Below are 141831 nucleotides of genomic sequence, written 5' to 3'. Positions count from 1 at the left end.
CCTAACAGGGAAAGGCATCTCCCCATCACCAGCATCTGCTTCACCCTGCCAGAAACCCTGCAAAATCAGGGAAAAACAGACACATAGAAAACATTCCTCAGGTATGTGCAGAAGATGAAAGTGAAGAACTATTTTTCCAATGTTATTTCACTAAGAGCCATGTCCAGATTACCTAGAGGTCCAGTGACCTTCCATAATATTTTCATCCTTATCACTCAACACTCAGCATGGAAAGGGTTTATATCTACATACACTGCACTAATGGGATCAACTTAAACCTTTCACCCTCCTGAAGGCACAGCCAGGAGCAGGGAGAAAGCACAAACAGACATCCACATATTTAGAGAAAAAAATAAAAAAGATTTTTCTTCTGCTGTCAATAGAAACTCCAGAGTCTTGATACCGTTCTCCTCTCACTGCTTAAATTAATTTGAGGATAGCTGGGGAGGGAGGGAGGAAAGAATCAGAAGTAGATGCCCTGGACACAGAAATCACGTTGTCCAGTTGGTGATCACAGGTCACCAAAATCATCGATATTTTGAGAGAAATCTGGATCAGTTTAGGACCGTCTTGGGATGAGTGAGCCTGCTTGGGTATACGGCAGCCGGCACGTTCCCCGGGTAAGAAGCGCTGGCTGTCAGACCCGGGTTCTCCAGAGAGAACTTTCAGTCCTCATTGTAAACCTCCACCTCGAAGTCAATAAAAACAAACCAAAGCGAAACAAACCCCCTCTTGCGAGGCAACGCCGCTCACTTCACTGCGGCCACAAAACCACTCGAACAGGGCAGACTCCCTGAGTTTCCGTATGGTTTGCTGTGGGGTTGGTTTTTTTTCTGCTGAGAAATCAATATAAAATAATCCATTGGGCAAGTCACCAAAAAGTGACACTCCCTGTCGGGTAGCTTTTGGTGGTTCTCAGCAGCTGGAAGATGCTTTTGCTCCCAGCTGCAGCCTCTCCGTCGGCAGGCTGGCCCGTCACCAGAAGGACGAGAAATTCACTGACTCCAGGTCTCGAGTAGCTGTGTGCTGCTGGATGATGTTAACACTCTTACTGGGAGCTGTTCGGTTGTTTTACCAAATAGCAGGAAATTTACTTTAAATTGTTCTTTTCATGAGGTTGTCGGAGACTCAGGACAACTCCGCGGGTATTTCCTGCATTTCCAGGCATGGCACCCCTCAGGTCCAACACACCCCACGGCCGCATCCCTCCTGTCTGGGTTTTGTGTCGGGGCGGAGGCAGCGGAACAGCCAGAGCGACGCCCCGCGAGCCCCCGGCGCAGGCTGTTAAACGCTGCCGTCGGACGGCACGTCCCCGCCGCAGCAGCCAGGCCTGTGCTTATAAACCCCCGAACACCCAAAAACAACGTGTTGGTGCAAACCCAGACGCCTTGCATTTTATCCAGATCCCCAGAAGTTTAAATGGTATTGTGTGGAAATATTAATTAATTGAACTTCAAAGAAATTCAGCCCTTTTTTTGTTATTCCTTGTTACTGGGAACTAGGGATCTACTTTTGATCTTCAGCCCAGAGAGAAATCAGTTCAGCCTGAGAGAGAGGGGAGGGTAAAAACAATTTCAATTTCTTTTCCCTGGGCAAAAACATCAGTGGGAGGTAACAGAAGCGCTGAGGGGAGGCCGGCAGCCCTCCTCGTCACCGTGCTGCCTGCGACGCCGGAGGGGACCGGGTGGCCTGAGCCCCTCGGCCAGCAGAAGCCTCCGCCTCCCCAGCGCACCCCAGAGAAGCCCCACGGGCCCCCCCAAGCCCTGGCCCTGCAGAACGATGTCCCACTTCTCACCGCAGCTTTTCGCTCTCACAGTGTTTCACCAAAGGGCTGCAAAGCATCAGTCATCCCAAACGAACTTTAACATTGCTCCTCAGAGAATTCTGAAGCAAGCCTATTTTATGAGTGCTAGAAATAAAGAGAGATTTCATGGCTTTCCCAAGACCACTTCCAGTGCATGCGAGGACCCTGTGCAGAACCACCAGCCCGCATCAGCCACACTCACCACTTCCACAGTTAACCCACGTGTTTAAATCTTGGGTCACACTGGAAGGACACAACTTCTCTGAACTATAAAACAAGGTCTTGATTAATAAACCCAGTTGCAGAATATTTTTTAATATCAGTTCTCACCTCTGTCACAGCAGGATGGTTATGAGAGAGATGGAAAAAAGGAAAAAGGCAGAAAAATAGCATCCTCAGAACTGCACTCAGCAGACCAAGACTGCATCCCAGTTCTGACTTTGCAGCAGAGTATCTTCCCTGTCATATACCACACAACATTCATAAACTCAGGTCATTGATTTCTTAACAGAAAGCTCTTCTGGTTTTAAAAAAAAAAAAAGCAGCATCATGTGGACAACACACTTCAATCACAAATGGTGTGTAGAGCCAGCATGAGCAGGAATGAAAGCAGGGCTTTGGTTCGCAGCCAGCTGAGGGGTAGCTGGGTAGAGCAGACATAATAACAAAACATCTCATGTACAAGACGGAAACTGTACCTCTGAGTTTCAGAGAACACCAAGCAGGGGAGGGAGCATGTGTGACCACATAACCCGCTGCTGAAATTAGCCCCTTCTGTGGATGACTGATGGAGCCAACTGGAGCTGCTACTTCCAATTTTTTTTATTAAGAAAATGCTTGTTATCTTGGAAATCGTGCAAGGAAAGATGTTTTAGGCTGGAAAACCGATAAATAGTCCTGGTTTTGTGCAAGGCATCGACAGCCTCACTCGGGGTTTTTGTAAGTCGGCACGCATGGACGGACACCAGTGAATCAATGTGCCCACAGCACCCGGCGAGCAGCCACCTTGTGCTCCTCCAGCAGTCATCTGTGCAGCTGCAATACTCAAAAAATCTCCTTCCCGGGCCTGCTTACCATGAATGCCCTGGAGACGACTGAATTAGAGGAAATGCAGGCTGCTGTTGTCACAGCGTAAGTAGTTCAGGATGGAGTTGCCTGCCTGCATCTCCCCAGCGAGCTCTTTACAGCTCTCTGAGCTGATCGATTTTCAGTCACTTTTCTGTGGGATGAGCCCAGATTCCTCAGCCCCAGGTAAGCAGCAAGAGCATGTGAGTTAATTCACTAAACTGCACAGTGATCCTTCCAGTCTCTTCAGGAAATGCAATCTATGACAATGAAGACTAAATGGACCTTGTTCACTTACTAAAATTGTTTTTAAAGAGGTACCTTATCTACAAATTCGGATTGACGAGCGACGGCTGGGTGCCAAGCACAGCAGCTACCGTGAAACCAAGGAAGCTGGAAACAAAACAAAAGGAAATAAGGATGCAGATGGAGGACTGAGGCCTCTTGGGAGGAGAAGAAAGGAAGGAAGGAAGAAAAAAGATCAGTAGGAAGTAGACCAGAGTAACAATTTTAGAATTCTGTACCTAACTCTGCCCCAAGTTTTTTTAGAGTTATTTATCTAACTCTACCATCATGTTTTCCTCCAAGTCCATTCCCCCTAAAATCAACAGAAATAGCTACGTCCTTACAACTTTTCAGGGTTCCTTGCAGTTCTCTGAGTCACAGTCAAAATTCTTTTTGCAGCAGTTATTTTGGGTATAACTTTATTGCCACGGAATGACGGAATTAAAAAATAACTTCTTTTCTGGTCAGAGAGTTTACTGCTGTTTCTCTTATATTTAATTCTGAATTTCATGTTTTCAGAACATTCTTTTTCTGGAGTAATCATTTGCAGAGATGATGTAAGCCCAGTGCTTGGACAACAGCTTTCCAGTACAGAGACTTTATTTGGAAGGGTATAAAACCCTAAGAACTAACGAAATATTCTAGTCTCCCCAAGGCAAAGTATGTGCAAGATAAGAAGGGTCACCCCCTGAATGGATTATAAATACACACTGTGCATCAAGTTTCTCCAAATTCCCTTCCTCCACCCCACCCACTTTTTAACACAAAGTAAGATAAAATACAAAAATAGCTTTGAGCACATTTGAAAGCTTAATCTAGTAATGGAGGAGCTGAAGAGCGCTGCTCTCCTCTACCATTTAGCCAGCTGCAGTACGGACTGGAAAAGCCTCGCTCCCCCCTGGCTGGCCTCTGCTTCGCCGAGATGCCCCTTTCCCGGGGCGGGGGCGAAGCCAGGTTAGAGCAGAAGCTGTGAGGAGCAGCGGGAGACCTGAACGAGCCTTGTGGGACACAAAGCAGGACTGTAATAATAATATCACCAGAAAACAGATGCTGGAAATTCTAATGCCATTTCATCACAGCCACAACCAGCTCCCACTCCACATCAGCACGGGGAGGATGCGCGTTTGCACTGACGGGCAGGCATGAAAAAATACTGGAATTCATTGCACATATATACCCGCACAAACACTTCAATTTAATGTGCACAAGTAAAGCTTTCATTTCCATTAATTTGCACGATAAACATCATCACTAATTATACACTGTGCTTACACTAATCACCTGCCTGAAGCCATCAGATTTTATGTGGGGTTCCTGTCAGATCTCATAAACCAAACAGGGCTGGATCAGATGCCTGGATGAAAAGCCTCCTCACAATACACCCTGGTGCTAAAATAATGTAATTGGTTGCAATTCTTCCTTCTAAATGGGCAGAATAGCAGCTAATTCTCAGCTGAGTCTGCCTCTGATACTGCCCACTCGTCGTCTTCACAGATCCCACAATAAGGCTATTGGTTTTTCCTCATTTTTTTTCCCATTGGGATGCTTATTTTTGTTGTCTACCAAAATTCCAGTTCCCTGTTGGTTGCATCCTTCTTACCTACACTCCTGTCCCGAGATGCTTTCTCATTCAGAAATGGCCCCATTTCAGGAGTAGGTGCACTGTTCTGTGCTTTTCACATATGTTGGAGAGAGAATTGATACAAACCACCACGAGGTTCGCCGTGGCCAGCCCCTCCTTCAGACAGGCGCCGTGCCCCAGCCCTCCCGCAGCAGGTCACCCGGCAGCGAGAACGCGGCCAGGGATCCGGCCTGGCTATGAGCTTCTGTCTTGTTTGTAGACAGAAACCAAAAGAAGGAGAAAGAAGGCAGCGACCAAACTTGACAAAATGGATAGACTTTGTCCCACTCCTTTATCCTGAGACACTCTGAGACAACCTACAGTCCCTTGGCACTTCCCCACCGAGAGCCGCAGCGCGTCCCCGCCAGCACTCATGTGGGGAGCACTCGGTTTGCTCTCCAAATCCAAACACCTTCCTCCTACCATCTCTCCCCCAGCTTCCCCGAAGCAATCATTTATTTCAAGATGATTAACTTCTTGCCACGGTGGCAGCCCCATACAATTCTGAATGCTCAGCGCAAATGTTTCTTTATTAATGAAATTAAACATCAGAGACACATGCTGTCAGGATAAATTGACACAGTAAGCTGTTCTTTAGCCTGAGCCTGGTAAATCACGTGCACCACTTAGAACAAGAGTTGTAAGGGTTTATTAAAAAGCTTGGCTACTTTTCAATTCTCAGGCTCTGATCCAATGAGGTTGAAACTAGTATCCCATTAAAATTAACTGGAATTTCCTAATTCACTTCATACTTAAATATACATAAAAACAAACAGACTGGAATGACTTCTATCCATATGTATAAAAAAATAAATTAAAAATCAAAATTAGTCTGAAAACATAGGCAATAAAGTTATTTTTATCATTGACTATCACCTATAGTGACAGCTATAGCAACCTCACACACCTAAAAAATTAACATGAAATCGTTTTGAAAAGGATGCAGACAGCAGCACTTAAAGCTTTACTTCTCCTGGTCTGGAGGAGTTTGGGTTACTCTGTAATAGCCAGCCTTCTCTGTTCTTAAGAAGAGCACAAAAAATCTTTTATTTTTAAAATTTTAATTTTTATTTTCCTGATTAAAATAGCTTCTCAGCACCTTTTTTTTAGGGGGAGAATAACAATTTTTTTTTTTTTTATTTCTCATGAAAGTAAATCAAAGCAGAGAAACGTAACACATTTGTTCTAGAGTTTCTAAAATGGACTTTAACAAATGGACTGTGAAACTTTCACAGTATGCTGCAGAATCAGCATCTAGAGGTGGAATTTGGTTTTCCAGTGCTGACCACCTGTGAAGATTAGCTCAGCAGTGGCAGAAGCAGTTATCTTTGTTTCGGAGCAAGTCGTTTGTCACCAGACCACAGAAGAAGAGAAAAAAGCCACTGATAGCTAGGCAATAAATTCCCCTTTTTAGTTCATTACAAAGCTCCTTTGCCTGATCCAAAACATCCAGCTGAAGACCCATCTTACATAAACGCTTTGTTGCCTATCATTCATGTTCCCTCCTGGACTTGGGAGATTTCATGTATTTTAAATATTTTAGAAAGCAGCGTTACAAGCACCGTATAAACGTGGTGCTTACGCATGCAGTTCAACCACAGAGACAGCAACCAGTGCGAGCGCAGGGACTTCAGACATCTGCACTGGCATTTCCGATACAGAAAGAAAAATGAGCGCAGAGACTTTCAGCCCTTTGCTCAGACACTCTCCTCGAGGGCTCCCGCACGCACCCATTGGTGCGTTCAGGATCGCTCCCCTTTGCAAAGTGCTGCTTCATTAAGGGCACAATTCCCCAGAAACGCTCATGAGAGTGGAGAAGGTTCAGGGATGAAGATGTGGATATCACTGCCATTCCCTCGCAGGAGCTCCAACACGGCTCTGCATTCCTCGACAGCACCAGGAAGAGTTCAGGAACTGACCTCTGGGCACTGTCGCTGCTCCATTACAAAAAGGCTCAACCATTAACAAAACACAAAACCTGAGGCAGACTGGAGGGGAATACTGCCGAGAGGAGCAAGTCCTGGCGAGGGAGAGGAGGGCAGACACCCAGAGAGGCAGAGCACGTGTCTGGGGCACTATTAAACAAGTATAATGAAGTGGGGAAACGGGGCTTTTGCTGCTTCAAGGTTTGCCTGCAACGGGAAGGCTTCTGGGTTTGTCCGTGACGGCAAATTCCTTCCCCACATCCCATATGATGATCAAAAGCCTCCAAACCCCAAACCTCAGCTTGCAGGAGACAGCACACAGCCTCAGTCTAAACATGGTCCAAGGCATAAATGCGATTTGCCACCTCTTTGAGGCAGAGCTCCCTACAACAACCCATATTTCATCGCGACTTTCCTTCCCCCAGATCTCACCAGACAAGGCCAAAAGGGGTTCAGTGCCCCTTGTCCTTTTAAAGACTTTCCTAGAGGCTGAGCCACAGGACTGTAGCTGGCCAGGAGAGGCTGGGGCTGTGCCCGCGTGCCCCCTGCTGCGGACATGCTCTGGCAGCGGGTGCAAACCCCGCTGAGGTTCCACCTAAATCCGCTGAGGGAAGGCACCGACCAGTCTCCACCTTCCTCTGCCCCATCGGAGGCAACAAAACCTGCCAAAACAGCAACCCCGGCCGAGGTCAGGGTGCTCAGCACCCCCTCGCCTCTGCTCTCCCCCAGCCTGGAGCCCTCCCCTCACACAGGGCTGTTGTGCATCAGCAGCACCTGCACAGAATTTGACATCTGGAGCAGCTGCCTGCGCAGACCCCGCGCCTCTGTCAGCCCGTGTCACAGGCCTGCGCGTCGCTCGGAGGCTGGGCGCACCCCGGGAGATCGTCCCTGCCCCGGGTTTATTAGGGTTTCAGTCACGCTTCCAACACGCCTAACTTCATCATCTGTGAGTTCATTACAGTCTCCTTGGAAATTTATTTGCCTAATTTTCAGTGAAATCCATGAGAAGTTCTGCAAAGAATAATTTTTTTCCTCCTTTCAGCACACAAGCACAGCACACACACCCCCCCTGGGATGGATCTGTTCTGGATCCGGTCCAGACTAACAACCCGAGTTAACTGCAAGGCTGCACTTGACCCCAGCTCTCCTTCCCAACAGCTTCACAGGCACACTGCTACAGTCAGAAACCACTGTCACCCTGCGGCCACTGCCCAGGAGCTGAGGGCACTCGGGGGCCAAGAGACCCTTGGCCGCACAGGCCTCGGCACCTCAGATCCCCTCCCTCAGCAGAGGAGCTGTAAAGGCCTTCACCACAAAAGAGCTCGCCCCTCATCTCTGGAAGAAAAAAGTCACTGTCAAGCAGCTTGATTAACTACCACGGCGCTGAGGATACGCACGGCATGGCCAAGGGTAGAAGAGAGACTGCTAAAATTGTGACAAGAGAACTAGCAGTGACGGGTTTCAGCTGAAGGTCCATATCCATCCAGAGCAGATGGTACGGAGGTGTACGAACGAGACCACGCTATTCCCCGGGGACGGCTGTCGTCTAAAGCCTTTTGCTTACGCACACACAGAAAAGGAAACAAACAGCTCTGGAGAGGATGGGGCAGCCAGTGCCACCCCCAGAAGGCACCGTGTCTTCCTCCACCCCTCTCCAGCCGGCCGGAGAGTCCCAGCCCTGGCCCTTGAGGGGAAACTGCAGCAGGGTCAGAGCCCAGCAGTGGGGTGGGAAATGCCGTGGGACGGGAGCTGCTCCCCAGCCCGGCATGGGCATTGTCCCAGGTGGAAGAAGCTGGGCCCCAGCAGTTGTACGCTGCTGACACTTCCTATACCTGAACTCTTAAAGCACAGCCTGGAAAGAGAAAGGCACTGTTTAAAAATGATTTAACAGCTAGAGAATGGATTTGACAGGACAAAGGGCCTTAAAGTTACACAAATGCCATTTTCTCTAGTGTAAAATCCAACAGGAAAATTTCGTATCGTTATAAAACCTCCCAAGGAACAGAACATGATGCACCCCAGGTAGAACTGTGAAATTCACTTTCTTCCCCAGACGGCTGGCGGGTTTATACACAGAAGGTGACATTCACACTCTGCAAAGGACCAGCAAAATAGAGGGTAAGTCGCATGAAGCAACGTTAATGATTTCTGCAGACCCCCAATTTTCACCCAAACTAAAGAAACTGCAAGCAGAACACAGCCATAAGTTGGCACAACAGCTCCACACGGTTACCTGCTAACTGTGGCAACCGACAGTTACTCCTGCAGGGAGCAAACGCGTTCATGACACTGAAGTCTGGATATTGGCATGACATGATTCATTCTTCCTCCATGGCACCTGCAGTATTTGGACTTTTACCAAAAGCTGTGCTTTTGTAGGAGTTTGGAAGGGGGTTAATTTCACTTTTTCCCATTGAAAGTCATGTTCCCCTCCTCCTCTTCTCAAAAACAAAAGATTAATTAAAGCAGCATTGATTTTCTATTCCCTACATTAGCTCCTATTTGATCTGAGAGCTTAATAAACTATTTCTAACATACAATGAAATACTGTGAGTTAAATTCAGATGAGAGTTTGCAAGCAGCATCTTTAATTATAATCAAAATGCTTACATAGGAAAATACTACAGTCAGCGTGTAATTTCAGTATTAGTGAAGAGCCCGTGGAAATAAGATCCCAAGTTTGTCAACCCACTTGCCCATCAGTGTTTCTGCACTAGTGTGGAAATGCCACTGCACGGAGCCCGTAACAAAGGTGATGTTCTGCATTTAACCAGCTGCCTCTGAAGACGAGGCATCTCCTTTCATCTGAGATTCCTGCTTCTCACCTTGGGGGCCAACAGCAGCAGATCTGAGAGGACATCGCACGAAGTGCCATGCTCCCTCACTGCAGGCTCCTCCACTTCCTCCTCCCACTGGCCCTGTCACCACTGAAAGCCCTTACGGATAATCAGTGCAGTTAATCATTATGTATTTGTTCCAAAATAAAAAAGAATTCAACATTTATGCTTCATTATAATGTTCAGATTCCAGGCTGTTACCTGAAAGTGGCCAATACAGAAAGAAATCCCTACAAGGAAAGTTTCAGAAACACAAGACCTAACTAAATGTGTGCTGTAGCTAAAGAACCATTAAAAAATAGAAAATTGCAATTCAAAATATAATTCCATTTTCAGTGGGAAAAAATAATAATTCTTTAATCTATATTTAAGCCCTAGATGGTTTTTGAAAGTGAACACAGAAGAAGCAAGAATACAGTGAAGCTGAAGCTTGATGTTCAACCTGAAAGTACTTCAGGGAACAATTCTCCTGCTATCTACTGCAGCTTTGGTCGTGTTATTTTGTTATTAGTCCAGGAACAACTTTTTTCTTTTTTTTTATGCGTGTGGTTGTTCAGCAAATTACAGTATTTTAAGTTGTCATCCGAAGGTACCGGTATGCCGATTTCTGATATGCTGAATCTAAAATTCCTTTCATACACCACAGAGACCCGTTCTGGAGCTACTGTGCAACACAAGAGAAATGCTCTCAGCACACGGTACCGATTTAAACGACTTGCCGTTACGAGGCCCACAGAACCCCTATAAATAGAGGCCGTTCCTGCAGCAAGTCACGACCGGCAGCGCTGGGGCCTGCGTCCCGCTGGAGGCAGCGTCGGGAGCCAGGGCTCAGACCCGGCCAAGGTCCAGGCCTGCAGGTGAGGCAGCCCCATGGCTGGGGGGTTGTTCTCCTGCGCTGGGTTTGCACGTGACGATGCGTCTCCACGCGAGCAGTCCCACCTCCCTTTAGGAATGTCCTATTTCCCTTATTTATGACTCCCGTCACTTCTCCACATTAAAAACCGGCTCTCAAGCCTTTCTTGCTTGCCACGCTGCACTATCTTCTCATCGTCATGAAAGTTTTTGAAGCTTCGCAGAGGATATGTAAGATGAATATTATGATCTCACCTTTTCATACTTGCTGAATATTTAAAGGTTTTTAGCTCCCTTAAAATAAATCTTCTCCAATTGGAAGGACAGAGGGCTACTGTTTCCATAACAACCACTCCTCAGAAAATTTTCTTTTGGTAAATACAGCAGAATTAACTGCATAGTTTTAATGTTTAATCATATTCTCTTAGACACGTATGAAAAAAGGTAAACTGTAGTTCACCTTGCCTCTCTACCGTCTGTCTCATTGACCAAAATATCGCTCCTTTCAAACAACCCAAAGATAGTAAAAGAAAAACACCCGTGAACTCGTTCATTATGCTGTTAAGAAGCTGATAGGCACCACTGGAAAAGAAATAAGATTGAAAATTGCTGATGCATCTTCCATCACTGCAATTTCCACAAGGTTAGAAAAAGTCACATTAGATAAAATCTTGGGAGTGCTAAGGCAATGGTCTGGGTAATAAACACGAAAAGGCATTCTCCGTTTTCTATTAGGTGCAAAGAAACTCCAATTGAGTGCCCCTGGCAGAAAAACTGAACTCAAGGTATGATTCCCCCGATCCGGACACGAGAGGAGAGCAGGCAGTCCGAGGGGCCTTGCACCCTGCACAACCCGTCTAGCAAGCGTGAAACACACTCGTACCCTTGTCAGGACGGACAGACAGACTCGCTGGCTGGAAGAACGACTGAAGGGGTGAGGGCGTCTCACTGGCTGATCACAGGGACTGACCGGGACCCCGTGCAGTGCAGCAGACCCGTGGCGCTTGGAAAGACATCGCTGAACTTGAGAGCCGCCGCACAGAGCTGCTGCCCCGTATTTGATACGGCAGCAAAAAACCCTTTTGCTAATATTCTATTTAAATCAGTCCGGTTCATTTCTAGGATGTTCCTTTGTACATCCACTCCCATGCACGCTCCACTGAATGGCCCATTGCCAGAAATGCCCCCACCTGTAAGAAAATATCTGCCACAGATTACCCGACGGCCAAGGCCTGCCTGAGCGTTCAGAGGGGCTGGAACCCAGCGCACAGATCTCAGCCTCCCCATCCTGAAATGGAACAGCCCCTGGCCTGCGAATCACATCAAAACTGCTCAGATCACAAATTAAGTTCCCACGTACAAATCAACTATGAAATTGGAATTTGCAGGTTAAAAGTTTTCACAGAAAACTCAGTAAACAGTTTCCACCAACTACAGTTGAAAAAAAAAACCTTTAAATTGATCTTAAGCTGCTTTTTGCCATACTTTAAACTATCTAACATATTAAACCTTACAAATTTCTGCCCATTTTTAATAAAAGCAGTTCAGCAGAAACTAATACGTGAAGCAGGTAGAATATATTTACCACATGTAAATACTTTTGTATGGGCTTTTAATAAAATTCACTGCAATGCTATTCTGACTATTTTTCTACTGCTAAAAAGCCCTCGGCTTTAGCCTCAGAAAAGATAAAAAAGCATCTCTCTTCTTGCCAAGTAGAGAGATGACTTGAGAAGCATAATGACCTGAGAAGAAAGAATATTACAATTCATCTATTTTTTAACCTCTCAGAACAATAAATTTGAAGATCTGACTTGCAACCTCAACTAAAAAGCATCTTTGAAGCTCTTGATAAAGAAAACATTTCATAAAGGCCATTTCTTCCTCAAGATAGCTCAGTACCACTTACAGACCCCTAAGACAAAATTTAGGTTGTGCCAGAATGTCACTGAGCATTATCCTGGGCCACTCGAGTGGAGCCTGGGCATTTCAGTCTACGCACAGACACCCGTAGTGCTGCGTTATCGCATAGAAGAGGGAGCAGAGGAAAAAATCAAGAGGCAGGTACCCACTGAATGAAATGCAATAAAGCCATTAGGCTCTCTGAAGTTAAAAGCTATAGAAATATTGTTATGATGGCAAACACTGATAAACCATAAAACAAGATCAAAGGATGTGCCCATCATGTTGAGAGCAGCCAAAAGGAAGAAGAAAAACCGCTGTAAGAGCAGGTTAGAGCACATCACTGATGTCTCACCAACTTGTTCCAGGACCTGGCCTTACCCAGCCATTGCTTTATCAAACACACTTCACGGAGCCAAAGGCAGTTATTTTCCTCTAAGTTTTCACTGAGAGAAATCTTGCCAGAAGGTCCTTCCTTGATATCAACAGGTCCCTGTGCTGCTCAGAGGCAGCTCCGCCATGGGCAGGCACCGAAGTGCAGAGACAGGATTTCGGCAGCCAGGAAACGGGTCCTGAGAAGCAGCAGACCCTGGGCATCTTCCAGCTGTATCCCCTCGGAGGCACCTCAGCAGCTAATTAAGCTATCAACTTTTCAGCATTTGAATGAGCTCGTGCATCTCTGTACAGCATCACCATATGTTGTTTAGACACACCATTACTGTTACTTCATTTGGGGCCAAAAAGCTGAAATTAAAAGATACCCCTCTGGAAACACTTAAAGCCATTTGGTTCCCTTGAAAATGTGGACAGGTTGGCTTAAGGCCATCAAGCTTCAGAACCCTCCATTCCTCTGAAAAGCAACTCTCCTGTTGGCCCCCTCCTGCTGCCCAAGCGAGCTGCCCCGTGCAGCTCAGACCACTGCAGCGACATCGACCCCACTCCTGTGACAGCACCTGAACCTGCAGGACATCAGATGGCTCCCAGAATATCTGCTGACCGAGGTTTTCCTTCCTCCACCCTGGCTCCATCACAGATGCTCCCAAATCACTGTCCATCAAAGTCTTATTCCTGCCTTGACCCTTCCATAACATTGTGGAATCACCTCACTCCTGCATCCCAAACTGATGGATCCTTTATCCTCCACACACCTACATTTACTAAAGATCACTTCAAAGTCTTACTCATTTAGTTTAAACATGATGGGCCCTCATTGCCCTTTCCCAATTCAGACTACAAGAGCATTGCAGAACCTCCTAAACCCTCAAAGACTGTCCATGTTCAACTGATGTAAGAGAGCTACAATTTACCAAAAAACCCCCTTTCCCGTGATGCACGTTGACAGCGCAAACAACCACTGGTGGTGCAAAGAGGCAGAAAACACACCCGCTATCAGCTGCCTGAGGCTTCCCCACCGTGCTCCGGCTCACAGGAGGTGGAGAAAATCTAGTCTGGAATTAGGTGAGAACAAAACAGTTATTCCTTCCTCCCTCCCCAGCAGCACCTTTTTGCTTCGGCTTCTCCTTCCAAGCATTAAGTGCACTTTCCATATCAAAGGCAAGAGGCCGATCTGGCTGTATTTGACACACAAAGGGCTTTTTTCTTTTAACGGAGGGTTCAGAGGATGGTGTAATCAAGGAAATACCAACACAATAGGCTCCCTTGGTGAAAGCTGCCTGTGTGTAGCAATATCTCATGGTGTCTGCAAAGTAATAAGCAGTGGAAAGAGTTGTTCAAGCTAAGAGAAATGTAAATTGCTGAATTTGGACTTACTGTGCACTAAAGCAAACCTCAGCACAGCAGATGAGCAGGGAAGAAAGAGCCATATCAGAAGTTACAAGACATGCAAGAGTAAGCTGTGCTGTTTCATGCTCCTGAAGGCTGACGCATTTACCAGCCAGCAGTAGCTTTTTATTTTATGTTTAGATATCAGTGCGAGTAATGTTCTTCATAGAACCATATCACAGAATCACAGAAAGGGTTGGAAGAGACCTAGTTCTGATCCCCCAGCCCCAGGCAGGGACACCTTCCACTGGACCAGGTTGCTCAAAGCCCTGTCCAACCTGGCCTTGAACCCTTCTGTCACTTGAGCACCTTAAAACACCTCTCAGGAATTATAAGCAAGAAAAGCCTCATGCAAGGGAAGTCTCCCTCTTGAGTTCTAGAGGATTCCAGCACTCCCTCTGCACAAACACAGCCCAAGCAGCCATTCAAAGCCTCAGATGCCAGCACCAGGGTGAAAGAGAAACCTGCTCCAGTGACGGGACCAGCAGCTCTGTGCAGGCAGCAAACTCCTGCTGCAGCCTCGAACCTCTGCAGGCGCAGGAATCTAAGCACTGAGATGGTTCCTGTTCTCCTTCCCGCGCCCTGGCCACAAGCAGTCCCGCAGGGATACAACCCCCGGCACGACACGAGCCAGCGCCCGATGACCCGGGTTAAGAGAGGTGACAACGAGAGGGTGAAGGTGATGCAGGGTGAGAGCAGCAGGAGCGTCCCAAGAGCAGCTCCTTCTCCAGATTCATCTTGCCAAGATGCATTAGGCAAAACACATTAACACACATCAAAAAAAACAAGTAATTTCACAGGCAATCCTATTTACATGGCTCACTAACTGAAGAAAATGTGAATGAAGAGGGCTATGCAGAGGGCAGGGGAACGTGTCCTACCCTGGTGCCATGTCACTGCAGTACATTAAACTGTTCTTTCAAATGCCCTCTGCAAAAGAAAGAAATGTCTTCAGAAGGCCCTTTAAACAGGAACTTCCAAAAACCTGGGCTCCACAGCCACTCTCCCAAACAACTGCAGCGTGACACAAAAAACAGCTAAGATTTTATCTGTATGTGATGTTACAGACGAATTATGAGATTCGTGTCAGTTAGAAGTTGTTTGTTTTGGAAGCAAAAGGCTAGGGAAATAACAGCAGAAACAATCGAGGGGCTTCTAGTTACCCCAAAATGACCTGTATAATTCAGCCAATACCAAGTGTGCCACTAAAAAGGTTGGACAGGGGCACCGAGGTCAAAAGGAAAGGAAGTGGAGCCTGGTTTCTGGCTGGGAAGAAGAAAAACATTTAAGGAATAACTATCAGAACAACTAAGGAGTTACAAGAAAAAACATTTTTTAAATGCCTCAGTGTAGTAACTCCCTGGCACAACTCAAGTGGCACAGGGCTTCTCACAAGGCAACATTTGGGGAAAAAAAGGAAAGGGTTAGCGCGAAGGATGGGAGCCTGAATTCTGCAAAACAGACAGAACGATCTCTTGGGAAGTGCTGCCATCCCTTGAGGAACTGAATTCCTCCCACTTTTTGTAACACAAATGCAAATTAAAAACAACTAAATGCGTGTAAAGAGTCTGATTTATCAAGGGTCTAAGAAGCAGGGAATAGCAGTGAATCAGAGACGCTGTAAATCAGCTGTCACAAACTTGGCTCAAACCATCTATGAGAAATTCAATTCCAGTTTGCTAATGCCATTATTAAGTAGTTTGGCAACATGATGTTACAGGAATCGAAAACGCGTTGTGTAATTGATGATTTTACACCAACAATACATCAAAGCAGCAGGGACGGGGAATGTTTCGCAGCGGGGTTCGCCCCTCCACTTTGCAAAGGCGCGGGGATCCTCGCCAGCAACGGGCACGGTAAGGCACCTTCTTAAAACTGCCTGATCAGAAGGAAGCAGTACGACATTTATACAAACGCAGTCATAAGAAACCAACAGCACACCCACCAACCCAGTGGCTTCATTAAACTGAGAGGTCGCGTATCTGTCCCCTACTGATACAGCTCTGCGCAAGAAAGTCTTGAATTTTACTGGGGTTGCACACATCCCGTTACAGGCTGCACTTTGTGTCTACTGAATTACACACCTACCTAAAAGGAGAAGGCTTGGGATTTTCTAATTTATTTTGAGAGAGGATCCAGCTGTAATGCTCTGCATCTCCACTTTGTGCTTTCTGTCACACACACGAATTGTCTCCCAGGAATGGCACCACTTCCAGCAACATCCATGGGCAAAGTCACATCAAGATAACAAGCAAATGCCTTCCGAGTGCTCCAGTGACTGGGACGTGTTTTCTTTGAGCCACACAGGCTTCGTTATTCCAGTATAAGCAGCAGGGTGGATGAGATCAATTCGATATCAAACACTGTCAGCAAGGAAAGAAACATGGTTGGGTCTCCGTGAGAAACGCATCTCAACTCTGGCAATTAGTAAAAGCTATCCCATACCATGGGTGGGGACTAGGATGTTTTTCCTTCAAAATTTCTCCTGCTTGTGTAGCGTGATGAGGACAGAACACGTGTTCAGGATTTTTCACGCGTGGGCAGCGGGTCAGTTACCCAGAGGATGGACCCCTGACTTGGACACTTCTCAACCAGGGCCACCAAGCCAGGTACCAGCCCTGCCCGCAGCCAGCGATGAAGCAGAACTGGATTGCACTGCAACAAGGACAATTTTATCACTGATCAAGCACACTTTGAGCCGCTCATGCAGGACTTCCCCACGGCACACGTGGCCAGCCCCTGCCCTCGCGGTGGTGGCCCCGGGGGCTTTCTGCTCAGCCATGGGCCGATGGAATCTGTGCCCGGGAAAGGCCAGTTCCCTGGGAAGTGTCACAAGGGACCGACTTGAGCAGCTCTACTCGTCAGCTGGTGCCATTTACCCGCAACTTTCTGCCACAGTAAATTTCCAATTTTAAAGATTAAGAAGAATTGGGCTATGAGGAGATCTGCCTAAAGGGCTTTTTTCTGTGACTCACTCATTCCGTTTCCTGACATTATCACTGAAGGCTGGGAGATGTCAAATCTGAAGAATTCAAGACAATATTGAAAATGGCTCAAAACTGGCGATAGTGAAAATACAAGTATGGGCAGGAATTCTGCAATTTCAGCATGTTGGTATTTAACTAAAATTATTCACAGATAATTTTAGAAGTCAAAATGTTATCCTGGCACTGTGGTTCCACATTTTCATTCTCTCCCAAAGACACAGAGAGCAGAGAAAACACACATCATGGAGGAAGGTTTTGCAGCACAAGCCACCCACTGGTGCTTTAGCCACCCCGCTGAAGGCCAGCCTTGCCAAACGGTGTCAGCCGTTCATGCACAGTGTGAAATTCCACAGTCAGCTGTATGCTCCACACCCAAACTGCTGCCACACATAAGAGTTTGGGAATCTGATTAAATCTATGTCCATACATAGAAAATTAATAACATTGTTAATGTCACATTGTAAAGTTGCAATGTTTTTTGTTAAACAAGTATGTGCTTTCAAAAAATCCTTATTTGAACTGTTTTCAAGCCTCAGTACATACTAAGTTCAAGAAACTTCTGTCAAAATTCATTACAAATGATTTGACTTAATTTCTGTATGCTGCAGTCCTTAATAAAGATGCAACATCTTTGGTTTAGAAAATCTTAAATGTTATTGTGCATGATTACAGGCTAACAAACATGGTGACCAGTTGCCTGTCAGTAACTTCCAGTTATGTATAATGTAAACAGGAATATGCTTAAATTCAACTCATAATTATTACTACACCTTTATGGCATAGAAATAATGCAGATGCTATCATGCTGCACTGAGCAGTTAAGGTCATACTAATGGCAAGAGCTTCTTTCGCAGGAGTCCTGGAATGCTTGACACGAAAGAGAATGATCCAGGGAGAGGAGAAATTGTGCCTTATGGATGAGGGAACTGCATGCTCCATCTATTTTTTTTTCTTTATTTGTTCTCCTTTATGGAAGGATTTTGCAGACTACTGTTCGCTTGACTGACAAGCATATAGGCACAGTTAACCTTCTTATTAGTTAAACATCTCCTTGGGGAAGTCTCAAATCCTCCAATAATGACTGGTACGTATACTCTCTAATGCAGCTGATGGGTTTTGCCTTAAGAAAGGCTCAGGGCTAAAATGAGCTCAAGTAGTATATTACTTAGAAATCCTCCTTTGCTTTACAAGCACAGGCTTAAAAAAGGTTTTAGTGAGCTCAGACTTAACCCTCCCACTGCCAACAACAGGCACATTCACTGTGATGTCCTCAATAGCACACAGGTGCATACTGCACATGAAAAATACCAAGATAGAGTATTTACGTAGGTGTCTAAATTTGTAGTCTGAGCTAATTTGGCTTCCTAAGTCACAAATGTACCATTAAGTGAAAGCTGTTTGATAACATATGTTTCAAAAACATTCAGGATACAGTTTCCAGATCTCCTTTTTCAAAGAAATGAAGAAAACACACAAGGCAGTGAGGTTTGAAGACTTCACGCAGCTTGAACTGCACTGGGAAATAGGGCCACTCTGGGATCTGCAAGATGACTCTCATGAAAACTTCAAAATACAGTTTATTTAGAAAATAGCCTCTAGCATACATCTTTTGTATCTGGTTTTCATTGCTTTTCATTATAATTATTACTTTGACTAAAAACAGAGGACCAGACTTGAGCCTTGGGATTCAGCATCAAGAAACAGGTGTACTATGTATTATTTAACACATATTCAATTATCTGTGAGAAAGAAGGGAAGGCAAAATATGTTGACTAAAGACATAAAAAGTTGGTCATCGTTTAGATCTAAACGGAAGGTTGTTATGTGAGAGGTGAAGGCAGGTTTTCATTTTGTTTTCTGGGAAATCCATTCATACTATTTCAGACAAAAAAGGATGAAATTTTTATATGTAAAGAAGTGAGATTTCTCTAGTTAGTGGCTGTGGAAAGCGAAGTGATACCACCAGCAAAGGTACGGTTTCAGGTAAGGAACCAGCACAAGGTGAAGGTTTCAGAAAAAAAAAAAAAAAGTATCAGTGATTTATCAACTGTAGACAAGGTCAAGACTTTATAGCACCTGCCCTCAGTATAAACAGGGAGCTGTTTTCTCTGGTTGACACATGCAGTGATTCCCTCACTTGATCTTAAGCTGTACACTCAAATTTGAGTTCTCTTTAATCTAAGGTTTGTTTACCTGCATCCCATATGAAAGGAAAAAAGCTAGTTATATCTAGAAGGGAGCAGGAAGATGACAGACAAGTCAGGTGATTTCCAACTTTGCCATATAGCACTGGGAGCAGGAGCCAGGCTAATCAGTGACAGGTCTGTGTACCCTGGCAGCAAAGGGCTGCTCCTAGTCTGACTACCGAAGAAATGCTGGGGGTTGTGCATGTCACAGAATACACAACAGAGGGAGAAAAGTGAAGGTTATGCAATTAGGCTCAAGCATACAAGAAACTATTTTAACTTTGCTATTGCTTATGTAGCTCAGTTCAAGGTCCAAGATACAGCAAGACGAAACTACCAAATACAGTGCCTAATATAATCAAAAGAACCCCCTCCCCGTCCTTTTAAGAGGCTGTAAGAATTGGTTTTCTTCACAATTAATTGCACTGGGCTACGCTCGTATTTAAAACCCAGTTGGGAGGAAAAACATTGAGCAGAATTAAGGTGTCTTTGACCTTCACCTTCTCAGAAGGATGGAGATGGCGCAGCTGTCTATTCCCTGCTCCATCCTAATCTCCATGGCATTGCACTGCTCATTTGGGAAACATGAAAAATATGGTTGAGTCAATTCCTCTGAGTTATTCTGGAGGAGTCGGGCTCCTGGTAAGATGGAAGGTGATTGAAATTCTATGGCTCCACTTTTTAAGTTATTGAAAACAGAAAACTGTCAGCTGCATAGTACTGAAAACAGAACAGTATCTTGGCAGGATAGACTAGAGCCCATTATTTTGCTGCTGTTCTTTATCGTGCGTTTTTAACCCTTCATGTTCACGCAGGAGATGGTTCCACAGTCAGAGCACAGAGGAGTGCACAGGCACGAAGCCATCCCTGCAGAGCCATCCCACCCCTCCAACTGCACCGACCTCACCGCCTTCCACTTCAACTTGATGTTTTTCAAAATCAAAACTACAGAAGGGAAACTCTGAAAGTTTGGGGCATTCAGGCCCTACAGATGTTACATCATACTTGCCAAGCTGCCTGGGCCACCCCTCACAGAAACAGTCCGACATGATTTCAGATTATTTCACATCCTACACAGCTCCCGTCTAGGAGGAAAAGCCAGCAAGGGGAAGGGTTCAGTGCCCCATATTTGGAAAAAGGTTTCAAAACACATAAATCCTGGAGGGTAGCCACAAGACAGAGGTCCAGGCTGAGATGAGGACTGGGACAAGTCCACCATGTGGGTAGTCTCCAGGTGACATTATTACACCCGAACATGACCTCACCCAAGGACACAGGTCCCTGGTTTCACACTCCCACTCCAGCTTGCCACCACTGCACAGGACGATGCGTTTGGTCCCTTAGCTGTAGAGCTGTTCAAGCCTAACGTGGCAGGGACCAAATCTTCTGGGCACAGAACACGCCAGAGGACGCCTCTCCCAGCTCCAGCAGAGCCAAGCACAGACCCGCGTGTGCACGCACGTGTGTAACCAGCCCCAGGGGCGAGCACCAGCACCCAGGACCTTCCCTGCACTGACAGACTGAGCACCTGCCGCCTCCTCCGCGGTATTCCCTCCCTTTCGACAATCAAAGTAACTCCCTAATTCCTTCCAGAGCTCCGAGTCATCTGGGGTTAGCTCATTTGTTATACACAAGGGCTATAAAATCCTGAGGGTGTGGTCATCCATCTCCACTCACTGCTCCTCTGGCTGCCCTTCAAGCTCCATCCCTGCCCACTCCAAGCCGCACCCACCACTTTAAAACCAGTTAAAGGATTTTGTTTTCCTCTGAACCTTCCCTGTTCTTACAGGCAGGATTGCAAACCTCAGTATGTAGTTTTGCCTGTAGTTGAAAAATGCCCCATTGTTCATTAACTTGACTTTACTTTTGGGAAGACCCCACACAGCAGGCAGAAGGACAGGACCACTAAGTCAGGAATGAGAAATGTGGGGAGTGGTGTTAGAGCTCTGGTGTCCAAAGCCTTCAGTGCCACAACTCTCAAACACTGCAGGAATTAGCTGGAAAACAGGGACAGATTTGATCCATCCCAAAGTTCAGCAAAGTGTCAGGTAGAACTCCCAGAAGATGAATTGGTGCTGACAAATTCAGCACCACCCCAGTTTTACAATTAAATGTTGCCAAGGCAAACACTCCACAATGCAGGTTTCATTCACTTCCCTGTATGTAAAGGAAACCGATTGTCCTGCCCGTGACACCAGTGAGCAGGTAAAGCAATTAAAGATGCACTTACATGAGAAAGCACACTGACCACAAGAGGCAAACCAACGAATTACATCTTGGAATTAAGACAAGCTTTTTGATGTAGTTTTCATAAGCAAAAAACCCAGCTCTGAAGTAATCCTCCCAAAACACTCAAGGCAGACAGCTACTGCAACCCGTTTCAGCACCCAGGGTTTTGAGATACTCACGTTACATTGTGCACACATCCTGTCTCTAGCTCTCCTATTCCCCATGCAGGCACCTGCTGTTTGTTCAAGTAAAACCTGAATCTGACCTTGAAAACTGCAGGCAAGAGTGAAATGTTATGTAACTAGTGACAGCTAAAATTAAACAAATATTACAGAAGTAGAAGTAAGACATGCATCACAGAAGGAAAGGAAAGGTCTTCCACTAAACACAGATCTGAAGCGGCAGCGCTCCCCAGGTAAGGTCTGCTGTCGACTGTACATATTTGCAATTACAAATATCAATGACATTAGCAATAATGAAATTCAAGAAAACCCTATTTACTCAATTATTGGGCTACCCAAACCTCATTCAGACAAACACAAGTTAGTGTTAAAACACCAGGAACCAAACCTGGGCAGACAGGAGAATTAAAATTGCCAGATTGTACATTTGTTTGAATGTGATTCTGCAAGGGCCGAGCGACGCCATGATTTATCATCCATAACTGTACAAAGACAACAATGTGAAGATAAGGTATTAGCAGGGCTTTTTGGGGGAGGTGGAGGTGTTGCATTTTCTAAGTCAGCAGTTTTCCCAGAGCCTGTAAGATCCTGTTTACTACCACTCTGCTTCGGAGCACTCGCCTCGCTGCTCTGACTCATACATAATTATGAAGCCTTGGGAATACCAACTTTTGTTGCAGCCAGCTGGTTTTATTTATGAGCAATTCAGGCACCAGTAGCTGTGCGCACACTGAAACGAGCCTCTCACTAACGAGGAGGCACCGGGGTCCCTGGGAAGGAGAGGGGCAAGGCGCTACCCCACCGGGGCGCCTGGCGCGTATCCCGCCCTCACCACCAGAAACCAGGCGGCATTTTGCATCCCCGGGGCACTTCCCGACGACATCTTTTAGTGCTTCTGTTTGCACACACACACGCGCCCCGACGGGGCGGGGGAAGCTCTCTCCAGGGGAGGCAAACTGCACTGCTGGGCTGGCAAACAGCATCGCTCCCCTCATGTCCCATGTGGTGAATCACGGCGTGGATGAATAAGAGGGGGAGAGGAGGGGAAAGAGAAGGCGAAAAAGCAGCTACTGATGAGGAGCAGCAGCCCCTATTCAAAGCATTGTGCTGCTTTCTGACGATGCTTCATCTACTAACCTGTCTTATGGCAGAGTTTGTTAATAAATAAAATGCCTTTTTATCATTTGGAGACACTTGCGTGCAGTCTGGGTTTGGGTTTTGTTTGTGGGTTTTTCAGCACTTGAAGTTTCTGCTCTATGAGGACAAGCAGGCTGGGTTGCACGGCCTCACCCACTCATGTCCCAGCACCTTCAGATCCAGCTCACAATCCTGCACACACCGACACCAAGTCCTGGAAATGAAAACCCCGTGGGGGCTTGAGTGACCCACACATCATGCCTTGGGACTCTTCTCCTGAGAAGGGCCTTACAAGGTAGGACAAAAAGCCACCCAGAGTAACCAGCTCTGTTCCCAGGCATGGAGCAGTCCACGGGCTGAGATCTCGAGCCCATGACCTGGCGTGGTGGCATCCAAGAGGGAGCGGGGACCACGGGCCGGGCAGCTGGGGCACCCCTCAAACCAACACTGCTCCAGCATCGGTGCCACTGCTGCAGGCCGGGGCCTCACAGGAGCTCGGCGATGGAGAAATCCCTCCTGCTTCAGCTCATCTCACACTCAGCTATGATAGCAACCACCTGAAGAATTAGTTGTATGAATCAGAGATGCACACAATCTTTAATCAGTAATTTGTCTTTAAGCTTGTAACTCTCCTGAACTAACACCTGCAAACCAGCCTGTTCACCCAGAAGCGAAATGCACAGACACACACTTAAAAGTAAGGTGCCAAAAACTGAACATTACAGCCAAAGCCGCCTGCTTTTCTGTTACAAGGTCTCAAATTTGTCTGGGCTTTACTTTCCCTCTAATAACCAACGTTTGATATTCACAGAGCTTTTTGCTAGGTCTCCGACGTGTGATTATATATGACAAAGTGCACTGAGATTCTTGTTTAACTTGGTTAATTCACCATTTCAGACCTTACAGGGGAGGCTGCACGGAGACAGACAGCGAATCGCCAGCGATAAGGAACTAATTACAACAAAAAGAAAAACTGTACCCTAGGGAAGCTCTACCGACCATTAGGGAAACAGCCATGCAGCTGAACGGGCTTCCTCTTTTCTAAACCTGGCAGAGAGATGCATACATCACACTAATATGTTTTCCACCTTCGCGCGCCCGTCTCTGTTGAAATACGGATGGTCCCAAGGAAGGGCTTCCATTTTAATGGCTATATCAAGCTTTCCTTCTTTCAGAAGAGATCATCGTACACCAAAGCACAAAATGAAGAGCCTGCTGCTGCAACAGAAAGGCCAGACTCATCTGTTTGCTCCCCCACTGCCAGGCATGCAGAAGCGTGCAAGGGCACTGCAGTACTCTGCAAAGTCTTGGCAGCGCACAAAGTGCGTGAAGTTTTACAACTCTTTCCATTACTCAAATGGAAATACCCCCCAAGCAGCGCCAGTGCAGATATCTGGGGTTTTGTGGGGTTTTTTGACAAGATGATACCATCACCGCAGTCCCCGGGGGAGCACACCCCTGTCCGACACTACTGGCCGGTAAGGGTTGCTGGCTTCACATCAACGTCCTTCCTAGAATCCTTCAAAAAAATCAGGCTATAAGGAGCTGTGGGACCTCAGCACTGATCACCTTCACTTCCGAAGGGCTGGTCCAGGGTCTCTAGTACTGTTCATTAATGAATTTAGGAGCTTTCAGTCTTTTGAGCACACCATTTCATTCCCTTCAAAACCTTAAGTCTTCAGTGGCTTCCGGTTTACAAATCCATTAGTGTCCAAGGGAAGAAGCCTTCCAGCTTGTCCATACAGGCCTGGCAGTCCAGTTCCACCACGTGCTCAGCACTTTCAGTGCTGAACAGAGGGACCCGTCCACAGGGGCAGAGGATGCAGCCAAGGGCTGGGCCCTGCGGGGCTGTGCAGGGGCTGCACCACGAGCTGGGTCACCTGCGCTTCGCACACTTGTAGCTCACCTGTCCACATTGCCACCTACCCAGAAAATGAAAGCTGTAAGGAACTGCCTAAGAGGGAACAGCAGCCTTATCCCAGAGTCTGCAGACCCTGAGGTCCACACCGCAGGTTCTTCCTCCAGAAGTCACAACATTGCCCATCACTCCCCAGCACAACGTCCCGCCCCGGGGAAGTTACAATGTCCGCAGCGAAACCTGGCGCAATAACTGCGCAGGCAGACTGGCTCATCCTCAGCACGTGGTACCTCCCGAAGGCATGCGGTCCCTGTGACTTCCAGTTATTTGCACCCAGAAGAAGGGATATGAGGAACCCCCGACCTGTACCAGGTCTGAAGAGATGCAGAAGCGCACATCTAAAAGAGTAAATAACAAAAGGAACCAGGATTGGCTTCCAAAGAAGGGACGAGCCTGATTTCTACTGGGAAAACGTTAATGTGGAGGCTGCTTAATTGAAATGAAGACATGCCCTCCGGATTTTCTCCATCTAAACGACTGGCATTTTGCCTCCAAAGCACATATTCCACAAAGCTGATGCCGTATTCTTAGAGGCGTATCAATTTGTGCAGTGTGGATGGCATTCAGAGACGAGGCTTTGCCGTAAGCAACACGCCAAAGACACCGACAGAGCAAAACTCATGTGAAAACTCTTTGGAGAGCACAGCTTGCACCACGTGTTGCAAGGGGACCAACGATCCGCCGAGGGCTGTGGCAGTGGGGTACACCACACACACAAAGGCTGTGTTGTACAATGTATGGGAAGATGCAAGCTCTGGTTTCTTGATTTTAGTGAAAATCCACAGAGGTATGGCAGGTTTTCACATTATATTTCAACAGGTATTTTTTACTCCTCTACACCAGGTCCCGGCATTTGAGAAATGGGAGCAAGAATGAAGCAGAGCACAGGAAGGTGGGAGCAGAGCTGGTCCTGTGCACCAGTCCTATGCCCCAGAGGTTCTGCTGCCTCTCCTGCCTCTTCACCAGCACATCACTCGCTCACAAAGACCGAGCTAAACTAAACCCGCTATCGGGTGCTGTTGCTTTTGAAAGACACACACAAGCCTGGAAGTACGGTGGTGAGAGACCACGCTCCGGACTCTGAGACAGGATAAAAGTCTCACCCTGCAAAGAGTTTTGTTTCTACATTATAAGGAAGCTCCATCGAAAAAGTATCACAGAACACATGAGGACAAAAGCAGCATCTCGAGCACCTGCAGCTCTCCAGCGATTATGACAATCTGCAAAGAGAGATACCTCCTCTCACCATACGGGTCCCAGGCACAGCTCCTTCCCCCCGCGCTCCCCAGCCCCTGCCCCACACCTCGGCAGCAGACGCCATGCAGTTACAGGCGCACGCAGGCCACTGCGATTGCGTGCGCTGCCCAGCACCCTGCCCATCACGAACGCACAGGGGACTGGAGCTTCAGAAGCACTAACTGCTCACGGGGATGGAGTTTGCGTTAAGCTGGCCAACAAGAAAACATCCGGCTTGCTTGAGCAGTCTTCCCTCCCCGCTCAGAGTAACTACGGACCACAGCACACCCAGAGATTATGAACTCGGCTGAAACCTGTGTGTGCCCCAGTCTGTGCAAAAGAAAGTCAGAATCATGCCACTATCATCTGCATACTAGAGGATAAAACCACCAGCCTGTGCCCCACTCCTGAAGTGTCAGGCATGGACCAGAGGGGAAAATAAATAAACCACACCACGACCACCATGTTCCTGCATGTGTTCCTGTGTGAACACAAGTAGTTCAACAAAAAATCCCCATGAATTCATACTGTTAACAGTTGGGCTTGGTGCTTTAGGTTTTTTTGGCTGCTGTTTCTGAATAAAGTTCTAGGGGGATCTGAAGCGATGCAGACAGGGATGACAAGCACAAGCACAGCGGCAGCAGAGCTCCAGCAAGAGCTTAATGAAGCCCAGGATCCCCTGACTTACAGGGAACTGCAGAAGGACAGACACGATGCAGCTACATCAACTCACAAGTGTCAGAGGAAGCAAACAGGGAATTCATTGATTGCTGTTTCTCATAATACAGGAATAAGGAGGCATGAAATGAAGTGACAAGTAGGAAGTTAAACTAACAGATGGCGATCCTTTGAACACTGTGCATAGATAAACTGCACAGAAGTGATAAAATAAATTTATGGAAACAATGGCCATCAAAGGGTAACCAACATGACAACTCAGAAGTTCCAGCTCAGGAGCTCCCAAAACCACTGATTTCCCACAGCAGAAGGCGATACCAAAGCGTCCCACCACCCTCGCCTGGACCCGCCGTCCCCAAGACGTCCCCAACGCACGGCAGGACGGCGGCTCCAGCGCCATCGGCCAGCGGTGGGAGAACCACCAGCCTTCACAAAGAGCCTCCGCCACCGTGCAGAACCCCGCTCACGCCTCCTCTGCCCAGCCCTGGCCCACCCCCAGGCCAGGAGGGAGACTTCCCTCAGCACCAGGGCTCTTGTACGTGTGCCCCAACTACCGCAATCAGAGCGGAAAACCAAGATTTTAAAAATCGGTATTTGCTGCCCTGGTGGCAGGAGGTGTGGATGGAGGTTTATCCGTTTCTAGGAGGGCAGGAGACTGTCTGGAGACGGGAGCGAACCTGCCAAGGGACTCGAGAGCCCCTCGGACACAGCGATAGACCAGACTGCAGCAGCAGACAGCCAAAAAAGAAGGAAAACCTGATTTCATTCGTATAGCTATATTCTAACGAGTACTTTGTGTTCACTTAATGGGCATAAGAGAAGTCACCGACTGGTTTTGCTTCATCTCCATGGGAAACCACCATTCCCCCTTCACTCAGTGGGGGCCGATGCGGCCGGGGCTGCCGGGACCAAGAGCAGCCCCAGCCCCCCAGCACCTGCGCCCGGCTGAGGGGAGCAGCTACAGAGAGCTCACACCACGCCTGTCTTCCACTGGAAAAATGTGACTGTATTAGAACAGCTTTTAAACAACCAATTGACAATATTTCATTAAACACTGTCAAAAGTGTCAAAACAAGGCATTTCAGTATTAGTTTTCAATTTCCACATTTGTTGTTATTTTGAATACAACACAGATTCAGCACAGAAAAGATTTTGATTGATCTCAGATTCTTCAAAATTTCACTAAAATTCTGCATTTAAATTTAATGACAAAATACCAGGTTTCTGACCCTGTTTGAGACCCTTTTTGGAAGTGACACGAGTAGAGGTAACCAGAAATAGGACTTTTAATAACACCTTCCCCCTTCCCTGCTCAGTACCATCTGTCCTTGCCACGACCTGCCCCACACGGCAAATCCTTGCCTTGCGCAGAGCCCAGGCTGCCTTTAGACTGCCTATAGACCACTTCATAACCGCCAAGACCTGAAGGCAGGGATTATTCCCATTTTAAAAACAAACCTGGATCTGTAAGGTTAGGTTTTGAACAGCCATAAAACCAAGAACTAAAAAAAAAAAAAAAAAAATCCCAAACCTATACCGCCACCAGCTATGCCCATGCTGCTCCCTGAGCTATGCAGGTAAACTGCTTTGGTCACCGAGAGCACATGCAGATTTAAATCAGGCTTATTCTGTAATGAAGATTAATGGTTTCTTTAGTTATAGCTCAGCATTTAAAAAAAAAAAAAAAAAACCCAAAGTCTTACTTTGAGAATGTGACCTCAAGAATTGCACTCTTCCAGCCTGCCCTAAATTAAAGGGTCTTTTTCAAGAGACTGCTTGCACAAATTAAAAGATCATTTGAAATATAAACCTTTCTTCCACATCACAAAAGCAAGGCAAAAAGAAATCATATTCTGTTCTTTCCTGGTAATTGCACAAGGGCTCAGTATTAACCTGGTCAATGAAATTCAATCAGCTGATCATTGCAGGTAACACTGAGCAGACCAGGTCATTCTTTCCTGGGGACATTTTCCTGCAAGTGAAACAAAGGAGCATTTATCCCACGTACATTCCTCACTCACGCGCTTCGAGCTCTCTCTGAAATTGCATGCTTAATGGGATTCTGAACGATCACCCACTACTGCTGGAAATAACCCCCAGCTCACAGCCTTCCTTTTACAAAGCCTGTTCTTATAGGGTAGGCTGTGATCACTGGTCATTAACAAGGGATTTTATGGAAAGAAAATGGAAAACTGAAGATAGAAGAATTGCTATCTAATTCATCACCTTCTGGCCCCTCAGTTACAGTGATACTAAAAAGTGAAATAATCAATCACACAATCATAGAATCATTTAAGTTGGAAAAGACCCTTAAGCTTATCAAGTCCAACCATTAACGCAACACTGCCAAGGCCACCACTAACCCACATCCCTAAGCACCACACCCACACGGCTTTTGAATCCCCACAGGGATGGTGACTCCACCATGACCCTGGACAGCCTGTTCCAGGGCTTGACAACCCTTCCGGGGAAGAAACTTTTCCTAATATCCAACCTAAACCTCCCCTGGCACAACGTGAGGCTGTTTCCTCTTGTCATATCACTTGTTACTTGGGAGAAGAGACCAACCCCCCCCTCTCTGCACCCTCCTTCCAGGTAGCTATAGAGGGTGATGAGGTCTCCCCTCAGCCTCCTCTTCTCCAGACTAAACCCTCCCAGTTCCCTCAGCCGCTCCCCATCAGACCTGTGCTCCAGACCCTGCACCAGCTCCGTTGCCCTTCTCTGGACACACTCCAGCTCCTCAGTGTCTTTCCTGTGGTGAGGGGCCAAAGCTGAACCCAGTATTTGAGTGTGGCCTCACCAGTGCCAAGTACAGGGGGATGATCCCATCCCTGCTGGCCACACTACTCCTGACACAAGCCAGGATGCCGTTGGCCTTGGCCACCTGGGCACACTGCAGCTCACATCCAGCCGCTGTTGACCACCCCCCCAGGTCCTTTTCCTCCAGGCAGTTTTCCAGCCGCTCTGCCCAAGCCTGTGGCGCTGTGTGGGGTTGTTGTGACCCAAGAGCAGGACCCGGCACTGAGCCTTGTTGAACCTCATGTGATTGGCCTGGGCCTATCGACCCGGCCTGGCCAGACCCTCTGCAGAGCCTTCCTGCCCTCCAGCAGATCAACACTCCTGCTCAATCTTCCAATTAAAAAAAAAAAAGTAATAATTTGAAAGTGAAGGGAATTCTTCCTAAAAGAAGAAAACCAAGAGTTCATTATAATCTAAAGCAGCAACAAGCACAGAGGGATCATAAGATGAAATAGCAAAAAAAAGTCCTACTCAGAATGCCAGAATCTTCTCCTGCCTCTGGAGATAAAAGTTCATGAATTACAGTCTAATCCACCAGAAGACATCCCCGCTGTGTGGCACAGCATCCTCCCAGCAGAGCAGGCATCATCTGGAACTGGCTCCACTTGATAGGAGAGTGCGAACAGGAGTGACACCGCGGTGCAGAGGAGCTTCTCCAAGCGAGAGCGCAGGATGACTGCACGGGAGGAAATGCTCTAATTGTCGATCTGCCTTCAGCGTCTTATCCCGTTATCTCTCTGTTACCTCTGTTTGTCTCCTGTTAACTCTTACCCTGTATCTGTCCCTGCCTGTGTCCAGGAGAAAAGGGGAAGAGCCTGTTCTCAGTGACCGTGTCTCAGTGGAGGCACTGCCGCAGTGCCGGGCTGACAGGGACCAACAAAGCAGAGAATTCCCACAGCAGGCACCCAAAATAACTATTCCAATTATACAGCTGAGGAACCAAGCGCAAAGGAGCTGGTTTTCACTGGGGTCTCAATTTATCCTTCATTGTTCACATACACAAAGAGCAGAAAAGCTGCTCTGGTCTGCAAATCCTGCACCCTGGCACGATGACATGGTCGGCTGCTCTACACAAAGCTGGAGGCCAGAGGATGGAGGGGATTGGAGGAAGAACCCAAAAAAAGACATCCAACACGAAGCTCATTGACCCAGGCCATACAGCAATAGGATCAGAAGTGAAAAGGTGATTCAGAAGCTACCAATTATTCCTATTACAGTAAACAAGAAGGAAAACCAACAGAGGTGCTTTGCACTAGCCCTGGTTCGCGGGGTATTACGATTACGTGAGACTCACAGGCTCTGGGTTTCTTCCTCTCACAGAATAAGGCCTGAAAACACGTGCCAGACACAACCTTAGGCTCAGCCCATTCAGAGGCTCCCACAGTATTGATACCCACACACAAAACAGAGTTTAAGGAGGCAAGATGCACAGCTTCTGAGCACACACCGTTAGCGGAGCACCTCCTCCGAGGCAGGTGTCCCCCCACGAGGAGCAGGCTGCCCGGGGGGAGCACGGCAGCGTCACCTCGGCGCCAGAACACAGACCAAGCTGGCCCTCACCACCCGGCACGGAGGCACAGCCCGCGCCTTCCTGGGCACGGGTTTGAACTTTAGTCTGATCAGAAAACAGAGCAGCTAATAGCTTAGCAAGAAATTTGCCTTTTTTTTTTTTTTTTTTTTTAACCGAAGGAAGGAATCCACTTGCTAAGGAAAGAGCTGCATTTTCCTTCTTCTCACTAGCGGTACAAAACACCAACAATTTATAATACGTTTATGTGAGCGCCATACAAAAAATGAATTAATTTACTCCCACTGCAGGAGAGGTTTGTTGCTGTTTTCAGGTTAGGGGGGGGAGAGGTAAGAATAAGCTATTTTGTCCTGGCTTGCTGTTAAGGTGCAATTCACCACCACCAGCTTAGAGACTTGCTCTCAGAAAGATAATTGTGGCTGTAGGTTTCGTATTTTCCGGTTTGCCCCAGCTGCGTGTTAGATACCACGCTGGGAGGCCGCAAAGGGTAAAGCCGGGTTTGGCCTTTTTCAAATCCTTCCTTTGTTCACCTTTGGTTTATCTACAGATCCAGCAAAACTGAAATCCCAATCAACACAGCAAAAGTGTTTTGGTGACACCTGAAAAAGGCATTTCAAGTCATCCCGCAAATCCTGCAGCCTTCTGCAGCTAACAAAGATGAAAGCCCCCACCCAGCTGGGGAGCCGCCATCAGTAACAGAGACCTGTGCTGCTCATGCTCCTGATTTCTTGAGTGAAAAAAAAAATCATGCACAAGTGCTCTCCACGGCCATCGAATCAAGACTTAGCCTTATCTCTGAGCAACTAATGTCACTGGCGTTTGGCCTCGTTTCATTAAGCGAGAAGTGCTCCTTCTTCCTATCGATGTGATCGGAAGAGGAAGTTCTCGAACCTCATTTGTCTGAAAAAAAAAAAAAAAAAAAAAAAAAATCACTAAACAGCAACTGCTGCATTCAAAGCACTGTCACGATGTTACCTAATTACTTCTCACAACAAGCTGAGAAGAGGGTAAATAATTATCTATTGTACAACTGGAAGAAACCCAGACACTGATGCTCAGGGACTCACCTGGCACCAAACCGCAGAGCAGCTGGTACCACCAACCCCACCACAGCCTCACGTTTACTCACAACCCCCATTTCTGCTCGGGTTTGCAGCCTACACCCCCCGCTGCCGAGTCCTCAGCCCGGGACGGCTATCCCGCTTCCCGAGCTCCACCCAGCACTTGCCCATCCTTGCTCAGGAAGAAAGTGTGGCTTTAAACAACCATTTTTTTCTCCTCCTTTTCTTTTCCTGACATCTCCTGGAAGTTCCACTGCTCCTGCGCTGGGTCAGACGGATCCCCCACCTCAGCACCCAACAACGGAGACAGCCCTGGCCACCGGCGCCGAGCAGCTGGCAGACACAAATGTTTGCTCTACCAAGAGATCGGGTCTTCACCCATTAAAAACCACCAACAGAACTCCCACGTCTCAGCGTCAGCAGTATCAGACTACTCTGAGATTTAATTTAAAGCTCTTCATCGCTCGCCATCGCACACAGCTTTTCTGTGAAGTCATTTCTGACCCAGAAGGCGCTGCCTCATTTTTAACAGCTTAAAGGGTACGACCCGCAGAGCCCTGCAAGAACCTGCTCTGACGGAGGGTGTCAGCACCATGGGGATCAGCTGTGAGCCACCTGCCCAATTAGTGACAGTTCCCTCTGCCTTAAATTTCACAAAACAAATGTGGGTCACCATCCTATTGATATTTATGTATTAAAGATATCAACTGCACAACTCTATATCCCTACCTGTATCTGTCCATACAGAACTCCAGGCTAGCATCCTGCTGCATTACTCCCACGTTGCGGATTTACACCCTCCCTGTCCGACACACCCTTCCAGTCTGAACTGGGCACTGCTCTCCTCCACGTGCTGAGGTCTTGCCCTGCTTTCTGCAGCTGGACAGCTACCGCTCCCTGGCAGATGGAGGGATCCTGCTGCTTCGACCATCACTGTAAACGAAGCAGAAATTCATTACCAGGCAACTACATTCTGTTTGTGGTGTTTTAAACTCCAAGAGGAGAATCTCGCTGCAGTAATACCATAAAAATGATAAACCCTCTTTTGAACTTTCAGGACTTCAGAATATCACTCCTTCACTGACACCAGCACAAGCTGTACAATCATGCCTTTCTCCAGGGCCAGAAAAGACACCCAAGACACATGAAATACCACTGCTTCAATTAACATGATATTTTGTTTATGCTTTTCAAATTAGGAAGTTAATGAACCTTGGATTATGAATGAAACACTGATGAGAAACTGGAGATGCAAGTCTTGAGTTACAGTAGAGTAGCTGCCCAGCAGTGCCTTTCTCTGACCCCTGCCTTCCCCACCAGTACGTCACACAGACCAGGGAGCTCAGCACTTTGCTTCCTCCTCCCTGCAGCCCAAGCTCAGACGGGGACGCAGCCCCAGATCTCACAGGATTTTCCAAAATGCCAACTGGGAAGGTGCAGCTGCAGCTTCAGCCCAGCGCAGGAGCGGCACCACGCCAGCTCTGCACCCCGAGAGCGCCCAGCAGCTCTGGGGGTGCCAGCGCCCCGTGGAGCCGCGGCTGCGAGCAGGAGCTGAACGGATGGGGGCTGTTCCAGCTCAGCGGTGACACGTGCCTGCAGCTTTATTGCTGCATGAATCGGGTACAACCATCAGCGTGCTCGCTACGGCAAAGAAACGTCAGCACGTTGACAAAACCTGAAGTAAAACACCAAATCCTTTTCCTTCGACCACTCAGACTTGGAAGGTTTCAGATGAAGCTTGCAGGGGTGGGGCCATATGTACCATCTTGTGACTGCAGGGAAACAGCAGGAAGCCATCAACACCCGCACTCTCTCCGCAGGGGATGGCTCTAGGTCTGGCTCAAACTCCAGATTTAACGCTGGAACAGAAAGGCGGGGAGCAGCCGCTGCGCTCGCACGAAGCGTTTCTCCCACAGGTGTGGGAGTACGAGAGATCTCAGGTCAGCCCCAGCCCCAGGTCCTCACTTCACTGATCAGAACTGCCCTCCCTGCCCAGAACTGCCCGCGAGCACAAAGCGTCTGAGCAAAGCCGCTGCAGGAGCGCCCGTCCCTCGCCCCCTCCCCACCGAGGGCACCGCCCGCTCCCCGCACGCCCGTCCCGGAGCAGGATCGCAGCTCCTGCGCCGCTGGATCCGCAAGCGGGAAACGGCAAAGCCGCAGAAGCTGCACCCACTGATGCTATCGAGGTGGGCAGAGCTACTGAACCTCATGCAAATATGTTATTGATTTTTTTTCTTCCTCCAGATGGTGCAATTCAGAAAAATTGTTTTTAAATTATGCCTTGCAGAAACACTGAGAAGTGCAGCTAATAACGGGCATATTTCAGGTGAAGGCTGACCTCCTTTTCTTCCCCATCAAGCTAAAGCATCCAAAGCACTGCAAGCACTTTGTATAAATTACCTGCAGCCTATGAACTTGAACAGAAGGCACTCTAATTGGAACTACAGCACTGCAACCTCTTACCTACCGCTCATTTATGTTTCCAGCAGGATTCAAAGATGGCTACAGAAAACAACTCAGATTAATTGCGATGTTCAGTGCAATTCTTTTCCTTCCTTCTAAAGCCAAATAACGAAGCGCACCTAGGAAAAATTAATTTGACTGATGAGCCCAACTTGTTTCTACTTTAAAATGGTCAGAGAGACTTCAGCAAACAGTGGGGGAAGGCAGCCAGGAGCCAGCAGCTAGTTCCCGAGGGCGGCCGCGAGGCTCTGCCGCAGCATCCGCCGCACCCGGAGGGTCCCTGGCACCTCGGTGCCAAACCGCCATTTTAATGAGCCATTAGTTAAAGCTTCTGACTTTTGTTATCAGAAGTTGGTTTAAAAACAATGGGTAGAAAACCTGATAAGGCTCTGAGGAGCCGAGGCTGCTGTGCTCTGGGGGGGTGCAGGGGATGGATGGCCTCCACCAGAATTGGGAATTGAAAAAAAAAAAAAAAAAATAGTAATTGTGTCAGCATTTCCATGTTGTGAAACGCTGAAGCATCTCTTTTGGCCCTTCCCACCAAGAGTGATGGAAAGCTCCCAACTCCTCCAGCAGAAGCTGGAACATGGTTTTCCAGCAAAACAAAGGCGACAGTGAAAACGCAAAACTTCTTCCCCCAGCCATCTGTTGCCCACTTGTGAATTACTGTCAGCGCAGCCAGTGGAGCCCGTGTTGCTGCTCTGCTACTAAAAGCCACTTGCAGGACACTTGACTCCCTGAGGATACTGAAGTAGATTGTAACAGATTTTGTGCTCAGTTTGCTTCTGATGTTTTTATGTACCAGGAAGAAATCTTCATTTTTTGGGTAACTGAAATCTTTCCAAAGTGCATCACTGCTATCAAAAATCTTGACATTCAGCCAGAAAACAGGGACTCAAGCTCTCTTTTTTTTATCTTTGTAACTGAAATTTCCCAGAAAACAAGTGCCACCAGTGATATGGCAAACCTCAGCATTCCAGTGAGTCTGAGAGGGTTACAAGCACACAGTGACAGCTGAGCACAGAGAGGGGAGAAAAGAAATACATTTCTTATATGTATATGAAGGACACCTCATCTTCGTTAAAGTGGTTTCTGCATTTCAAGAGTCACCATCTGAGATCAGAGAAGCCCGTCTCCGTTCAGGCTCACACTCTCATGACCACCATAATTGAGACCCTTGCAGATAAAACAGATTTGAGCTTTTCCCAGAAAGGTTTTGCTTGGGAGAGGCCAGGGGTACCTGCACTGCCTTCTCCTCAAAGCTCTCTGCCAGAACTATTTGTAATACAGCAACCGACTGCAGCCACAAGGACCGTCCCCTGTGCGGATGCACGCACAGAGCTGAGCTTACGGAGGAAAACGAGCAGATTTCCTGTTCCCTCCTGGATATTTTTTAGCCAATTTCAAACCCAGGATTCTTTATATAAAAGCGTGTCCCTGTAAATCCACCTCCTCTCAGAAAAACTGACCAAATATTCTCATCTCCAGGCTGGACCAGTTCAGGAAGGAGGGACAAATTTCAGAATTGCAGCTCCTTAACCAAAACATCCTCCCCAAGCACCGCGGCAGCACCACGCTGTGATCAGCCAGCACAGACCTGAACCCCCCCCAGGGAAGCAAAGCTTCGGCTGCAAACTCACCACCCGCTTCTGTTCTTGTAAAGACAGACAGAAATTAATGGGCCAGCCTCAGAAAAATTAAGACTTAACTGTCTGGCAGTTTTCCTAGTACTTTAAAAAAAATGCTGTAAAGTAGGTCGCTGTACAATATGGAATTTCCCAGATATTTGCACCTTTTAGTAGAAAGCTGAACATTGCAGGGGATGAATTTACACTTCGGGTGAAAAATGGGCTCAGGCTTATCTTAAGACATGAAATCCGGCTTCTGACTGCTCGAGGAGCCCTGCCTGGAGCATCCCCCCACACGCCCTCGGACGCTGCGTGGGGCTCAGCCCCCCGGGACGCCCCTAGACACAATCGGCCCTTCCCACCCAACAAGAGATCTGCCAGCCAGGCCAGGGCCGCCGGCTGGCGCTGCCCACAGCACCAAAAGCCTTTAAAACCCCCTCCAGACAGCTTGAGGCCAACCCTCCACCCCAGAGCAGGGCGAGAGGGGCGAGGCGGTGCCTGGCAAGGCGCTGAGGCCTTGGCAGCTCTGTCCCCGTTGTCAGGGCACAACGGTGGTCGCTGCCCTAACCAGTCCCCCCCCAAACACCCCCACAGCTCTGCTCACAGAGCTCTTAAGGCCTGTATTTATGAGCCTGCTTCTTCTGTTTTGTAAAATAAGAGAAACTGCTGGCAGGGATTTTTTTGTAACATAAGTAAGACAAAAATACCACACTAGGACCAAGAATAAAGAAAAATTTAAATAAAATCCACAAATTTTTTTTAAATAGCAATTGTTAGTGATTTGCTGCTGTGCTTTTGAATACAATCACAGTACTCTCTCCCATGATTCAAACCCAGTTGATGTAGTAGGAAGAACTTACCTGTATTTGAACACACTTTGCTGCCTGGCAGAAGAGTTTTGGTCATGCTGGGTTATTATTAATTACTACCCTGGTTCCTCTACATTCCCTCACAGTGAAGGGCAACTTGTGGGGCTCTGCATTGCCTGCAGAGAACAGCAGCTGCAGCCTCACTCTCGACAGGTAGAGGGGAATTTATGAGGTTTTCAGATTAAAATATGTTATGTTTACTTGTTAACAAGATTTATTGTTTTATTTACAGTTCACTGACTCAGAGCCTTGACAGCATTTACACAACAGTTTTTATCTGACCAGTTTTAAATATTTAAAAATTATTTTTGAAAGTTTTAAGGTGGCAAAAACTAAATAGGGGGAAGGAAAGCAAAGTTTACTTATAAACCTCATACAGTAAGTTGGTTTAATTCAACTTTATTTTAAATAGGAATTAGGCTATTCAGGTTTTCTCTCCTCTCCAGAGTAACACTTCCCTTTATAGTATGTATTAGGGAGTACATGCTGAGGGCATACATCTATTTTTTGCTAAAATCAGTCATGACACGATGTGTAACAGCCAGAAATTGTGCCCCTAAATAAAGGGCTCTAAAAGCTTGAGCCCAACTACCTCCCCGTGCAGAGGGCTGGCAGCTGCCCTCGCAGGTTGGCAGGAAATCTCTTCCCTCAGGATTATAACAACCTACTTCTACCCGGGCCAGACCCATAACACCACTTGTTCCATCCATCCCTTTCCCCTACCCCAGGTAGGGGGGTACAGCCCTTCCACCCCTCGCAGGACATAACCTCCATTTCCACGATCCCCCCAGGGCCTGGCCATCCCCTCCAACAGAAAAGCCAAAAAGTGGAGACTCCTACCTGAGACAGCGACAGGAGCCCCCGGTGATGCTGGGTGATCAGAGCCCCACCAACAGCACCCTCCTGCCAGGATCAGGATCGGGCCCCAGAGGGACACCTGCTCCCCATTAGCCAGCAGCAGCCTATGGGTCAATTTACAGAGGATTAAATAAAACCAGTGGGTGGGCACAGGGTGATACTCCCAGGTGTGGTGTGTTTGTGTTGTAGCCATCAGCACCAGCCTGAGCCCCCACACACACCCCCAGCACTTCCCAGGAGCCCTGGGGCTGTGAACCCCAGGGGGGATACAGAATTCTCCCCCCTTGCCTTTGGCCAGGTACGTCGGTGGGTGACCCCTAAACCAACTCTGCCTGTGGTAAACAGCTGCCCCTGCTTGAACCAGCTGCAGGAGCTACAACCACGCAAACACATATAATTCTATTGTAAATGAGATTCATTACCATTTGATCGATTTTTCTGGGCATCCATATTTGCAGAAGCTCTTTATCTTCTTTCTCAGAGCTGCATCTTCCTCCCCAAATGCTCAGCCAGCCCGCTTTTTTCATAGTAACCATGAAGAAAGTGCTGTAGGCTTAAAAAAATAAATAAAAAAAAAAAGTGTAACGAGGTGAGAAGTGTTATTAGCACAGCACAGGCACCTGGCAGTGCCTCAATACGGGCACCCTGTGCTCTGCCAGGCTGGGAAGGAAAGGTTTTGCATGAGACATCATGTCACAGCTCCATCTGCCCAGAGAAATTAACAGTTGGGTCATCAAACTGCTCGTTTGTCTCAGGGCTGGGGCTCACAGCAAACGTAAGACTTCAAAGCTGCGACACGCAGGCACGCTGCTGGGAGTTACGCCGGGAATCGGATTTCTGGAAGGGTGACGCCGTGAGGGCAAAACCTGAGGGACGCGCGGACTTCCCCCGCCAGCCTGTCTGATCTCAGCTCGCCCAAGGGCGAAGCGGAGCCGTTACCCGCCCGGGTGCGTTCCAGGCGTTCGGGGTGCCTGAGGCTGGAGCAGGGCTGCACGCCCAGCCCCTGCTGCCTGTCCCCGACCTCAAACCACTTTTCTGATGGCAAACAGCGAGAAAAGAAGAGTTTGTACCTGGTCAGATGATTGAAATTGGCTTTTTGCCCCTATGACGTCCAAGGGTAGCAGGGAGTTGACTGCCTGGTGTAGAGCAATACAAGGACAACGTTACTTTTAACCACCTGCCGTGTATCCACAAGGGATTTTTAACCTTCGTGCTGTGTATCGGCAAGGGACGCTCCTGGTGACAGTCACTACAGCCCCGGGGAGGGACCCCGCCTGCACTGCCCAGGACCCGTGCCCCCGCACACCGGCCCACAGGCGTCCTGCCCATCACAACCATTACAGAGAGCCTGAGGAACCCAAATATATAAAAAAAAAAAAAAAAAAAGTGTTACATAAAGACACAAACCAGGAAGAGTGTTTGTTCAGCTTTTAGAAAGAAGTAACAACACGAAAAAAAACCCTTTTCTATAAAAGACTGTTTTGTTCAATGTCCTGTTTTTGTAAGGCTATGCCACAATAGCACTGAGTCACCTCATGGCATTATACCATCATTTGATCTAATTTTCCTAGTATTTCCCCCAACCTGCTCCATCCCTGCAGGACAAATTCCCACCCTGAGAGTGAAGGACAGAAAGAAATGCAATAGGTACAGATTATTGCAATTTAAACTTAAAGTTCATCTCATTTAAATGCAGCGACAGGACGAGATACCCAGGAAAAGGAGGCAGTGGCCCGATGGCTGAGCTCCAGGGGGTCAGCAGCGGCTCTGGGGAGCCCCTGGGGCAGTCCCAGGTGGGACAGGGGACACCCAGGGACCCTGGCCACCCCTGTGTGGGGTCCTGCCCTGGGACCCGGCTCTGCCGCAGCCACTCCAGTTTGGTCCCATCCCGGGGCAAAAGCAGGCAGCAGGACTGCTCCAGGGACAGGGTCCCTGCAGTGCCGCTGCGTTGCTGGGTGTTGACTCGCTGGGTCAGTGCTGTGGGGAGACACGAGCTGGGTGGCTGCAGCCCCCGCAGGGACACGTCCCCAGGCCAGCTGGTGTCAGCACATCGGGGAGGGCTCAGACCAGGGATGGGATAGCAGGGCTTGGGAAAAGATAGAAAAGACTGCCTCTACTCAAGGCCATCGATCTGTTTAGCTACCACAACAGGCTAAAAAAATGCCTCTACCATGACCCATAAGTACCGACAGAGCGAATCGGCGACGCTGAGCTCCAGGCCGGGTACAACAGTCTGACAGGAGCAGCGATGATCGGAAAGGGAAGGCAAAGGGCTTACAGCAGCGAGGGGACTCGGTGAGGGAGCAGCAGGGCGAGCGGGGTGCTGTCCCCATCTCCAGACGCTGTAAATCACACGTTTTATCTAAAATGGATTCTCCAGCCCAGCCTGGCCCTGCAGCAGGAACTCGCCCAGGAGGGTGCTGAGCCCACGGCACCAAGAAGGTCCAACCCGCTGCCCCCACAGTGTGGCTGCAGCCATGGCCACTGCAAAGCCCCAAGCTGGGGACAAGCGAAATGCATTCTTCAGGACTTGGAAAATGAGATCTCCAGCTTTTTTTTGTTTTTTTTTTTTAATACGGATGTCACGGGCCTGGCAATCGTGACTTCTTTGCCCTCGCACTGCTCTGGCCACTTGAAGCGATGTTCAAACACACCGCTTTGGTTTTCCTCCTGCCAACGCTCCCTGCAGCCCCAAGTCCCTCCTCAGCCCCTGCCGCGGGTAACGCCGCAGGCGCAATGAGCTGCCGAGACGGACGGACAGACAGCGCCACGCTGCGCTGGGGGTACCGGCCCAGGCCCATCCACTTGGCTCGCGCCTGCAGCGGTACTTCCTGCTGTGCCCCCGAGAATCCTTCTAGTTTTTGTCTTGTCATGGAGCACAGGCAGCATCATCCTGGCCCGGGCTCCCTGGCAACCCGTCGGTGAAGCCAGGACACACAGGTGAAGTGTCCCTGCCCCCAAAGCAGGGGAATAGACTTGTCCTTTCTGTTCTCTTTAATTTTTGACGCTAACAATTTATCCCTGCTGCCATGCCAGTCACCTTGGGCTGCCTATTAAATCTCCCAGTAACCTGGGGGGGGGCTGCAAGGCAGCAGCGGGGTTTTCTGCAGCCCGCGGCATTCGTCAGCTCCACGTGTCACACGCTCACCCGAACGGACAAGGATCACCCTCCGCCTCGGGAGGTTAAAAGCTTTTCCATTAGCAACTTCATTGGATGCATACTGCAAAAAGATAAAGCGCTATGAGAAAATAAAGCCTTGTCATTTACCACTGCAAATAATTCAGGGCTGATAATGAGAACGAATCAATCAAGGCAGAGAATTGGATTGCAAGGTCTTTCCGAGCGGTATCAACAGAAAAAGCGTATAAAACTCTGGCACTTTAACGGCCTCTCGGCATCGTTTGAAAGAGACTGAGACTGCCAAAGGGAGTCCAGGGTACTCCTCTGGCTGGACGCTCACTGATGTTTAAAACAAATGAGAATCGAAGCAAAAGTAAGTGAAAAACAGGCGTGAAGGAATTCTACAGAGAAACTGGAGAACACGCCACCGCAACAGGAAGTCTGTGCTCAGAGAGCGAGGCCGTGCGTCGCTGGCTCCGAGCAGCAGGACAGCAGCTGCCAGGCTCGGATCTGAGCGAGAGGGACCCGGGCAGGGACAGGCAGCAAGGCCTCACACAGCAGCCCAGAAAGCTGCTGGGGGGCTGCAAGTCCCAAAGCACCAGGGCAGCTTCGCTGCGTCGGGTGGGCAGCAAGGTCACTGAGGTAACCAAGCCCCCGGCTTGGCTGGCAGCAGAAACTAAACCCAAAACTAAACCTCCTCAGCTTTGCAGATGCTCTCGAGAGCTTCCCAACCAAGGAACTGCTGCCCCAGGGAGGAGGAGGAGGAGCAGGAGACGGGGGATGCTCTGCAGGCTCCTGGCCCCCCGAGCGGTTCCCACGTGCCACTGAAAGCCAGCCCATGTTCCCAGGAATCCAGCTGTAGCCTTCGGGTCCACCAACACCTTCCCAACGCCATCTCTGTGCAGCGGCAGCGTGGGGACAGGGACACCCTAGGGAGGAAGGCGACTCCTCCTGCCCCGCGGGAGCAGCCGGCTCAGGGCAGCGGGCGTGGGGCTGCTCCTCAGGGAGAGCCGGGAGCTCCGCGCCTGGAAACGTGCCTGTGCCTCTGCAGAACAACACATTTGATTCCTGCCCAAAGCAGAGCCAGTTCCTGACATCTGGAATAATTTATATTTCACAGGACTGGCGTCTGGCAGTTAAAAAAAACAAAAAAAGAGTGGAAATGTACTGTCTCTTCCCCCAAAGCCAATGCCAGTGACCCAAGATTACAGTGATGTCCCTTCACACGTCAGGAGCACTTCCACCACTTTCTGTTTACAAGGAACAGCAAATGTGGCAGTTTTTTTTCAATGCTCTGCTCTGAACTGCATCCTGCCTCCCGATGGCAACGTCCCTTTTCACAAGCCTTTCCTAATTGATCGTGGGAGCAAATGAAATTATTTTCTCTTTGAAAGGATCCAATCATGGGTATTCTTTATATCCTTTGAAAATATAATGGGACTTTTTTTTAGAAGGAAAATACTCTCCACCGCAAGTGTATTCAGCACTTCTAAAACTTGATTTCTAAAGAGTACAAAAGATCAGTGCCAGTTTGCCAAGCCCATCTATCTGGGCACTTTGTTTCTTCAGCTAATGCAAACTAAAGCATAATGGCATCAGATGGATTTAGAGTGTTCTGCCTTTAATTGGCCTCTTGTCTGCGCCTGGCTCTTGCCTGCCAGGTTTCCAGCCAGTAGCTAAGGTGAGCAGTTTATTCACTAGGAAAAAAAAAAAACCCAACAAATAAAGCTTCAGTCAGATTCAGCAAAAAGATGTTGACTGCAAGATACTGAGAAACTGCAAATGAGCATAAAAGTGCTTTTTTAAAAAACCTGGGAGCGTGACCCACCATGCGGGTGTCCTGGACCGAGCAGGAGCTGCCCCAGGCACCCACGGCCCCACACCTGGGGGCAGAGCGGGGTCTTACCCAAACCTGGCAGCTCTGGGGTGCACGGCCCGGGCACCCCGTCCTCTGCCCCTTCCCCCCTCTGTCCCTTCCCTCCCGGGTGACGCTGCAGCAGCAGACTGGCTCCTCCACCCCAGCCGGAGCTCCCGCCCCACGCTCCCCTGACCAAATTCACTGCTCGCTTTCCCCGCTTTTGCCTCTCCTCCTAAGCAGGATTCCCCAGAAGAGCTTTAACGACCGGCTGCCTCCCAAACCCTTCCTGCCTCAGGGCGCTGTGGGGCTGCAGAGCAGGAGGGGTTGGATCTTCATCTGGAACCAAGAGTTCGCCAGGAAAACGCCCCTGGGGCCGCAGCCGAGGGATCCAGCTGCACAGGTAACAAGAAGTGCAGCCCTCCCCAAGGCCCCGTTATCGCTCCAAATAAGGCAACTGATTAATGTTGCAGCAGGTAAGTGCTCTGAATCTTGCTGCTCTTACCGAAATGTTTGTCCCATTAGTGAGACAAACATGAAACAGCATTCACAAAACAAGAAATAAACACAGCAAAAAATAACAGAGGCCTGAAAGCTGGGAACAAAGAGTTTAAAATGATGGTTTTAGATTGCAGCAAAACTATCATGAATTTAATTAATTTGTGTACTCAGAGCTGTCAGCTCGTCAGAACGGAAAGAGCTCCTGGTCCTGGTGCGTCACCCGGCCGCACGCGATTCACTTGAGCTCACGCCTGCAATCTGCTGGGCTCGTTCTACAGACAAACCAAAGCAGCCCATTAAATTGACACCGGGTTTGTTGCAGTTACATATGTACAGCAGAAACCTGTTCCTAGTGAAATTATTCTCCCCAGAGCCAACTGTTTGATTTCCCACTGTAATTAAACGTGTGCCACAGCTCTGGCAGAGCAGAGCTGCGTCTATGTCACGGCAAGGAAGGGCCTGGAAGCTCAGGGCCCTTTTTCAGCATTTCTGCAGCTTCTCCCTGACCTTTGCCCGGAGCCAGGGTGGGGTGTTTGACACCTGAGCACGTTTACAGGAACAGACGAGAAACAGCTTGGCAGCGGCCGAAGGGAAGCAGCCAGCCGACAGAAAACGCATCAGGAGGCAGCTCCGAGCGCGGGACAGCTCAGCCCCCAGAACTCACCGCGACGCCTCGAGCAGAGGCTTGGAGGTGACGACACAGCTCACGTGGCGCTGTCGGGAGTGCGGGCATCGCCCCGGCTCAGCCACTGCCCTCGGGAGCTCCTTCCCCACGGCCGCTCCTCTCTGTCAGGGCTGGGCCCTTCGTTTCTGCCATGGGCCATCTTGGGGGCATGAGGTCACCGAGCGGCAGCGGGGTCAGGCTGCTGAGGCACGCGAGAGGCTTCAGAATCCTTGTTCCACCAGACCGATCACAGCGGGACAAAGCGGGAAGGGCAGCTGTCAGCACATGCAGCACGTCAGGATGAGTTCACTGACTGCCTGTAACAGAAACACCTTGTGAAAACACTAACAGAGACACAGAAAGTTCGATGCCGGGGTAGAATGAAACCCAGCAAAATGACAAACACCGAGACAAACAGGATGGACATGCCAACTGTTTTTATACGTGTTCTATAAACAGAGAAATGAATCCCAGCTGACATTTGGCAGGTAACACTCTTCCATCAGAGACCAGGGTGGGACACCAGACAACAACGAACCTTCAATGGAAATGTTCACAGAGGAGCTTTAATGGGACATGACAACACAAGTAAGAGAATGAAATACTGATTTTCTCAATTTTTAAATTTAACTTTGCTACTTCTATGTTTTCAGACACAGTTACCCGCATGTATTTTTAGTCCATGGAATTAAATAAGTGTGTATTAACTAGTTTCATAGAATGATCTGAAAAACAATTTCCCTTTTGTTCACCATCCCATTATTTAGAAGAAGAGGCTGGCAGGGCTGCTGGGAACACAGATTTCTAGAGGCCAGCACTGTCAAAGCTCCCACTGTCCAGGCCCCAGGAAGAATACTATAAGTCAAATCATCACTTAAACTATCATGATTGCAGTTGGTGAAAGTTTTAAACATTTGAACAATTACATAAAACTTATGAACAGGGAGATTTCTCATTTTTTTGAGCAATTGGAGCATTCTCTTTATTCCTAGAGATCAGTGTATAATAAGACACACTGTCTTACAGACGGTCTAAGAGGGGACATCAGATCTGGTCGGTTTATTTTCTGTATCTGAAAACGTTTATCTCCACCTTGGTATGATAATATACATCAGGAAGAAACACACAGATACACAAAAAGCACCACGCTCCCAGGAGAAGTCATAACCCTTCTCTTTCTGGCACCTACCAGCAAGCAGATGGGTAACTTGGGCTTTGAAGAAGAGACTGGATTTTACTGGACTTTCATCATTCATAGATGACTTCTGCTCTGGGGGTCGGGGCGGACGCAAATGCTTCCTATCCTAATTCCAAAACCCAGAGCGATGCGAGAATAAAAATGTTAGTCCTAAAATTGTACATGGCAGTTCAAATAGAATTAATTTCATAATTTCCTCAAGCACACAAAGCAACAAAGTCAATAAAAATAAACATGCTAATGAATGTATTTGTAATTTTTGTAATCTTGGCCATTACATTTCATAAATATTTACTGTTCAGTATTCAAAGCCCAAATTCACAAGACTCCGTTAACAACCAAAATAAGAAAGATGAGGGAAAATATTCTGTTCCGCTGCACCAGCAGTAAATACGGTCACTTCCTAAGGCCCGTGTCGGGCTCGTTCATCACAAAGCAGGGCTGCGTTTGGCAGGGTGCCTCCCACCCCCGCCACGCAGCAGCGGTCTGGGGCTGTAGGCAGGCGCAGCGCTGGCGTGTGCCACGGGCCGTGGCTGGGCTGTCAGCAGCACGCCCACCGAGCTTCCCAGGACAGCTCAGACCATTACATACGGAAATACGCAGGACCACGGCACTGAGTCCACTGAGAGTTCACATCACATTTGAGAAAATAAAACACAACCCACCCTGAGAAACAGCAAGCCAATCATTTTGCTTTAGGGCAAATAACTGGGTCAAATCTCCACAAAGAACAAACACTGACTCCAGCGGGGCCACCTGTGAAGTGTGGTATTACCCTACCTCAGCAACGGCTATCAAAGACGGTTTGTGCTTATCTAAATTTTAAATGAAAAGTTTAAAATAAAACTATCCTGATGCGGTGTGTGGAACAAAAGGAGGAGAAGAGTATGAGACACTCTTTGTCAGGAACTTTACTTGCACTGAATTCCCCTCCAGGTTTCTTCTTCTATTCAGAAGCAATACGAGAGAAATACTTTCTGAAAGAATTCAAACATATGCAAAACTTGTATTGAGGTGTGTCTTTACAGCTGAAAACAATCACGTTGGCAGGGGTACAACAACCAAGCATTTCCAACAGAGCGATTGGAACCGAAGTAACGAGCGGCTCAGCGGGGAACAGTAACCCCAGTCAGCTGCTGGAGCCGAGCGTCTGTCGGCTGAAGCCCCCGGCGCACAGAGCCAGCCAGCGCCGCGGTGCGCCGGCACCTCCCTGGCAGCCACCAAGCCACAGTGTGACCAGGCAAGGATGTCTTCACGGCCACGAGGGCCAGTCTTGGTTTGCTGCTCTGTGTTCCCTCACCGAATTCTCAGACTCTGGAGATTACAGCACCAATTCACGGGCGGATGCTGCTTCCAAGCTTACACTTGTTCCTCTGTGATTTTCAGGATCAACATCCCCGTAAGCAGTATGATTCCTTAGTCTTTTGTAAAACACCTGCAGTCTGTAGTCATCTTTTCTTCCAGCTGTGCATATTAAACTCTCTTTCCTCCATAAAACGGTACCAGTAAAGTTCAGGAAACAGCCATGGAATTCCAGTGGCAATAAAGATATGTGGTTCCAAGGAAACTCTACGCAAATACATTTTCTTCTGCAAAAGCAGAGAAAATAGGTTTTAGAAGAACATTTATTAGGAAGTAATCAATAGCCATTTGCTCTTGTTCTGAAGCTAATTTAAGAGTTGACCAAATCTTCCCTCCACAGATAATCCCTGAAGATATTACTTTTGGGTAAAAATCCTTAGATAGAACCAATGTCTTACTTCACGAAGAGTATCACACTCGTGATGTATTAACAGAGAGGAAAGGATGAAATACAGGACACCAGAGCCATCTTAATCAACACACTATTCAGAAACTCTGGAACACTATTAAGCCTAACACTGCAGTAGATCATCATTTTTCTTGAAAATTCCTCAGAAGTTGCATGCTATTTATAATGGAAAAAACCCCGTTTACTTGTAGAACTACAAGGAGCACAAGTGCAATAGGTATCAGAAACTCTGACCAATTTTTGCTTATCTATAGACAGATGTTGCACTTACAACTGCCCATTAAGCGCACGGTCACCCACACTGCTCCTGAAGAAGTGTCTCCATTATTTTAATACCCTGGAAAAGAGCACAAATAAATGCCAGTTTTACACACAACTTAAGGATTTGATACATTAGAAAGGGTACCCCACCACATACCAGTAAGGCCTTAAAAAAAGAAGAAATTGCACTTTACAGACCCGCACTACCTCGGCGCGGGCCCAGGCTGCTCAGGGGGACCCCGGAGAGGCCCCTCACAGCTCGCCAGCTCTTCAGAGCCAAGGCTGACAAAGCCAGGGCACTTGATCAGGTCACACATTTTATTAGAGTTCTGCCACTGCTTTGCTTGGACCAAGCCACTCCTCATCCCTGCACCTTGGTAGATCCCTCTTTAACATGGAAATACCACCACTCGTGTTCTTGGCAAGCACTTGGGTGTGCGAGGCTGGAAGCTCCCCATAAAGCCCCTGATTATTTCTATAACGAAGGAAAGCCATATCGAAATGAAGCAAAAAATGCCATCAGAGGACCATGGGGTGAACATCTCTTCTCCGGGACTGATCTGTGAAGGAAGGAGGAAGTACTAAACAATGAACTATTAATTAAAGCAAAATGTAGGTTGAATCCAGGGGTCCTGTTTGTCTGGGGGGTCACTGCAGACGAGCCCCAGGTACTGGCCAACCGGCAACGGCTGCTCAGGGCCAAACCCTGAACTACTTACAGCAGGGCCCCCCTCTGAAAAACATGGGGAAGCCTTCGCCCAAGTGCTCTTCCCACATCAGGGCTACAGACTGCTCCACAGCCAGACACTTCACTATTTTCAAATTAATAAGTTCAAGGTTCAGTACAAAGTGAGAGAGAAGCAGCTTCCTATTTAGTGAAAAGCAAAAACCACTCCCTCTAGGTAAGAAAATCCACAGCATCCCTCCCTCTCCCACCTCTTGGCTCTGTCTGTGTACTGAAATTGTAGTAATTTGCCAACCCCACCTCTAATGTTTGGACAGATCTTGTGGACTGAAGCAAGCTTGGAGCTTAGCTGTAACCTTTGTGGGGCTAAGGCTTACCCTGCTGGGCTCTCTGTTTGTCAAGATAAAAGAAAAACAATTTCTCAGTGTGAGTCACTGTGAGAGGAGGTAAAAAAATACAATTAACTTTAATAAATAGGTCAAGAGAATTTCTTTTCACATCTCTACCAAAAAAATGGACAAGATATTTTATATCTATGAAAACCAGTTCATCTTCCATACCTATTCTGTGTAGAAGACAATAAGCCGACTACCTTACTCTATCAGTCTAAATTGGACCTGCCACTGTTTACAGAATGAAGCACTAATTGACATAAGTGAAGACTCAGGGGTTTGCCTAGGGAATTTAAAAATGTTACTTATTGAATCAATTATGTTCACAGTGTGACAACTGCTTTTTCTTTTATTTCTCCTCATAGCACTCAAAGCAGACTTTTAAAGAAAGTGGTGTTGAGGAAGAAAAGGGGAATGAGAGGGAACTCCATTAAATGAATAAAATACGAAAGGGCAGGTACAAGTCATTACCCAGTATCTTTTCAGCAAGGAACAACTAAATCAAAGCCTAATCAATATATTCCTTTCAACTAAAGTTCAAACACTTAAATCTCAGCCCCAGGAGATCAGGCTTAAAGGAGCTAAATTTACACTGCTTAGAGTGCAATGATGCACTTGAAATGCAGAACAAACATTGCCAACCCATTAAACTCTGCACCTCTACAGCCGCAGCTTAAAAGCTTCTCTGAGGGAGAAGCCACGGAACGGTTCTATTATTCAAAGGTGGAGGTGCTCTGCTGCTCTGAGACGCTCCCCTGCTGCAAGTGTCTACACACAGCCCTCACCGGCAGAACGCCCCGGAGGGACGCTCCAAGGGACGGAGCCCATCGGATTCCCAGGTCAGGAGTGGCTTCGGGTGACTCCTCCTGCCAGCGCCACTTCGTCCCGGCAGCCCACACAGATCACGTCTCTAACACACTCCACATCTTCACCAACCACTGTCAGCTTTAAATAAGAGGTTAAGCGACATACAGGAGAAGTATAAACGGCCAGTTCGAATGCGATGAAGGCAAGGCATCTTGCAGCATGTACCTCATTTCCACTGCCACTACAAAAGCAGGGTAACATTTTAACAGACTAGCAGAAAATGTTATGCTGTCTCTGAGAAGAGCACCTAATACCTTTCTTTCTTTTTGTAACCATGACAAAATATTTTGCAGTTAAGTATTTGTTATTTGAGCTCAGCTCCATCACTTAACAAACACTACATCACAGCCTTTAATTTTTATCTCTGATATACTCAAGTCAAGCAAAAGGGATCTAAAAAAGACACCAAGAAGTGAAAATGACAGAAATGTTGCAACATTTAAGAGGCAACAGATAAAACATCTACCAACATAACCAAAGTTTCTTCCTACAAATGCTCCTTTATTGCGTGGCCTTAAAATCACTCATAACTTTGTCATCTGTACTGCTTCATGCTGGCAGGGATCATCATAACTTAGACACATAAAAACTAATTAGGCCACTTATACACAAATTTTAAAAACTTACTCGCACAGAGGCTGACTTGAGGGGCCACCACCACCCGCCCTGGGCTGGAAACCTCTCCCAGAGTTTGCCTCCAAACTGCGGAGTGCCTGTGCCCTCCGAACGGAGCCAGGCTCTCACCAACAGACCCAACACGGGCTGTGCTGGCAGCTGGGATTTACCAGCGTATCTGCTGAGGCTTTGGAATTATTCAGGAGGAAAGTTTTATTGGCAGTAACATGGATGCACATCAGTCATTAATACCTTTTCTGAACAGGTTAGGAAAAAAAAAATCATAAATGCTGTAATTTCCACCCAAATGCATTAAGAATTCTACAAACAAAAGCAGGGCAGGAGAACTTTATCTCCTATATTTTCATTCAGAGCTGGAATAAAATATGAGAAATGTGACAATTATGAGGAGCCATAAAATGTCACTGTCATTCTGTTAGGCATTAAAAAACCCTACCCACAGAATAGGCTCATATCTGTTACAAAAATAACGATTTAAAAGATCAGCGCCTTTGGTGTCCATGAACAATTTCATCAGTAGAAACTTTTCCTTTACTTTCTGTAAAATAGTTTAATATTGACTGTGTGAATACATGAGCTTTATTGTAGTCATTCACAAAATGTAATATTCATAGGGTATCTTCGCCTGCTCACCCCCTACTCCACTTCCTCTGCCCCCTCACACTGCTGCCTCCCACTATTTCCTTGCTCCCTTATCTCATCTGAGCCTCTCCAAACAGAACGCTGGAGACGTGCACGGCTGCCAGGATCGAGGAGACAAAGCGGGGACCGTGGTTTGGCCTCGCAAGTAACACCCTTCCATATTCCGAGCAATTACAGCAGGTGCAAGGGAAGCAATGGCCTTTGGGTCAGGCTGTGAGGAAAGATGCAGATCAGGTACTGGAAGATAAGTAAATGGAAGCCTGGAGAACGTTTATCAAGCACTGTCATTCATGCAACGTGTATTTTAAAACTTTAAATATCATCATTGTATTGTCATTTACTACATTTGGGTAAAACATGCCTCAAAACTGCCCTACAGCCAAGCCACCAATGGAGAAACGAAATGCACGGATACAGCTGCTGCCTCGGGAGACAGAGGTTTTGGAGGCGGGGGGAAACCAGGCAAGACTGTACGTTTATACCAGATCGGGTGCGCTTCTATTTTTCTTCTTCACAGATCTGCAGACATTGCCAAAATTGCTAAAGGATTTCTAATGCAGCACTGTAGAGATGCTGCGAGCTAGTTTGCTCTATCCGCTAGCTCCGCGCTGCCCTAAGCCAGCAAGCTGCATTTCGCTGCTCACGTCATTGCTTACACTAGCACAGCTGTCTGCTTCTGTCTTACTTTTTTCTTTCAAAGCCACAACAAAGAGATCTTATAGTTATCAGAATAAGCAAATGAATAAACAGCCATGACGTTGGAAATACATTTCCACCGACAGCTCTTGGGGTAGAGGTTCCAAAACCAGCTTCTGAAGCAGAAGTGAGCGGCTGGGGCTGTCAGCCCCGCGCCAGCGGAGAGGAGAGTGCCCGAAGGGACGGCGGGTGCTGCCCGGGCTCCACGCTCCAACCCCCACCACCTTCAGCGTGAGAGAAGACAGGACACTGCTCAGGCCACTTCAAAACCAAACCAAACTCAAAACAAAAAAAACCTGCAACAGGATTAACCACTGGGTCCCCATGACTAATTAAAGAATGGTGTAAGGCATGATCTGAGCTGTGGACATCTAAGTTCATCTGAGAAACAGATTTCTCCATTAGATAATTAAAATATTATAAATAATGGTAAATATAGGTTCATCACAGTCTTGCAGTACATAAGATGCATGAGCCCAGCCATGGAAATGCCATGTTCTCAGGCCCATACATCTGCTTTCATTCATCTGAAACAAGATAGAAACTGGAAGGGGGGAAAAAGAACAAAAAAAAAAGGCAAAAAACCCCTCTTATTTTCTCATTAAAAAGGTGTAATTAAACATTCCTTCCTTCTCTTTCTTGCTCCTTTTTCAGCAGGTGTAAATTTTAAACAGTCTGCACAGCACAGCCTGAACCCCCAAATCTCTTCAAGGCACAAACTTTCAGAGAAGACAACTTCCACACAGCTTCATCTCCCCGTGAACGCTTCAGGAGACATGGCTGTTAAACCCAGTTTATCAATATGACATGACTCCCCGAAACGAAAGGCCTCTGCACGCTCCCTCCCTTGGGATGCTCTGCTGGATAGCTTTTATCCTCTTTCATAATTCTTACTGAAAGACACAACTGTTAAAGTACACAGAACTGCTACAGGGAGATTGACTGTGGCTATTGTAAATACATCAAGCTGCCAAAAAAAATTCTAACATTACTGGAGAAAAATGCGTGACATGATATAAATTCATGTTGACTACTTTTGACTATTTCAGTGTAAAGGTGCTATAGAACTGCAAATTATTATTACAGTATTAGCTGGTACAATGAGGCATTAGGAAGAAGAACTGTTTCAATGCCTGGGGGAAATCAGGAATAAGAATGAATTACAGAAACTGATACAGTCATACATGCCGTGTTTTAAAATGTATTTGAAATGAAACTATTACCATAATAAAACTAAATTAGTTTTTGTTCTGCTTATTCTCTGTAGACAAAAGAAAAGGTCAAATATTTTTTCAACAATTAAAAGATGTAAAGAATCCAGACTTAAAACAACAATTTAGTTTTGAACCCAGATGATCTGGTGATTTGAAAAAAAATAGAATATAATTCAGGGAAGAAATTCCAGCAATAAATGACTTACCTGCTTCACACCTTGTTTTAAAAATGATCGAGCAAAAGCTTCCAACACACAGTTGAGCAAACCTGCCCCCGTAACCGATATTCTGCCTTTCTGTGTGAAGTCTGTCCTAAGAAACAGGAACACAACAGTCTTATTCTTCTGTCTATTTAGTAAAAAGTGTAAACTCTATGTTAGAAAGCTAGTGTTTGATACCCGGGTAAGGGATTCATCTCTTACACATTCATATTTTGTATGACAATCTCAAAGGCAAACCTAACGAGGTGCAGGGGTAACGAGAGGTTTGCAGCGCGCACCTCCCGCGGTCAGCGCTCAGCGCCGCGGAGGGTCCGGCCGGGCTCAGCCCCAGGAAGGGCAGGCGCAGGCTGGGGAAGCCCAAGGAGCGGCCAGGCAGAGGGAGGCCTGGGGCGGACACAGCGGCCATCTCCAGAATCAGCAAAGCCAACGGCAGACACACTGAAAAACGCTTGTGTGATTTTAGAGTCCTCGGGCCACCGTCTCACCCTGGTCAGACAGCGGCAGTGGTGGCAGCGAGGAGAGGAGCCCCCTCCCACCCCTGCAGCATGCGCGGGAACCCGGCACTGCCGATGCCCTCGGCCGGCCACAACCATTTGTTATTTCTGTCAACACCGTTCGGTGAGAAGACGAACGCATGGAGTTCACGTGGAGGAGCTGGAGAACACGAGAAGTTCCCCCCAACCACAGGATGGGTGTCAGCAGTAAAAACCCACCACTGAAATCAGCTGCTCTGGCTGGGATTTATTTATTCATTTTGGAGTTTCACCGTTGTAGGGGACAAAAAGGGGAGGCTCAAGGAAAATATTGATCTCTGATTGATTTCCGTAGCATGCAGCTGGCAATGTGGCATCATTACAACACAGTCACAGGGAGAAGTCTATTAATGAGATCCAACTACTAAATTATTGACTAGTTAAGTACAGCAAATTTGGTCTAATTGTTTTCATGATGGGAGTTTAATTAAAGTGTCTTTAGTATAAAAAGTCTCGCAATATTCTTGTTCAGATAGTGTCAGGGCGAGTTTCCAAAGCCTGCACGGCTTTCAAAACTAAATTAAAAGTTACATCTAATGCAAGGCTCTTCAAAAGAGGGAGCTTTTGTACAGGCGATGTTTTTAATTCCCATCTCCAGCTGACAAGCACTGCTCACGCATGACGTGCATCTCCAGATCGGGAAGACAGACTCTCACCCCGCGCCCACCGCGCAGCCAGAGCCGGCCCTCCCTCGGGCTGTACGAAATGAGGGGAAGTGACGGGTAATAAAGGGAATCCGAGGGCAACCGAGGGATACAAAATGGAAATGCAAAGAAACGCTCCTGGCGGGGAGAGGGAGAGCAGTCAAACCAAAACAGAAGGATGATGGCAAATGACACCAGAGACAACGTTCAAGCTCCACAGGGACTCTCCCCTGTGGAAAGACAGGTATAACCTGCCCAGACACACGGAAACTGGACAGTGCACAGCTCCAACATAAACACGGGCAGTTACAGGGGGGCTCTGCCACTGCCCTTCCCCTCGGGTTTGGCGCTGGGCACTCACAACTCTTCCCATGGCCCTGCCCATCCACGCAGCTGCTGCCCAGCTCAGCGGGTGCCCAGCCAGCGCACGCCTGGCACACGCAGAGCACACTTCATGCACGCTCTGTGTTTCTAGGGCGACTGCGGTGCCCTAGAAACTGCCCCGAACCACAGACGTGCGCACACCCGCAGAGGGGAGCGGCCGACAACACCCGGGCTGCTTTGATGAACTGGTGCCAGCAAACACCTGGGGCAGCGCCGGCAAACAAACACCCCGGACCCTCTGCAGGCAAACGCCACCCGGGTGTGGACCCACCCTGCCTGCAGCTCTGCCTGCAGCCAGGCCTTGCCCACAGGGACTGACCAGCCTTCTCTGGACTTCAGATATCAAGAGGAGATGCTTGTCTATAGCAGCAATGAAATCACGGAAACCAAATAAAAAGTGTCATGGAGGACTTCAGCCAGGGGGATAACACAGGTGCTTTCCAGCCTCTGAATACACAGATACACTTCATCATGCCTTTTTCAATGGTCTATCATTTATTTATAGTAATGTTTGTTTGCTACTAGATCTTTCCAGACACTTATATGCTCTGCTTGGAAGCACGCACAATAATCCACTTTGTAAGAATATGCAGCAGTTGGCATCGCTGTGTTCTCATTTATTTAGGACAAAATAACCACCCGACGTTAAGAGGAAGAACTACGCTGTGGTTAAATTGACTGTTGGGACTAAGCAAGCACCACTTCCACTGCCCCCGTTCCATTAGGGACATCAGGAGGGTTTCAGTCTCCCTTCCCTGACTTGCGGTTCTCTAGCTGAAAACAGTAAAGGCTGGAACTGCCAAGCTCAAATGGGTAAACTAATGCACATCGTCTGGAGGAGGTTCTGCTCAAGGCCTAAGCCACCGGTCCCTGCAGACGCTGCAGACGTTTGATTTTCTACAGCAGATCGGTCTATGGAGTAGCTGGGCTGAAGTCAGCAGAGTTACAGCTTCACCTGAGACGGCAGAAACACTCAGGATTCCCATCGGCACCATCCCACCCCGAGTGGCTGGGACCAGCTGCAGCTCTCCAGAGCAGCAGCCCCGACGCTGACCCCACTGGCCAGGGAAGGCCTGTGGCCACTGCCCCGACACCTCCCGAGCCCCAGGTCCCTCCCTGCTGGGTGCAGAGCCCCACGCACGCCTGGGAGCTGCGGGGAGAGGTGGAGGCAGCTGATCCAGATGCAGGAAGCAGCGTTTTGTTCTCACTTACCAGCATCCCTAACGATGTCATCTTCAAGCTGATTAAACAAACAAACAAACACCCCGCTACAACACAGTGCCTGACTGAGGTGCAGAATTTTCTCATTCTCTTCACACTGTTGAAACCCGAAGAGTTTCAGGAGTTGCTGCTGAAATCTGCCCAGCAGCGCTCACTGGGGGAGGGAGACACATTTCTGTCTGTACTCATGTTACCATCCCTCTCCTAACATCGTTCTCTCTTTAGGGGCATAATGTACAATTTTCCCACGACTCAGGATCACCTGAGCCTCCTCATTGTGTGTTTTATTTCTCTCCAGTGCAATAGTACGCTGCTAATATTATGCCCTTTGCATAATTCCTTCACCTACTCACATGGAAATGTCACCGTACATTTACTACAGGCAGCTGAAATTTCACGCCTGTTTGGCCAGCAGCCTTTGTTTTAGATCCCATTACCCCCGTAAGACTGCTGAGGAGGTGACAGCGGCATGACAGGCACACCCAGGTATCCTGCACGGCTGAGGCCAGCGGGGTCCTGCAGCCACGGACCCACACGGGCACCCACGGCACCCCCAGAGGCACCGGCACCCCCGAAGCATTGCCAGCCTGCGCCAGGGAACCTGCTGTGGCTGCAGTCACAGCCCAGCAGCCGCTACGCCTCGCCCTCCCGACCACCCTACGGTGAGCGTCGTGACACCAACCTCAGGCAACTCCCCTGCACAGCCTGCAGGAGCAGGAGCAGCACGCTGAGAACAGTGTCTTCCCTAAACCGGAACTGAAAAGCCTTGAAAAGGGGGCATGGGCGCGCGGCCGGCTGCAGTAATTAAGAGTTTCCACACCGACAGGCCCAACACCTACAGCTGCGACGCATCTCTTGAGGCGGAGGAAGCCTCAGAGAGTCCCAGCAAACTGCTGAAACAAAACAGTTTAAAGAGCCAGAGGAACGTGTCCTCAAACAGCAACGTCCCAGCACAGGGCTTTCAAAAACCCCCAAGCCACAAGGAATTTCATTTCGTCTGAAGTCTGTGGGTTTTTTCTTAAACATCCTTAGAGCTTTCCAAAGTCACATGGACCTTGCTGGACAACCCTGCCACGCTTCCCAAGGAACATCACAAGGCAAAAGTAATGACTAATCACAAGAGACACCAGAACAAAGTAAGAATTAATGGGATTGACATCAGCTGGAGATAAATCTTTCTTTAAAGATGTATCACATACCTGCTCATTTCAGTGCTACAGGTATTAGAAATTCCACTCTGAACCTGCCATAAATGTGCACAAAGACACTTCTAGGCTCCACGCTGCACAAACACAACGTGTGTGTCCTCCCGGGCACAGTCCCAGGGCAGCTCACACCTCTGGGGCACAGCAGGACAAACACCAGACAAAGAAAATTGCTTGGGAACAAGTATGCCCCACGCCAATGGCTGGCAAGCAGGAGGGAGCTGATAATTTTTAAACCACTGTCCAAGCATCTGTTGGTAGACACGACAGCAAAACGAACGCTGTGGCTACGCCTGCTGTGCAGGAACAGCGGAGCAGCCTTCTATGGCTGCAGAGCAGCACACAGAAATTAATTTTCAGCAATTATTTGTGCTCTGGCCAAAGAACCTAACCTCGTGTCTGAACAAGGCAGAGGAAAGCTACAGGACATCTACAGCTGCTGCTTCAAATGCATTCAAGACATACCAAAGGAATTATTATTCAGACCCCTTTCATTCCAAGCATTCAAAAAGCAACAGCAAACCCATTTTCAGGGCCACGGGGCTGCAGCAGCAGCCCTGAGCCGGCACAGGGGCACTGCTACACCCTGGGCCCAGCACTCACCAGTCCGGATTCTCCAGGCTCTCTCTGAAGACAGACTCCTCGCTCAGGGACGCGTACTGCGTCCACGTAAGACAGTGGGTTTTCATAACCATATATCTCTTCTGCATATTAAGCCAAGATTCCTCTTCCAAGTGGATGTCAGGCACTTTTAAGACACTGACCTGGGAAACAGAAGAATTACAGCTTTTTTTAAAACAAAAAAAGGGTAGAATCACTTCTCAGTGTTTTGAAAGGATTATTAGCCTCAGAGGATACGACTGAGGATTCAGGAGGAGGGCACATCAGCTGCGGTCAGCCCAGGTGAGAACACAACTCCCTCAGCAGCTACCAAAGGCCATGCAAGTGCTCCAAGCTTTAGGGAAGCAGCTCAGTCCCCAGCCGGACTTCCAAGACCACCACAGGCCAACTTACCTGCACTGCTTCGTGCTTCCTGCCTTGCTGCTGACGGGTCATTTATGACAACAAAGGATAAGAGAAGCCACCTCCAAGCAGTCACACGCAAGGCAGCCAAACCTGCCAGCTGAGCCACGAGGGCAGGAGAAGGGCTCGCAGCTCTGTCCGCTCCTGCCAGGCGCAGCGGCAGGCGCCCTTCCCCAGCCCCTTTCTCCCCGGAGGCCTCCTCCTCCTCCAATGGCCCACTTGCCAACACGAGTGACCTTGACCCGGCAAGCGTGGGCCAAAGAAGGGATGAAAAATCTCACCAGTGGTTTATTTACATTCTGCCTCTACAGGGCAACGATATGTTCCCCTTGGCAGGTGAGGCTTGGAGGAGACAAACACATGTTTAGAGGCAAAAACATACAGAGTCATCAGCACCAGGAAAAGAGTACGTGCGCATTTTTAAGCATGCAGGCTGTGAAATACTACAGCTATTTAATCGTGCATGAATGTAAATGTACTTTTCTGCATACAGACTATCTGCTGGAAGACGCTCTGCAAAAAAACAAATAATAAATTAAGGCTAATTCTCCTCCCGTAACAAACTGAAGAAAGGACTGTCACTAAAAGAGACACAGGAGAGACACTAAGGGACTGCACAAGCCAGGTCCTTACGTTTTCTACAGCCTCATCTTACCTTCTTCACAGGGACTCTACGATACCGTATCTAACTTGCAACATGCTATAGGCACATTAAGTATTATTTTAATTCCCTCTGAATTCACTTAGAATGTTTTTGTGAGAGATTACAACCCAATGTGTTCAGGAGCCATGGACCAGACATGCAAAATACCTGAGCTCAGCTTAGAAATAATTACCCAGTCCTGAGATCCACAAGACTGGGCTTTTATAAAAATATCATCTACCACACAAAAGCTGTGAGCATTGACAGCAATGAGACTACTATACTGGGGTGCAGGGAATGGCTGTACTTTCACAGGGGCCCAGGTAACATTTTAAAACAGCTTTACTTTCTCCAGATACAAAAGCTAAAAGCCCATCCCTGTGTGTAAAACAACCGCCACCACCAGTTACCTCTTAGCGTGCTCAAGGCTACAATTTTGTCCATTCAAGTTAAATATAAAATTAGTTCCTAGAGAACTTTTTTCTCTGAACTTCTCTTTAAAAATAACTTTTCTAATTTAAAAAAAAAATCATTAGGAAATGTGATCCTTTTAAACAGGATTAACCACAGTGAAGCATTAAGGTTTTATGACAACTAAATTTCTCTAAGTAGTTACCTTTCTTAAAATTTCAGGAATTACATTCCGGCACGTTGCAATTCTCCTTCGGTAAATAATCCCCGTAGACAAATCTGATGATAAAAGAAAATCAGAAGGGAAGAGTTACAGCAGCAAATGTTACCATTTTTTTAAATAAAAACAAAGTAGTTGGAAGACTTCACAGCAAATGTGCAAGCAGAAATGCTGGCAAATTAACAGAGCACTGGGGTGTTGGTTTTCATTTTGCCTTTTTTGAAGTATAACCCAGTATTTCTGCTGCTTTGCCAGACAGAGGGCTGTAAATAAGTCTGCTGCGGGCACTTCCTGCTCTGCCTCAGGAGGAGGGCATCTGCATCCATCACTGCAAGCCAGACCCCTTACCCGGCGGGTGGTACAAACACTGTGCTGGCATTTCTCCTGGTGCTCCCGGGCAGCAAAGCAGCGCAGGCAGTGCCAGCGCCAGGCTGCAGGGGTGCCCCAGGCCTCCCTCCCGCGGCCTGGGCAGGGCCTGGCAGGACCCACGGGAGAACCCTGCTCCCGCAGCACCGGGTGGACGATGACAGGGGTGGGACAAAAGCTCGGGCAACTCAGCCACCAGACCAACACACAGACTTAAGCTTTAGTTTACTTCCATCCCCTCCTCAATTTATATTCTCAGGCTCATTCTCGGGGAAAACACAGAGTGTGAGATTTACAGAACAGTCCTGTCTCATCACACATTTATTTTTGTATTGAGTTGGACCCAGTGACAAGGACAAAACTATCTATTAGGAAACAAATTACAGTTATTTAGTATCTCAAAAAAACGGTTGGCTTTTAGAATCACTTTGCCTTTTAATATTTAATGACCCAGATCAAGAACAGAACGCTACCGAACAAGAAGCCAACTGGCAGGCAGCCCAGGTTAAAGACTTCTCCAAGATAAAAGAGTACCTTCTCGAACAGTTGCATTTGGTGGGATCTGTGAAATGAAAACTTCATGGGCTTTGGTTTCCAGAGCTCTAACAAACACATCACATCAACAATATGAAGCATCTCCATGCAACATAGAGCAGAAAAGCATTCTCTGGCAAGAGTGGTTTACTGCATCTGAAGAAAACAGCAACAGCAGCACTAACACTCAGCCTTCCTGAATCTCAGGGCAACCTTGCTTAGAAAGAGAGCATAAGCCTGGAATTAAGAGCCACCATTAAACCTGAGCTGCAAGACAGAAGACATCTCTAAATGTATGATAAAGAATTTAGGGACTAAAACTTGAGGTATTAAAGCATTTGGGACTAAAAATTTAAAGTCTAGAAGTTCCTATTTCATCCCAAATGAGTATTGGATCACAGTTCCCATAATAGGAAGAAAGATGGTTATTTCTGCACGAAGTCCTAAGGTCCTGGTTTCCCATGTGGTGGCATAACTGTTTAAAACGTGCTCCACACAGGCATGTGATGCTCGGGGGGCTGGAGCACCCCCCTGTGAGGACAGGCTGAGAGAGTTGGGGGGGTTCAGCTGGAGAAGAGAAGGCTCCGGGGAGACCTTAGAGCGGCCTCCCAGGACTGAAAGGGGCTACAGGAAAGGGGGGAGGGACTCTTGATCGGGGAGTGTAGGGATAGGATGAGGGGGGAATGGGTTTAAACTGAAAGAGGGGAGATTTAGATGAGATCTAAGGAAGAAATTCTTCCCTGTGAGGGTGGAGAGGCCCTGGCACAGGTTGCCCAGAGAAGCTGTGGCTGCCCCCTCCCTGGAAGGGTTCAAGGCCAGGTTGGATGGGGCTTTGGGCAACCTGGGCTAGCAGAAGGTGTCCCTGCCCGGGGCAGGGGGGTGGGACTGGATGGGCTTTAAGGTCCCTTCCAAACCAAAGCAGTCTGTGATTCTACGTTACTTTAAGTGCCTAATTGCAAGCATTTCCAGCAAGCCCAGCAACAGGAAAACAAAAATCCACGTGGTACCGGAAGACTTGATCTGACAACTGCGCCCTGACCAGAGCAGATTTATTTTCCTGTCAATATGACTGGGAAACAGTAACATCTGATTTTCGCTATTTCAGGAATTCTGACTGATAAAGCAAGAGACTGAGGATCTGTGATCACTTTCTGTCAGCATCCTACAAGGCCACCACGCCAGTCTCTGATCCCTGAAACTAACCCCTCACGTGGCAAGTGAAACAGCAAGCGATCCCTCCAAAGGCAGGGATCATGAAAGCCAAGTAGTGGGACGCCTGCGGAGCGCCCGAGGCTCGATCCGCACAGCTCACGGTGCTTCCTTCCAGGGGCCTCACGCCTGATCTGTAGAGCACTGCAGATGGAAATCATCACAGAAGCACCAAGGAACCGTACAACAAAAGAACATACTACAGAGAAACCAGCCTCAGAATAAGCTGAAAATTCAAATACTTAATGAGGTTAAACACACGCTTTGGGGGGAGGGAGCGGGTGGTAATATTTTCTTCGTCCTGCTTACACAATGCCCAGCATGCAGGAATGCCAGGCATATCTGCAGTGCCCTGCTTCTACCGAAATACAACTATTACATAATTAATTTTAAAGGTTATGAAAAAATTTAATTAGCTCTGTAAGAAAAGTTAGGCAGCTTACCTGTTTTCTCTTCCACTGTTTCTACAGCCATGACGTGTTTCTCCATGGGACTGGGATACTGGGATAAAAATGCATAGGGTAAAGATTACCACTTCTCACATGGGTAAAAGAAAATTTCTAGCTGTCACTTGTCAAGTCAGAAGCAGTTTCACAGCTTCTCGCAACAGGTACGAACTGCCTGGTATTAACAGCCTGCAGTTTCCATTCAAGTTAGCTGAAAGGAAGAATTTAGTAAGATTAGCTTAGTAAGATTAGAAAACAAACAGAAAACCCACTGCTATGAGAAAAATCACTTGGAGGAGAGATACTAGCTTTTGCTGCAGCCTACAGACTTCCACACACCCTCCACACCACAGAAAGGAAGACACGAGCTCCTGACCCACATCACAATTTTCACACGAGGGCTAAGCAGAGCTCTCAGCAGTGTGGCAGCTCCACGGGCCAGAGCCCCCCGTGCCGCACTCCGCAGAGAACAACAGCGTCCTGAGTTTCTGCAGCAAGCTCGCTTCTTGTCACTGCTGCTAAGCACCATCAGCCACACAACCTACTTCCTCACGCAAAAAGCTGGAGAGCACAGTGCAACATCCCCTGAATGCAGAGTCTGGTCCATAACACTGCACTGTCCTGCCAAAGCTGCCCGAGGAGTGTGGCAGCAGGACATCACTTCGGACTGCAGCGCGGGTCCACCCTGGCAAGAGGGCACGCTCTGCCGCTCTGGGGCTGGCCTGCAGCAAGGGTAAGGGATTGTCACTGCCTCTCCCTGCTCCGGGTAACCTCACTTTCCTTAGGCTGTACAGGCAAGTCATTTCAAGGCTGGAAGAAAGAGATTCTCCCTCCCAGACCCCCACTGAAAAGGAATTATGCCAAAATTGTTGCCTGTAAGGCAACATCCTGTGTAAGAAATGTATGCACAAGAACAGGACTTCGAAGGATGAGCAGTCTATTTTGGAACTTACAAAACTCTTCTGGCTAGAAATCAGTCATAGAAGGCTACAAGGACCTTACTCTCCATTGTAAAAAGCAATCAACATTCACCTGAATAACGAACTGTAAATTATAAAGCACGAGATAATTTACTGAACTCAATACTCGAAAGTTACTGTAACTTCCATGCTAATACAAATGCCAGACTGAAGAAATACAGACCACCAGATTGACATTAAACAAAATACAAAGCTTTAGGAAAGGTGAGGAAATTGCATTTTAAGGCCAACTCAGTTCAGGTAATGCAATTATGGTATGCAGTAATAGGTGCTCCACAAGTCTGATATAAAAGAAATCTTGGGTTCTAAGCTAAAAAGGTCAACAACTCCAGAACAGACTGTTCTATAGTCCAGCTTTACTATTTGTTCTTATTGGAGAAGAAAAGTTGATTTTTAAAGTGCAAGGTTTTCAAGTCCTATTCTATACAGAAATTGGAGGCTTCTCCACAACGTGCTGCTTTGAAATGGCAGTAGTGGCATAATTACGTTATCAATGTAACTTACACTCTGTAAGGCCCAATCGTGTGAAACAAAGAGCCATTTACATAAATCTTTCACTAAATAGCAGGCTCTATTACCCCAGTATTTAAACAGAAATAGACTCAATTTCCTACACAGCACAGTAAAAGAAATAACATTGCAAATCTACGAGCAGATGTAATGGCTAAGGAGAGTCTAACAGCCACAAAAATAGCGTTTCCAGCCAGCCACAGCCTCCCTGCAAGGCTTCCATTCCCCAGGGACGCCAAAGCTAACAGCAGCAGAGAACAAAGAGATCTCAGCCTGGCTGTTATTTCAGCCCTGCAGTAACTCAACCCCCGAACCCTCCTTCCCAGCACCAGAGGCACAGGACTCCCATCCCTGTCCAAAGGGCTCCTGCTAGCCCAAGGGCTTCAGCCCTGCCCTGCGGTCTCCTTGCCCCGGAGAGCAAACACAAACTGCCCTGCGTCACCTCTCCTGCTGAGCACGGGCACAGGCAAGGCCCTGCCACCCCTTCCAAAGTGACACATGATGCTGGCTCCAGCTCCCTCACCCCCAGCTCCTTGTGCTGGGCCACAGGACAGAGCAAGGACGTCCAAAACCTGGAACTGCCTGGGGAGAGGTGGCTACTACTGTGCTGCTACCCCACAGCCGTGGCCAAACGTCGTGGCTCCCACCATGACACGAAGGGCACGCCTGTGCCAGGAGAGAGGCCTCGGGATGCTGAGACCGGGATGGGCTGCCGAGGTGCTCCCGCCACGCGTCCCTGGGAGCTCTCAGGGCACAGCTCCCGTCCCCTCAGCCCGCGCTTTGCAAACCACCTCCGGAGAGGGTGCCCAGAGGACGGGCAGCAACTGCCTAGCAGAGTCCGGCAGGGGTGTGGAAGGGCAGCGTTCCTGCCTGCTGTCGGGGCGGCGGGACAGGCAGGCCAACGAGCCCCGGCCCGAGAGCCGCCAGGGCAGAACCGACATGCCCCGAGCGCCCAGCGCCGCTCCCGCCTCGCCGGCGGCACCTGGCGAGGAGCCGACGCCATCTTGTGGCCCGGCCTGCAAGCGCAGGGCACCCGCCTCGGGCGGGCCGCGGGGGGACAGCCCGGGCAGGGGGACACAGCCCAAAAAGAGGGGGGACACAGCCCAAAAAGAGGGGGGACACAGCCCAAAAAGAGGGGGGACACAGCCCAAAAAGAGGGGGGACACGACAGCCGAGGGGCTCTGCCTGTCCCCCGGCCAAGGCAGGCCTGAGCACGGCCCCTGTCCCGGCCTGTGCCGAGGGGTCCCACCAGGAGAGGCCCAACGCGACCTCCTCATTATTCTGGGAAAGCATGAGCGGAGAGGACCCCCGAGGCCCACCCACCTACCTGATACAGGAGCAAATCGCATCCCTCTCCTTGCTTAGGGGCCACCTTCACACCTGGCCTTCCTTAAACCCTTCCCAGAGCGCAGCCCACCCCTCTCCTACATGTCAGGCTGCACCTGGGGAAGGGCAACTCTGAACGCTGTAACCCAAAATGCTATACTTTTATGAAAAAGAAACAGCTATTCAGACGAAGGGCGCACATTTTTCTTTAAAAAATTAAATACTTCCAATGAGTTCCTGTAGTAAATTTCTTTCCAGATTGATTTGCTTATTTTACAGACATTTATCCTCCATCGCACCAAGAGGACCCCAAACAAATTGGCAACAGCAGAAGCCACGAAGCTGACTTTGCCTTTAAGCTATCCATAGCTTTGAAATTACTTTTTTCTACCCTGGCTGCTGGTCATGAGTGTTTCCTGAAGACGTCAGAGCCCGTTTTACAGACGCAGAGTGGCAAGCGCGGTACCAGCACGCAGCAGTTGGGAAGCACCGAGACTCGCGCCTCCAGAAACCCCTCAGCACCCCAGCACGGGGGTACCCGGGCGGTTACGGGGTTCCCCCTTGTTGCACGCCTACCGGAATCAAAGCACTGCATTCTTCTCTTGCGAAAACCTGACAATTATAATTAGATAAAGAATTCCTGTACTCTCATTCGGTCTTCCTGCAAACGTATTGATTGCTATTTGTAGGAAACAACAAGCAGAACTGATTGCATTAGTTATTATTCTGAATCCAGGGAATTAAGACCCCCACACACCTCTCCTAACTGGAACGTGTACGATCATTTATCAAAAGCAGCAGTTCCTAACCACAGCAATGTTTCTTAGAAGTTATTTGAGGGAAATAGCAGGCCTGGAAAAGCGGCACTGTGTTTAGCAGCAGAGAGAAATCACTGCAGGTTACACATAATGATTTGTACAAAAATGAAATATTTCAAAGCAATGAAGGGCTGGTTTTACATGCAAGATCAAATGAAGCCCACATAAATCAAAGTGACAGCTTCAAAGACTTGCAAAAAATAATAATATTTAAATTCATAAATATTCTGATTCTTTCTTTTTTAACAGCAAGGAAATGAAGCAGTGACACTGTAAAATCAGCTAAACCTTTCCAGATTACTCCACTTTGCTATTGGTTTGGAAGGGTGGTGGTTGTGAATAAACGTAAATTAACCCAAAGAAAAGTCCAGCAAACCCACTGCACAGATTACTTGCTGTGATAAAGACTGATAAATACAAAAGCCTTTCACATACAGATACACTTATTTCACATATAAATCAATTTGTCATACTTGAACTAAATGTTTGATTTACAGTTCATGGGCTCACTTTAGAACAACACCTGCACTAACCTAACGGTCACCCCAGCAGAAACCGCTCTCTGCCCTGGCAGGCTCAGCCCCTGGGCAGGGAGGGGGCAAGGCTCCCCTCGGCGCCGCACCCACAGAGGTCTGAGAAGCCTCTGCAGCACAGCAGCTCCCAGTACATCCCAGCGACCCCCCAGTACCCCCTCGAGATCATGCTCTGCTGGTGCTTGCCCTCCCACACCAACTATGGAGGGGCTGTTTTCTCTAGAAACACATGGCAAAGGCAGAATATTTTCTAGCATATTTCTGAACCGACATACAAAAATATATACCCCCATATCTGTTGTAGCAGGCTGTCCATCTGATCACCACCTATTTCTTACTGACTCTACGTAATGAAAGCGGAGGACGCGTCTCTGCGGTAAGAGCACATTTCTAGAGAAGCCGCATGTAATTCTGCTGCAGAGCGCAGTGATGTTTTAAACCTAACTTGAGAGATGCACGAGAGGGAGGGGGGTCAAAAAAAAAAAAAAAAGAAAAAAAAGCCCACACTGACACCTTCCGCAGTCCGACTCCTGCACTCCATCCCCAGAGACCATAAATTGCAGCCAATACACAAAATGCCCCAGTCAGAAATCCCACGAACTGCCTCATGAGCCAGGAGATGTCTTGGCACAAACACGCCCTTGAAGAACCCCGACTGCTTTGGTCTCCTCCCAGAGCACGTCTGCTTGCACCTTCCCACCCTATTTTGCAACATAACAACATTCAAAGGTTCAACTCGCAGAGTCGTAACAGAAATAACAAGAGCAGGAGCCCTGAAGTCAACTTTAACTACGGCATTTATGAGTAACTGTGGCAATTATTTTTTCAATCATATCAAATTCCTGGTTAAAAGCATGTGATGCACTTTGCTGCCACATACAAATGAGGATTATTTTAACCTTTCTGCTCTGTGCTTCTGGCTGTCATAATTAGCCTCACAATTCACCTCCAGCTGCCCTTCTCAAGTTATATAGAAGTATACTACAGAATAAAATTTCTATTTGCATTCCTACTCTGGTTCAAATCTTACACAATGAAAAGCACTGTTTCTCCTCTCACCTCTAATTGCCTAACACTCAAGAAAATCAGCGAAAGGTGGCCCTGACTTCTCATTCCAAGCTTGTTCAGATTTTTCCAATGAGTATTTCAGAGCATATCCACTGGTTAGCCATAGTGTGGCAGTCTAAACTACACGGTGAGCAAATCTGACTGCCCAAGGTTGCCAAAGATACAGCTCAGGATTTCTGCAGCTGGGCAAGAGAAAAAAATGTTTGCTTTTTTGCTCTTTTTTTTTTAAAAAAAAAAAGAAAACCTTAAATGCATCTTTGCACGGTCCTATTCTAGGCCAAAAAAAGAACAGCTGTAGATGGTTAACAGAAGCAGAAGAGAAACAGAAAGATTCCAGACTAAGCATCTTTGCCTGTATTTGCTGTTCAAAGTTCTGGTGTTCTGGTTTGTGAGGAAAGAATTTCACATACATTAACAGTTTGGTTTTCAGTACACGGCATAACACCACTACAGGGATCCAATTCCATTTTCTACCAAGCCATCGAACTCCAGAAAAAAAAAAAATAGGCAGTCAATTAAAACAGAACCACACCACCACATTCTCCTAGAGATTCATGTTCTCCTCAGCCATTTCCTCATGAGGTGGACACTGGCGACAAGAAGCTAACCCCGCTGAGATCGCATGCAGAAGCCTGGTGAGTTCAGCGAGGCCAATGCAGCTTTACAGGCTTTCAGCAAACAGGAAAAACTTGTTATTTCTCAGTAGAAGTGCACATACCGTCTTCCACTCCTACCCTAACCCATAAAACCAATCCAGTTTCCAAGGATCTGACCATTTTTAATAAAAGGTTGCTTAGCAAGGGGCATTCTCTGTCTCCCAGTGGGCAGCAGCAGGAGCAAGGCTGCACACCACAGGTCATCATGGCACCGCTGATGAAGGAGAGTTGTTGGGGCTGCCTCGGCTGCAAGCGAGCGCCCGGGGCACCCACATTCACCCGCAACAGCGTTCAGCCCGGTCCTGCTTCAGTCGCACCGCTGCCCGGGTGCCAGAGCTGGCCGGGCTCCTGGCAGGCAGGGACGCTCCCGGTTCCTCTCGGCACTGCCTCCAACAAAGCCAGACCTCCGCTAACAGGAGACAGAGAACTGGCAACTGGCTGAGACAAAAAAATCCTTCCTTGTGTTTTAAGTTGGTTGCATCAAGGATGAATTTAGCCCAAAGTCAACATTTGTTTAAACATCTTGTCCTGCTGAGAACATTCACAAACCCATGGGGGTTTGTGCCAAGGAAGTGCCCTGTGCTATACAGCTGCTCGGTTCTATACTCGGTGTTTAAACACATGCGGCCAAAACAAATATAATGGGGCCAGCTCTATTCTTCACCTTGGTGTTCATAAAAACTACTCACAGCTAGAGGGCAAAAGCCCAGCATCAGCCTGTAATAAAGATTAGAATTCATCCCTATTTCTGCGCTACAGTTCAAAGGAAAACACCAACAAAAAGGACAGTTTTGATGCACAGCTTGGAGCTTGGGTCTGAGAGACAACAGTGCTCAGAAGGAAAATTTAGCAGGATGTTGTTTTGCTGGGAGCAGATGCAACACCGAAACGCTGTTTACCTGCCATTAACACAGCCTGCTGCCACTGCAAAACATTTTCATTTTAAAGCCTACTTAAAAGTCTAATGACTGTTGCACTGCTAGGCCAAAAGCCGTACTGCGCCAAGCAGCGACACAGGGGTTCGCATTCTGCAAGGACAGAAAACCAGAATTCATTTCCACTGATCTGATCTTTGTTTCAAACAGATCCCAGCCGCCACAGCAGAGCCGCTGGCAGGGCAGGTGCTGCCGTCGGGGCTGTGCACATCCCCTGTGCCACGGGGCAGCCGCGCCGTCCTGCTGCCTCCATCGCCGCTCCCAGACCGGCGCACAGTGCCTCTGGAGCCGAGCCTGGGGCAGGATTTGGCCGCTTCGTTTCCCACTCAGGCACCACACTCTGCAGGCAGTGGCGAGGCTGTTTCTGGCCGAGCAGAACGGCACTGCCTGCCCTGTCGCCCGCTGGAAGCCACCGCGGGCAAGGCCGCGGGACCCAGCCCGAGCACCCCGGGGTGCCAGGCGGTGCGAGGGCGACCAGAGCCTTGTAAACCAGCACCTCGGGCACAGCAAGGCAAGTTTTCATCTAAGTGTGAAAAAAGCTCTGATAAAAGAGGGAAACAAAGCTTTCAGCTGCAGAAGGGCCCCGCAGACCAACAGGGCCCCAAAGCGGGACCCACACGAGGGCACGGTGAGCCCTGCCCGGGCCAGGCCGCCCCCGCTCCGCCGCGCTCCCCACGTCGGTTTTGTCTCTCACGGACAAGATTTACGGTTTCCCACGCAGCCACCGCGCGAGCGGGACTGGAGGGAGGCTGCTGAAGAGAGACCCGGGGCAGAGCCGGCGGCTGCCGCACGAACTAGAAGGACGCGGAGCGGCCCCGGGGCGAGCAGGGCCCGCGGCCCGGCCCCGCCGTGAGGCGGTCCTGCCCCGGCCCGGTTACCTTTCGGAGGTAGCTGGCCACCACCTGCTCGAAGGGGTACCGGTACACGCGGTGCACCTCCACCGTCACCCCCATGGCGAGCTCCCGCCCGCGGACCGGCCCCGGGCTCCGGCCCGGCCCCGCTGTCGGCCCGCCCCGCCGGCCCGCCCCGCCCCGCCACCATCTTGTGTGCGGCCGGCGGGAAACGGGCCCGGCGCTGACTGGTAGCATTGGCTAGTAGCCACGGCTAGTAACTGTGCTGGGAGCGCTGGCTACCGCACGTATGGGGACAGGTCCGAGGGCTGGAAGCTTGGCCAAACAAGACTTTGAAGCGTGGTCAAGTTGGCCTTGATTAGCAGTAAATTCATCAGAATAACCCTAGACAATAAGCAGAACGTCCTGGACCACCGAAGAGAATGTCTGGGATTGTGTTGAGGACGACTTGACAACCTGGCAAAGTGACTGTTTGATTAACTTGGCAATGAAACTAACTTTTGAGTGTCCTGACAGTGAATTACCTTCATTATAATACTAAAAAGCACACCCACGGGACAAAAAGCCCCCTGCCCAGGTTAAGAGCCTTCCCCCGAGCATGCAGAGGAGTAGAAGCATTAGGCAAACTGTATTCTAATTGTATGTTAATCACTAACCAATCAGTATCTCATAGACATGTTTGGAAACGTACTAACCTCTGGTTTTTGTGTATAAAAGCATGAAAATCTGCCATAGGGGTGCTTGATTTGTGGGGAAGTCCTCAGGCTTTTCCACACCCAGACCTGAATAAATACAGTATTTCTCCTCAGCAGGTTAAGATCAGGTTCTTGCACGCCGGGCACGAACCTGCTTTTCGGATACCACCACCACCATGGCCCCTGCCTGCCCCGGGGAGCTGGGCTGGGCAACAGCCCGTCCCGCTGCAGGAGGCTGCCGGGCTGCGGGGGGTTCCGCGGGCCAGCAGCAGCCACCAGCCCGGGCTGCGGGGCACAGGCCGTGGGGGGGCCCCGGGACCGTGGGGGGCCCCGTTGTGCAGCCCCACCAGAGACGGGAAGGAAGGGAGCGCTTCGGCTGCAGGCGCGGGTGCCTCAGGGCAGGCCCGGGCCCAGCCACAGGCCACGGCCCTGGGCAGATCTGTTCCTCCTTGAGCTGGCGGCAGAACCTGGCCGGACAAGGCAGCGCCGAGGGCCTCACGCCTTCGCGCAGTGCCCGGTGCTGCAGGCCGAGCCCGCTGGCGCTGCAGTAGTAATAAAAACAGCAACGTGTTAAAAGTAACCCGTAGCCTCACCATGATGCTTTAGGAAAGCCCAAACCTCTTTTTGCTGTGAAATAAGAAAGCGTTTACTGGGTGAACCAAGTCAGCGTATTACCAAAAATAAAATGCATTTGAAGTGGGGTGAGCAAATCCAGCCAGCGCTGCTCGACCATGTCGCTCGTGGCCTGGCCCTGGCACTGCACGTGGACGAGGCCTCCGGTCCCTAGTCCCCAGTCCCCGGTCCCTGGTCCCCAGTCCCTGGTCCCCGGCCCTGGCGGGACTGCGGCCGGCCGAGGGCAGAGCACGGCTCCTCGCTGCAAGCATCGCCCCAGTGACAGGATGGACGGGAATAGCTGACACAGCCAGCTGTAATGGTGGTTGGGAAACATCGTAATTACCAAAGGACGATAAATACTGATTTTATAAATGCGTATTTGCATCTAGTTTATTGTAAACATTAAACTATCAGGCAACAATTTTGCCTGGTTGCTTTTTTCTTTATCTTAAGCCAGCAAACTTTTAAATAAGCCCAACAAACTATGAGATCAAACAGGCCAAATTTGAGGGAAGACATTCACCTAACAACAATTTCTGATTTTTGAGGTCTCATCTGCCCTCAGTGAATACCCCAAGGACTACATTTTTTTCATATTGCAGATCCTGGTATGATAAATGAAGCCAATCAAGTATCTGCTATAGATTTATGCACTTTTTAAAAAAAATAAACCCTCAGTACCCACTGAACAATTTCAGTAGGAGACAGATGGAAATCTAAGAGCTAAAACGGCATTATTTCTGATCATTTAACTATTGCAGAGAAATCTTATAACCTACCATAGGAAAATAGAAACTTGGCCATAAATTACCCTGTCTAGGCTTGCAACCTCAGCACAAAGTACATGTGAGCAGTCTCTTAACTCATCAGAGTCTCAGAGGTAATATGCAAGTTAAGGCTGCATTAACATTACTTATGAATATAAAATGTAATAAATTAATGCTTTGGGGAAAAAATACCATTTCCCCTGTTTGCCTCAACCTCTTGAAGCCTCTGTGTTCTGTGCCACCAGTGGCAGCCTGCAAAGTATCCCACATCATTGCTTCATCTCAGCTAATTAGAGTTTACCTTCTGCAGATTACAACATGGGATTAATATTAAGCAACAGAAGTCCTGCTCACCACCAGCCTGATCCTGAAAAGTGCTGAGCATCATACAGGGGAATTTTAATACAGCACTTCCTCATAAGTAGGCTAAAAATTTAATAACTTCTATTTACAATAATAAATTATTGTACATTTTTAATAGCTCCAGGTTTGGGAAGGGTTTTCAATTTCTTCCCATAAATCAGACCCCAAAGGAATAATTGTGTCCGCTAAAGCAGATGTAAGAATAGGCAAAATCTTCGAGAAATGCTTGTGACACTGCAGGGCAAGTACATGGTTGTTAACTACAAAAGACAGTGTAATTTTAAAACGTTCAGCAAGTCAAAACCTAGAGGAGGCACCGCTCTGCTGTTGTGATACAAACAGACTTTACACCCTGACACGTTACCGACGTGCCCAAACTGCGCCTAATTCTGCTGCTGTTAACCATGTTACTGGAGCGCCTGGTGGGTCGGGGCCTGGCTGTGCTGGGCACCACATTCCTGACTGAGGGACAGTGCCAGCAAATTTAGGCTGAGTTCTAGATGCCAGAGATTCTGAATGCTGATAATCTCCTCTAGCATCAGGGAATACGCTCACCCTGCAGACACTGGGGTCTGGGCCGATGGCAAAGTCGGACAGGTCTGTGTAGCAGACAAGAGGGACAGTCGGTAGCAGAGGTGTGGTATTCACATGTACAGTGGGATGTATATAATGTGCCTTTCCCATCTTTTAAAAACTTGTCATGACAGCGAGGCTGCTTGAAGGTTAAATAATTCAAAGTTTTCAACAAAATATCGCTGTGGTATTTGTAGCCTGTGGCAGGGATGATGGTCCTAATCAGGCAGCGCAGATCTGGCAGGGCTGCAGGCCCCTCTCGTTGCAAGCCGGACATCGGAGAGCCCTGTAGGACTCTTTGAATCTGTTTGCCAGCATTGAAAACTTGCTTCCGTGGCACAGTGAGCAAGGAGCAGAGCCTGAGCCTTTACACTGGGAACAACCATGTTCAGCATCTCCTTCCTGGAAGAGACAGACAGTGAAAACAATCTGTTACTGGCTATCACACACCAAGTCAGTAACACACTTGAAAGAGGGAAATCCTGTCTTCTGGTCTTTTAAGTAACTGTTGCTCCTGACATGCCACTCTGCCAATAATATTCTCTACAGCAAGATCTTCAAGGAAAACACTCCCGTATATTTGGGGACAATTTGTGGATACCTCTAGAAAATGAGAAGTTAACGTGACTGGGCTGGTAACACAGTACTTTGAAATTCATCTTTCTCCTCCTGCAAGGGTCTGCATAGCTCCACCCATGTTCCTGTCATTTCTTAACACATCCATCTTCTCAGCTCTGTATCCTCAGTTGTGAGCCATGCTTCATTTCTTCAAGCATTTCTCCTCACCCTCTCCCGCCCTGAATCCCTCATCACCGACATGCACAGCTTCTTTCAAGCTGTCCCTTGTGCCTGCAACTCTCTCCCAGGGTGCCAGACAGCCTCTTTCAAATCCCATCTTAAAATTCAGTGCTTCCACAGAGCCCAGAAATGATTAAATATCTGCATCAGAAAGGATGTAGCACAGCGTAGGTTCGTTCTTTTGATGTGAGGTTCAGAGTCCTGCATCACTCCTGTGCAGCAGTTCTATTCTACGTGGCACTATAGAACAAGGTTTTAACTAAGATACGGGGAGCTGGTGCCAGATATGCTTCATCCTGGTGCCTGCTTATGAATTTGATAGTCCGAATTAATTGATTTCTCAGAAGAATAACCTGCCTGTGGTTTGGTCATCTTTAAATAAATGTTCATAATACCAGTGTATAGAAAGTCCAACATTATTCTAAAAAAAATCTAGTTTTAGGACCGTCAAGTTTTACTTTTTGTTCCCAAACATCAAGGAGAACAGAAGTATGAGTTCTTCTGAGGCTAACAGATTTCTCTGGAACAATGCCTTACAGAAGCTGTTGTCCTTCCCCAAAGCACGCTCCTCCAGCGAGGGCGGCTGGAGGAAGGCAGTCAGTCCCCTCACGGAGGCCCTTGTCGACACACATTCCCCCAAAGGCCACAAGGGATTTTTTGATGGCTCAGGTAGGTGTCTGCCTGGAGATGGGATGGGTCTTGGTTTTTATGTTAAAGCCCTTTTTCTGAAAATCACATTTATTCAAAACTGACAAAGGCCAAAATTCCTACTTAATTTCTCGGGGCTGTTTTCAGTCTTCATGGGGTCTTTTTGCAAGTGAGCCACAAGCAAGCTCGTGGTTGCAGAAGGACCAAGGTCACCTGCACTCAGCACAGGTCTGTCTCAGATCTCCAAAACTGTAATTCTTTGTATTTGCCCTGCACAACAACATTACATTTTGTGGGATCAAATTATGGTCAGACTAATTGGGACTGACCAACAAAGACTAACCCGTGAGAAAACAAGTGGAAGGCACAATCTTATTTCAGCTGATATTAAAATTTTAGCCTCTGGCAGTCTCAACCACAGAGCAGCTGTGTTTAGCCTTGTCAGGCTGGAGAAACTCCGGCCTGATCTTATTCCACTGGGAGATGGTGACGAAGGATGGACCTAAGCCAAGCTACATAAATGTCAGGGATCTCCAGGGGAAGAATCGAGTGGGAGACACGAGCATCTGGAAACAGAACAGCTGTCCCCAGAGAGCAACTGCAGTGCTGCACTGCTCGGTTATCTCCCGGGGGGAAAGAGGAACAAAGTGATGCTTTTAATCCAAATTTAGTTAAGTGACAGATACAGGCATAGATGGGGCTTGGGTGGGAATACTCAGTGGTCTGACCAGGGCTGTAAGACCCAAAAGCCATAAGGGAGAAAAAAAAATTCCATTTTCTCTTACCTGCACATACTGGTTGCAGGCAACCTTTTTTTCCACATCTTTTCTATGTCCACCACCAAATCTTTCTTTCTTTTCCCGGTATATGAAGGCCCAGTCACTCACTCCCTCAGTCTGGATGATTCTCCTCATGAGCTCTTTCTGGTCCATTGGTGCACGGATGATTTTCAGGTTATTAGTGTAGATGACGATCTTGCCAAAATCTAGAATTGGGGAAGCCTGAAGAAGGATCTTATCAGTGTCTCACCTGTATAAATACACTCTACAACCACTGACGATCCCTGGGCCTCCAGAAGAACATCCCCTCCGCCGGGTTGTCCGCTGGGCTGGCCCTGCAGCACACGCCAGCCCCTCGCCAGCAGCCAGAGCACGGCGCAGAACGGCAGTGGAGAGACGGATGGGATCAGACCAAGGCTTTGGCTCAGATCTTAGCAGCCTCACTTAATATCATGTTCTGGATGGGGAAGGATTTCTGGGATGTAAATTCTCATTACGGCCCATATGCATGAAAAAAATAAGGCAGAATTCTAAGAGCAGTGGTGTTGGCATATACGGAAAAGCAAACTCTGCACTGGGGACTGACCTACATTTCTTTGAAGGTTGCGTAGTTGGAGGGGTGTGGGGTGCAGAGGGGTTTCCATTTTTTTTGGCCAGAAGTAGGAATCCCCCATGATGGTGACATATTCTGCAGCCTTCAATGGGTTTTTTTCAGATTTAAAGGAAAGCTTTTCTTTCTAATTTATTAGTGCTGGCAAAAGGGTCAGATGATAAAGAACCCTCATTATCTAATGCTAAGTTGTGTTCCTAACAGCGAGGAGCCAGTCTAAATAACCATCTCTGGGCACACTTGAATTTGTATTCTTTTCTAATGATCTTAAAGCTAAACTTGGTATGGTCAAACATTTCTCTGAAAGCAATGTTTTGCTTACCTGGGCCCTTTGTGCTAGGGATCATATGGCAGTAGTTACCATACCTATTGTTTTACACGCTCTTCATATTTCGCTCTGTGTAAGTATCTGTGTCAAGAAGCGATGCAAAGGGAGATGTTCTCCTACGAAAATACCCTCCAGAGTCACATCAGCTGACACGAGGTGGCTGGTGGCTCTCCCGGCAGTTGGGCACCAGCGGGGCTGTGGGGAGGAGCGTGGAGGGGGAGGCCGGTGAGCACAGAAGGCTTTGAAAGCCTCGTGTTTGCTGCCCAGACACGGTGTCTCCAAATACCAAATGCATGTTGACACCAAACAAAGCTGGTGCTGGATAGCGTGATTAGCTGATAGCGTATTTACGGTGAGGGAAACTAGGGAGTAGAGATGAGCGTTACCCAGGAATGCCGAACAAATTAATGGCATGGATAAGATCACATTAGTGCTCTGTCTTTAGGCAGGAGAGATTCATCGTGGTTTGGTATTTTCAGTTAAACTAGATGCCCAGTGTATCAACTAAATATAGTTCAAATACCAGCCATCTGGTTTCCTACATGCAGCTTTGATTAGCACCAAGAATTAATAGACTTCTAATGTATTCAAGTCAAGGTCACAAAAAGCATTTTATACTTTATAAAGCACTTCAGTCTCTTTAGCTGTGTAAGTGCCAGAGTGACATTCCTTATTTACCCAAAGACCACAACGGATGACAACACAACTTTCTTTATCTGGCAGCATTTGGCTTGCTTGAGTGACCACACTTCTCTGTGGAGACAGACTCAATTCTTGACCTCTCTGCAAGCAGCCGGGGCAGCACAGGGCTAGGGGGTGTGCAGGGGGGCACTGGACAAGGGCCTGACTTGCTTGCTGGCGCTACCTGCCCCTTGTTCACTCTGAACTGGATGGGAACGAGCTGCCTCCCGGGGAAAGGCCCGACACCACTGCAGCGAGCCAGCTTACCGCACAGCGCCCTCCTTCAGAGCACCTCTCCTCTGAGCAGACTCACCTCGAGTCTCCCAGCCCTGCTGATTAGATCAGCATAACGTACTCCACGCCGCGTTTGCGTATCAGTGCGACGCGGCTGCGTTATCAATAGTGCCGAATCGCCATCATTGTGATATGAATTGTTTAGTCGGTGCGTCTAGATTTGATAAAACCAAATAGCAGTGACAGATACATAAATCTAATTCGACAGGGTAAGAAAATGAACATAATCCCTGTGAATTAATCAATTTAACATATATTACACATGCACTGGCTTTTTATATATCCATGGCATTAACTATATGTTATCAAAATACCCAGTGAAACTAAACTGGGATTTTCAAAGTAGCCGAAGGGGAATTCTGACTTGCCAGGGGATGCGGATGCCTCGCGCGGAGGCTCACTGGTACGCTGCCAGTGGCACTAACCTTTTTGCCAGCTGAAGTCATGCGACTTTAATGTTCTAAATATAACTAGTTAAGATAATATCCACCTTACACTTGACTGATTTAGATGCATTAGGATTACTGTGTATAGATACTGATATATATGGAAATGTCACATCTTATTCTACAAAATAGACAGATGCAAATCAACCCAGTGAGAAGAGGGAGCACAGCCAGCAGATGCTGTTCACTTGCTGACTGTGCTGCTGCCAAACACGCGGATCCTGCCATTTGCAGAGTAAGCAGAACACAGAACTTGTGGAATAAAGGCTGAAGACTTACAGTCACCCTTTTAAAATCCTGGACTGACAAAACTGAGTTTTATCCAAGTGAGGTTCCAGTTTGAGACTCCTGTTACCATATTGCGATAAAAAATGGTTTAGTCTGAAGTTGGTTTCACAACAGTTTGATAGCCCTAGGCTGGACATTACTTACCCTGCAGTGGCTGTCGCTGGACTGGTAGTCGCTGAGGAGAGGCGAGTTACTGGTGAGACTGTATTTCTTATCCTCTTTAAATATGCTGATCCGCTGGGCAGTCAGCTTGGCTGGCAAGTAAAACCTGTTTTCTGGCATTTCCCCAGCCCCACAGAAATGGTCCCCTGGCTCGAAGCTGTGGCGGAGAGAACGCCGAGAGTGCTCTTTGGCCGGGGGCTCGAGTTCCTGCCCATCTTCATAGACTTGTTTTAACACTCGACCACTGTAAGACGACGATATTTTGAATCTCACTTTGCGGGGCCTTCCCTCATGCCGCTGATTGAGTTTCTTCTGGTGCTCATCCATTATTAGGATTTCAAGCTGCAGGTCCTGGAGATCAACTCCAAGAGCTTTGGGTCCAAAAGAAAACTCTCCCCAGCTTCCCCCAGCCACACAATGTATAATTCAAGGTTTCTAGTAGTTCCTCTCATCTTACAGCAAAACTGACACCACTGTATTAAATATTGATAGATATTCGTGAAGAGAAAATATCAATGGTAGTGAAATATAAGGCAGGTTGGTGACTAGTGGACGGGCTGGCTTGCTGCAGGAGGGAAGGAGGTAACTGGGGAGGATAGGATTAAATAGGAAACTCTGCCCATGTTCTGAAACCATGGAAATGTTTCTGCTACGTGCTGTGATAAGAACTACCCCAAATACACCATCCCAGCAGCTTTTCACAATTTTCTGACAAGGTGAGAAGTTAAAAAGACAAGTTCACAGCAAAAGCAATCCAGCTTCACAAATAGCAAATGTGAATAATTCCTCTTCCATTCTTGCGCTGAAACCCTGAGAGTACAGAGCTCTGCTTCATTTTAATCCAAATGTGTTCTTCTACAGGTTGGTGGAGATCTAATTAAGATTTTCCCTCTCTTTAGCATTCAATCCCTATTTGTAATTCTTGCTGCCTTTCAGGGCCTTTTGACCGTTCTGGGTTTCCTTTTCATTTTTAAAAGACAGCCACCTCCTGAGAGCCAGCAGGGCCCAATCCTCTGCTTGCTGCAGTCCCTTTCACGGGCTCAAGGAGCACAGAAAGCGCAGCTGTTCCGACCCAGCCGTTTTCTTTTCCCAGAGGCAAAGCAGAGGCTTGCAGAGGTGCAGAGCAGAGGGAGACGGGGCCCCGGGTTGCCCTGGAGGAGCCATCGGCGTTCAGCAGGTCTCTGCTTCGCGCCGCGGCAGCTCCGCAGGGTGCTGGTCACAGCCGCCCTCCCTTGGCACCCGGCTGAGGGACCCCGATTCCTCGACTCTCACACAAACCTCCATCCCCTTGGCAGCGAGCGGTGACCAGAGTGACCTTCCCATGAGAGCTGTCATTAGAGATCTCTGCCAGTTACCCCAAAGCTGGTACCTCACTGCCATGTGCTTTGCCACTGTCAGAGGGGGGGTTGCTCACTGTGCCCCTGGGCTTCCCTTTGGGGGAAAAAACAAAGAGTATGTTTAGTACAAACTGCATCAACAGGGTAACTGCTGCCTGGGTATCAAACATCTCCTGATAACCTACTTCTCTCAAGTACATGGAACAGGAGGTACAATCTCTCTTCTTTCAAGTTCCAAGATTTCAGTAAATTTCCGGTATTAAAAGCAGTTTCATTGAGTGGGACTTAAACTAAGCTTTCTGCCTACATCCCACCAAGGCTATCTTCTTTTAATTCAAGGCCCATGCTTTTAAAGCTTAATATTCTCAACAGATTAATTCATTATGTTTATTAAAAGTTTGTTCATGAAATACTAGGAGGACAGTTTAGAGGGCTGTATAGTAATGATACACGATACAGACCTTCCAACCAACCGAAGAGTCTTCACGCGCCAAAAGCGGTTTCTGTTGTGACAGACGTTGCTCTTGCAGGTTCCTTGGGCTGCTGGAAGCCTCTGCATAAGGACACATAAAAGATGTGTATTCCACCAAGAGAACATGCATGAACACGCCTGGGTAAACATGCAGCCACGGATACGCCCTTTTCCTTTCCAAAACACTATTATAATGTTCATGTCAGTCTCCCATCCTATCTCAAACAGAAGGATCTTGCATTATAAGAAAAATTTGATTTGCATGAATCAAACTGGGCTCTCACTGCGTTTACTTGAGAAGCTTGATCCACCCCTTTCTCCTGTAAGTCCTGTATGAATCAGGCCTCAGTGTTTCTGCTTTTTCAAAGGTACACCAGCGGTCTTAATTTGACACAAATCATACTTTGTAAGAGACCTTAATTGGAGTTCATTTTCTTTTGATTAAGGGAACAATCAAACAGGAAACAGTTCAAAGCAGCAATGAGAGAACACAGCGCGAGCACCACTGCCCCGATCTGTGCTTGCGAGACGAGCAAAGCGACTTCCCGTCCTTACAGTTACTTACAGGTGCTGTCAAAACACACGACATTACCCTGGCCCTGTAATTTTCATGTTAGAACAATCCCACCCTCTGCAGTACCACCAGCTGGATTTGCTGCTTGTGCCACCAGCCCGTGGCTGCCGGCACAGGAGCTCAGTCAGGGTGAAATTCAGCCTCCTGCAGAGGCACAAAGTCCCACAGCCCCACGTTCCCCGTGTGAGCCCAAGGCTGGCACGCAGAGGCTGCTGTTCCGGCTTGCTGCAGAGAGACTCCTCACTCCGATACGTGTGCACTGCCTTCTGTGTCCCTGTACAGATACATCGTGCAAAGAGAAGATTTCTGAACAGCCTTTCTGCATGGCTTAGGTGTTCAGAACAACTCAGGCCAACCTTTCCCCATAAAATACCCCAGACAGGGACTTTCCAGGTGGTGTTTTACAAGGCCGTCTCCAAAGCGAGTCACTGGCACCGAGAAGCGCATCGGCACCGCTCCGCGAGAGCTGGGCCAAGGATGGAGGGGCTGCGAGGAGCTTGACGCTGCCCGCTACGGCCCTGCCAGCACGGCAGCACCCGCACTGCCCTCGTGCCAGTGTGGGTTTGTTTCCCGCAGGTACCACAATCGTTTTGCATTCAACAGTGAAATCATTACGTTTCATCATCTAGATTGCCACCGCACTATCTTTTACTTCAGACTCTGCTCCACTGTATTTTAATGACATCTGTCTTTCAAGCACGGGCCTCTCTCCACCCTCCTCCCCATGTCAGGAAATGTGAAGCGATCGTTGGAAGCGTGCTGGAGGCTTTGCGGAACAAAGAGAGACAGTCCTTGCCCTAAGGAGCGTTACATGTTGGTTTAGATCTATTGCAACAAAGTCGGGTATGTGCAAAGAAGGGCAGAAAGAAAAGCCGTAGTGAACTCGACTGTAAGGCTTTGAAGGCAAGTTTCCGCCTGCAAGTTTTGCTGAAAAATGTTTTGCTGTGTTTTGCTTCCTTAGAGCAAGCACTACAGTCCTTCTCACGAAAGCACGGGGCAGGCAATGAATCAGGACGCGTTATGGTTTCAGCTGCAGCAATGCCCAGACGCTTCAGTCCTGCCCCACTGCTCACATTATTCTGAGCACGCACAGATTCTTAAAGCGAGGTCTGTGGGCAGATGCTGAAGAGACAAAAAAAGGGCCTGAGCCAGCATTAGGGCCACAAAGAAGGGCTAGAGGTCATGGATAAGAGGGCAGGAAGGAGGCGAAGCAGCAAGGTAGAAGCTTGAAAGCAAAGACACAGGCATTAAACTTGCTGCAGTGTGGGAGTAGCAGGCAGAAAGGTTCAGATCAGCAGGTCAGGAAGAAAATTTTCGCAGATAATTTAAAGGAGTTGGAGCAGGCTCTGTGTGCGCTGAAGAGGCCAGCAAGTAAAAGCAGGAGCACAAAGATTCTGCATGGGGTCACAGAGCGGCCTGCTGCTAACCTAAGGAAAAGGTTGCGTTTGGATGTGCCCTAGGAACAGCTCACCAGCATTCAGACACCTCTTGGATGCATGAAGAGATAGAAGTTGCGAGACTTAATGGACCAGACACAGGGCGAGGTGACTCGACCTGCCCAAGGGACAGGGCATTTTACCCGCGGACGTAACGCTGCCCAGGAAGTCACGCTGGCTACGGGAGTCCTGCACCCTACACAGTGCCACCGCAGATGCCCGATGAAGGGAGCAGCTGAGACAGACTAATTCACCCACCAGCCTGAGGAAGACTTCAGTGAGGCTGTTGCCTGAATGCAGCTCTTGTTTCTTTACCTGCAGAGGAAACCTCCCAGTACAGCATGTGGGATTAGACTGGGCCCGGAAGGAGCACGTACTGCATCTGTCCAGTGCGCAGGCTCTGAGCGCTCAGGCTGGGGGTCATCATGCTGCCGGCTCCCCTGACTTGGTCTGTCCAACACCCTCCTGTACTTCTAGCTGAAGAAGTGGTGAAACACGAGCCTGCTCCAGCCAGGCTGCCATTCCAGCAAACGGGAGCATGCCATTGATTTAAAGAATCATATTTCACCCCTCCTCTTTCCGTTCAGTGCTACCATGACACATGTATTTGCATTGAAGAAAGTTACAGTAATAGCAAAGTACAGCAATTCTGAGGAAAGTGGCAAAAAGGACAGGACCAGACCAGTCCTTTGCTATGGAGGAGAGAAGAATTCTCCCTTTTGGCACGCCTTAAATGTGTTTCAGAAATAAAATCCTGTGTTCCCATGTAACAGGAATAACGCAACACCCCACTGCTGAGCAGTGCGATTGCCATCTTTTCATTTCAGGTGCTGAACTTCTTCCCAGCGCTCGGGCTGGATTGCCACCTTGGTCAGACAAGCTCTGCACTTGAAAGGGTTGCCCGAAGAACTCCCCAGACCCAAGTTTTTGCCTCCAGATCAGTGGAGAGAGGACTCACCACCGCTGCAAAGAGCAAGCACCAGGCTGCATGGTTTCATCCTCCCGCAGTCCCAGGCAGAGCGTGTCAGCTCAGCGTGGCCGCCCTGCGCTGCGGAGCTGACCGTGACACAAGAACGCGGGCAGAGACGTGGGTGTGGACACAAGGCCTGCCAGACCATAACCTCAGGCCTCTGCTTACCCACAGCATCAGGAGATACCGGCATCTGCAGCTAGAAGTTTACCTGAGTAAATAAAGTATTCTGCAAATTTCTGCTCTGTATTTTCCCATTCAGCAGCATCAAGTCTTAGCTGAGACCATGTCATACGGCGGCCTCACAAACAGTCTACGTGAGACAAGCCCTGCAAAGGTCTGCTTCTAGCTGTCTCCGTTTAGCTCTGCAGCCAGCTCGTAACATTTGTAGTCTCTTATCTGACATGAAACATCACATCATTTTCTAAATGAACCATTTAAAAAGTCTGCAGAATTTTCTCAATATGCGTTGCCCCAGCCAGATCCGAGTGACCACGCAGGTCGCGCGGTGCTCGGTGCTGGCTGTATAAAGTTCATTATTCGGTTTGGGATCAGCAGGGTGGGAGTGACCCCAAGAGGTACCTGATCCAACCTCCTGCTCCGAGCAGGCTGGTCAGCGCTCGCTGTTCCTGCAGATACGCGCAGCAGTGAATCTGTTTAATATCATTAGCAGAAAACAGGCACAAAAGAGCAGCACATATGAACTGAAATGGGTGGTACCAGCACAAGCAGCACTGAAACTAATTACCCTAACAACATGATTTCAAAATCAGGGAAAACATTGCAAGCTTTGCTCGGCCTTGGAGGCGAGTGTGGGCTCTACCGTTCAGATCAGGAGGCGTTCGGCTTTGTCTCCGTTTGGAGACAGTAAGCACTCTGACCTGCACTGAGCATCGCTGAAGCCCACGGCCATCTTCAGCCTCTGCCAGAGACTTACATAAAAATCCTTGAGGGAAGGGGCAGGCAACTTGTTCCTGCTGTGAAATACAGGGGCAGGCACGGATCCTGCTGCAATTCCAAGGAGCTGAAGCCGAGGGACACATGCTGCTCCCGCGGAGGGTTGGTGGGTGCAGCCCAGGTGCTCCCGCTCCCCTCTGGGCCCCAGAGGCCCATTCACAGGCCAGCGAGCATCACTGGGCAATCAGGTGCCAATCACTCGCCGCCAGCCCTCGGGCAGCACCCCCTGCCAAGGCCCTTCTTAAGCCTCTCTCGCCCTGCATCCAAAGTTCTTGCTACAGAGGACTGAAATCTGCCATCAGTACACCCGTACAGGCTGAGGGGCTGGGACACAGCAGAAGCCACTGGTGGTGGGGTAAAAACGAGTCGACTGATGCACATACAGCAGCTCAAGAAAGCCTGATCTCGTATGGATTTAGCTCATGGTTGGATTCTCTGATGCCTGTTAAGATGCAAACATCCTCTCTTGTTTGGAGTACATTTAATATCTCCCGTGGGGAGCTGTGAGCATCTAATTAGATTTGAAATAAGGTGTGAAGTCATGTTGCATCATCTGCTTTCATGAAGGGGATAACAAGGTTCCCTTCTCTTGTGCTCAGCCTCCTGTTTTCACAAAAGTCACAGGATATTTAAAATTCTGGATTCTTTTACTCTCCGCTGAATGGGATTCACCAGTTACGAGGGTGTACAGAGACACGGAGCTACACGTACACACCTTCACATACACTGCGAGTCCGTGAGACTCCATTTTTCTAGGAAACCAAGCTAAGAAGGTTTCCTTTCGCTGGCTGCTGTCTCGCCTCACACGCAAGGCAGGGCCCGCCGTGCATTCCTGGAGGCTGAAGTCAGCGGGAGTGGAGGACGCCCGGCACCTCCAGGAGCGCAGGCAGGCTCCCTGATGAAAGCCAGCTCACTTAGCACCCACCTTAGCCCTGGAGACTCTTACATGGGCAGGTAAGAGTCCTAAGTAAGCATAAAAATCTTGAAGTCACAAAGGAACAAAAACCAGGAAAAAGTGCTTCAAAGAGGGAAATTCCCAAGGGTTGAGTTTTACCTATGGAGGCAAACCTCCCTCGGCAATTCCTGAGCGCAACAGCGCAGCCTGAAACTGGAGCTCAGAAGAACACGTGTGCGCTGGGTACAGACCAGCAACAACAGCCACAGCACGGGGCGGCCCTGCCCCGCGAGCCCCCCCGAAACACCCGGGGGCTCCAGCCCCGGCCGGGAGCCTGGAAGGGAGCGGGCAGCTCCCGGGTGAACACCACCGCACATCAGAGGTGAGCGCACGGGGAACGCTGGTCTGTGCCGTGGCGGGGACACGGCTCCCAGATGCCTGCAGACACAGGAACTGGTCTGCCAGCGTGGAGGAGCTCTACCACGGGATGCCAACCCCACCGTGCCCTCCCACCACACTCCTCTTCGCTGGGCTCACCAGCAGCCCGAATCCTGCTCCCCAGACCTCCTCTGCAAGCAGGAGCTGTCGGAGAAGTGAACTCAAACTGCCAGCCCCCAAATCACTGTGTGATCAAGCAAACAGCCGAACCGATTGCTCACTAACTCAGGAAAGCAGAGGTCCGTTTGCAGCCCCTCCACACTGCCTGTCCTGTACCACAACCCTCCCCTCTGCGCCTGGAGCCAGAGCTCTCCCCGCAGCGTTTATAACCCGGCCAGCTCCGCTGGCTGAGCTACAGGCGCTGCTCCGGCCCCTGGGAGCACTAAAGGTGATGCATCGGTGCTAGTGGGGTTGGTACTTGCATCTGTGTTTAATTAGGTAACTGAAGCCTGATCTTTTCTGTGGTCAGACCTGTGTGAAAAGCAGCTGAGAAGAGCTCAGAGCAGCTTTCAGAGGTCTGTTAGGTGGTGCTCAGGTCTATTGCTACTTGGAAACCCTCATTTCTTCTTGTATTAAAAAAATGAAAACTGCATTCCTGCAGATTCAGCCCTTATCGGGCAAATCCCAGTGAAGCAGGATTTAGTTCTTGGTGTTCTGTGGCTGTTCACTGCACTGTAGGGAGAAAAGGCTGAACGTACCAGCAAGCAGAGCGAGCCGAAGCCGCAGCAGGAGCTGGAGCAGAGGCTGGCAGCAGACACCCCTTCAGCCCGGCCCAGCGTTGGTGCCGGGGCACCCAGGGCACCAGCTGCTGGAGGGGCCACAGTCCCACAAGCAGCGTAAGGCCCAAACTGGGGTTACCTGGGCGGGGGCTGCCCAGTGCCCTCCCCTCCCCGGGAGACAACTCCCGCAGCAGCCCACGCAGCAGCCCGCCCAAAGGCTCTTCTCTCCTCCCGCTGAAGCCCCATCACCCACCTGAGCTCTGACCTCGCAGAGGTGCCGAAGCCTGGTCTGGGTCTGGCCCAAAATCTCACAAGCCTGGTGTCAGTTTTAACCACCTGCGTTCCCCTCTTGGGCTGCCCTCGGTGCAGAGACCTGGCAGCAGCAGGAAGAGGAGGAGGAGGAGGAGGAGGAGGAGGAAGAGGTGGGGGTCTGGGTGACCTCCCCAGGTGCAGGGAGGACAGTGTCTGTCCACTTGCTCTGCTCGGCCCAGCTCCATCACCGGCTACTTCTAATGACACTTCAACAAACATATAACAACCTGCCTTAAGGAAAATTGATGCATAAATTTCATTTAAAAATACTTCTCTATTTCTGGGTAGGCACCACTCTGCTCCAGCTACTTCAGAATCGGCTGGAGCCTTCACATTACCCAACAGCAACACAGCACAAGACTGTTATGGGCAAAATACAGCATTCAACTCTCTGCGAGATTAACGAACAGCTCTCTAAGCCACTCTTCTTACATAAGCGTAGATGGCTTCTCAGCGCTCAGCTTTTATCTGCCAGCTGATGCATACCTCGCCAAGGGGAAAAGGGGGAAAAAAGATTTAATATCCAGCTGCCAGTGGGTTTGTCCCTGCTGTGTGCCCCGCCAGAGCTTGAGGAGCGGGGTGCTGGGAGCGGGGAGGTGGTGGCCGCCGCCTGCCCGGCCAGGACACAGTGCGGGGGACCAGGTGTTGGTTTGAGAGATGGAAAATTTTAGGGAGGCTTTTGCTCTGCTGGCTGCAGGTCCCCATGCTGTGCACATCCCTGCAGATTCACGCTGGCCTAATTATGTCTTCAAGCAAACGCTATGTATTTACTAACTGCGCAGGCTTCTCTAAATTAGCACTAGCCCATGTGTACAAAACCCACCGCGGCAGCTGTGCGTGGCCACCTGCCGCGGGCGACAGTGTGCTGTCCACAGGGGAGCTGGGCGGCACAGCGAGGGACCCCGTCCCGGGGTGTCACTGCTCCCCTTCCCCAGCCCTCGGGGTCCAGAGGCACAGGCAGGTCCTGCCATTCGCCTCCCCTCAGCACCACACCGGGCGTTGTGTTTGTGGGTGGGTAGGAGGACAAGCTGTTAGCTGCAGATCTATAATCTGTAGCAGCTTGTAAGAGGCACCCCCTCTTCCTGCCCTCCCGGCGCTAAAAACAGCCTGAAAGGTCCCTCTTCCCCAGAGGAGGAGGCGTGTGGCATCCACTCGCGAGATGCAGAGTAGCAGCAGCTTTTTATAACCCCCCAGGAAGCACTGCCATGCCCCTGCCCTCTCCCAGCACACGCACTCCCCATCCATGGCTGCAGCCGTAGGTCATTTCACTGCAGCCCGGTGTCCCTGCGGCGCTCGCGGGGGGCACAGGGTGCCCAACAGCCGCAGGGTGGGATGAAGGATGAGGCGAGGAGGGTGGTCCAGAGCACACACGAGGTCACCGAGAGAAGCTCCTCTCTCTTGCTCATGCTATTCTCCATTGCTATTTCCAGCAGAGAGCCCAGAGGGACCCAGAAACCCGAGCCACCCCCCTGCTGCTGCCGACGGGGGCTTCTCAGGAGCCACGTGTGAAACAAGTGGCGTTTCCCATTTCTGGTGGCAATGCCCTGTCTCCTGGCAACTCCGCCCAGGCGGCCATAGGAAGAGCAAGGGAATTTGTTCTCCTCTTGTAAGGATGCACCCCGGCATGAGCGAGGCAGAGCTGGTTGCCAAGGTTATTCGATGTAGGTTCCCTTCACCGCTTGGCCCCTGATTGCTTTTATGACCTTGAAGCGTCACCCCACCTCTGTTTTTCCCCCTCTTTAAACGCAGGTAATTATATCTGACTTCACGGAGCTCTTTGTGATCTAAAGATATTAAATGCAAATCTTGTTTATATGTTGGTGTCTCAACCACCAGTACTGGCAATAGCCAAGTATTAAAACATGTGAAATTCAAAGCCAGTAAAAGGCAATACTGTTCCCACCAGTGTCTTTACGTGTTGGAATCTCACAGCCACGAGCTGGTGGTCAAAGTGGGAGGAGGAGCTGCTCACACTCAGGAAATCCGTCTGATTTGCTCCCAGAGAAACCAAGCGGGGAAAGGTTTGGAGCGAGGTGGTGGGAGAGACCGAGGCTCTCACACAGCACTCGCCGTGACAGCCTGGACAAAACAAACCTCACGCTTCTCGCCACGGCCCATCTCGCCAAGCACCTCAGAGCTGGCAGCGAGAAACGCCACCACAAACCCCCCGTGCTCTCAGGAGTGACCATGCACTGTGTGCTGGTGACAGCGAGCCCTCTCCGCGGGGGAGCGCGCGGACGGGCCCCTGGGCACCCTCCGCCTGTCCCCAGGCTCGCGGGGCCGCAGGCCGGTTTGGGAATCCGCTCGAGCTCTGTTCTGAGTCGAGTTTGGGGTGGGGGAAGGCAAAGTACACAGCTCCCCGGGGACACACACGCACTCACAGCCCCTTGGCACCGCAGCGAGGGTGGGCACAGCCAAATAGAACTACTATTTCTGCTCTAAATGTTGCTCCCCAGTTTCCAGCTCCATGACAAACCGCTCTGATCGGGAGACTCTCACAACACCTACGTCAGCAGTTCCATCCCGTCGGCAAAAGGCCCCCTCCCCTGGCCCAGGAGGGCTCCGGCAGACGCGCGGCCGTGCCCGGGCAGGAGCCTTCCACAGCGTCCTCCAGCCCAGGCACCCCGCTGCATCCAGCCCGCAGTTAATTACAGCATCGGCATCAAACAGAGACTTTTTAAATGAAAGGGAAGGATGAGCAGTTTTCTAGCTCTGCCTTTCTTTTTTAACCCCAATTATGAGACGCATTGCAAGGGAGAGGCAGTGGCGGATAATAAAGTTCAATGGGATGGTCTGAGCACTCAGTGGAGAACCAGGAAAGCCCCACAGCCTGATCCCAAATTGGACATTGATATGCTCTGTGGCCTCCTCTCCTGGTTTCCTCCATGTAAAGTGGGGGTGATGCTTAGCCCGAGGGGCGTTCCACAGATGGATTAGCATTTGGAAAGTGCTTTGAAGATTTAAAGAGTTATATAAATGCTAAGTGTTAGCATCATCAGCTTTTCTATTGCAGCAGAACCCCGAGACTACAATCAAGATCAGAGCCTCACCGTAGCAGGCAATTTAGAAACTCCTGGTTGGAGAAAGCCCCCGTCCCTGCCTCGGCAAGGGGCAGCCCGGGAGAGGGGCTGCAGTCGCTGGCAGCTGCAGGGGGAAGGGTCGCCCAGAGCTGGCGGCATCCTCAGGACGTGACCAGCACGGCGTGTCCCCCAGCAGCACCCTTCACCAAACGGGGGTAAGAGCCGCCCCGCGGGGAGCCCGGAGAGCCGCTGTGGCCTCGGGCCGGCCACCCTGCAGGTGTGGAGCTCCCCGGATGAGGGTGCTCAGCACCGTGGGGTCCCCCAGCCTGGGCCCTCCCAGAGTGCCCCATGAGGTGGGCGGGTGCTGGGGCAGCCGCCACTGATTTCCCTTAGGGAATTCAGCGGGACGGGCCTGCTGCAAAATGCACGCACTCCTCCCCAGGGGTGTCAGTCCCGCCCAGTGTTTTGATAGTACAGCTGAAGCAGACTGGCCTTAAAGTTTAGGAAAAATTGAAGAAGTACTCACAAAACAGATTTGGTCGGAGATTAGCATTAACTGGCGTGCACAAAACCAGCCGGTCAGCTTCACTTCCACCACTTGTCCACTGCAAGGTACTTCATAATTCTGTTTCCTTTCTAATCAGATGAAAATACAACATGAGCGTTAATCACAGGGCACAAATAGGGAAGAATATGTAAAAAAGAAAAACAACCTTCAAAACCTTTGTTTTCAATATAGTTTATGTCACGCATTGCATTTAGAAACGCCAGTAGATGAGATGATATTTGCAACATCATTCATTAAAAAGTGTGCACTGTCAGCCAAGCACAAATCAACATATGACAGACTACAAAGAAATACCAAAGTAAAAGGAAACTTGAGATGAAACAGAGTGAGGTCACTGGTTTCTTGCATTATCCTGAAGATGTTTGTCAACATTTTAATTTAGCCAAATAGCCACCATTTAATAAGAAAAAAGAAAAAGAAAAAACTTTGTTTTGACAAAATCATGATCTGGGGGGAAGAACTTTTGAAAAAACACGTTAACCATTTCCACTCCCTACTTCTGAATGAGTCCTCCTAGAAAAGGGAAGGGACGTACATGCAGCCTGATGGCATTATCAGAGAGGACCAAGTAGGAATTGTTCCTTCAGATTTACACTCTTCTCCTCTAATATTTGTACAACTTGTAGACTGTAAACACAGGACTGAGATATGGCAGGGGCTGTCAGGAGAAATATCTTGGATCTTCCCTACATCTACTGCTCTCGTTAGGCAACACATCAGTATGTGCGAGCAAGCAGACCTGGAGACCAGAGGTAGGAGTTCAGCTGATAAAGTGAACGCAGAGCTGCTGGAGCCCGCGGCGATGGCGCCGAACGTCGCACAGGGAGTCGGCCCCGGCCCTGCTAACGAACGCACACGGTTTGGTTTCCCCCTCTTGCCCCGCGGAGCGGTTGCTGTGGAGTCGAGCATCCGCAGGAGCGAGTGGCTGGAGCGGTCGCTCCCCGGTTGGAGCACCCGGTGCAGGAAGCCAAGGCCAGGTCGGGGCTGGCCCGCGCTGCCCGCCCCAGCATCCCACGTGGAGGGTCCCCCCCGGCCTGGGACGTCCCGTCTGCGCTGCGGGGCCGTGCAGCAGCCGCAAGCCCGGACTTGAATGCCGACGCGGTGTGCGCTCCGGTCCCAGCTAGCGCGCAGCGCCGGGGGAGCTGAACAGGTTGAGTGACTTCAGGCTGTGGGAGGAATAATCGTCTTGGGTTGCTTCAGAGAGCTGAGGCAGCCAAACCAGGCGAGGATGGCACTGCGGAGCGCCTCGCGTCTCTGCCAGGTACCTCCAGAGTGTTTGTGTTTGAAGGACTTTTTATAGAGCTGCTGTCAAAATGGGTAGAGAACGAGCTTAATTGGGACCGAGCTGAAAAACGAGGCGGCGTGTAGGTGTGCGAGGGATGTGTGCAGCGAGCGGCTGCTTTCAGCCGGCCGAGCACAAACAGGTCCAGTCTGATGTTTATCAGGGACTCTCATCTCCTGAGCTGGTAAATATTTCACTGCCGTGTCAGTTATGAGCCGCAGAGCGGGGAGCATTACAGGTAACTTTGAGTTGGCTTTAACGCTCTTGCTGTCAAAAAGCGGCTGCAGCCAGCGCTGCCCCGGCCGGCAGCGGGGACCAGCTCACCCTGTCCCCGCCCCGGGGTCCGTTTGCCCAGCGAGCAGGACCCGGGGCTCTGCCCCCGGCGCCAGCCCCAGCGCCGTCCCCTCGCGTGTACTGAGTCACCCGTGACTCACTTCCAACTTGGACGTGAGCGCAAAGTATACATTTGCAAATTGGCTGGTGAGGCACTGCTTTGCAATGTAGGTGGGATGTATTACATACTCCAGCAGTCGAGTTCTGCTCTCTTTCCCTCCTCCCTCTCCCTCCGTGCAGGATAGCTGTCTGTGCCCGGGATTCTGGTGCGTTCCCACGGGCGCAGGAAGGCGTCTCAGCCCGCTGCGGTGGATGTGGCGTGCGGACGGCCCCGGCTCCGCTCTTGACGGAGCTCTGCACTGAAGATGGATGACTTGGCTCTCCTTGACCTCTTGGAGTGTCCTGTGTGCTTTGAAAAGCTCGACGCCACAGCGAAGGTGCTCCCTTGCCAGCACACCTTCTGCAAGCCCTGTCTGCAGAGGATCCTGAAATCCCAGAAGGAGCTCAGGTGCCCTGAGTGCAGGACCCTTGTCCTCTGCAGCATCGAGCAGCTGCCCTCCAACCTGCTCCTCATTCGCCTCCTGGATGGAGTCAGGTGTGGACAAAACATTACCAGGTTTGGCTCAATCCAGAGGTCAGGGGTCCTGTCCTCCCCTGCCTCCATCAGGAGAGTCCCCCGGGGGTTGCAGCTTCATCAGCACCGGCTGGCGACAAATCCCAGGATCCACATGGAAGGGGTAAGGAGGGTCCACGTTCTTTACTCTGTCCGTCTGTAGAAAGCTTTCTCCCTGTGTGCCAGGAGCTGTGAAACTTTCCTGTTAGCAGCGCTGCAGAAATGTCTCAAGTAAGAGAGATCATTTTGTTTGCAAATCCGGCTGCTATTTCCTTGTGATATTTGACTATTTCGAGTTCATCACAACATTAATTGCATTGATTCTCAGGCTGAGGCAAAACCAGCTTGCCCTTCTCCTTACAAAAACTTGACAGCAGCTGTTTTCAGGAGTTTTCAGGTGCTTCCTGACTTTTGGGGGGCATTTCAGGCGCGTTGACTTTCGGGCAATATACTGATTTTTGACTGATAGCAATTAAATCAGTAATTGCAAAGCTGTAACTGTTAGAGGTGGAGGAAGGTAGTTCCTGTCACTGCACCTCAGTTTCCCCAGCCACTGAAAAGGAAGGAGAGTGCCCAATGATGCTTCTGTCCCCAGCAAAATACTGTGAGGTTCACTAATGAAAAATATTCAACTTGACTTACTTGCTAACTTTATCTAGGGCTGATTTACCAGGCCAGCTTTAAAATTCTAAGTTGTTTCTGTCATTTTCTTTAACAGTACAGTTAAATAATGAGGACATGACATTAGACCTGTTAAAGGAGCTTGGCTCAGGCTGAATTTTGGGCAGAGACTGACTTGTGACTTCACCTCTCCTGTGTTATATTCCTGGTTTTCCCTTTCTCCCACCTGAATTATTCTTCTGTACAGTGTCTCTACAAACCTTTTCATAACATTCAAAAGCTTGACTCAAACGGCTGTTAAATCTCAGAGCGTTTTTCAGAATTGCAGAGCCATGAGCTTCCAGGCAAGGATAGGACAGGTTTTCCCTCCTGCGTGCCAGGGAGGTACGTACATGTGGGTGTTGCTGTGGGGCTGTAGTGGACCCCCGTGTCCCGCGGGTGTCCATACCCCAGGGAATCTCTGCGGCATTGATACCTCACCTTGGCTGGATCACGCGTCAAACCAGACGTCTTGCAGAAGCTCCTCTCTCAGGTTTTCCCAGGGCCAGTGTGGCAGCGTCGCCCCGAGAGCTTTCCCGGGAGCCCTGCCTGTCCGGCAGCTGGGCAGGCAGGCGGGGACGCGGGCCCGTGCGCGGTGGCAGTGCCTGCGCCCAGCAGGCAGCGTCCGCTTCTCCTGCTTCTCCGCGGCCAGAAATTGCGCTTTAGCTTAGACGAAACATAGCCTGGTACCCAGCGGGTGGCCCTGCTCCGCCGGCGTGGCTGCCAGCCCGGGCGAGCTGCAGAGCTGCGACCAGCGAGGGCCCTCGCCGTGAGCCAGCGCGCCGGGGGGCTGTGGGGATTGCGGTGCCGTTCGTACCAGGTCTGAACCGACAGACAGCGACAGCTTTCAGCCACGGCCACTACGGGCGGCATTTCGGCTGCAGATGAGAAGGTTTGGAGTTCCTCCACCTGGACTCCCCCAGTCCTGGATAAAAAACCACAAATGTGCTCATCTGGTTTTCTCGCCTCTCGCCCATTTCACATGTCTTTTACTAGTTCTCAGGGCAGGCAGAAACTTGTTGTTGATATTATATAATGGCAACCTCCATCAGTTGGCAGCTCCCAGAAGCGTTTTAAGGCCAAACTCCTGGGAATCGGCAGAGCTGGTGAGCGCTGGGCGAGAGGCTGTGGCCGCGGGCCGGCTCCCCGCAGTGCTGGGACAGTCGCTGACTTCCTGCGCCTCCTGACAACGGGATGTAAAAACACGTTACACTGAAATGCTCTTAGACTTAATTAGTTAATTAATTATAAAACAGTTTGGAATCCTCGGCTGCAAGGGGAAGAATGCAACGTATTAGTCACGTTTTGGTTTTGGTGGTTTTAAATACATGCAGACGGGACCAGAGGTCGCCTCAGCTGCTCCGGTGGGGTGTTGGTGCACACGGACCCCCCACGAACCGGCCCCCGGCAGCAGCAAGGGCTCCTCTGGAGGCGCCTGTGCGGTGCAGAGGTGAGGCAGTGAGGGGGATGACTTGTCCTCTCCCTACACCATGAGTTTCCAGGTATTCATCTGAAGTAATCCAGGTGAGCAGAGGCCTCCGAACGGTTTGAACCGCAGAGCAGATGAGTTTGGCCAAGGATCGCAGTGAGAACAGCCCTCGTGCGATCCTGCTCCACCACAGCTAATCCCACCGCAGTGGCTCTCCTGGGTACTCCTCAATGCAGCATTCACCTGCAACTGCAGCGGAAGGTCGTGCGCTCTCCCAGGAAAGCCTGCCCCAATCTGCACAGGCTGCTAATTACCACTAATACTGCGCACCACTTTGTGCTACAAAGCAAATGAAGTTAACGTGTGCCATGCTGCACCGCAGCCAGATATGCCATCAAAAGCAGGATACAGGACATGTTTTGTTTTTACCAAAGAAGTCATTCTATAAATAAACTTCCTTTACTCCATGGAGCTGCAAAAATCACAAGTTTGATCAAAGTTTCTCTTCTCAGCAGAGATGTTTCCTTGCCAGCTTTTTGCTCTTCATCCGCATGAGCATCCGTGAAGACAAAAAAGTAAAATAAATCCCCTTGTCACCAAGATAGCCAAGAACTCATATCATTCCAAGAGGGACATGTGAGCAGGCCCCAGCAGAGCTGCTGAATGAGCAGTAACACAATACTCAGGTTTCAGTTAGGAATTTCAGAGCCAGTCCTTAATAAACAGGGAATATTCTAGTTACAGCCCATCCCAAACTACTCATTTGCTAGCACTTAAATCACTTCTGAGTCCACTTCCTATGGGCTAACAGGGGGTGGGCACGTGCTGGGTTTGTGCCCATGGGCACGTCTCGTGCCCAGGCTGTGCTGGTGTGGGGACCCAGCACCATGGGGGAGCAGGCGCTCAGGCTGCGCTGCACAGAGAACGCCAGCGCTGCCCGTACCTGCTCCCGGGACGTCTGCCCGGCTCCTGAGATCTTTAACATCTATGCAGAGAGGACAAGACTTTGGATTTTCAGGATCTCCACATAATAAACTGTCTGGAATTTAAGAATAAAAGGATTTGCTAGGAGGTGAATGCGTAAATAATCTACGCCAAAGCCTTTGAACTCTTCGGAACCGCCCCTGGCATGTGCCAGATGTGGTTACGTCCTGTGCTGAAGCATCTTCTTATCTGGCTTCAGCCCCAGTGGAAGCTAAACACAGCTTTGCCGCTGGTGAGAGAACAGAAAGATCGTGTGTGCTGAGGTATACACAAAACTCCCGTCCTTCTACGATGAGTAGCAGACTAAACCGTACCCTACACACAGCAAAACTCCGTCCAGGCCACTAAACAGCTACTTGGATGATGAACTTTGTCACGCAACAAATACAGGGCAGTGAGCCAGAGGAGAAAAATTCTGAGTATGACAGCTTGCCTTTGGAAAACACAGACCACACAAATTTAACTGTGACTTCGGCTATTTTCTCTTCGCATGAACTGAGCGCTGTAACACCCCCCTCCAGCATTTCATGGGAGATAGACAGATAACACCTCTATTGGGATAAAAATACACTGCACTCCAACGTCGCCACCTTCACACGGACGTCTATATATAGTGCCTGCGTCTTGGTATTTTCTTCTCCTCCAGAAACATCTCCAACTCCTTGCTGAATTTGACAGACAGGACTTGGATTGCTGGATCTTTTTGGAACCTTACTCAAAGCAACCTTCATGTTTGCACCCAGTGGAGGCAAACATTTCCTGACCCACTCACGGTGCAATCCCCCCAAAAACACCCCGACAGTTCCTGTGCAGGCACAGTAATGACCCTGTAACGTGTGTTATGTCACCTTGGGCTGGGCAAGCGCTGAAGGGACGCTACAAGCCTGGGGACTCTGCACAGGCACATCGGCTGTGCCTTAGGAGGTGGTGCCCCCCTTTTCCATCGGAGAGGGGGAGCATCCTCCTGCCCAGCAGCTGCTCTGGGTGGTGGCTGCTTGTGCCACAGGATCCATCAACTGGAAATGGAGATGCTTTATTTGCCTAAAAATTCTGTGTGGCCTCATGACCTTCTGGGAGAAAGGGTTTGCCCCAATTCTCCCCCACAGCCACATCCCATCAGGGTTTGTCTCATTCTAAAAAACACTGAGTGTGACCTGAGCATTGTTTCTGCAGTGCTGGCCTGCACCTCGCACAGAAACACCGGCGCGTGCCTTTTCTCCTTCGCATGCAGTTTTAGCACTTGTATCTACCACGAAGAGAGTGAAGTCACCTCGATATAGATTGCCTGACAGTGCACACCCCACAAGGTTTAGGTGCAACCACCACAAATTCCAGAGCACAGAAGCAGGAAGCTGTGCAGTAGCGACAGACACTGCTGCAGCCGGGAGGATGAGCCGGTGCCACACACACCAGGACTGAGCCGCTCCTTCGTTTCTGTCGGAGGGAGGCGTAAGGCAGAGCCACAGCCTCGGAGTCAGGGCATGAGGGGTAGGTCAGGTTCAAAGCTTAAAGCGAAAATACCGTTTGGATGGGACGAAGGGGGAGAGGCCCAGCTGCGCCGCGATGCAGGGCAGGCGTGACGGGCGGCTCTGCCGAGGGCTGGGCGGTGCGTGATCCTCTGACATTCGAGGCCGTTTCGGTTGCTGACAAACTCTCCTCTGCACTCTCGATGGGTAAGCAAGGCTCCTGGCTCGGGAACGCAGCAAAGGGCAGCAGGCACGGCCATCCCTGCCTGACCCCATTAGCGGTGCCTGGAAAACACACAGGGATACTTATTGTGCTTTTGCTGCACTGGTGCCGGCTGCTGTCGCCGGCAGCTGCCCCGAGCGCGTGCCACTGCCCCGCAAACCACGGTGCTGCGGGCGGGCAGCAACGCCACGGCCACTCCCGGGCAATCCCGCGGGGTGGGGGAGAGCCAAAGGACCTCCATGGCCAACATCAGGAGCCAGTTTCCCTGGTTTTACAAAATTATGTACCAAGCTGCAAACACATAAAAGTGTTTTAATTTGTTACCAAGGCAATGAGTCAGGCTCAGATGGCAAGTCAGGAATAGAACAGGGTTTCTCAGCATGCGTGTTCACCTGCTAAGTATCGTGGTCAGCGAGGAGGCTGAAAGTCTGAGAGTCCTCTTCTCGCAGAGTTTACCTACTGGTGGCTGGCCACCGTCCCCGGGCCCACAAAGTTGGTTACTGGCCTGAGTTTTTAATTTTCCCCTCCAGAGGGAAGGGAGAGGAGGAGGCACACTCATGCGTGGCTCTGCCGGTACGCCAGGGCTGGAGCTAAAAGGTGTCCTGAGAGAGGTGAGGCTGGACCTCGGCAGGGACAAGGCCATTCACTGCTGCTGCCTACACCTTGTCTTGCTCTCCTCTACTTCACCATAGGAAAACTGCGGTGCTTGCACTTAAACACTGCACTTTGTTCTGCTGTTATGAATATTCAAGTATTCAAACTCCTTTTAGAGTCAGGACCCCACTGTGCAAGGCACTAGGCAAATGAATAAAGAACCATGACCTTTTCTTATTAAGAAAGCCTTTGTCCTAGGAGCTAGTAAGTGGGTATTGGAGCTTACCCCGATTTGGGGAACCCCCATTCTTTGATGCCGGGACAGGGGACACAAGACACAGTTTAGGATCCTGTTTTTAAGAGTTCTTTGGCAATCCAACCCTTTAAGAGGGTTTCCTTTGGGCCATGAACAACTGACGGGCCCAGAATTTCTCACTGGCTTTGCAGGGAGGAAAAAAGCAATCCTCACCTGTTGGGAAACCATGTTGGCCTTCATCTTGTGTAACTGGGCTACAGAGTCGGTCGGTCTCCCCTAGGAAATGGAAGTACAGAAAGGGGAGAGCTGCTTCTTTGTCCAGCCCCAGGTCTGGGCAAGATGAGGACACCCAAGGCCAGGCAGACAGTGTCCTCCCTGGTCTTGGCCTACAGCTGAGGCAAGGCCCAGCTGGTGGCCATCGCTTCACGACAGCCATTAACTCACCATCAAAATGGCTGCTAAGCGGAGGTGGCAGGCTAATGGGGAGATGTACCATTGTTAATTAAGCAGTTCCCTGAAATGATGTGAAAACTAAATACTTGGTTGTTGGGCAATCAGAAGGCACAGGGCCCTGGCAGCTTTGAACAGTGGCAGGAACACAGCACAGACACCAGCCTTGGCAGGCCCATGGGGGTGGCCAGCACCGTCCCTCGCCTCCCTCCCTGCCACCATCGCATCCCGGCTCACAGAGCGCCCGTCCCTCCGTGCCTGTGGCCCCGCTGCCCCAGCCTGGCAGCGCGGGGTGACAGCGGCGTCAGCTCACTCCCTTTCCCGGCACGGGGAGGGCACTAAACCAGCAGGGAGAGGGCTCGGGAGCAGCAGGAGCAGGGAGCGGGACGCAGGTTTCCTCCCTGCATGGTAAACAGCCACTTCTGAGAACTGCGGTGCTGAGGCAGAGCATCATGACCGGGCACGCCGAGGGCTGACACAGGTTGTTTTCTGTGTGGCTTAAAACCATGACACACAACTTAACCACTGCCCAAGACTGCTGACTGCAGCAGAGACAAAACCATCTGATAGCAGCAGCGACGAGTGGAAGAGGCGTGAAAGGGTTTCGTGCAGACGCTGCAGCATCACCCCGCTGCGCCCCGCGCCAGCCACCCCTCTCTCCTCTCACCAAACGGCTCCCCAGGCCCGTCCCTGCTCGGCCGGTGCCCACCTGACTCTGCCTGCGACTCCGGAGCGAAGCCACGCTCAGGTCCAGCTTCTGGCCCGCACGCACCTCGGCACTCCTCCTGCCCACCTCAACCTCTCTTGTGGTTTCACACAGGCAGAACAAACCCCGATCTGGCACTGTCCTCCTCCAGTGCCGCAGGGACGTTACGGACACGCAGCCGGGCGCATCCCTCCCGCGGCCGTGCCTCAGCCATCGCTGGTGCAGCACCCGCTCAGCCTCGCCGGGATGGAAGCTGCTCTGTGTTTTCTTTAATCACTCTCCCCGTTTTCCATGTCACCCCTGCAGCACAAAGCCAGAATTACAATAGGTGAAGCTCAGAAGTGGTGCAAGCCTGGCTGCGGTGGCGTATCAATGGGGGGGGTGTTAGCAGGCGGTGGCAGGGTCCTGTTCACCGCTGCCATCACCAAGAGCCACAGAAACCAGCCCCAGCAAGAGGCTCTAACACCAGCTCTGCAGACTCCTTCCGTTGCTTTTCATCCCCTCAGTCTGTAAATCACACCCACTTACACCTGTGACTTAAGAGGATGTTTTCCAAACCCAGCTAAACCCGTGCAGTTTGCGTCTCCAGCTCCCCCGGGAAGGCTGCTGGCTCACAGCGCGGGGCGGCCGCCAGCTGCAGCCACGACCAGCACTGGCCTTGAGTCCCAGCAAACCCAGGAGGGAACTGGGCAGAGCTGGTGAGCTCTGGTGCTGGTGTGAGCCGGAGGGGACGGGCTGGGCTCTCCCTGGTGCACACAGTCTGCTGGTGCTCGGAAGATGGGAGCAACCCTCCTCAGGGGAGAAATAACGCAGAAACCACCCAACTGTCTGAATCCTCAGAATATAATTATATGAAGAGATTGAATTGACAAGTTCACTTCTGATGGTTTTGTTCTCTGTGACAAGGCTGAAGTTATCTCTGCTGATGAAAAGCAGAAAAACAGAATTGTAATGGCAATTAATTTACATTCAAATAGCTCTTTTCATCCAACTGGATCCTAAAGAGCCCTGAAACTGCGCTAGCTGAGCACACAAAGGAGCTGATGTGGGGCTCACTCATCCCGCCGGAATGCGGGCAGCCAGTGGCAGGATGCTGAAGGCGGCTCGCAGAAAGTTAGTAATCAAAATGGATGGCAGTTGTTATTGATTATCTCTGTGGAAAGCCAGCATGTCCTTCGGGGTCAGTGTGTAGATAATAACCAGCTCTCTGCTCACGGTGTGTTCATCACCGCTCCTCAGGAGTGGGGCCCGGGCTGTGCTCTCAGATCTGCCCTGGAGTCACTGTCTGCCTCCCGGCAAGTCACCCACATGCCCCCAGTCCCATCCCCGCAGGTGAGGCAGGGACAGGATTGCCACCATCATCCCACCCTTCAGCCGCACAGCCTCTTCCGACTGCCGCTCTCCAGGGCAGGACCCGCCGCTGCACTTGTGGGGACTGCTGGCTGTCCCGCCCTCGCCACCCTCCCTGCCTGCGCAGCAGGGTCGGGACACGAGCTTTCCACTTCCCACAGACACTGAATATTCTGGATATTTCCATGTGTGCCGTGGAACAGCCCGTCCCTGCACTGAAGATGCAGGTATCTGTGCAGAGATTGATGGGTCACGCTGGGCCACAGTCGAGAGCAAAGAGACTCGAACATTTCTTCAGCCACCCTGGCACACCTCTAGTGCTCGCTTGTAGATCTTGGGCAAGGAAACGTGCCCTCACCCACTGCACACCACCTCGTCACATCGCGCAGTTCTTGAAGGAAAAGGAGTTGGTAGGAAGTGCTTCCTCCATCCGTTGGTACTGACCCTTCTTTGCTCCACAGCAGCACCTTTCTGGATGGGAGGTTCTTTGGTGCACCTCAGTATAGTTTAGTATTTAGGCTGTACTTGGGGCCCTGCTACCCAGGCGCAGAGTGGGAGCGATGGAGTTTAGAGGCTCTCCAATTCCACATATTTCCCTGAAGAGCAAGTCCTGGCCAATCCCAGCCATGGCAGCCCTGACGCTGCCCCGCACCGCACACCCGTGTGCCAGTCCCCTCCGACCAACACCAGTCCTGCTCCAAAATAAACACTCATCAAAAACCACTTGCAAACTGAACCCACAGTACCCAGTGGGAGAAAAATCAAACTGGAAGACAGCCAGGACTGTATTTCTCTTCTTCTTGGCACCATCCTCGAAATAAATTGTTCCTCTCAAGGAGGCTGTGTTATAGAAATCGTGTATCTAGAGGACTATCGCTGCCTCTGCACAGCACGGATATTGAGCTCTTCTGCACAAAACCCGCCGTGCCGGGGGTGGGAGAGGAAGGCAGAGCTCGCACAGAGCATGGGGCTGCGCCGCCCCCCCCGCAGGCCGTGCCCCGAGGGTCACCATGGCTCCCTTCTGCACCACCTCCGTCCCCTCAGACTGTCCAGGTGACACAGCTGGGGCTGGTCTGGCTCATCACTGCCCACTCCCCGTGTCCCGGGTCTGTTTCTGGTCAGTCGGCCTCTTGCAGAGCGGGACAGCCCCACAGTGCCGCTGTGCCAGCACGGGGGGCCGGGGCTCCCCAGGCATCCCGCACCACAGCCGGCTCCCCCGCACAAGGCCCTGCCTCCCCCCCTGAACGTGGGGTGACACCCATGAAACCCAGATCAGGACCAGGCCCTCGGTATTTTCCACAAAGCCACTCAGCCAGCGGGGGAGGAGGCCACACACCCGGGGTGGCTGCCTGCCTTCGAGGGACGAGGCGCAGCAGAGAGCGACTGCGGGCATTTATGAAAATCAGAGATGGCAAACCGTCCGCTTGCAGGTCCAAACCCGTCCCGGGCCACTCCTGACCCATCTGCCAGCGGCCCCACGGGGCTGCCCCCACCGTGGGAGTCACCAGGGACCCGATGAGGTTTGGGGGGCCCAGCCCAGCGGCGCAGGAACGGGGACATCCGCAGCAGGCAGCGCTCCTGCCACCCTCCCTTTGGCACGCAGGACGGCAGTGGGAAGTACCCCTGGACATCACCTGCAAGAAGCGCTTCCAGGGATGAATTTGTCACTCGACCCCTATGTTCATCTGTGCAGTCGTGGAGGCTGGTGAGGTCAGAGCACCTGGGAAGCAGGAGGATCCCACCTGACGCCGTTAGCGGTGTCTCGCTGGAGTCGTTAGCAGCGAGTCTTGCTTGGCAACGGGTGAAGGAGTAAATGAAACCTGGGCGCAGGGACATTTACAGCCTTGTCCTCACACTCACCCTGGGGTATCACGGGCAGCAGCCCAGTCTGCTCGTGCAGAGACGGTGTCACCGCGGGGCCGTGCTGCTCCTCGGGCTGGTTTTAAACGGAGTCGCCTGGGACAAGGTTTATGGGTGTTCACAGCCTCCATCAGAAATCTGCCTCCCCGCTGCACTCCCTGGCTTCGCTTTCCTCCTTTCTCTACAAATTTTAATGTCTCTTCCTGGTGAGCCCCACCCCAGCTGGCCTCACACACTTCTTCTTTTTCTTCTGTTTTTTTTTTAAAAATACCAGTGCTATGAGTGTGTGGTCTTACATTAATCCACTGCCAATAATGAGGAAGTTATAACTAGCTCATTTAAGATAATTATAGTGTGCATTTCTCCCAGCTATGAAGAGATGCTTTGAATTGCTTCCTCACACACACACATACATATTTTTAATTTGCTTCTTTGTTTTGTATGGAGGGAGACTCAGATGTATTGGATGGCTGCCCTAGCACAGCTGATGCCAAACGCCAAAAATAGTAAAAAAAAAAAAAAACCAAATATCTTTTCTCCCTTATCAGCCTCAAATCCACTAAGAATGGGGACAAGGCATTGAGGTCTATCTGCCACGACTGTCCCTGCTGGCAGAGCGGCCAAAGAGAGAAAAGCATCTCGCCCCGAGACCGCGCACCGTACAGCAGTGATGCGAGAGGAGTCTCTGGTTCCACACCCCGGAGTTCACCGGCTGCGCTGTCTCCCCTGGGCTCTCCCAACAGCTCCGCAGGCAAGGGAGGGCCCCCCCCTGGTCTCCAGCCGCTCAGAGCCTGAAATACCTCAGGGTGGGGCATGGTAACAGCAGGGTCATGTCTCACTCAGGCATGACGGAGACGATGACAGAGGGGGAAAAAATCAGAAAAAAAGAGGCAGTGTTGAAAAAGTTACAACCACCCAGAAAACAGAGAGAGAGGGAAAGGCTTCCCTGGGAGAGGCAAGGCTCCCTGCAGTGGCCAAAGGCATTGCAGGCAGGAAAAAAGCGTTTCCTCAGCACCGAAACCCACATGGGTTTGGGTTCACGAGCACCGACTGCCCTTGGCCCAAAGGTCTTGGCAAAACACCCCGTTGGTCTCTGTCTGCTCCACAGCCTGGAAAGTATCAGTGGGCAATTGGACGTACTGAGGCTCTCCCTTCTTCTACTCAGTGTCCCACTGATTTTAGAGCTTCCACAGAGGAGAATCACAGAATCATCTAGGTTGGAAGGGACCTTGAAGATCATCTAGTCCAACTGTTAACCCAGCACTGACAGATCCCAACTACACCATATCCCTAAGTGCTATGTCAACCTGCCTCTTGAACACCTCCAGGGATGGGGACTCCACCACCTCCCTGGGCAGCCCATTCCAATTCTGTGATTCTGTGATTTTAGAGCTTCCACACAGGAGAACACCAACTGAATTTAAAGACAGACACTGAACCCTGCAGGTAGGGAGTGTGCCAATATTTGCAGTATTTGGCTGAACATTCTGCTGCCACTACCACCCCACTAAAATAAAAAGCTGCCTTGGATTAACGAAAAGCAACTGGACATGCTAACGGGAGAAAAATCCACCAAAACAAACCAGGTGCCTCTTCACCCCGCGCCCAGGACCGTGTCCTTGCCCGGGAAAGCCTCTCCCTCTGCCCTCAGCCCAGAGCCAGCTACCTCCAGGCACACCTTGTCTTTATCTCTGGGTTTAATTAGCACCCCAGTTTCTGCCATTGCAATTAACCTACTTTAAATAAAGCGAAACAGATGCCTTGCAGAGGATCTTATACATCCAAGAGTGGACAGAAACCAGCCAGAGCCTGAGAAAGAAATCATATTTGAGATACACCCGTGTTGTAGCACCGGGAGGAATGACAAGCAGAGATCAGCTGCTGGCTTCCCCAGCCTCAGCGGGGTGGTTTGCTGCAGGGCGCTTTAGTTGCTTTTCTTTGTCTTTCCTACATCTTATGAACACAGTAAAAAGCAGTGACCTTGATGTACATCCTTCTGAAAACTTCAGCTTGACAATTTATTTTGTGAAAGGCCTGCGAAGCAGGAAAGCGCCCTGTACAGTAAAAACCATACTGGTTGCTCCGTGTGGGTAGATAAAGGCTTGGTTTATGTCCTAAATAAAGTTGGGAAATCAATGGGGTATTTTTGGCTCAGTATCTGAACAGACAAACAAAATTTTTAAAAAAGCAGCAAAAACAGACCTTGAAAAAAACTGAGCTGGGCCTTAAAAAATTATTTGAATTGAATGGTATTTTGGATGAAGAGTTTGAAAAACTTAATTCAAGTTAATTTCAGTTGGTTCCAAAACCAAATGCTTTGCACTGCTATGGTTTTTTTAACCCTTCTCCTTTTTGTTTAAATTACATTGGTTTTTGCTATTAAAATATTAGAAAAAATATCTGGGCAGTTACAAAGAACGTATGATTTTGAAAAGATCAGTCGTCACATGCTGGAACAGTCCAGCGTGATTCCAGTTCCGAGTACGGGGAGCCCTGGAGCCCCCGAGCCCTTCCCTGGAGCACAGGGAGCTTTAGCAGGGAGTAAGAGGCACAGATCAAAGGGCCACCAACACTGTAATCATTCCTTGACAAAACGTCCGTGAATGTTACCTTCTGAGTGTTCAAAATTACTAACGTGCCCCAGAAGACCAAAATTCTGAATATTTTTTGGATGCTAAAGAAGCATGTAAGCATTAACTGTTATTCACTTGGATCCACAAAAGTTTTGCCACAGATTTCATCGAGTGAATGCGCTCTGCTCTCTAAAGTGAGGGGTGACATTATGCCAGTGGTCAGTGCAAGCTCCAGGAAATAGCACCAGGAAAGAAAATCAGGCTTAGAGGGAAACCTGGAAACAGGATGGGCTGTGAGATTTGAAAGGGCACAGAAATGGGAGGAAAGGGTTGAAGAGGAGGTGAAGAAGAGAAGGTTGTGACCATGGTCAGAGGAGGAAAGGGTGGGTCCATCCCAGCGGAGGGTTTCAGCCAGCCCGGAGGGCACAAACACACCTGTCCTGCCTAGTTTTCAGTTACTGATTCCAGCCCTCCTGCCCTCCTGCCTCCTCCTGCTTCTTGCTGAAAAAAGAATATTCCAGACTCTCAGCACCCCGTTGCTTGTTCACTTTTCCCAGTTAGTAACAGGCATGCATTTCATTTCAGAGTTTCTCTTATTTTTAATATATTTCCATAACTCGTTCTTGATGCCTTTTATGTTTTGCTTCATTTTGCCGTGCAGCCGTTCTCAGTTTGCCTGAGTCCTGTTTGTTTTCTGGTCGCTCCCGAGGCAATCAGAGGTCTCCTTCTGTGCTCCTTGTCCTCTTTTAACACCAGAGAGTCTGTCTCTGAGACTTTCTGAAGGAGAACTGGCCCTCCCATGTTCCTCTACTCCCACAGTCTGGTTTTCTGCGTGAGAAGGCGCGTACGTCTGCAGCGAGAGTTTCTGTGGTCCTGGCACTGGAACGGTCCCTATTTCCCATAGGAGCCCGGGGGACTGGTGGAGAGCAAAGCTGGCCCGAGCCTCACTTCCATAATTTTCTTTTTTTTTCCAGCAATGTACTTTCAGCATCACCAAGCCAAGTGCACAAATTAACAGACAAAATGAGTTAGTTAGAACTAAACATTAAACTAAGTGCTTCCTGTTGCAAATGCTCCGAAGTAAATACAGTACATAAAATGATTCTCTTGGTTCCTATTTCCTACCAAGCATCAGTGTTTGGGAGTGCTGGAAGATGTTCTCTTCCCAAAACCTAAATCATTTCCATGGAAATTTTCCACACTTCAGGAAGCAAACGTCGAGTTTCTCCCTTCCACCTTCCTGACCTCCCAAAAGCAGCTGATGGGGGGTGAACTCTGCAGAAATCCTGCCTGAGCCCTGGGCACTGACACGGGTGGATCTGGGGAAATGGGTTTTCCTCCTTCCACAGGAAAAGCCTCTGTGAGTCACTGGTACAAAAGTGCCGTCTCCCACAAGGTCAGGGGGGGTTTGGTGACTATGGCTTGGAAAAACTGTGATGCAGGGTCCTACTCATAAGGCCACAGCACTTGTCAGCCGACAGACAAAAATCCACATTTTGTCCACAGGAGCTGCAGAGCCAGCAGCCCTGTGCCCCACCAGCACGCTTCCCGTCGTCCCCGCCAGCGGAGGGCCGAAGGCATGCTGGGCCTGAATCACTCGGCTGTGGATGGAGCTCCTCTGCCAGACACAAACATTTTTCCTGCAGTTCCCACACATGACATTGTAAGTCCTAAAAAGCAGAGAAGGACAATCTAGATCTGCAGAGACTGGCACAGAAGAAGCTGAAAAGCTTCTTGTCCCCAGCTGTCCTGGCCACTGGCACCTCTGCTCAAAACAGATCAAGGCTCTAGAGCTGGGGACAAGCCGGGCTTCCCCTCTTCTCAGCATGTAGCTCATGCAGCTCTGCTACCAGCTGGGAGGCTAGAAATGGAGCTCAGCATTTGGTTTTGTCCCCTCAAAATTTAGTCTGGAAGACATGGCTGCGGGTGAGGACAGGCAGCCCTGCGGCAGAGCACAGACTGCCCCCCTGCTGCGGTGCAGAGCTGTGGCTGCCTGCACTGGAGGTGCCCCAGAGTCACCTGCTGGGGTTTTTCTCTCCTCTACCAGCACAGGAGGGGCAGGAGGGACCCTTAAACTACTTTCCCATCCCAAATTCAAAGATTCCCCTCTTGGTCTAAGGAATCCTTTGAAGGAGACACTGCCATGTCTTGGAAAGCAGAGAGAAACCAGAAAATGGATCTGTTCCTTATTTCCAGGTCCCTAGCAATTGCAGTGAAGCTCGCACAGCCAGAAACAGCAGAACAGGTAGTCAAAAGGGATTAAAGAAAATGAACCACAATGCAAGATATTATCAAAACCAAAAATCTGGCGCCATTCAAGGAAAGAGCAATACCTGCAGCTCTAACAGTTCAGGTAATAGTTTAGGATATATACGGCTGTCTTACCTCATGCTGAAAGCAATCACTGTTTGCCTCGAGCAAAGAAGCAATCTCTCCCAGAGGCACACTCCTGCAGCAGAGCCGAGCGCTTCGAGCACTTTGTGTTGGTCGCTGTTCCCAGCTGGATGTGACTGGCCGGACCACTCGTCCGCACGGGACGGAGATGCTGCGTACGGACAAGAGCCGGGGCTAGGACGGCACCACGGAGCCATCAGGGCTTCACAAACACGATGAGGAGATTTGTTCTGACAACTTCTATTTCTAACTTGTCTGCAGAGGTGATGGGACGAGGGACAGAACAGAACAGAATAATTTCAGTTGGAAGGGACCTACAACGACCATCTGGTTCAACTGCCTGACCACTTCAGGGTTTTACATTTCATACACAACTGTACATTGCAAATGGCAATCAACATAAGCAAACACAGGTTGCTTATTCCTTCTAGGATGCTCTTGTGTGGGCTGCAGTACTCTCATCCCACAAACATGCTGAAGGCATCTCCAACTTGTCTTTGACACCAGTATGGAAAGACGGAACCTTTCAGTATCACTGATTTCCAATGTACAGGACCCCCAAATGCGTATCTAGAACAGCTACGCAGGGCACAGAAAAGGTCGGCGTATTGCCTCCTCCCGAGAACAGCCCCAGGCTGCCCTCAAGTTGTACCGCGTGGGTTTACAGAGCCAAGACCAGGGACAGTCGGGGTTTATTCAGCCGTCTAAATGATCTGTTGCACTGTGTGTTAAATTGAGTTTTCTAGTATAGATAAGGGTCAGCAAAGCGGTTATTTTAAGTGAACTTTGTAGTTTCATTTTTATGAGAGTCAGGATGGTAAAGTTCCCTCATCTCTTCTGGTTTTGGTATATATCTCTTCCTATATTATACTGCAACAACAATAGCATTAAGAAGCCTCTCTTGCTGTAACCCAGATTAAAGACTGAAATAACGCCACGGTCACGCAGTGTTAAAGCAGGGAGGTAACCCCCGGGGAGCAGTAACCTGCGCTCACCTTGCTCTTGTGCTCTCCTTGACGTGTCATTGGCCACTGCAGGTGACGGCCACCAGGTCAGCTGGACAATGGCAGCGACCTCCGGTTGTTCTGAAACAGAAACACCTGGGTTCATTAAACTAGACACTGTATTAGAGGAAATCTTATAGCAGGCAATAAGATCCCATGGGAAGACTAGTTTAAGGCATTAATTGTTTCTTAATATTCTTAAACAAGTTCAGCCTGCTTTTCATCTTGATACAAATTTAGCATAAGTATTTTGGAGCTTTTCTTCATTAGAAAAAGACATCAAGAAAGGATGTGGGTAGTTAATCCCAATAAATGCATGCATAAGCCTTAGACCTCTACGTTTTTCCCAACAATTACGAATGCTTTTGGGGAATTCTATGTTAAGCATGGCTGTCCCGGATGGACTGCAAGGGCTGTTTCTCGTCCCGCAGGTCCCGCGAGCCAAGGCCCTGTACACCTACCGAGGGCACAACCCCGGGGAGCTGAGGTTCAACAAGGGGGACATCATCATGCTGCTCCGACAGCTGGATGAGAACTGGTACCTGGGGGAGGTCAACGGCATCAGCGGCGTTTTCCCAGCCAGCTCTGTGCAAGTCATCAAGCAGCTGCCCCTGCCCGCGCCACTCGGCAGAGCGCTCTGCAGCTTCGACCTGCGGAGCAGGGACAAGGCCGACAACAAGGACTGCCTGGCGTTTCATAAGGTACCACCGCTGCAGCGCCCGGGGGCTGGGCTCTGTTCTTTAGACCGTAGGGTCTTCTGCCACTCCCCAGCTCCCCGGGAGCTCCCCTTGGAGGTCAGTGAGGTTCCCAAGCCCCCTCAGACCCCCACGCCTGCCCCGCAGGCGCAGGGGGGGACGTGCAGGACGAGGGGCATCCAGGAAGGGGTGCAAGTGCCCGCCCCGAGCAGCACGTGCAGTCCCTCGGCTCAGCCTCTCGGCCCCGCTGCCGTCAAGGAGCAGCGGCTGATGGTGGCAGGTCTCTCTCAGGACAAAACACTCCAAGGAGACCCCTAAGAGACACTGACATAGCAAAGAAAATCGCTTCCAGGTCCGGGGATACGTCACTGATGCAGTTGAACGTACCCAGTGTAGTGGAGGCACGCATTTGCAGAGCGATACCTGAACCTTTCCTGCATTTCCCTTTATTCCCCAAAGGCTACAGAGCTGGCATTTACTCTGTTAGAGGACACGCTCTTCTGAGTAACTGCACCTCCCAGCAAAGTCAGCTGTCCCTGTAGTGTCAAAACGAGGTGAGGCAGAGCAGAGCAGAGCAGAGCAGAGCACACTGCCCGCAGGCACCGGTGTCCTCGCAGAGAAGTCACCTCCTTCTCCTTCCCGCTCAGGGACAGGGAGGGGAGGCAGGAGGGGGAGGCTGTGGCCCAGGCCTGGTGTCCTCAGCGAGTCAGAGATGGCTGTGGAGTGGCTGGCAGGGGGCAAGAGAAACCAAACAGCCGAGGGCCAGCTGTGGCTTCTGACTGAGGGGAGGAACTAAAAATCAGTTCCGAGCAGCACCAGACATCACCAGCAGCCCTACAGAGCGTGGGCGCTCAGCTCGCTAGTGCTGATGCGGAGAAGCCAGGCAGCCAGGCACCCCCCGTGTCATTAGGATTCACTTATTAGCAGGAGGCGCCTTCCTCGGTTTTCTGCCGTCTGCGTGCGTTTGTTTTTTCTCCTCAACTCTATTTGCCTTTGTTTCAGGGCTTAATCATTCTGTTTATTTGCGTTAGTAGGCTGCGCTCACCTCCACACCCACAGCAAAGTTCACACGTGGGGAGTTAGCGCACGTCTAAAACAAAGAGATGCTTCTGCAAAGGGACAAGAGCATCCTCCCGGCCCAGCTTTGTGACAAGTCGGTTCTTACCGTACGAAATGATAAAGACTAGAGCAGGCTGGAGCAGGTTGGAGCAGTCACTTCAGTCACTCCCTTCCGCAGGAACCTCGAGGCAGTGCCGGTGCCGTGTCCTCCACAGCAGGGGGGGAACTGGGGAGCGCGGGCTCTGCCAGCTGCCATAGAGAGATGATTTACTCCCCAGGAGCAGCGGCAGGCAGGGGAGCTCACCCCAGGGATGCTGGAGCCCGGGTGGGTGATGCAGGAGTTGCTTTAGACCAAAGCTCTGCTGCATGCAGCTTGATCTAGTTTTTTCAAAAATACGAGCTGGCTGTAAAAAAAAAACCAACAAAACCACCAGCTGCCCAACCCGGGAGCTGCCCGCTCCCGCAGGGGTGCTGCACACTGCAGTCGGCCTCCCCAGCAGCTCCCCCCCGGCACCGACTCCCGCGTCGGGACCCCCCACCCTTCAGCTTCACCCCACCTCCACGTGCCCGTGCCCTCCCCTGGGAGAAGGTGACAGTAATTTGGCAACAAGCCCACCTGGAAACTTGTGCAGAGGTTCAAGTGCGACACCACAGAGCAACCTCTTCTTATTCTTCAAGGCAGCCGCTAGCAGATAACGTTCAGACACTCAGATGAAAGCTGAGAGTCACTGGCTGAAAGATTAATACAAAATTTACACCAATTCGGATGGAAACTTTATGCACATACTCTGCAAGGCCGTAGATATTTTGGGCAGTGGGAATCAGCCTTCTCTGACCCCTCCATCCTTGGAGGCATTAAAGTTTTAGCCCCAAACTTGGCACATTAGTTCAGAAGAGAGAAAAACATAAATTTGTTTCTGTAAAATTCTTACTTCCCCACACCAGTGGCAGATATTCTTAAAAAGGTGAAATCAAAACATCTTAAAAGTTAACAAGAGTTAATTCTGCTGGGTTGCTTAAAAACGTAGGTCTTTCCAAAGAAATGTAACAATCAGTCAACACAAACTAGCTTTTTTCCTCCAGAGTATTTCAAATACCTGCACTCCAGCAATGTCAGGTTATTTCAGCTCCTGAAATAACAATCTGAGCTTCTCGGCAGCGTGACACCAATTACCTCGACACTTACGTAGGGGTTTTTCACTCGGTTCGTAGCTAAAAATGCCATTTTCATTATTAGTTGTGTGCGTGGCAATTACAGAGGCATTTCCACGCAATGGAAACCATCCAGCAAGTCAAAGGCTTTTCATGTCCTCGCCCTCGGAGTCGTGTCCACGGTCCCGGCTCAGCCCCACTCGCACCTTCAAATTACAGACAGGTTTGCTGTTGTGCTGAGTAAGGCCGGACCAGGCGGCGTTTGGGCAGAAGCTGCCCCAGGACTGAGCCCCCCCTCAGCCCTGTGACCCACCCCTCCCGCGAGAGGGGGCTGGTGGCCTTCGGGTGACGGCATCGCCGGCCTCAGCAGGGCTGGGGACAACGGGGCCATGTCGGTGACCAAGCTGGGACCTTCCCCCCTGGCAGGGGGGTGCAGCCCTTCGCCGCCATGCCCACCCAACACCATGGCGGGCAGACCCCCCCTCCCGCTCCCTGCTGCCCCTCAGCCCAGCACGCAGCCAGTGAACCGCTCTCCCTCTCCCTCGCTGGAGCGAAGCCTCCACAACAGGGGAAAAAACTTGGGGGCGAAAATGCAAAGTTCAGGCAAAATATCAGAACCACTTTTTTAAGGAGTTCTGTTGCAATCGGCTCTCAGGTAGCTCCGCTGGCTGGGGGATCTGCCCCGTGAGCCCCTCAGCCACTTTCCTGGGGCTGGCTGGTGACGATGGCCCCCAGCCCCCCTGGCCTCTGCCAGCTCAGCGCGTCGCAGGCGGCGTTCCCGGCACTCTGGAGCCCTGGCAGCTGCCCACTCCCTGACAGCAAGTTGTTAGCACTGGTCTAGACACTAATTGTATTCCTGCAGTTTAGCTTGAGATGCAGGGTGTAAATGGCACCAACAAGAATTCCTAGAAATAAAATTAATACTTGTAATCACCATAATTACAGCAAGCACTTCTTCGTGGCTATTTTATAAAAGGACACTAGTAAAACATCTTATTTGAAGCTCTAATATATTTTGTAAAATGTCTTTTCATTTAATGAAATCATTTTAGCTTCAGTAATTACTTATTTAAGTCTGACGTTAACAGAAATAAGCTAGTTAGGGTCAGATAAAGCCACCAAGGAATTAGAAATTAATTACGGAAAAGGCAAAGGTAGGTCTGTTTTGGGAGATGCAAAGTTTTTCCTGGCTTTGACACTGAGGTTTATGCCCCATTTTATCGTGTCTCCTGGTGTTCAGAGAAGGCAGAAAAATGTTCCCAGTTTAGGCTGAAGTCAAATTACATATAGAAATGACAATATTGCCATCTTACATGTGTACCTATGCACACATGGTTTTTAAACCTCACTTTAAGGAGTGAGCAGCAGGGAAACGTGAAAACAACCCCTGCTTTAAAATGATAATGCCTGAGAGACACCTGCACTTCTCCTGCGTTAGAGTCATCCCTGTTCATCCCAGGAGTCAGGCACGTTGCCTCACAGGAGTGGGTGAGAATCAAAAAGTTTTGCAATTCGTTAATGTCAGCAGTAAATCATGATTAATTCCTCTGGCAGTCATCGTGGTAAAAAACATTGTCACCACATGCCCTTTGCTATTAATACTGTGTGATCAGCAGTTTCCAAGAAATACTGTTTGAACATGGCCCGTATGCAAACTCAGGGCCTGACTCTTCCCTCATTAAACCCAATGGTTAACGAGCCAGTGGGAGCAGGACCAAGCCGCGAGTGTTTGGGCCTACAGAGATGTAACTGGGTGAGTCTAATTCTGCTGGGAAAGCCGCCACCCGGGAGGGCTTCTCCGAGCTCAGGCCTTGAAGTCGGCTGCAGGGCTTTGACCGAGACTCACCCAAGCATGCCAGCACAAAGTGGAAAAGGGAGATGTGCCCAAACGTCCCTTCTAATTTAGAGTTAAATTTATTATAACGCTGCTCGAGAGCCAGCCAGCTCTCCTTACACCTCTGCGAGCCAAAGGCTTTGACAAGAAATGAAGCCTTCTGTAAAGCACTGGGGGGGAGCACTCAGCCTCAGGAATGTGTTGTCTAAGCAACAAGTTTTTCAAACCAATTTTAATTTTGCTGTCAGCTTTGCATCAGTAATTTTGCATCCGTGATTTGTCACTGAAAACACATCAGGGAAATGACTGAGCCACAAGTTTTTAAAGATCACCTGTAACGTCATCTGGCTCTGCTGCCAGATAGGGAAAGAGAGGAGAAAGGGAAAACCGAGCAGTCACCGGGCTGTGCCAGGCAGAACTTCTGGAACGCGCCGTCACACCTCCCTTTGTCTCTTCCAGCCCAACACCACTGCAAGGCAGCTCCTGCAGACCAGCAAGAGCCACTGGTCCCCTCAGTTCAAGTGCGCGTCCCTGCGAACAGCATCCCCCAAAGCCAAGGGCGCGGACTCGCCAGCCTTCCCCAAGGTGCCCGACTCCCGGCGGAAGAGCCTGCGGCAGTTCTCCATCACCACCGCCCTCAACACCCTCAACCGGATGGTCCATGCGCCCACTGAGCGGCCGGCACTGGAGATCAGCTCCCCCGTGCTCATCAGCTCCAGCAACCCCACCGTGGCCACGCAGAGCAGCGAGAAAGCGGAGTTTCCCTACGGCACCCCTCTCCAGGTGAGGCGGCGGCGCGGGAGGAGCAGGGTGAGCCCAGAACGCAAGTCCTGGGTAGGAACACTCGGCGCGCAGGCGCCAGTTCGGAAAGCTAAAGCACAAACAAAACACAAAGTCTACAGCTCTGATCTAAACTACGATCTAAACGTGCAAAGACAAAGCACCCATGCGCATAGCGCCAGTCAGATACGTCCTCCACGTCAGGCTGCCTGGGATCTTCTCCCCTCCTTCTGAATTGGAAAAGTCTGTCTTCAGAGCTCAGGGACCCGAGGGAATTCATAAAAAGAGAAGTTATCAGAGTAACTAAATGTGGATAAAGCAAATCCCCATCCTGATTTCTGCCCTACCACAGCAAGCCCCAGGTGTAGAACAGAAAACAGAGAGTTTAACTTGCAAAATAAAATATTTTTCATTTTAGAAAGTCACAAGGAACGTGACTTCCCCAGGGCGCTAAGTGACCCCAGCTCATTCATGGCCACGCACGTGCACCTGTGCCTGGCGTCACGCTGAAGCCAGCACCTGCTTTGCCATATAACGGCGTAGATCAGCGACAGGCACTTCTCAGCATTTGCAAAATTAAAGCTAAAACCAGCCCTTGGCCAGTCTTACCGTGTTACTGTGACAACGAGCCCTTCTGAGCTCCTCTCGCAGAACTCAGTCGCATGGTGGGATCTGCAGAATCAGGCCCTGAATTGTGAGCAAACAAAAGCCCAGTGAGATCGGTGAGGAAGCTGCATCGTACTGAGCAGGTCCGTACCGCCAGCGATTGCTCTAACGGCCTTTTCACCTAACCCCCATGCCTAAAAGGAAAGTAGAAACCCGGGCTTTTTATTAATTGGTGTTTCAGTTATTCTGCTAAGCATACAAGAAGTGCCCAGAATCCCCAGTGCTTATCCTCAGTGCTTATCCCTTAATCAAAAACCTTGTTTAAGCCCAAAATCTCCACGCAGACCACGTCTGGGTGTCTCTAAACACAGCCTTTGCTCTGCTGGGGCACACGCAGGCACTGCGGAAGCGCGGAGCTCCGTTACCGTACCCTCATCCAGAGGGTTTTCTCCAGAGCGAGCTGCCCAGGGGACAGGCTTCCTCACCAAACGCCAGCCCAGCAGTGCGACAGCACCTACAGAAATAATGAAGCAGCCTCCTGCTCCTTCTAGGCAGGACTTGAGCCCTTCTGGAAAGCAATCAGGGCTTTGCCCCAGCCTAGATCAATCCTCTGCCCACATCCATCCCCATCCAGAGGAATGGGTTCTGCCAGGGAAGGGCAATTACCAGAGTCCCCGCCAGTCTGCAATCTAAACCTGAGAGCAGCTGAATTTGGGGCTGAGATAATAAATGCAGACTGACCTTTTGGACTATATCCGCTCTTTATTTTAGGAGGCAACAGAGTCTCATTCCTCCTTCACACTCTGACTAAAGGTCTCAATACAGAATCTTCACAGATCATCTGAAACGGGAGAAAAAAGGTTTTGTTTAGATTTATATGACTTCTTTCATATTCAAGGTTGCTCTAACGTTTTATAACGCAATAAGCCAGCCCCTGGCAGTTCGGTGTCTGTGCAATAAAGCCCAGCAGGCATTTTGTACTTAGCAATAGCCTGCAAAGAGCCTTGGCTGTTAGATCCTGGTTTATGTGAGAGGAAATGAAGCCTTACAATAGAACTATAATTCAATTGAAATGGTATCATGTCTCACGAACCCAATATAATTTTACCAAAAACGTCTCAGTGTGAACTATTGTCAACAGCAGAGGCAATAGAGGGACTCTGTTAACATTTTGCCTTAGAAGGGTTGAAATTTCCTTTCTTCTAAAGAGCAGTTTTGCTCCCGGAGGTTTGCAGGAGGATCTGTGTTGCTCACAGGGCCACACAGGTTGCAGCTTTTCCTTTTTCCATCCCTGGGTGTGGGTTGCAATGACTGATCTGCAAAGTTGAGATGCTTCTGCAAGCCCAGATAGGCACTGCCAGGCTGGACCACGTTGCCCATATCCCACTGAGGTCGCTCATCCTTCTTCCTAGTATTATTCAGATGGAAAAGCTGTGGGGGTGAGTTTCTTGATAAGGCACCCTCATGATCAACGAACAAAGTTGCAGGACTGAGGAGTAATGGGAGAGAGGAGAGCTGATGTTGATCCCAAGGGCTGGTTAACGCTGCTCAGCAGCGTCTGATGGAAGTTCAGCTTCAATATTAAGTGCTGAGACTCTGGAAAACAGCATCTCTGAAAGCATGGTTGTTCCATGGCAATTAATTTTATATACACAGTGTTACCTGGAAGTAAAAGATCCATGTTCTTGGGTTTAAACTACTCCAGACAAAGCAGAAGTTTGGAAGCAATGAACAGTTGTGTACCTACTGCGAGGCCTGAAAACTCAGCCCCGGAGCACAAATATCAAGCTGGGGTCTTCCGTTATTAGCAATATAGTAAAGAAAAGAGTGGGCTGAATCACATCCTTAATTGCTTCCGTGTGCTTTCATGCTCTCTAGTAAGGCTGCAGAGGTTGAGTAGCCTGGATCTTTGTGGGTGGTCACAAGTACAGTGCAGCAGATGGAGCTGAGCCTACAGCTCGGCTCAGCCGTTCTGACTCGGGCTGAACAGCTCATGAGGGCTCACTCACACACGGCTGGGCTGTGTAAGGAGCAGCCCCGGCTGCTCTGGAACCACCCTGGAGCCAGCCCAAACAGCACAGCCTCTCCGGAGGAGCTTCTGAGACCCGGTAGGCAAGACCAAACAATTTCTGAGAATGGAGGAGGTGAGGATTCAACCGCTGAGGTGGGAATAGTCCCAGGAGACCAAGCCCAGGGTCGGATAACCTTAGCTGGCAGACAAGGGTGAGGTACCGGGGGTAGGCTGGGCAAGGCAGGGCAGGGAGGTGCCCCCCGCGCTGATGCCCTCGGCCACCGAGCAGAGGGACGGCAGGAAGGGAGCGGGTGCCTGCCCAAGCTGTGGAGGCTGCGTGGGGTTAGCGGGTGAATTGCGGTCTGGAGGAATGCGCGCCCCAGCGCCCGCCCTCCCTGGGAGCCAGGGAAAGTCCGACGCCTGGTCCGGGGCTCCTGCAAAGCCCAGGGAAGTCTGGGAGCAGCTGCAGCCCCGGCTCCACACCCCAACGCAGGAGCTTTTCCCCTCCGTGAGAGGAACTGCCCCCCCCAGCAGCACCCCAGCCCTGCGCTCGCCGGAGCTCCCCCACGCAGCGCTCGGAGGCACTTTTGTCCTTTCAGACAATGACCCAGTTTCACTCTGTCTGAGATGAGGATTCGAGGCCCCATGAGACCAGTGGGCAGGAAGGAGCTATGCTGCAACGGGGTTTGACACTAGCAGGGCTTAGGATCACAGGAGTGGGGGCGCTGAGCACCAGCTGCTCCCCGTCCCCTCCGCAGAGCAACCACAGCGACCAAGCTGGAAACCAAGGGACCCTGCCACTACCTGAGCCTTCAGCAGCCCCCTCTCCTCCGCAAGGACGGGCTTCCAGGCAGGTGTCGAACCAACAGCTGCACCTGGGAATTTAAAACCAAAACTCCACACATTCTGAAAGGATGCGTTCATTGCTGTCTTTGGGCTGGGGGTCAAAAATTAGTTGGAATTTTCCAGTATCTTGTAGTTACAAGCTGTGAGACTCCACACGTTGGAGGGAAGCAGAGGAGATCATCAGCACCCCTGAAGCACCCTGTGTGTGACACGATCCCGGCAGCGTCACGTCTCCAGCGATGCTGACGCGGAGGGAGCCAGGGGGCTGCACCTTGGGCGCAGGCGAGGAAGCACAGAGGCTTCCAGGCTGTGCTGGGTGCTGGCAGGGCTTTCCAAAACGCGGTGTGCCTGCCTGCCTGGCATTGCCACCACCAGGGATCCGGGCGGGCTCATTTCGGCCCATAAAAGGGAACAACTGGCAGCGGCCGGCGCTGCCGCCAGCCTTCCTCCTGCTCTTCCTTCCCCTTGGCGGTGCCAAGCCAGGCTCAGGCGGGAGCCAGAACCAGTTTTTGCAGGGCTTGTGGTGCACCGTGTCTGTACATGTGCCTGTTGTGCAAGTGGGCCAGGGCAAGGGGAGCGCGGCCTTGCCCAGCTGCACCCTCTGCTCGCGCCAGCACAAAGCACTGGCAGGGATCTCTCTCTTCCCAGCCACGACCAAGCTTATTCCCCGGGGCCAGCGGTACTTGGGTCAGGAAACGTCTGGCTAAGAGCTGCTGCCACCCTTTGCCGCTCGTTACAGTGAGCTGATAAACCTGACACCTGCCACCTCGTGCGTTTGGCTTTTCTGGGTAACAAAACTTGCAGGACGCGACTTTCAGTATCACCAAGAGCACCAACCACCCCGCGACAGAACGGGGATCCCCCTCCCCACACAGCACCTCAGGAACGCTCTCGAGGGAGCTGCCCGTGCAGCTGGGCGCTGGGGAGAGGAGCCACGCTAGAAACCATGCTGGCAACGAGCGAGACAGGGAGATGGAGTAAGAGAAGGATTTAAGGAGAGGCAGGAAATGAAACTCTTCGTACTTATAAGGGCTTTCAAAAATGAATGCTGAAATCAGTTATAAGTGGCAGGAAAATATTTAATTCAATCTTATTTCCTCTCTGATGAAAGCACAAAACCAGCTTGGATGCAGGCTCTGGAAGGATTGCTGTGGCTTCCATGCAGAGAGGGAATAGAGGGAGATGAAAAACATTAAGGTTTCCATCCAGAAGTGGACATTTCAACACAGTTCCATCAGGAAAACCAGCAAAAGGTTGTCATTTTGCTCCAACACAGGACAAAGAAACTTCAAATCACAAACTTTCAGATGTTTTGATTATGAAAATTATTAAAACAGAATATAATTTCCCATCAACTTTATATGAAAGCCTGGTCGGACCCTACCTGGACTAGAAAATGAGGAACACAAAGACGGTTTGAAGCTGACCTGCCACTCCAGGTCCAGAGACAGAAGCTATAATTGCTGGGTTTTTAATTAACTTAATTTACTAGAGAGCAACAGAGCTGGTGAGTCACTTTTTTTTTTCCTTAGGTCCTTGCTAAGCCAGTGCCCCAGCACCATGTTACAGACATGACCACTAGAAATTAGATTTGAAACGAATACAAGATTAAAGCCCTGACAACGTGTATCATGAAAGGTGCTGCGGTCTTTGCCCGGGAGCAGGACCACCAGCCCCGTCCCAGGCTGGTGACTTCCCGCTGGCCTGACATTCCCCAGGGACGCTGCCGCAGCCACCCGGCCTCGCTGGGAACTTTGTTTTCACCCCCAACAGCAGCCACACGCCTGCAACAGCACAACACAGCGAACGCCGGCGCCACGTTGCGGCAGGGATGAAGCGCTGGCTCGCAGCCCCTCACCCCGGGGCCCATTTCTGTGCTGGGGAAGGGACAGCTCAGCAGAAGAGCACATCCTCAGGACGCCAGAGCAAACGAGACGTGGCCCAACCGAGGGGAAAAGAGTGGAGGAGGCACCAACCCCTACGCCAAGCACTTCAGGAGCATTTCTTAGTGGAGGGACTTTGTATAGTTGGCCAATATGCTCCAGGGGGGGTTATCTGCACATTCAGCAGATGTTTTTAGAAAAGGATTAACATTTCTCCTATCTAATAGCTCTAGTAGTGATTTTTTACCACCCGTTCAATCAGCCAGCTGTGAAACGCCAACCCACCTTGCACCGGCAACCAAGTGACACATCGCCATGTCTTGCTCTTGGCATCTGGAAGCTTCCTCCAACCTGCAGAGTTCGCTGGAGATGGAGTGGAGATGTCATCCTATTTCCTTCACCTGCAGGGCTGCTCTTACTTGAGAAGCTGCATTTGTAGAAATCTCTTTTGTTCTTCTACTGGATGGCCTCCACCCTCTGAACAAAAGCCCCGTCTCCTCACAGCCCCCTCCCAGGGGTGAAGCCTCTGCAGGGATCAGCACCACGTGAGCAAGGGCACGGCTGCCAGTGGTGGGACCGTGCCAGAGCCCTGCAAGCACAAAGGACATGTAACCAAAACCAAACTCGGAGAAGAACACAAACACCCCACAGGCAGGTTCTGGGGTTGGGGGGGTAACAGCCAGATGCTGAGCAGGAGAGGACATCCAACAGGTCACAGCTCACCTCAGAAACCCCCTCAGCGGGTGGGTGTCACCTGACCTGCGAGACGCGGAGGGACAGGGAAGGGGAACAGCACAGCACCTGGTTCCTCCCCGGAGCATGAGACACCCCTGCGAGAGGACAGAGGGGGCATGAGGGTGGCTGGTATCTCCCCACAGATGTAAAATGAGAGGGGGGAAAGGGCCACCCCAAACCAAACGCAAACCCGCGCGAGGTGCTGCGGCAGCCAGCCGCTCCCCTCGCCCGGCACAGTCTGCGCTGCGTGTACACACGGCTCTGCAGAGCTCCTCAGGATGCCACAGGGGTGGTAACAGCCTTAATAACAGTTATTAAAAGATCACTGGGGCAAGGACTGTATTATTTAAGGTTTAGACAATGCCAATACTCCCAGCTGGAGCTAAATAAATAACAAGTGAAATAGCAATGATTATAGCAGCCCTCACCTGGCAGACGCGACAGTCTCCTCCTGGTTAGCAAAGTCTGGGCTTGAAATGCAGTTTTCCCAAACTCCTTTTCCTTCATGAAGCAGGGACGAGAGAGGGGGTGAATCAAAGGCACTCACCGTGTGCAGAGCCAAGTGAAAAGGGGTGAGAAACACGGAGCGCAAGGAGAGAGGCGCAGGAGTGTCTCCCCACTCGAGTGGGTCTCACAGATGGGAGATCAGCAACAATTGGGGGTTTCAGGCGCAACATCAACTCTTGGAGATCACAGCTGTTTGGTTTTTATCCTGTTGTTCTGGGAGCCTCCTCACGCTCCAGGCTAGCTGGCCAACAAGTTCCTCAGTTAGAGGACAGAAGCACCATCAGCCCAACCGAGCCATACCCTGGAAAGCATCTCAGAGTTGAAGGCCATGAGCCTTCCTCTTACTGCCTGGTCCTTTTGTTGTCAAATGCTCCAAACTCTTCTTTCTCCTGAAACATCTTTGGGTTGGGTTTTTTTTGATGGGTGGGTGAAGCCTGTCAAAAGTTTTTAGCTGCTCTTCCAATGGTTATAATAAGCCTATATTCAGATTAGTATACTGTTTTCTTTGCTTTCTTTCTCCCCGTAGGTCAGTGCATCTTACTATCCTGCGCCAGGATCGCTGGGGCACTCAGCAGCCATCGTCACTCTTCCCCACCTGCAGCACCACATATCAGCTTATATGTACGTAACGAAACTGAAATACATTGGGGGGGGTCGTGTAATTTTCTGTACCTTCACCCAAGGCTTGTCCAGCCAAGGGTTCTTGCGAGTGGGAGGGAAAGTCAGAGCAGGGGCAGCTCCCGCGCGCTCGGATCCAAACGCAGATCCACGTAGGAATGTACTGGGCTGGCCTAGGCAGGGGGTCACAGAGATGTAGGATCACAGCTGAATTATTTTATTCCCAGCAAGTGAACTGTCCCTGCACCTTACTACCTTACTTCAGTATTTACAGATATATAGTTCTGCCTATTTGTCAACAGCACATTTTATATTTTTTAAATATAAAGGAACTAATTACTCCTTAAGTGCCTCTAGTCATTCATTTTAAAACAGCGAAGGTCACTGGTGTTTTGAATGATCCAATCTTTGAAAACTTTCCCAGAGTTAAAATTTGCAGATAATATATTGTGATGATTTGTTTTCCTCTAGATAAGACTTATCAGCCTGGCACTGCTGCCTAATACCAACAGAATAGCAACAAGCTGTCTAATGGTAATTAGCACCTCCGCAGTATCGAGCAAACACTAGCACACATGAGCACATCTACAAATCTCTGCTGTGCCCGCGGTGTTTGCTCCTTTCATGCATTAGCATAGGTCATCCAAGACTATTGCACACACTTGATCCTGAGCACAGGAAAACTCCTAAGACCTTAAAGTAATTTGCAGAATGAGGATTGCATTAAAGTGTTCGATCAGCTGCCTAGTTCACACAGCTCCTCTTTCAGCCCTACAATATCACACCAGGATCTGCAGGTCCTGCCCTTCAAGGCGAATCCTGTATAAAGTGATAAACCCCCACAGAATTCGAGCAGCCTTACACTGAACCTCGACTGGTCACTTTATAAAGATCGTATAAGTCAAACTTTCAAGTGACTCTTCTGAACAACAGGGAGAGAGAAACCTTTTTAAATGTTATGGGATAGTTCTTGACTTATCTAGCCAACTAGTCTGTTGTTTCTGGTTTTTAAATAATATCTGATAATTGCTGTATTGGTCTGTAACTCATTAGTATTTGGGAGCAGATCACATTCCCCTGAAAAAAACCAGCAATGTCATTAAATTGAGACAAATTAAACTTCTTTAAAGAACAAATAGGGGAAAGTTTTGAAAAATACGCCATTTTCTTTTGCTCCTGTTTTGCTGTGTGGTCCCACATGGTTCTCTGTGGAGAATAAAGCTCCATGACCCAGTCGTAGTCCCAGAATCACAACAAAGAGGTCTAGAGGGGATTTCAAATCAACTTCTAGTCCGGTTTCCTCGCTAGCCCAGGGCAGAGCCGTGTTCCTCCTCCTCTGCCTGCTTCATTCTCAAAGGCCCCCAGAGGCAGGGGCTGGAGTCCCGGCGTGGTCTCTGCGGGGGCCGGGTGGCAGGAGGCTGAGGGAAGGGAGGCCAGTGGGTTAACGCAGGCGGGGCTGTACGAGCAGCGCTGCCCCAGCCCCAGCACCTCCAGATGATGCTCCCAGCAAGCAGAGGCCTCTGGCTCACCAGCACTTCAAAGGCAGAACGTATTCTCGATGCTATCGCGGGGACAGAGTGCAGTCCCTGCTCTCTTTCACACTGCTTTGCCTCGGGACAGGTGCAGGTCAGCCCTCGACGGGTTCCTTCAGCGGACGTGGAGAGCCACCTCTCTCCTCCCCGCCGCTTGTCACCCCTGGCTGGCACTTCTGGGACAGAAACCATTGACAGGATCGGCTTTGTTCTCTGTTCCTGTCAGCTCCACTTTTATTCGCGTCCCCTTTGGCCTGAAGTTACAGGCAGCGTCTTCCCTGCCTGTAACGTTCCTCCTGTCCGCAGGAACGGCAGCACCCAACACCTCATGCGAGCGCTGGCTGAAGAGGCTTCAGGCGAGCTGCTGCCGCTCGCCCCAAGCCAGTGGCGCCGGTTCCTCAGCCCAGCTGAAGTGGGAGCCCCAGGACGCGCGGCGGCCGCTGGCGCCGCGCGGTTCCTGCCCTCCCCCTCACCCCCCTCTCCCCAGGTGCGTGGCTCTCCACTCCTACGTGCCTCACGGACCCGACGAGCTGGAGCTGCAGAAGGGAGAAGGGGTCCGCGTCTTCGGGAAGGACCACGACGGCTGGCTGCGGGGCATGTCCCTCGTCACGGGCAGAGTGGGGATCTTCCCCAGCAACTACGTCGCTCCCCTCTTCAGGTCTGGTTCTTATTGCGGGAAACAAAAACACGCCGAGAGGGGAGCGGGGAGCGCGCAGGATGTGGGGCCTTCCCGTCCCTGGGCAGCTCTCACTCCTTTTGTTTCCCCGCATACCGACGCGGCTGCGCACACCGCACGGGCATCGCACCTCCAGGTGCCACGGTGGGGCAGCGTTTCCCTCGGGGGGGCACATGGTCCGGATGAGCAAACAGCACAACATCAGCCGCCATCCACTTGTTTTAAACCCGGGGTGTCGACAGAGATGGCAGCAGCTTCTCCCATGACTGTTTAATTCAGTCCAGGAGCCCTGGCAGAGACCTGCGGGTGACACAACCAGCACATTGTGATGTGTCTGGGAGCCAGGGGGAACAGCAGCATGTCTGTGCTCGGACTCGCCTTTACTCCTTTTGGATGACTCTGGTCTATTTTTTCTTTTTTCCTGCTAGGAGGGAAACCACAAGTCAAAACACTGTCTTTAGAGCAGGCATTTAAGCACTGGACGCCATTGATCTAACTAAACAAACATGCATTAGAAAGAGCAGTAATTAAAATATACAGTTTAGGAGAAAAAAAAAATTGCCTGCGCCCTTAGTTGCCCCAAGATACGCTCAGGTTAGGCAGAGAAAGGAAGAACAGCTGAGACACGCAGTGCTCTGCTTCTGCAAACAGTGGGGCTAAGGCAGCACAGCTCTCCCAGGACTGCAATTTCAGTACCAGAAGCAGGGTTTCCATGTCCGGAAACTCGCTGCGATGGTCCAGCCCCGTCTGCGGGAGCAGGGAGGGGGTCGGGGGGCGCAGGGAGCCCTGCTCCGATGGGCAGCCTGCAGGGATCGGCTCCACGCACACCCGCCTGCCCCGGCCCGGCTGAACGGGCTGTGCTGAGGGACAGCCGGGGTATCTCAGCCTCCGTCCCCCGAAAGCCTTCTAGCGACACATCAAACATTCACCTGACGCTCCCAGATCCTCCCAACAACTACCTGGTTTCTCCCCCCCTCACTTTTCTTTCCCTGCTTATATTTTATTCTGCCAGATCGCTCGGTACAGGCCAGAGCTCCCAGTGCTGCTTTAATTCCAGAATTGCCCCCCCCATACCCTCCCCACATTCAGGAGTGCTGGTGATTAGTCTTCATCTCTCCAGCTTATTTCTTCACCATAGAGCCTCCAATAACGCCGCGGCCCCACCTCACCGATAAACAGAGCAAACAAATAATGGAGAGCACAGCCCAGTCACCCTAAATAGCCTCATAAAGTGCTTCAACCATAAGCGCTGGTCTTGGAGCTGCTGTTCTACCCTCTGCAGGAAATTTCTTCATAATAAATTGATGCCTGAGTTATTTGACGAATCACTGCCCAGTTATTAAACCATAAATCATTCCTCCACCCTCCAAAAAGTAAAGAAAAATCAGAGGAATGGGGTTTTTATTCCTCTGAGGAGTTAGCAGAGGGACTTCATCGTGGCCCACTCTCTGAAGGAATGTGGAGCGATATTTGGCCACCGTGCTGGTGGGGACAGTTGACAGGATTTTTAGCAATTCAGTAACTTCAGGTGAAGGCATGAGGATGGCCCCTCTCAGGAAGGCAGGGGGGGAGGATAATGGAGGTAGCTGCTGCGCACCAGTGAGCTGCCCAAACGGCGGAGGGGAAGCTCGAGCCAGGCGGCAGCAGCCCAAACGTGGCCTCGGCCTGGTCATTATGGACCTGCCCTGCCCCTGCACCGAGCGCTGGCTCCCACTGCTCCGGCTGACGGAGCCGGGACGGGGCCTGGCTGCGGCTTCCAGACCTCGGGTCACGGTGCCCCGGATTCTCAGGTCACCCAGAGATGAGGAGGAAGAGGAGCCGTTGGGCCCACGAAAGGCACATGCTGCCAAGCTCCAGTGGACACAGGAGCATGGTGGTCCCTGCCTGGGCCGAGCACCAGCAGTGGCACACGGAGAACAGGGCTGGAAGGGCCAGAGCAGCCCCTGCGTCACCCAGCACCGGGCAGCGGGCCAGCCCCGGCTCTGCATGTTGCAGGGAGCATCTCCGGGCAGATTACAGAGGGAGGGCTGGTGTCTGGAGGTCCCTTTTGAAACGCCATGGGGTTGTTGTGACAAATCCTAACCCTATTTGGGAATAATTTCTTATAAATCACGTGCAGAAAGATGAAAGCCCTTGTTATAATGGAATCAGAAACCTGAACTAACTGAATCGTGCGTAGCCCACCAAAGCCCTGACCTGGGAGCAGTGCAGGCACGTCAAAACCACTGAGCTCCCTTTTGGACAAACTCCTGCTTTCCATACAAAACCGCAGGTCTAGCCTCAGCTTATTTTCTTCTCTATTTCAAACAGGAAATCTAATCTGTCTGAGTCGAAGATGCCTTCCCTGTACGCCTCGTGGACGCTATCGACCTCCTCGCTCTCCTCTCAAGGGAGCATCTCAGAAAACGGCCCAAGACAAAGCAGACCCTTGAAACCAGCGCTGCTGCCCGTGCCCATCCCCTCGCCTGGGAGGAGCACAGCAGCCTCGGGACCTGCGTCGCTGCGGCGGGGACGCGGCAGCACGAGGAAGAGTAAGTGCCTCGGGGGGCTCTCTGGGGGTGGGGAGAAGCCAGACACATCCCCTCCAAACCATCCTGGCTGCCTGCAGTTAGAACTGGAGCCTTAAAACTGAAGTAAATGTTGCCAGAACATAGCAAAGCCTGCCCCCACCTCTGTGGATTAATCCTCCAGGCTGGCAGGGGACAGGGTGGGTTAAACTGAGGAGGGGTTAATCCCCTGCAAAGGCAGAAACAAAGAGCTGGGGGCGATGCCAGCTGGCTCACCCCAACAACCTGCACCACGCTGCACCAGAGCGTGGCACGGCTCACTTCACGGGGGGCAGCCCATGGCCCCATCCTCAACAGGCACCCTAACGTGGCTCAAAATGCACTGGTTAACCAAAAACATTTAAACAACAGAGTAAGGGAGGCCATTAGACGTAAAAGTGACAAAGAAAATGAAATACAAACTCCAGCAAGGTAAATGTGAACTGTACCACGACAGTATTACCAGTCTCTGCAAGGGACTCCTGCAGTGATCTTGGATAATGTAAATCGGCAAATCCAACCTTTGAAATCCACAACACCCAGCAGCAGGGCACTACACGGCAGTTGAAACGTCAGTACACAGATACAGGGAGAAATAAACCCTAATTATACACACACACCCTTAGGCCCTAAATTAGCTTTTGTCACTCTGGAGAGAGGTTTTGGAATTGTCACAGACAGCTCTTTGAGAGTTCCAACTCCACGCTCAGACGCAATTTAAAAAAAGGTTAATTTAGAGGATTATTAGGAATTATTAAGAAAGGAACTCAGAACAAGAGAGTAAAACTCAGCAGTGCCATCATGGGGGTTCTGGCAAACTCATATCTGGAATGGTTCAAGTATTTCTGGTAACTCAAAAAGAATATAGTAAAGCCAGGAGAAGTATGCAGGAGGATGATCAAGAGAATAGAACTACTTCTATTTCAGGAGAAAAATATTCAGCTTGGAAATATCTGAGATGCATAAAATCATGAATAGCCTGAAGGTGAGAAAGGATACTTCACCAAAAAAAAAAAAAAAAAAAGCGGCAGCAGCAGGAGTTACCCAATAAAATTGTGAAGTCAAAAGCCTTGATATAGCAGAGAGCTACAGGGAAAAAACCTCCATATCAGCTCTATTTTTCTTCTCCTCCTCCGCAAGATCCAAAACGTGCTTCTCATTCGCCCATGCCCGGGGCTGTAGGAAATACCCATCCCAAGGACAGAGGGCAGGGAGAGGGGCCTGCGGCGAAGCCCTCCCGCGAGGGGCAGAGGAACCCGGGTTCCCACACCACTGGCTTTCCCCAGCTGTGGTTATTTTGGCAAATCTATTTTTTTTTTGACTCTGCACAGAAAAACTCTTCGCAAAGGTTTATGCAGAGCTCAGTGGTCTACGTTCTTTCCAGCGAGGCTGGCAAGGTTCATCTCAGCCTTTATACGTTGCTTTGGAATACACTGCCAAGTGTATTTGGGCAACTAAGCAGCATATTTGGGCAACTAAGCGGCGTATTCTCCAACACTCGCAGGCTGGGCTGCTGTGGAGGCCATGCCCTGGCAGGGGGAAGGCACATTTGCAAGGGCCATTGTCAGTGGTTTTAGACTTGAAATTGGATTTATGTTAAGAGTTGATTCACTGTAAAGGACTCATTCCCCTGTGGTGGCTCTGTTTAAAAAAACAAAAAAAAAAAAAAAAAATCAATCTTGTGACCAGCAAGAAACTGCAGAAGCAATAAAGCGTGTGACTTCCCGCGCTGCGGATGGGAAAGCAGCTGTGGGATGGAGCCACCACGCAGGAACAAACGCAGGGGAGGGCTCAGAGCGGGGCTCTGCGGGCAGGGCCCCGCCACGGGAGGTTTTCTGCTCAGGGGGGTCATTTCTGCCCCCAGCAACACATGCTGGAGGCAGATGTCCCGTGTCACCCCCCTCACCCTTCCCGGTGGGGCTGTGTCTGGTCCCACCCGCTCACCCCGGTGCTTCCCCCACGGAGCCGGGCAGGAAAACCTGCCCGTGTCACACTGAGGGGGCAATGGCACCTAGTGCCTGCACGGGGAGCTCTGGCAGTGCAGGAGAAGTCAGGGCAAGCCCTCGGACACCAGAGCAGTCCTAGCCAAGACAGCACTTCTGTGGCGCGAGTCGTGCAAACGCAGAGGGTCGAGGGTTTTGGTTTGCTGGCCCTGCCAGCACCCAGCGGAGTGGCCGCCAGCCGAGGAGAGGCTGCGGGGCAGCCGGCGTCACCGCACGGTGACGGGGGTAGGTGCGTGGCCACCCCGGGAGCTACAACCCCACAGCACCCCCAGGGCTGTCAGTGCAGGGCCCTGACCGCCGCTCGCTTCCGCCTCTTTGCTTTGTCCGTACCATTCGGGATTCCTGCTGATTTACGTCCTCCTGACGGTTCTTGCTCCCCAGATGGATCCCTGCAGAGGCCGGGGCAGGCAGGGACCCCCGTGCAGGTCGCCGGGTCCCTTAGGCGTCTGCCCACGGCCGCAGTGCGGCCCCAGCACTTCCAGCTTTACCAGCACGTCAGCGCCCAGCCGCACAGCATCGCTCCCGGAGCCAGCCTGGCTGATGGAGGGACGAGGCCCAGCTTCTCCCACGACGCTTCACCAGGGCTTGCGGTCCGAGGAGGGGAAAGCAGAACCCCCTCCGTGTGCAGCTCCGTCATCCTGGATGCCAAAGACCCTCCAGCCAAGAGCGAGGCAGCTCCAAAGCCGCCAGCATCAGCCCCGCCGTCCATCCTGGTGAAACCAGACACCTCCCGCAACAGCGCCGAGAAGGTACGGCCAGGGGTGACTCCCAGCTTCGGAGGGTCCCCCCAGTCCTTGGGGTGGGAGGGCATTCGGTGTCAGCCCAATAATGACTGGGGACAAATCCTTGGAGGGCTTCACGTCACTCTGCTCAGGTTTTCTTCTGACAGAAATCACTGGGATTGGTACCTGCACTCAGAAATTAGGTATTTGTGCTGCTGACTCTGCTGTTCAGGTTAAGCCCTTTAGAAAGGCAAGATGCTGCAGGGTCTCCATGTAAACCAATGTTCAGTCACGATCAAATCTTGAGGCTTTTCCAAGTCCTTCGCTTGTGCAGGGATCCTACCAAGGCCCCTCAGGGTTTGGGAGTGAGTGAGCAATTGCCACAGACCTGGGTGTGAGTCGGGCTGGTCTCTACAGAGCTCCCCCATCTCCCTCCCGTCCTCCTCACTTTGGCTGAGCCATTTGGAATGGAAATTTCTTTCCCCTCTGACAGCCAGGGGGAAATTCCATAAAGATAAAATCATTCTGCAAATTGCCCTAGTGACAGCCCTTCCTTCCCGTGGCACCCAAGAGCAACTCGCTCCACAAGGCCCTGAAAGCCCAACCAACCTCAGAGCTCACAGGAGGGACATTGTCAGCCAGAGAGAAGTGGGGGGCTCTGGGTGTGGGGCATGGCAGGACACAGGACAGGCCTCCCTCCCCCTCTGTGGCACGGCTCGCTGCTCCCCCCCACCCCACGCTCTGGGGTGACGGGTCCTGGACGGGCTCGCTGGGTGTCTGTGATGGCCAGTGGCACGCCACACCATGCCATGCCGGTCCCAGTGCTCTCCTCCACCTGCCATCACCCGCACACCCCGCTGGGCCTCTCCGCAGGGATCCTCTGCCCCGGGAAGGAGCCAGCGGTGCCCTCAGCTCACCCTCCTCCGAGCTCCAGGGCAGCCCATGGCAAGCAGGTGAGCAGCTGCTCTTCCCACCGTGACTCTGGTCCCCTTCTCGTTGCAGCAAGTGAAGACGGTGAGGTTCCAGAACCACAGCCCGCCACCGCCCAAGCGGCACAGCCTGCAGCCCTCCCCGAGCCTGCCGCGCGGCCGGCCAGAGCCGGTGGCCGCGGTGGACGCCCTCCTGCCCGAGGCCAGCCTGCCGGGCCCCGAGCTGGCCCTGCTCTACTCGCCCAGGACCAGCCCCAGCCCCCTGCACCAGCGCCGGGCGCTGCACCCCAAGGCGCTGTCACTGGACCTCTCTGGGCAGCTCACCTTCCCTGTCAAGAAGAACTACAGCAGCGTTTCTGCAAACTGACAGGGTAACTCCTCCGCTTGCTTCCCTCCATGCGCCCACTCCTCTCCTTCCCTCCCTCCTGCGAGGGCCGAGCGCCCCGGACCCCGCACCAGCCTGCCACCTCCTCTGCTCCCCGTCCCCCCATCCGCACACTGCCGGCACCCTCGGGCCCTGAAAGCCTGAGGCTTGCAGAGAACTGGGGGAGCTCCTGAGGGAGCACGAGGGGACCCAACAGCATCTGTCCCCGCGGGGGAGAGCCCCGTCCCCCCCGAGCTGTGCCGAGCACAGCTGGAGGAGCCCCAGGGCTGCTGCAAGCTCCGGGGAGATGTGAAACAGATTTGTGGCATCCACAAAACTGATGTTCTTCGGTGTCGTGTAAGGTGCCTGCAAGGCACTGGAGGAGGGAAGGGAGGGGGAAGAACGCATGCAGGTATCAGAAATAGTTAAGCTTGTTTTGATCTCCTCACTGCTGCAGGAAAGCCCACGGAGATCAAAACACCGGTTCGTTACCTTCCTGCTCCTGCAGGATAAAGAAACCATAAATCAAAACCAGTCAGTTCCCAGCTGACAGTTCACGTTGCCTTTTGAGGGGTGTTCACTCAGATATTTTTTTTTTTAGGCTGGTTGTTTGCTCGCTTTTCTGTTTGGTTTTAGTCCAGGAGTTTTAGCACAGAACACAGTTTAAAAGGTGATTTGGAGAGGAGAAACAATGGAAAGGGACGTGCCGTTCCCGCAGTCACTTAGACTCTGCAGCCAGGGGTATTGAATCCTGCTTCTCCTCATTGCTGGGTTTCCTCTAATTACCTGTCAGCTACCTCCTAGCAGTCAGTGAGCTCACTCCAACTCCTTCCACCGCCCACCCATTCAGATCCTGCTTTTGTAAATATTCAAAGTGGAATTCATGGGTTTAAGTCTACATTAAGGTGCACAAAACACTGTCTACGTAACAGAAAGCAGAATTCAGCATTCAGCCCTCTGCCGCGGCAGCGCCAGCTCGTTTTCAGCCTACCCAGTTCCAAGCCCCATCCTGGGAAGGCACGGAGAAGCAGGCAGAGTCAGAGAGCTCTGCCCGGCTGGCCAGCCAGGACTGCGCCCCAGCAAACCCCTGCACAACAGCTTTGGGTTTTCATACTTTGTTTTTATTGCCGGTTTATAGACCAGCAATTCCCACCCCAGCCACAACCACCGACCACCAGATCTCCTAACAGCTGTGCTTCGTCCAGAGCTGCTGTAAGATCCCATCCTCGGTTAGCTGCGTACAAGCGCCATGAAAATTAACTCCACTGGTCAATGGAAACTCTCCGGGGCACTGTCACAGCCTCAGAGAAGGACGTTTTCTTCTGGAACTTCCCTGAAAAGGGAATGGATAAAATAATTTACTAGTCTACAGCCCCTGCTCTTTTACTCTTTCAGACTTTCTGTTTGCGGAGCAGGAAGCTGGCACCTGCCTGCAGGGATTTTCAGTAGCACAGAAACCACCAATGGCACAGATAAGTTCTTCACCTCATGCTCTCTGTCACTATTTCAGCTCCTACAGAAAAATCCTGACACACTGAAAATGTGCAGCTTGCCCAGGTATAAAAGGTGGTGCAGGCTGCAAATAAGAGGGTGAATGTGACTCGCAGCAATGCCACCTCAAAGAGAGTTGAACAGCTCAGAGAAGGCGTGCCGGTTCTTTGCTGAAGACTCCTCTCATCCCTTTAAAACTGAACCAGAAAACCTCATAAGCTGGCTCTGTAACCAAGAACACATCCACTTCTCCCAAGCACATTCAGAAAAATAAATAGAATTGTACCAGGTGTGCCGCGGACCAGCTCGGGAAGACATTTCTAGTGTTGGTCTGGAGGGGAAGGAGGAGCTGTGGGCTCACGCCTGGCTCCAGAGGTGGCCCCTCGCCGCACGCTGCGAGAGGACAACAGGCTGGGTACAGCCCCCGCTGTCACCCGCTGACAAGTGCCCGGCGCCCTCCCGCAGCTGATCGCCCCCCCCTCCCCAGATCCCGGGAGACCACAGCACAGCTGGTGGGGCTGCATGAGGATCAGTTATAGAAGTGGAAACACTGACGAAGAAGGAGCAGCAGGAAACATGGAACAGTTGAATACTTGGGCAGGGAAGGAAGGGGAACTTCTGTGTTTTACTGACCCCAAAACCAGCGTCCCCGTCTCACGCCAGTACAGCAGAGCCAAGGTCAAACCCGACTGTGGTGGTCGGGCTGTTTGCTGCGGCCCCTGCGCAAGCCCCAGCAACTAACCCTGCCCTGCAAGAGCCCGGCGCCCGCTTCCTCAGGGCTCAGAAGGAGCACCCCGCGCGGGCAGGGAGCACCTGGCCCGCTGCCACCACTCAGGAGGGGGCTCAGCGCAAGCGGCCCACAGAGGCGTCTGGAGACGCGGGGCAGAAAGGGAACAACAAACAGTACCTCAGCAGGGGCTTCAGACAGACGCACGCTGAAGCCAGTCACCCCATGAACCCCTACAAGCGGGGCAGGTTTTCCCTCCAGAGGCAGGTGTGTGAGGCCAGGCAGCGAGGAGGAATTTGAAGTTCAATTTGGGGCTGCAAAATGAAAAGCTCAGAGAGCACCAGACAGGAGTGACTGCGGCTCCATTTCTCATGCCCCCAGACCCAGACACGAGGCGAGACAGCACCTCCTTCGGCCCCATTTATCAGGTGCACGGAGCTTCAGGGGACACCAGGAGCACCAGGAAAAGCCACAGGTGCCCAGCACACCTGAAGACTCAACAAGCCGTGACGTGTTTCCGCACATCCGGGCTCCCAACAGCCAGACCCCGCTCACATCATCAGTTCAGATACTGCTGTTCACGGGACAGAGCCACCCTCTTGTCCTCTCACACCAAGATAAACAGCAATAAGGTTTCACAGCACCCCTGCACACAGGGAAGCCTGCAAAACCGTTCAGCCCGTTACACGATACTGAAGTCTTAAATACACAAAAAGCACCCCAAATCCCTCCTGGACTTGGCCCTTAACCCACCGCATTAGGACAACAAGGGACAGCACCGGGCTGACGGAGCCAAAGGCAACTCTGACACTCGTGCGCACACGCGGTCATGGGCGATGGCGGGGGAAGGAAGCACTGGCAGTGACACTGGTGCTTTGGTAAAAGAGCAGGCAGCTATTTTGGGACAGATATCTCAGTTTCTTGCACAGGATATTTCAGTGCTTTGATGCTATGGTGATAAGTGCCCTAAATATATTCAAAATGTGTAGGGAGAAAGAACTGAAAACAAGACACATTTTAAAGCAACAGCTCTAATAAGCGTCTTGTTCCCACAGACGTACCTGCCCACTGGTTTCATACTGCAGCCCACTGAGCAAAATTGCCAAGTCCTCCTCACCTCCTCCATCCTCCCCAGCAACACCTCGGAGGAAGCATCTGGACCGTGTTATTTCACCAGGGAACACCCCAAGGAAGAGGGACCAGAACTCAGACCTTTGTCTTCCAAAAGCCCAGGCTAAAGCAGAACCACCTGGAGCTAACCTGGAGCTTTGTCCCGAGCCCTGAGCGAGGTGGTGCCCAACAAGCAGCCCTTCTCTACACAGAGAAGCTGACTGTGCTGAGGAAGATATCGACTGGGTCCACCAGGTTGCAACTCTCCAAGTGCACCAGACCGAAACCATCTGCTCTGGAACAGTTCCTCCAGCCCCCTTACACCCTGCGAGCAGGATCACCACACTGGGTTCTTGGAGTAGGAGCAAACGTCACATTTTTTGTTTCACCTCTGCGCTGCTGACCTGAAGTTCACTGCATCTTCCATAAGGATCCACTCCAAACCCCTGTCCCTCTCTGGCTGCTGTCATCTGACTTTTTTTTTTTTTAATTGGGTGGCAATGAAAAGGGAGGCATCACATGCTGGCAGGAGGGTGGCAGCTTTACATGGAGGTGGGCGAGCTCTTCGAGGGTTTCTGTTCTTTTTATATATATACTTAACTTCCCTCCTGTCTTCCCACCCTCCAGACTCTCTTCAGCCCATTTCCCCAGTGAATAGAAGTTTGACATCAGCACTGGGACCCCGTTTCGTCATTCCCAAGTTGGCCAGGAGGTCCCACGGGGGAAGGCCACCCCCTCTGCACTCTCGAGGCCGCTCCGAGTCCCGGCCCTGCTGAACCACCAAGTCCACAGTCTTTTCTTTTACCACAAACCATCACACGAAGCACAGAGTGCAAAGAAAACAACATTAGGAAAGACAAAATACAACTGCAGGTGTACTGCAGCGCAATGGATTTCTGTCATGAAAACACCTTGTTCTCTGCCTCCCCGGCTGACGGTGCAGGGGATCCGGGCTCGGATCCGGGCAGGGGATCCGGGCTCCAACCACCCAGAGCATCACGTTTGTCAGCAGAGGGCGGGGAAGGAGCTCTGGAAGGTACCTCAAGCAGCACACAGGGACAGAGGGACCATTAACAAACCTCTCCCGAGTTCCTGAATTGGGCCTGTTTTCTATCTGCTCGTTTCTTATGATTAGTTAATGAATTGGAGCCCGAATCAGATCATTCATCAGCTCAGCTTTAATTGCCTGCCTAGCCTGGCAGAAACCTTGGAGTGCTTCGGTACATAACTACCCCCCGAGCTTGAACTGCAGCCATGTTTCCTGATAAATTACAAGCAAAAGCAGCAGAGGTAAGAAAACAACTAATTCTCTCCACATCCCTCACGGGGAGAACACCTCCCTGCCCCAGCCCGAAGCAACTCGGACACGGAGGAGAATGGAGAGGAGCCTCCCAGCCCCGACCATTCAAGAGCTGGAGCGCTGGGGGACTCTCCCAGCACTTGCCCCAGGGAAGGTCGGCGCGATGGACATTCTGCAAGGGCATGTCAGGCAGCAGCTGGCGCTGCATCACTGGCACCTCCTCTCCAAGGAGCCCCGGGACCACAGCCAGGCTGGGGACCGTACAAAGTCCCCTGGGATCAGTCCCTGCTCTGTGGTAAATGATCCCTTGGTCTGAAAACACGAGTCACACACGAGGATGCGGTGGTCACACAAAGCATTTAGCATCATGTCTGGCCAGGGGCCCCGGCAGCGGCACAGGGCCAGGCTGTGGCTTTGCAGGCCAGGCTGGGGCAGGGGCAGCTCCAGACACCCCCAGAGAGGAGGAGAGCTGGGGTACCAGGAGTAACCGTGAGACCGACCCTGCCCAGCCACGATTTCTATTCACCTACCAGTCACTGAGCCCCTGACGTTGCTCTCCAGAGTTTTGTCTACAGCCACGAGGGCTCCTCTTCTTACATGGAAGTCAAGGTTTTTGGTTTTTTGTTTGGTTTTGGTTGTTTGGTTGGTGGTTGTTTTTTTTTTTCAAACACAACCTCATGATTAAAGGACCTGGGGCTTTAGAAAAAAAAAATCCCAATCCAGATAAGCTAGTGAAAAACCCCAGTCTGCAGGACACCAGACATTTGCTTCTTTCCCTCCCTAACAACCCTGCTCTCCCCTTGGTAAAGGTCCGTTTTCTAAAACTAACATTAGAAAAACACCTTGAAGGCTGTAGTGCATTCAGACTTCTAATCCACGCTATATTCTTTGTCACCAGGTGTTTTAACAAACACTTACTTCCAAGCATTTTATTTCCTGACTTCAGCCTGTTTAATTTTTCATAAGTCGCCAAAGCAAAACACCAAGCATCTCCTCTAGATTAGGAAAACCCAAGAAATTAGCTTGGGAGGAAAAACCTGAGCGACCAGGCAGCCTCTGCTGAAGAGCTCTGCTGCCACGGAACCCCCAGCCCTCCCTCGGCCCATCCTGCCTCCCTCCCTCCCTCGCTCTGAGAAAGAGGAATGCAAACATTGGCCCCAAAACATTTAAGCTGGAAACACCGGAGCAGCCCAGGAATGTGTAAGTTCATGTGTACATTTATCATTATTTTAGGAGGTTTATTCATTGCCCAATAGTTATTGCAGTTAATTTGTGCAACTACATGTTTTAAGTGTAATAATAGCTGTAGGCTTTAAGTTCTTCAGGTTTTTTGTCTCGAGTCTCAGTATCTCCCCCATTTAAAAAGTAGCATTTCAAAATATTCATAAAAATCACTGTTTAGAACCCAAAACCGTCCAGGTGAGGCGATGGGGACTTACCAGCGAGTTCAGTGGGAGCTCACAAAGCTGGTCACTTCATACCTGTTTCAGATGGGAAGTGGGGAAGGATCAGAAACCACGCTGTGGGCTGGCACACGAGATACCTGATGGTGGTCAGGCTGGTGAAGACTGTACGTGTAATAAAAGTGGAAAAAAGATCTATTTATACCAAAGTTCCAACCGAAATAAATTTTAAAGGCAGTAGGGATCAACAAAAGGTAGTTCACCTTGATCCCCTGCATAACAGGATTTTGTTGTTGTCTTTCTGCACTGAGCCCAGGAAACACTATAATGAAAGGTTACAGCCATGTTACTATAAATGAGAAAACAGAAATGACTATTTTTACATGTATATGCTTAGAAGCGGTAGGATATATAATCTTCTCTTATTTGGTGGTGGGTAGGAGGAATAAATAAAATACATACATTTAGTTTATTGTTCAGAGACACTTGTACAAATTCAGTGATGCTTAATATTTTTTCCATGATGTGAAGTTCATTTTTTAAAAAGCTATTTTCAATTTAACATACTATTAGGGAGAAAAGTCAATAAACAAAAATATATTAGTTTTCTGTTTTGTATTAACCTTTAAGATATTTATTTTGTATTTCTGTAACTGAAAAGCAATGGTTTAAAAACAGTTTAAGTTTTCAGAAGTTTATTCATCTAAGTTTATAGCACTAATGTTAGACCTGTAGCCTGCAGATTAATTTCATTAACTGGAGCCGACTGGATCGTGGCACCTCAGGCAGCGGCAGGACGGAGCTGCAGCATGCGCACGGCCGGGGGAAACATGGGCCTTGGCAAAGCTTTCGGCGCCTGCCGTGTTCCATCCCGTGGAAGCTACTGTGTTCCCATTAAAACTTTTTGCATGAAAAAAACAGGAATGTTTATTTCTACTTATTGGGCGGGGGGGAGCGTTTCACCAGCACACGGCGAGGAAGAGCAGGGTTACCTGGTGCTGGGGTTAGGAACAAGGGCTCTGCTGGTCGCGTCACCAGCCAGGCTCCTGCCCGAGCTCGAGCTCCTGCTTTCTGTTCTGACACTCTTTGCCCCCAGCAGGAATCTGCAAGCAAATATAACAATAATATTTAGCATTGCTTAACCTTTTTCTTTTCAAAGCACTCTGAAATCTCTGGCCCCAAGGAGAGCAGCACTTTAGTCCATTCTGTGTGGTTAGACACGAGTCCCTGGACATGGGGACAGTCAGCCAGGAGGGACAGGACCCCAGTCCCGCTCCCCACCTCACCCCTCACCGATGCTCCGTGGTGCTGCCCCTTTGCTATAAGCTCCTCAGCTGCGGAACAATGGGCCACCACTGCTCTCCCAAGAACAGCAAATAAATCTGCACGAGATTTTCAGATCACAAGTCCCAGCTGAAGGCAGCAACTTAGGTTCACACTCTCAAAGCCACCGCTAGATCAGGAAACTGCTGTGAGACTATCATCTGGCAGGAGCAGCGGGTTGTTGGGCTTTATATCCAGGTTTAACTTACCAGAGTTACTGGGCTTTATATCCAGGTTTAACATACCAAAGGGGATGAGAAGCAGCAGAGACTGCTATAAGATACTCATGCATTTTATTTTTAAAAACAAGGCATTTTGCACGGTGGGTGGTGAGGGAGAGGGACTGGATGGATAGAAAGAACCATGACTCAGGCTCCCTCACTGGGAGGTTTTTTAACTAGGACACCCTCAGCCAAGCAGCAGCCCTCCCGCAGGTCTGGTGGTAGCCCACAGCCTTGGCTCTTGGGCCACCTGACCAGCAGCCAGACACTGGGACCACTGCCCGGTCTGTGCCCAGGGTCCCCTGGAAGGAGCCAGCAGGGCTGACACAAGCAGCACGACCAAGGACCAGCTTCCCCACCTCACCCCGTGTGTCCTACTGTGATCTTTTCAGAGCAAGAGTGAACTGATGGGCCGGATCCAGACCCGATCCAGACCCTGCACTCAGGGCTGGGGGAGCTCATTTCACCCCGTGACCTGGAATCCTCTGGCCAGTACACCTTCAGCACAGGGAGAACAGATTCTGAGGGGTGCTGGATCCCCACAGGTTTCACTAGAAGCAGGACGTGAGGATGCTCAGTGTGCACAAGCCCTTGGCTGCATCCCCCCTTGGCTTGAAAGGGCCCCTCGTTCCCTGCCGCCCGGTTCCGGGGCGATATATCCTGTACAGCATCTGCTCCGGGCTGGGCAATTCTACAGCAATGGCAGACACGCAATCCTTCTCTTACTTTAAAAACATGAGAAGCTGCCTGGAGTTGCCATTCCATTATAAAACAAACACTGCTTTTGCTTCTGCGCAGGAGACAGGGCAATTCTTTAGATTTAACGCATTAGTCCTGCTTTAAAAATGCATCAAGGCAACAGAACAGACTTTCAGATCAAAAAGGAATTTGGCTGCAGGATCCTGCACACACCAGCACAAACAGCATGGGGAGGGCAGTGGGTCAGATCCACCTTCTCTGGGACTGAGCCCCCAGGTGAACTTTCCCAGTTCACACCATTTCAACAAGATGGCTCATCAGCACTGGGACTGATCCTGGCTGCGGGCACCCCTGGGGAAGGGGGTTCCTGCTGGCAAGGGGAGCCCCAACCGAGCTCCCCGCAGAGACTGGCCCACGCTTGGCCCCGCTGGGCTGCACCCCGGGCACCTCCAGCAGCCCGGCCCAGCCCCAACAGCGGGACAAGCACATGTGGGCAACAAATCTGCAGGGCTGCGTGTCCCAAAAGTCTTAAGGCTGACAGAAAGATCTCAGCTGAAGTTCTCAGATCCCAACAGCCTCACACCAGAGGAAAAGCACAGCTTTTCGCTGCGCACGAGGCACAAGTGCTTCCAGAGCAGATCACGATACTCACAAGGACTTCAGCATCTCATGACCATGTCACCAGCGACTGCCTCTTGGGTGCTAAAAGCCGTGCTGAGATCAGATCTCTGGCTCTCCAGTCCTCCCAGTAACATAATGCAGCAGTCACGGCCTCACTGGAAGGGGCTCCAAGGGCCAATACTGATTTTCCCAGGGTGGAAGGTCTTGGTCGGGTGCTGGTGGTGTCACCCTCCCACTAGGCCCCCAGGCATTCCCTGTGACAGGACAGGGACAGTGGGGGCCACACAGGAACGGGGGGGACAGGGGGGACGGGGACACCTCCGGTCCTTTCCCATTCACCAGACGGAGCCAGCAGCCCAGCCACAGCTTGAAGGTTCACCACTGCCACGCAGAGGTCACGAACCGATCGATACCAACAGTGACACTCCGGAGCACGGTACAAATATCAGAAAAGGCCATTGGAAACCAGCCCCCCTGCAGCTGTGCCCGGGCAGCTCCCCCCGGCTCAGCGGCCGCCGCGCATCTCCCGCTCCTGCGCGACGATTTGCGCTGCTCCCCACTTCAGCAGAAAATAATTCACCAAAGGTCACACAATCCTTCTGATGCAATAAGGCACAGTTGAAAAATAACTGTTTCTGCATTAAACAAAATATAGATTCTGGATACTTTGCTGGTGCCACAGAGTCAATAATTCTCTCTTCTGTCTGCAATGCCTGCAGGGATTAATAAACTGCTTTGAACTGAATTCTTGAGTAAGAGGAGCCCTACCCAAGTCTCACTGCAGAGATATTTTACAGTGTAATATGCAACAGTGAGCATTCATTTCTCATCAGCTATATGGTTTCTATAGAATTTTTTTTATATACCAGATTATTTATGTTAACCAAGGATGGGGCTTCTAACTTTACTCCTTACTTGAAAGCAGAAAGAAAAGAAGCCCCATCCTCAGGGTGACCCAGGAAAGAACAAACAGCGACAGGACCTTGAAGACATTCATCCCATGGGCAGAGCAACAGGGAAGCAGCCCCAGCACATGGAACGGGTGATGACATCACACTTCACCCTGATGTCATACAGTTCCCGACTGCTGGGACCACCCCTCTCCCCCTCTTCCCCATCACCCGGGCAGCAGAAGGCTCTCAAATTAAAGCATTCACTTAAATCAGGGTTGAGGGACGGAGCCAAACCCGGTTGACAAGAAGTTAAGCGCAGGTTTAGGACATCTGCAAGGCAGCCAGGAGCACATTCCTCCCGCATAGCTTTCCTTGCTAAATCACCCCAAACCCTGCCAGAGGGTGACAAGCAGGCCCAGCACTTCGCTAGTGCAGGGGAGATTTAACTCACCAGGGGTTTTGTGGTTTGTTTTTAAAAAGACAAATTTATCAAGTACCTGCAGAACAGGCACAGAGGAGGGACAGGTTTCATGGTGCCTTGGTCGCTGCCTCCTTCACAATGTGCACGACTCCTGGCCGGACGCACAGTGGAGACAACGGGATCTAAACCTGCCGCTGCCCTCGCTCACGCCGAGACGAGCAGAACAGCATCGCCGAGGGGTGCTCCTTTCTCTCTGGCAACCATCTGCAGAGAGAAGTCAGTCTGCTGATCCTTCCACCGCTGACATCTCTGCACAGTGCCAGGCTCCATCCAGCTTGGCACAGCATCAGGAGATGCAGCTGGTGGCACCTGCCGTTCCTCTGAAATTTTCCAAATTATTTTAACTTCTTTCTGTAAGAAATGTTATTTATGCCTCACAACATTTCAGAGAAAAGTATCTATGCATTCTCCTGAAGAGAGGAAAACTGAAGGGCACAGAGAGCCAAAGGAATACCCTGGGGTGCTACAGCAGGAAACTGGAAGAGCCTGGAAATAAAAGCAGTAACTCTGTTCTTCATGGTTGTGAATTTATCTATTTCAAACACTGGCTGTTAAAAGGAAGAAGAAAGGTTCCATTTCCAGATTTCTCTAAGCAAAATTGTAACATGAAGACTACTAAGTAAGGCCAGAATTTTGTTAATATTGTGGGAAATCTAATACCAAGAAAGCTTCTTTTCCTGTTACTAGCTTTTACTGGGAAAAAATGCACAAGAACCAGCATAGCAGTGACATCTCCTGGAAGGCAACAAACCATCATAGAAAAAAACACCAAACAGCTTTTTAGCTCTATCTTGCTCATTAACAATCAGTTTGGCTGGTTCACTTGAACACTGAGTCTGTAAGAAATACCACCACTGTTTAACCTTCCCCTCATGGCAGAAAAAAACAAACAAAAAACCCACAAAAAACCCCCAACTAACCAACCAAGAGCACACACCCCCCACACACTTTATGAACCAGCTCTCCCAAACATGTGCGGGAAAGTCTTTGCTTTCTGGACAGTTGCTGAAGGGAAATAAATGCATAGATTATGGAAGAGTAAGGAAACAGTATTTATTGTTCTGAAACTCTGAACTGATTTTTATCTGCTCAGATTATCTGGCTGCTGCTTTGTCAATATATTAGCTTTTTATTGCCATAATCCCTGTTGATTGGAACTAATAAAGGTGCTTTTGTACAAGGAAATTCAGGAAACCTTTCTGACCAGCTCGCTTCAGTCAATCCTCAGCTGCTCTTTGTGGAGCACTGGTGCTCCAAACACACTTACATGGGAAGAGCATCCACTGACAAGCTCCGAGGGGCAGCACGAGGGTTCCAGCTGCCTCTGCTATCGCATATCCAGTGTCAGCCTTCTCGTCTGGAGACAACAGAGCAAATCGTGCAGCCACCGCAGCCTAGCTGGAAACAAATCCTTCTCCTTGTCTTCTGTGAGGCTTCTGCTCGCAGCCCTCAAGCCAAATTTGCTGAAAGAGAGCCAGCCAAACAAGAGCGAGATTCCAGACCGTTTCCGTGAGCACAGCGACCCCTTGTCACTTGGAATCTCTGTCAGACTTTTTTGAACCCCCTCCCCGTGTCACGCTGCCACAGAGCGTGTGCGCTCACCCACAGCAGAGTTGGGTATCAAAGCCTCCCAGCGCAGAGGGTGTTTAAACGCGGCTGCAATTCCTCCTCCAGCGAGTGCAGAGCCCAGGCCAGGTCCCTGTTCCTGCAGTGACAGATGCTCAGGAGGCTCCACAGTCGCAACACTGAAATATCTCGTTTTCCTGCCACCGCGCTGCTGTGGGGAGATGCTGGGGCAGCTGGAGGGGAAGGGTCCCCGCGCTGCAGCAACCAGGGGACTGCTCTCAGTTTTGGCACTTGGTGCTGGAAAGCAACTGTTAGAGCAAGAAATGCAGAGATGGTGTCTGGGTGTGAAACAGCCACATACTGAACAGAAAAATGGAGCCCTCAAAGGCACGTGCCAGAGCATGGGCACCTTGCCATCATGTTCTGAAAACGAGTTCCAAACACCTAACGGCCACAGCCGCATGTGAGGTGGCACCGGGTGCGTGCGCTGGGGGAAGATTTTTCCAGTTTGGAAGGGAATTCACCCAGACTACAAACTTTTAGCAAAGAACCAAGTCCTGGCTGCACAGCGGTGAAGGGCTGTGACCAGCACACTGCAGCTCTGGGTCCCCACGGGCTCTCCCCGAGGCTGCACGGCGAAGGCACTACCAGCCCAGCGCACTGAGGGCCGAGCTGCCCCCCAAAGCGGCAAGCCAGCACCTCTGCCCACCACGGACACTCCTGCCCGTTGCTATTCCAGCCATTTAAAAGGCCCATCGGGGTTGGGGCTGGCAAAGTTTTTCCCCAAGACCCCAGCGCAGCAGGAGTATTTAGCCTCCACCCTTCCACCGGCCAATCCCCAGTGCCCAGGGACTGCCTTAGACTGTGGAATCACCTTTTTTCTCTCCTGGGAAGCAAACTTTTCCATAGAACCACCTGAGTATTTGCTTAGCAGGACTGGGGAGATGCAACAGCAAAGGAAAGCTCATATTGTGTCTGTATAACCCCAAACCCACCTGCCTGTTGGAGGGATAATGAAGGGCGGGGCAGACAGCGGCACACTCCGCAGCGCTTGCTGGGCACTCCCGGCCAGCAGCCCCCGCCCGCACCGTAACCTGTTCTCAGAGGAAGTTCAAATAAACTGTACGGAGCATCGAGAGCTGTGGAACTGCCGACGAGCAACGGCGCAGAACAAAGCACGCTGTGTCTCACCAGCCACCTTCCCCAGTTTGCAGACAGAAGCCCTGAAGCTGTATGTGATGACTCACAACTCAAAAAAGGGAAAAAGCAGCCTGCAATAGCCCTGAAATTACCAAAAAACATCACAATGTAAAAGCTATGAAAAGAACACTTAACCTTTCTACTTAGAATAGATTTATGAATAGTCTTATGAAAGAATAAGAAAGGAAAAGTCAGTCTTTAGCAGTGCTCACTACAGACACTCCCATTTTAAGAGCCAAGAAGCGTGGAAACTCCCATATTTAACTATTAAGAGTTCTTCAGTCGAACTACTTCTGGCCTGCTA

At 50.3% G+C, this 141831-nt stretch overlaps 3 protein-coding genes across 6 annotated transcripts; 1 reads left to right on the top strand and 2 right to left on the bottom strand.

Annotated features, from left to right (window-relative positions):
• Window positions 1–46064: 46064 nt before the first annotated feature.
• Window positions 46065–69174, bottom strand: PRELID2 (PRELI domain containing 2). Its single transcript, XM_074838675.1, has 7 exons — window positions 69100–69174; window positions 61393–61450; window positions 58826–58899; window positions 57147–57307; window positions 52542–52647; window positions 47214–47279; window positions 46065–46760 (listed from the first exon to the last, which is right to left on the bottom strand). The coding sequence occupies exons 1-6, from the start codon at window positions 69172–69174 to the stop codon at window positions 47235–47237; spliced, it is 519 nt and encodes a 172-aa protein (XP_074694776.1). The 3' UTR covers window positions 46065–46760; window positions 47214–47234.
• Window positions 69175–70742: 1568 nt separating this feature from the next.
• Window positions 70743–121274, bottom strand: GRXCR2 (glutaredoxin and cysteine rich domain containing 2). Of its 4 annotated transcripts, XM_074838511.1 has the most exons (15): window positions 119775–121274; window positions 118584–119697; window positions 118146–118449; window positions 113862–113961; window positions 113124–113201; window positions 109365–109480; window positions 108855–109126; window positions 106986–107075; window positions 105982–106245; window positions 95640–95869; window positions 88776–88885; window positions 78918–79009; window positions 77102–77363; window positions 74317–74532; window positions 70743–72487 (listed from the first exon to the last, which is right to left on the bottom strand). In XM_074838511.1, exons 10-15 carry the CDS (start codon window positions 95842–95844, stop codon window positions 72308–72310), a joined length of 1065 nt encoding a protein of 354 aa, XP_074694612.1. In that variant the 5' UTR covers window positions 95845–95869; window positions 105982–106245; window positions 106986–107075; window positions 108855–109126; window positions 109365–109480; window positions 113124–113201; window positions 113862–113961; window positions 118146–118449; window positions 118584–119697; window positions 119775–121274; the 3' UTR covers window positions 70743–72307. The 4 variants fall into 4 exon arrangements, 3 of the variants coding, with proteins under 3 accessions (XP_074694612.1, XP_074694613.1, XP_074694614.1); XR_012624992.1 differs by lacking the exons at window positions 70743–72487; window positions 74317–74532; window positions 77102–77363; ... (1 more) ...; window positions 88776–88885; window positions 95640–95869 and adding an exon at window positions 104218–104577; XM_074838512.1 differs by lacking the exons at window positions 95640–95869; window positions 105982–106245; window positions 106986–107075; ... (5 more) ...; window positions 118584–119697; window positions 119775–121274 and adding an exon at window positions 89557–89702.
• SH3RF2 (SH3 domain containing ring finger 2) lies at window positions 90141–131862 on the top strand. Its single transcript, XM_074838510.1, has 9 exons — window positions 90141–91169; window positions 107426–107695; window positions 112194–112517; window positions 119629–119723; window positions 121740–121910; window positions 124239–124459; window positions 126859–127226; window positions 128202–128499; window positions 131766–131862. The coding sequence occupies exons 1-8, from the start codon at window positions 90798–90800 to the stop codon at window positions 128493–128495; spliced, it is 2115 nt and encodes a 704-aa protein (XP_074694611.1). The 5' UTR covers window positions 90141–90797; the 3' UTR covers window positions 128496–128499; window positions 131766–131862.
• Window positions 131863–141831: the final 9969 nt, after the last annotated feature.

Source organism: Strix aluco, chromosome 13 (assembly GCF_031877795.1).
Source record: "Strix aluco isolate bStrAlu1 chromosome 13, bStrAlu1.hap1, whole genome shotgun sequence".
NCBI lineage: Eukaryota > Metazoa > Chordata > Aves > Strigiformes > Strigidae > Strix > Strix aluco.
The sequence above is the reverse complement of the archived record's forward strand: the minus strand, read 5'-3'. Positions and strand labels throughout refer to the sequence as shown.

Excerpts from the sequence above, each read along its gene's own strand:
- PRELID2 (XM_074838675.1), bottom strand. The coding sequence starts at position 69,174 with ATGGGGGTGACGGTGGAGGTGCACCGCGTGTACCGGTACCCCTTCGAG. Across the intron at positions 61,451-69,099 it reads TGGCCAGCTACCTCCGAAAG|TATCCCAGTCCCATGGAGAA; the intron begins GTAACCGGGCCG and ends TTTTTATCCCAG. Across the intron at positions 47,280-52,541 it reads TAAAACAAGGTGTGAAGCAG|GGTATTAAAATAATGGAGAC; the intron begins GTAAGTCATTTA and ends GCTCTTTTCCAG.
- SH3RF2 (XM_074838510.1), top strand. The coding sequence starts at position 90,798 with ATGGATGACTTGGCTCTCCTTGACCTCTTGGAGTGTCCTGTGTGCTTT. Across the intron at positions 91,170-107,425 it reads CCAGGATCCACATGGAAGGG|GTCCCGCGAGCCAAGGCCCT; the intron begins GTAAGGAGGGTC and ends CTCGTCCCGCAG. Across the intron at positions 112,518-119,628 it reads CCTACGGCACCCCTCTCCAG|GTCAGTGCATCTTACTATCC; the intron begins GTGAGGCGGCGG and ends TTCTCCCCGTAG.
- GRXCR2 (XM_074838511.1), bottom strand. The coding sequence starts at position 95,844 with ATGGCCGTGCCTGCTGCCCTTTGCTGCGTTCCCGAGCCAGGAGCCTTG. Across the intron at positions 77,364-78,917 it reads ACTCTTCGGTTGGTTGGAAG|TGGTCGAGTGTTAAAACAAG; the intron begins GTCTGTATCGTG and ends GTCGTCTTACAG. Across the intron at positions 72,488-74,316 it reads CCTGCAACCAGTATGTGCAG|GAAGGAGATGCTGAACATGG; the intron begins GTAAGAGAAAAT and ends TGTCTCTTCCAG.